Raw genomic sequence first — 139,712 nt, forward strand, 5'->3', positions numbered from 1 at the left:
TGTCACTGCAATTGTTCCATTTTTCATTTTATTCTTGCAATGCTTACATATGTACATCAGTCAAATAAATCATAAATATGGGCTGTTCCCTTTGTGCATTTTGCTTTATGCTACAAGTGCACTTCTAGAAGAACTGTGACAGTATTACAATTTCACTGCATAATAATTACGCAATGAAAAACCATGACTTTTGCTACGATCGATGTTGTGTTTCACATAACAGGCAAATGCATAAAATGAAAATGTTATAAACCATTAAAATATACATATTTATGTAAGGATATGGCAATTGTGATGTTGTGTTACACAAACAGATAAAAATTTAAATTTTTAAATAAAAAATGTAATATTATTCCACAAAAAAGCACACAAAAATAGCTCATGTGGGATATTGTATCATAATATGTTGTTTAACAGAAATTAACAGCATGATGCCATCATTATCTTTTACTATAGCAATTTATATCACTGTCGTTCAAATCCAATTGATGAATAAAGTTCAAAGAATAATTATATGGTAAAATTCTACTACCACATGACTCATGACCCACATCTCCATTCATTTCCAATAGCCCACAGTCAAATGTAAAGAGACAGACCACAATTATTTTTCCTAATTTTGCTTATTCTAATGGACAGGCAGAGTTGAGCGTATAGCACTACTGAGGCTGGGTCAGTTTGACGAGTTATTTATTTATAGTCATGACTAGAGGACAAAAAGGGTCAGTCCAAACCTTCAACCGCCCTCCCGCTGTCAGCACCCCTGCCTCCGCCAAAAGACAATAAAACAAAGAAACAGCAAAACTAAACAATAATCAGCATTACAAAAGCCACCCCTCCCCCCCAGAGATAAACAAATCAACACAAACAGATATGTACTGGTGACTGGATTCATCCTGCTGGCTAAACTACTATGAGATCTGATACATCTCAAAAATATACTGTATGTATGTACTGAATACAGTCTTCTGTACAAATCACACCGCCATCTCTGGAGTCTACTATATACATACACACATGCACGCGTACAGAGCCTGTCCACACCATGGTTTCATGATTTTATGACCTTACTAAGGATTTAAACATGGTACAGAACATTCTAACTCAGTCTCCACATTCAACATGAATCATGTTCAATAACCAGTTACAGAAACATTCCTCCAGTTTGCAGCTATGCACCATTAGCATTCAAATCTTTGAATTCACTGGTGTCACTTTTGTAATTTACTTGTAACTATTACAAATATAAACTTAGAGAAAACTCTTCTGTGCATGCTGTGTACACTTCTGTACTATTACACTGAAATGAGTTAAAGTAGCCTGGAGACAAAAGAAACAGTGACTGGGTTAAGCAACAGGTAAACTACTGAAAACTACCCAGTCAGTCCATCTCTTGACTGTAAACTGCAAAGAAAAATGAGATCTTAGCAAGTGAAAGCATCATAAATGTAGTCAATATTTCTCATTACAAGACTGTATGGTCTACAATTATGTTTTAAAAATTGTCACTTTTATTGAATAATTTTACAATATTCTTACAACAATCTCAAAATGAGACATGTGAGATATATTGCCTACATTTAAGATGCTGTCATGTGCCACAACAGCGTTCCCACTTCATTAGGAAATAATTTTCCAGTTTTTTCCAGGAAAATTTCCATGACTTATGTACATAACAGCTCACGAAACTTTTGACATGACTGGAAAACTTTTCTTTAAATTTCCAGGCTTTGCTGGAAGCCTATTTTTTTTTTTTGCATTATACTTCCTAATTCCTGGGACAGGACTGGGTAATTAAGGGGAAGTTCCATAGATTTTTAAAAATTTCTACATAATTAAATCATTAAGGTGCAAACAAATCGTTTATAGTGGTTTGTTATGACATACACTGTTCTAGAGAAACTTACCAAGTGCTTCACTGCCACCACTACTGGTTCACAGTGGTAATGAAGCAGTAGGCGCCTGTTAATGCCTCTAACAGCTACCTCACAAAGTCGTTACATGGTTACGAATACACTGCATGACGTCTGAGTCATTATTTCACCAAAGTTTTGAGAAAAGATTTTGGCCTAAAACATATTTTTAAAATCTGTTCATGAACGAGAGGCACACTGCAGGGCACTGAAAGAGAAAATAGTCCCGAAATAGATTTAGCACTATTTTACCATCATCATTACCTATAAAAACTGCCTATAAAAAAGGATTACTTTTTTTTACCAGTTTACTAGGATTTACTAGGATTTTACTAGTTTACTAGGATTTACTAGGATTTCTGGATACTAAAGAAAATAACTACATAGTTGTGTGCCAAAATTTTAACACCCCTGGTCAACTTACATGTGAAGTGAAAATAGAGTAAACAGAAGTTACAGAAGTTACAGTAAATGATCTTAAATATGAATATTTTCTGCAAGTTTTAGAGCACAACTTCTGTTTATTTGCTGAATGTAATATATTAGAAATAAACATACAACATGTGCCATAACTTTTTTTACACATTTTATGTTTTATTTTTGTTCAATATGTTAAACTCAAATGTGTACTTATTTTCACTAGAACCAGGGGTGTGACACCTGGTACCTTTCACCACTATTGTAAAGAAATCTGAGTTGGTAAGTTTCTCTGCAATGCACTGTTTCACATGACTGAATTGTGCAGAAATTAAAAAAAAAATCAGTGGAATTCCCCTTTCAAGCTTTTCACTGAGACAAAACTGAGCTGCAGTTTGGATATGTTAACACAATAACAGTGCATGTATGGTTACTGAAAACAATTGCTTAACGTAGTCTTATGTGTGGACAGGGCCTCTGAGTCTGAGAATCCAACATGGGCCTGTCTAGGTTGTATACAGATGTATGTATGTGTGTGTGTGTGTGTGTGTGTGTGTGTGTGTGTGTGTGTGTGTGTGTGTGTGTGTGTGAAAGAGAGTATACCCAGCAGCTTCATCCTCCGTGTGGTTTAGGGCTAATTGATGGGAACTGCACTTCCTCTTGGTGAGAACGGTTGCCATGGAGACAGTGAGCATTTTCTTGTGCAGTAACAGACGAAGTGCAGCTCTCTTGTCCTGACATCTACCGCACAAAGACGGGGGGAACAGAAGAAAAAAAAAACATGCAGCTGTGTGACTGGAGCAGCTCCATGCGGACAGGACAGTCTGCGCTTTGATTGGCCGAACCAAGGATCAATCATAAAAGTCTGTGCTGAGACTGGCTCGATCAAGAAACGTCCAGCTTAAGATCTCAGTGATATTCTGATATGTGAAGGATTCTGACGTCGTCCTGGCAACCGAATCCATTTTCCAGTGACAAACGTCCACTGTTCATGGTCGCAGGTACACACAAACACTCAAAAGCATACACACACTCGCTCGCTTCTCAGACACAGCCTATACATCCAAATAGTCTAAACACCAAAACATGTACCCACATGCATATATACACATACCTAACCATTCACTCAAACACGCACGCACTCACATACACACAGCACACACACTTGCACAACACACACTCACACACACTACACACTCTCGCTTTTTGTCTAAAATCTTTCTCTCTGTCAGTTCAGAGTCGCAGGCCTCTGTAAAGTGAGATCCAAAAGAGTGCCGGGGAGTGTGTGTGGGCAGAGGTGTGTCTGTGCAAGTGTGTGTGTGTGTGGGTGTGTGTATGTAAAGGTCCTGCTGTAGGTACACTCTCCTCTCTACTCTTCCTCCTCCTCTTCCTCGTCACTGAGTGGCAGGGTCTCCTCTTGCAGGCAGGATCTGAAGTAGCTGCTGAGAGATGCTGAGAGATGTTGCCTACTCCGCTCTGACAGGAAGTGACCTTCATCCGGGTAAATCTACACCACAAATGGCAAACACTGAATAAACATCAGTAAGCATTAGTAAACAAACACTGTTTGAGCTGAATTAGTTGTGCTCTGGAAGGATAACCCAGATTGAAATGTCACGAATCTGAATGTACATCATCCATACTCAGTAACAATAACAATACGGTGGACTGCTGTGTCCATTAGCAACTTTTGTTACTGTATTTTCGTGAGGTCACATCAAACAGGGCTATATTTAAGTTTGCTTGGCAAAGTCAACTTTCTGTTCTTCATTTTATTTTTCTATGTGTTTGGACTGTTTTCACTGGTCGCAGTTTTAAAGTTAGAAGCATGACAGTTTGCAGGATCACAGGTCCTATACAGGAATAGTGTCCTTTGCCTTTGGGCCTGAGTGAATGTATGGTTTTGATGTAACATTGAGAAAAATTCACCAATGATGTCACAAAGGACATCTCTCACACTGTCCCTTATAGACATTACATACAAACTCACATACATCCTAGCACATATACAGTATATATACACAACCACCTAGAATCCCATAGCAGTGGCCTAACTACACCTTAGCAACCACCTGGTATACCATAGCAATGGCCTTGCAAGATGTTAGCGATCCCCTGGGATACCAAAGCAACGGCCTACCAACACCTATGTGACTGCCTGGGGTTCCACAGCAATGGCCTAGCAATACCTTAGCAACTAAGCGGGATAGCATAGGAATGGCCAAGCAACACTTTAACAACCCCCTGGCTACCACAGCAACAACCTAACAACACCTTAGCAACCACCTGGGATTCCACAGCAATGGCTATAAGATAATAGAGCAACTCCTTAGCAATGCTGCTTTTTGTGTATTGATGGTCAGGTTTACAACACAGACAAATCCAACCACTGTCTTTGGATTTTAAAATGGGTAGAAAACAGCATCCAGTCTATTGAGTGTCCCTCAGGCACATCTGACCACATCTGGAGCTCTCCTTTTAAAAAATATGTGTACTCAGGATATGCTGACGTATAGCTGCTGTAAAAACACAAAAACTGGTCCTTTCATTATCATTCCTGCAGTGTTAATAGACACTTAATTACTGTTCCAAATAAATTACTGCAAAGATTATCTCTATTCTCATTGTCACCATGGGAATAAATGATTTTGTCCACATTCCCGAGGATTACCACAGAAATCCATGGTGTCACTGCTATCCCCATTTCTGTGCAGATCTCCAAAGACTCTACAATGCATAACACTAAAAATTACAATTTGCTGTCAATATTTTAAGTAAAGATATGTTTATAATGTAAATCAACTCAGAGACACGTGAAGTCATTTACTGCGTCTAAATGCCGTTTTATGCAACATCACTGGACAGCTCAGCGTGTTTGGAGGAGAATGCTAGCTTCCAATTCTGTTATGTCAGCTAACAGACACCCATGTTGGTTAGCATCACTCTGAGTGATGTGGGAGAGACGGGTCAATCACAACAACCCATAATCCCCTTCCTTGACCCATAATGCAAACTATATATTTTTGGAGTGTAGAAGCAACACCAAAGGTGTGGACCTTCCTTTGGACACATGATAATGAGGCCATTAAGTGCCATGGCTATTTCAGATAATCTGATCTGAATCCACAACCTGGGGCAGAATAACACTAATTTATTACAAGAGAGAGCTCTGGGTCAGGAGAATTATAGAGGACTATTCACTCTGTAATTATTATAGTCAGCTTCTAAAACCTGCAGTGATAGCAGATTCGTACTGTATTAAAATCACAGATCTAATCAGTGATCACTTTAATTACATTACCTCCCTTGGTCAAACTAATCCAAGTCAAACAGTGCTGTAGATTGAGCTAACCAAAACCATGATATTTGGGAGCAATCTTTATAGCCAGTGTTAATAGGGCATTTTTACTTTTAGGCCTGCATTATTTAGGTATGGTGTAGTTTTAGTAACCGATTGCTGTGTTGCAGTATTAGCTGTGATACTCTGTCAGCTTCTACATGCTCTTTTGCTCATTTTTAATACTTATAACTTCAGGGTGGTGTTGTATGATTTGGTTTACAACTGGTGTACTTGCAGTACCTGCATTGTGTAGTTGGCTCCCACCTTCACCAGGCTCTTGATGAGCTCGGCTGAGTGCTGGAAGTGAATGTTTGCTTGAAGAAAAAAAACACGAGGGAGAGAAAAAATGAGTCAAAATTGCACTGGTTTATTTAGATCTTTCCAACTCAGTTTTTCTCTCTATCACTCTTTCATTCATTCTTTTTTTGCCTCTCTCTTTCTCTCTCTCACCATCTGCAGTTCCATGTACGAGCATCAGAGTCTGGTCTTTAAAGCCCTTGACATTCTGTAGCACACTGGAGGACTGGAGAATAGACAGGTATTTTAGAACAGCTTAAAAACTTTATATCAGATTTATAGTACTTTAGGGCACAGTACTGTGTCAAAAACACTTTATTACTTCACCACTCAGCCTTGGCACAGGCATATTTTTCGCCTGTGACAAATAAGAAAAGGAAAGCTGCTGGCTTGAGACCAGAGAGCTACAAACCCACCTGATATCTGCTATCATCCTGTAAAGGAGTTCCCAGGTAGCGCTCTGAGAATGCTGAGGCTAGAGAGAGAGAGAGAGAGAGAGAGAGAGAGAGAGAGAGAGAGAGAGAGAGAGAGAGAGAGAGAGAGAGAGAGAGAGAGAGAGAGAGAGAGAGAATGAATGAAAGAGAGACAGTGAGAAAGAGAGAAAACTTAACAGGAGGGTTAACGGAATAGTAGTGCAGGCTGTTCCTGTTTTCTTGCAAGTACAGTCAAGTACAAGCTGTTGGGGTAAGTAACAAGATAAGAAATGTGTCATGGCTCAGGGCTTGGAGTCAGGTTTATGTTTTGGTCAGAGTTGGAGATTAGTTTGAACATCAGGCTTTGGTTTAAGGCTAGGGTTGGGGGTTAGGTGAGCATGCTTTACCATGTAAAGTCCAGTCAGTCACTGGTGACATGGCCACAGCACATTTAAACAAACTTTCAGTAGATTTCACCAGCAGGAGTGTTACATATCCTCCATAACCCTGCAGACAACGCACACACAAACACACACAGACAAAACAACATTATTACAAAATAAACAGAATGTGTACTTGATAGTCCATGATACTGGGAATTCTAATCCAGGTCACACTTAGATAACAGTTTAGTCTGTAGCAGAGCTTCAGTGGGTTTCATGGATGACACACATCCAACATCAACTATGCTGCCTGTAGAATATAGTAATATTATTCATAAAACAGAAACATTTTATATTGGATAAATATCTGAAGAGCAATATCTGGCCACCTTCCATCAATTTGCTATTTAAAAGCACAGGCAGCAGTTAGCATCTCCTACTCTCTTTCCACTAATGTGTGTAAGCTAAATGGTCTGTTTCCATGGAATCATGTAGCACATTTTCAAGATCAAAATGGGACTGACACATAATCACATCCCAGAACTGAGAAAACTGGCTACAGCTAGCTAGCGTTTATCTTTACACACTGTTAGAAGGGGTGTTTCGTGTTTGTAGTTGGAGAGTAACCAAAAAATTAAATGGTTGACGCATTATTACACAACTCGCAGGATAGTGAAAAAGCAGCATCCAGCAGGGTGAGTTAACCCAGAGAAGCTGTCAGCTTCCCTAGGAGTCTACTGCAAAAGCAAGTTAGCTAGCTACCAACTAAAGAGTTATTCTTTCTTAAAACTAACATTTAATGTCATTTTCATGTTCTGTGATATTCTGTAGTGCAGAATTGCATCCCTCAGCCTCATAAGTGTGACAGTTTTCACTACAGTTCCCAGCTTGAATTATGCAAATACATCATACCATTGCAAATCCCCCCTACAGTGATGAAGAAAACCTGACAACTGACAGTAGGCAATGATGTTGGGGCTAATAAACTAAAAAAAACAAATGGCTCCCTGATTAGCCAGTTAGCATAGGAGGTGGGCTGAGTATCCCTTTAAGATAAGCAAAAATCAGACTAGTGAAAAGTCAGGTAAATGCAGTCTGGCAGAAAAAACTTAGCTAGTACAAGTCTATCAAACTGATACGCTCTTTATAAAAGTTGCAACCATTTATGTCATGATGGCTCAGATTTACACTTTTATGCATTTGGTTACTGCAGGCATTCTTTTATAATAATGTATTTATAATTTATCAAATTGCACCTAACCCAGGCTTTCTTGCTTGCATCCATCTACTAAAAAGAGGAGCACCACCACATTCATTTAACAGCAAGAAAAATATGGTCTTACCCGGCCAAACACTCCTATCCTGGTCTGATCTATGTATGGAAATTTCAGCAGGTATCTGAAATCAAAGTTTGTCACATGTTAGCAGTTGACAGATGATTAACAAATGACACATGATTAACTCTTTTGGCTTTAAAGAACAGAATACAATCTGAAAATCTGTCAATAATGAGATAAATAAAAATGAACAATGAACAGCAAAGTCTCTCTTACTCCAAAGCAGCGAGTTGGTCCTGGACCTCCACCACTCCCAGACGTTTGTGCACCTCCTGTAGAACCTTTTGACCCTGGAATCCACTGCCCCTGCCGTCCAGACGAGCCACAATGATGTTATCAGAGCTGACCAGCACAGAGTCCCAATCTACTGAGTATCGGTCATCCACCTGCTGACCACCAGGGCCACTGTCTCTACAACACAAAGAACAAGAAGCAAGGATGTCTCAAGTATCAAGAAAAACGTTCTGTATTTTGGATACTTTTTATCCATTTATAAATAACTTCTGCATTATTAACCATGCAAAAACTAATTAACAAGGCTTGTACATCATTTCACAGTCAGTGGCTGAAACAGGCCTGAACTTAATATAAATTCTGATGACAAAGTTATGAGCATCTGCATATCGTTGTGAGTATCTGCTATCACTCAAATAATAACAGCTAGAATTGCTATCATTAGTGTTAACTAAATGGTGTACCACATAGGCACAAAACTATTTCTAATAGCCTAATAGAGCCCATCCGAATAATATTGGTGACTGGTGGTTTTATCAGTATTGGCAAATATATCTGATATTTCTTGTTCGAGGGAATTGAACTTCTCGACAAAAGTGAAAAACTTTAGACTGGTGTGCCTCTGGATGGTGATGGTAGGAACGAGTGAGACAATCTTGAAAGTTTAGATTTTTTTGGAATGCTTGTGTCTGAACCAGAGGTTTCATAACAATTCAAAGCACATTGTTATCACGTATTATATTCAGTTTGCACCAATCAGTATTGTTTCTGCCTCTTCTGCTTCTGCAATTCTATAATTATAATCATGATAACACGTGTTATTCTTGTGTATAACTTGACAAAGCGAGAAAATTTACTGCCAGCTTTAAAAAAAGTTTTATGTTTCTTTGTCAATACTAATTGGGGAAGTATTTCAGAGAGAGAGAGAAAGACTTTTTTTGGTCTTTAGGACAGAGTTTCAGCAGCAGTTGAATGATGTGAATAAATATACTAAGCTTAGCAGAATAAACTATTTTTACTTCTATCTTAGATATTTTATTTATATCTTCTTTTCATTTATATACATTCATACAACAATCATAAAGAGGGGCTCTATTCTATGCACAGACATGTATGTAATGTTCAGGAGTAAAACTGAACGTATTTTGCTCTCAACTGAGCTGTCAGTTCACACTGAACATACAGACATTCCCAACGTCAAGCCAAGTGCAGAAACGAGTGTTGAAACTGAATTAGTTGATTTATTTTGCTCAACCATTTCAAATGATTCGGAATGAGCATCACTACCTCTGAGGAATATCCTGTTTAACTATATGACAGCAACAGAGGCTGAACTGGAAAATCTGAAAACAAAAACACCATCAATTATCTACTAATTTAAATTATATACTAGTTTCAATAATGAAAACATTACATGTATCTAAACCTACCAAGAACAAAGAAATAATACAAAATAAGAAAAATAAGAGGTAATTACCTTAATGAGTTAGAAACCAAAACCACAAAGAATTATGCTGCGATATTTATATTATTTAAGACTGAATTTTTGCTATAGGTTCCAGGTTTTGCTGCTTATTTGAATTTGAATTTAGGATGTGAGACAATTGAGTATATGCATCTATATATTTTTTTCTGTATCATTTAAGCACAACAGCTGCCCTTTATGTTTTGTGACAATTTCATGATGAATGGACCAACCGAAATGCTCCAAATTGCTTGGAATGAAATCTCTTTACAATGGAGATATTTGATTCTTGTTGGGCAGTGATGATATAAATGCACAATTATATCGCTCAATATTAATTTTTAGTTTCTTACAATCAGTATCAGTTTCAGCCACAAAATGTTTACATCGGTCAGGCTGTACTATGCATTGACAAGCTTTAGCTGCAAAAAACAGAAATCAATTCTAACCTGCTTCATTATGCAGAATGGGCTACTCGCATTTTAAGATGGATGGGTTAAAATCAGGGGCTGAACTAAAACTACCTGCTGACATTTGCAGCATCCCCTTTAGTCCACAGTGACCTGACTGAGCAGCCGGCAATTGATCAATGATGTCTTAATTAACCTGAGACACTTTTAAAACACAAGTCTAGGAGATGCTATATTTTTGGCAAAGCACTGGACTCTCTTCTCATCATAGCTGCCCCAGATGGCACGGCCTGGGCGAGACGCTACTGAAAAAACCACAGGGCTTCTTGTTTTTCAGGCTGATTCCAAACGGCAGAGAGCTGAATGCAGCTTAAATGCTTTTTGTGAACAGATGGCAGCTTAGACGTTTGATGTCAGCAATTTTGTCTTAAGGTGTGAACCCTAAAGTCACAGCAGGTGTCAAAAGCATAAAAAACATACTGGTAAAGATAAAAGCAATTTTGCCAAGTTAATTAGCACCTAAGGGAAGCTTTGTGCTGTTTTCAGGAAGGCAAACAAATTAAAATCCACAGCAGACTTTGAGGAGCACATTAAGAGTTTACCATCTTTCAGCACTGTGATTACAGTGTTTAACACAATCAGGATAAGTGGATAAATATCCTCTTTCTCGGTGTACTAATACTAATGTATACAGCAGATCCTTTCCTGCAAGAGCATGTTCATCTCTAAATGGAAAATTACCTGCAGCTGCATTCCTCACTCATCACAATAGCTCTTAATGTAAACACGCAGCAGAGCGATGATCATTATGAGATGCGTCAGTTGTTCCTTTCCCTCCCCTCAACTATACTCTCCTCTTCCCCTCAAGCCTCATGTGCCCTCCTCTGCTCTTCTCTGCTCTTGTCTTCTCTCCTTCTTTCTACTCTCCTGTCCTCTGCTGTTCTGAAAGTACAATGGTGTTCATTAACCCTTCCAGTGTTCATTGTCTCCACATATAATTTGAGGAGGGCAGAGGTCTGGCAATTGCATGTGTAGTTAAAGACGGCTAAGCAGAGAGGACGCTGATAGCTTCTGATCAAACTTGCTCTTACAGCAGCACAGTGCTTACATCATAAGCAGCAGTCCATATTGGCGTGAGTCGGAGAAGTCAGGCGGGAGAGCAATCTTCAGAGGGAGGTCTACAGATTGAACAAAATGTTCTGAGCATCATTAAGTTCACAATAGCCTTAGAAGACCTACAACGTTTCATGAAATAACTCTGTCAACATTTACATTTCATAACAAAAGCATCATATGGATTATTTAACAGTGTCAGATAGATATACAATTTGAGGATATCTGTTCATGAGTAAGTAAAGAGTCATATCAAGACCATGCAGCTCACATATATACACTGAGCACTTTATCAGGAACACCTGTACACCTAGTCATTCATGCAATTATCTAATCAGCCAATTGTGTGGCAGCAGTGCAGTGCAGAAAATCATGCAGATACTCGTCAGTGGCTTCAGATAACATCAACAATCAGAATGGGGAAAATGTGATGGTTGATGTGAACATTACCTGAAGCTGTACACCTGTATCTGCATAATTTTATGCACTGCACTGCTGCCGCCCTGCGATGGACTGGCGACCTGTCCAGGGTGTATCCTGCCTTCCGCCCAATGACAGCTGGGATAGGCTCCAGCACCCCACCGCGACCCAGAAGGATAAGCGGTTTAGATGATGTATGTTTGTATGCACTGCTGCCACACAACTGGCTGGCACGACTGTCAATGGCAGACAGGATGGTTTGAGTATTTCTATAACTACTGATCTCCTGGGATTTCCACACAGAGGAAAGTTTACTCAGAATGGTGCAATAAAGAAAAAACATCCAGTGAGCGGCAGTTCTGCAGATGGAAATGCCTTCTTGATGAGAAAGGTCAACAGAGAATGGACAGACTGTTTCGAATGGACAAATAGGCTACAGTAACTCAGAAAACCACTCTGTACAATTGTCGTGAGCAGAAAACATCTCAGAATGCACAGCATATTGAATGTTAAGGCGGATGGGCTACAACAGCGGAAGACTATGTCAGGTTTTACTTCTGTCTGCCAAGAGCAGAAAGCTGAGGCTGCAGTGGGCACATGCTCATCAAAGGTGGACAGTTGAAGACTGGAAAAACATAGTCTGGTCTGATGAATCTCTGGTCACAGATAGTCAGAATTTGGTGCCAGCATGAATTTATGGACCCTGGACCCTCTGTGGTACAATGGGAGATTCATAGCATGAAAGAACACCTGAAAAATCTTCAAGATTTGTGTGATGCAATCATGACAACATGGACCAAAATCTCAAAGGATCAATCTAATGTTATAGAATCTATATCAAGAAGAATTGTGGCTGTTTTGAGACCAAAGGGCAAAGGGAGGCCCTACCCAGTATTAGTATAGTGTTCCTAATAAAGTGCTCAGTACGTATATACATATATATATATATATATATACACACACACACACAAATATATATGTAAACAGTGAAAGTACGTTATGGGAAAAAATATTAGAAAAAATAAAAGATAAAATATAAAACTTTTGCACAGGTTGCATTTAATTTTTCATTTTTCACCAATCAGTTACTTTCAGTAAATAAACACTAATTGTGCATTAAAACATTCAGAAGTGTGTTGAGAACACATTTATTTTCACTTGTCCATAACCCTTCATATACATTCAGAACTATTTTTGTAAGTTTACAGAAACATCAAAAACACACTGTGTTATGTTGAGTCATGCTCTCCTGCACTTGGAATAAAACCTTATTACATCAACTCACATTAAAAGTTAAGAATAAAGGTTTTGTTCCTACAGTAACAATATGTAAAATGATTATTTACCAAAGCGGTCAGTCTGCAGGGATTTATATTCAGTAAGCTGGATCCTCTTGTACCTCAGAGCAGCTTTGAGAAGTGAGTTATTCTCCAGAATGAAATAATCTAGGTACAGAGACACAAAGTGAGACATCTAAACAAGTAAACAGGTGGAGTCATCAAAGAGCTGAGTGTGTTTCACAAGTGTTTTCTTCCCCAAAACAACCCTGTTCTCCTCTCCCTGCAGCATGGCCACTCAATGTGATTCACTTACTGAGGTGTTATGATGTGATCTATTTTATGCTATGACCACAGTCATTTAGCTGCTGCCTGCCAACCATACTCTGCGTCTGCAGAGATTCTGCCTCCAAGGGGAGCCACATCAAAATGAGTAAGGTGAGGTTTATAGGGGCTCCGCTGCCTCTTTTAATCATAAAAACACTGACTAAAACCCAATTCAAAACCAGGTCAGCTCTACTAAAGGAGCAGCACTGAGAGTACTGGCATACACCAGATTCCAAATCACTGATTACATTAGCAAATGGTCAGGTAGATGCTTTGAAAGCATCAGAAAAAAGGACACTGGACTCAAAAACAAATTTCAAATAAACCATTCATAATGTGTATTACCTTCTGGACTTTGCAGGGATAACACACAAAATGCATCCTGCAGTTCCCTGTTATACAGGGGTAGCTGTTTTATATGACAAAGTAAGCAATGATTATGTGTAGGGAAGGCACATGTTATTGACTTAGCAGTAAATATCAATGAGCAGAATTTAGTGGGGTTTTTTTTCTATTTTTGTATGCATGAGTGCATTACACGCCTGCCCTGCAATGGACTGGTGACCTGCTTTCCGTCCAATGACAGCTGGGATAGGCTCCAGCACCCCCTGCGACCCAGAAGGATAAGCGGTTTAGATGATGTGTGTGTGTGTGTGTGTGTTCCACGATTTAATTGGGTTTACTTTATTTACACTTACATCAGCAGGGTTGCCAACTTTGGTGAAGTGAGACTTTCAGGTGGCTGGAGTGAGACTGGAGTGAGATTTTCAGGTGACTGGAGTGAGACTGGAGTGAGATTTTTAATTTTGCATGCACAAGTGCATATTCACTGTTACACTGCTTAAAACACTGATTTGAACCACAGCTCCTAGTCCTTAGCAGGTAGACCCATAGTTATTCAACCAGGCCTCATGGACAACAGCTGGTTCACACTGTTGCTCCAGCGTAGCTTAAGATACCCAAACAAAGCCTATAAGAAATGCCTAAATACTTAGTATAGGTGGGCTGAAAGCTGAGTTTGATCAAAACATATTTTGAGACAGCTGTTTTTGAACTGTTTCTACAGGCTAGTTTCCAGGTTGCAAACACCATAAGCCTAATAATAATTTTAGAATAATTTTAATCAAGTATACCTGTCTGTCTTGTTCAGGGACAGTTAAATGGTGTTTACTGCGATTGTGTTTTATTTTCCCTTGAATTTCCCCTTGTACTTTCCAGTTGGTAGAGATAAAGCAATAAGTACTGAGATTACTTTTTCCACAGGAAGTATTAAGCAAAGTAATCCCACTATATTTTCAGAGAAGTAATCCATAATTTTTAATGGATTGCCTTTTTGAGTAACTACCCTAATAGAGTTGGGAGCAGATGATGAGGATATGAAATCAATACAAACAGGAATTTAAAGCCATACAAATTAGTAGCTAAGGAATTCAACACGTGTTACACTCATGGGTATCAGAGTGATCTTTTAGAAAGAGAGAGAGAGAGAGACGCTGTGCTAGTGACATAAAAAAGCTGCGGAAGATACAGCCGATGTCCTCTCAATAGACTACAATATGAACCAATCAGATGTCACCATGCAAAAAATCATAAAATGGTCAGACTGCAAGTTTGTTCTGAGTGCAGCATAAGAGCATGAGAAAGACCCAAAATCGTGAGATTCACACCAAAACCGTGAGAGCTGGCAATCCTGCGTCAGTGATTCACCCTGTGAGCATAAGTGACTATCACACTGGAAAAATAAACAGGACAAAAAATGCCATCAGAATTTGTGTTTTTCTTTCCTCATTTTAGCTAAATGTCTAGCTTTCATTAGGTCTTTTCACACATCATTGATTTTTACAGTTGCTAAAACAGGTGTGATTTTTCACACACGGAAGCTTTCATGTCAAGTCCAGTGCCCTTTTTTCTCGAACTCTCTGAAAAATCGGAATGTACTGATTAAAAGTGATTCACTGAGTAGCAGCAAAGTTGATGGTATCCTTTTTCTTGCAGACAGTGAGACTCAGACACAGACACTGAGGACATTCCATTCTGTCAATATCTCAACACGACAGAGATTTCCACTTGAGCTGAAGCTGAAGTATCTCAAACTCAGTGACTGCTTTAGCCTAGAGCTCCTTACCCATAAGCTTTGTTGCAAATGAAAACTGTCCTAGATACAGCCAGGCCAATAAATATTTGGACATCAACAAAATCATTATTATTTTAGCTGTCTACCACAGTATATCGGAGTTGAAATTAAATAATGAATGTGAGCTCAAAGTGACTTCAATATCATTTCATTTCATTTCATTTTAGAGTATTTACATCCAAATTGCGGAAACGGTGTAGGAATTACACCCATTTTCAAACACTGGCCCCTCATTTTTAGGGGCTCAAAAGTATATGGACAAACTAACAATCATAAATTGATTTCATTGTTAATACTTGGTAGCAAATACCAATGACTGTCTGGAATCCATGGACATCACATGATGCTGCATTACTTCCCTGGTGATGCTCTGCCAGGCCTTAACTGTAGCTGTCTTCAATTCCTGCTTGTTCTTCGGTTTTGGTTTCAGTAAGCAAAATGCATGCTACTTTGGAAGTCAGGTGCTTGACTTGACGACTGTACAACGTTTCACTTTTTCTTTTGTCACCAGTTACACCATCAATAAATACAAGAGAAGCAGTTCCACTGGCAGCCACACATGCCCACCCCATGACACTACCAACATCATGTTTGACAGATTAGGTGGTAGGATTTGGATCACAAGCAGTTCCTTCACTCTAATATTTAGTGGTAAATCCTTTGTATTTACTCTTGATTGTTGACTTTGACACAGATATGCCTACTGGAGGGTGATGCTTGATCTGGTCAACTGGTATGAAATTATTTTTCTTTACCAGGGAAAGAATCCAGCACAGTTGTTTTCTATGGTCTTTTAGGTCTTTTTGATGTTTTTGAGCTCACTGTTGCAGTCGTTTTTTAAAGAATGTACAAAATAGTCGATTGGGCCACACCTATTATACGTTTTGCTATCTCACAGATGGGTTTGTTTAGCTTTTTCAATGTAATTATGGCTTGCTTCATTGGCAGTGACAGCTCTTTGGACTTCATATTGAGTGCTAACAGCAATAGATCCCCAATGCAAATGCCACACTCGAAATCAACCTTTATCTGCTCACTTGTAAGTGAAATAATGAGGGAATAATACACACCAGGCATCAGAACAGATAAACAGCCAACTGTCAAATTACTTTGAGGGTGTGCTATGTGTGAAAATGATTTGGATGTAAATACCCTCAAATTAAAGCAGAAAGTCTGCACTTTGGACTCATATTCATTTTTTTATTTTATCTCCAGCATGCTGTAGTAGACAGCTAAAATAACAATTAATTTGTTGACGTCCAAATATTTCTGGACCTAATTGTATACTGACTATGTAAAATACCAATGCTTTTAAATGATTAAAACATTGATATTTATCAATAGTTCTGTCTTAATTTATATTCTTTTTCAAAATTGCTTATCATTGCCAGCCCTAATTATGTATCAGACTTCTCTGCATGAGTTGTGAAATATATTAATACTAAAGAGGTCAACACTCACTGGCTGTGTTAAGTGTGTGGAGGATCACTGTGGGGGCTCCCGGTCCTAAACAGAAGAGATAAACAGCCATCAAACAACAATGTTGAGTGTTCTAGCACAGTAATGCAGAAGAGTGTAGAGGGGGGTGTGTGTGTGTGTGTGTCTTATTGCATTGTTCAGAATGTTTAAAAACCCTGTCACTATGGTGATTTCTGTCCATGTAGCTGCAGACAAAGAGTCAGTGACAAAGTAACTCTTTTCTTATTCATAAACAAATACAGTTTGAAAAGGGCAACTCAGTCAAACAGCACTCAGTTGTGTGTGTGTGTGTGCGTGTCTGTGAGAGAGAGAGAGAGAGAGAAAGAGACAGAGAGATATACCTTTACAGTGCAGTATGACGTGCTGATGTGTTGGGCTGAAGTCGGCACTGAAGAAAGTGCAGTGAGCTTTATTCAGGTCACAGGTCAGACATCGTCGTGGGAACAAACCAACCGTGGACACACTGAACACAGAAACCACCCACCGTCATATTTGAATAAGATATAATTTTATTTCACCAAGTTTTAAATTTAATTTGTAGTAAGATTATAGATTAATGCAGGTCAAGCCAAATGAATCAACACAGGTGTGTTATAATCTGTAAATCACTGTGGATTTCTCACTCATTGCTCTTTGAAACAAGCAGGGAAATCATGTCTGCTTGTTTCAGATTCTAATGTGCTATTTTTTGATACCACATGTGTGTTTGTAAGTACAGGAGGAGGCATTTTATTCTTATTTGAATTTGCTGAACAGTTACTGTAATGCATACCCTTTACAGGAACAACACGCACATGAAGCATGCATGGCATATTCATTAACAGTGCAGTAACACTCCATTACAATTACACAATCATTTTGAAACATTCATTAAATACACTTCTGAATTAGTAATGAACATGTAATGAACTGAAAACTCCCTCACTGATACTTCATGAAATGCTCACAAATAAATTAAAATCTAATATCTAAAATCTAATGAACAGCCTATGATACTAAAGAACCAGCAAGCCTACTCAAGAGAAAGTCAAATTTTTCAGTGTTTAAAATAATCAACTTGTCAAATGGCACTGAATATTGAATATAGTGAATATTTATTTCATGAACAGTTTCACATCATGTATATACATGATCATAATTTGCACTGTAAGGCTTTTAAAAAGTATCAAGGAAACAATCATGAATGAAAAGCGAAAATCTGTGGAATGTCATGTGCTTAGAATCGTATTTGTTTCCTCAAAATAAAGAATGTGTATTTTAATGTATTCATGAACATTTCATGAAGTACATACTAAGCATCGTTGAGGGTGCTCATTGAGCAAAGACTAATACAGCTTTAAAGGTTCAATTTGACCAAAGACAAAGAGGAATCTGCACATGGCTGTTCGAAAATCACTCACCTAAACAACTGTCGTCTTCTTGGTGACCCTTCAGTACTTAAGAAATATCTGTGGGGTGAAAACATGTTAATATTTACAGGACAGCCACAGTATTGTTCTAGCTCCTGGTAAAGTACAAGTTAAGCATTGACTCTGGTGGGTTATAGCAGCCCCTCTATGATCAGCAGTACTTATATCTCAGCTTTGAAAACTCTTCTTCACTGGTAATCACTGCAGCTGGTAGAATTTAAAAAATACTGTAGTTTGAAATAGGTACAAGACAAGCACCAATACATATAATGCAACCTCTTTTTCTATTTCTATTTTCTAGGCATTCTTTTCTAGGAATTTCTTATTATTATCCATTTTCTACCAATTTTGTCCCAAGGTAGGTGTGATTGATCATAATATCTCACTCACATGGTCTGGGAGTTTTCATCATAGGCCACAATCTCTGTCACTTCCCAGTTACCTGACGTCAGGTGACGCACCTCGTTTTGATCCGCCCTAACCTGAGGAGAGATCACCATCATAGTAAAAAAATGACAATGCCGACAAAAGTGTTTTAACTCCTGTAATTAATCTATTATGCCCTTACACTAACATACTGTAGGCTCCCATGCATGCCCTGTTGGTGGCCACATCACTAAAAACTCAAAGTTGATGTGAAATGAAAATCGTAACACACTTTCCTTCAGCGCTGTGACACACAAAAGCATACATTTTGATGGAAGATTACAGAAAAACAAGAATTTTGTCTTTTAAGTGACATGATGAATTCATGATAAAATGGTCAGATGTGATTTCACATTCACTGTAATGCACCTCTCAGATTCCAAACATAAGAAAATCCCAAAACCTTAAAACCTTGAAGTAATATCATCATCATTTAACTTCAACTGACATTAACTCTCACTAAATTTCTCTCTGTTTAGCTAACAAAAAGCTGTCTGAAGTGTGAGTGGTGAGATAAAATAACTGAAGTTTGCATCAGTGATGTTAATCAAGCTCACAGCTATCGGCTGCTGAAGTAAAAATGGAATGGAAAAGTGAGGTCAAGTCGCTCTTTAAAACTCAACAAAACTCTCATTGGTCAGAAGGATTTCTGATTTCTTATCTGGATGGATGATGAACTGTGACCTCTGGGCAAAGCTTTGTTAAAGAGTATGGTAAGGCTGTAGAGTGATAGTGCATACAAAATACTATAAATGTGCATAAAACATGTTTATTGTTACTGGGTGTAATAAATGTTATCTTTTATTTGTTTATATAACAGAATAAGCCCAGACTCACAGTAAATAAGATGCTTTTCATCTTTGCATGCTATCTTTCAGTAACTAAACACAGAACATCTCAACATTTTTTCATATCTGCAAAGACCTGAGCATCATTCATAGCCAACATTCAGCACTATTTGCTATTTATATTTCATAAAGATTAAACTGGCCTACAACAATGTTTCAAATTAGTGCAGATGCTTTCACAAATCATTTCAACAGCACTGAGAACTCAGAGAAGTAGTTTAAAAAAACACTCTTTCCTTTGCTCTCCTACATTGCACATTGCTGATGCATTCAAACAGGGTTAGCAGCTCATTGTAGGCAATAAGCTATAACTTGGTTCTTGGTCTTAACTTTGTCGTAACTCCTTCATAACAAAGTCATACTGCAAGGACTGACTTTTGTCTTTTTTATTACATTATTTTCAATTATGTTTCATTTTAAAATAAAATAAAAAGAACAAAATCCAATATTTGGTTTATGAGTTTCAGTTTTCAGCTCAGAATGTCCCAAATGCTGGGCCGTTTTACGTTTTTGGTGAATTATTTTTATTTTGGTGCAATACTAGAAGGCCAAATGCATCCATAGCCTTCCTTATTAATATACAGAGGATAAAGACCAATCAAATGCAGTCACAGACACAGACAGACTAAAGAACAATCAAATCTATCAATCAGATCAAATTATCTGCTGAGGCAATTCAAAGTGGTCACTGTTGTGGCTGTATACATTCTGCCTTAATGTGATGCTAAGCTAGCGCTATTAACGTTAGCCACTGTGGTCAGCAAACAACAGTCTCTCCACCCAGAGGCAGCGGTCATGATCGCAGATGACTTCAGACAGATCCCCAGATTCATCCAGCATGTGCTCTGTCCAACCAGAGAGAAACATACTAGATCACGTTTACACAAACATACAGGACACTTACAGTGCCACTCCGCTCCCCTACTTCGAACAAAGCCATCGTATCTTATTGTTCATGAAGCCAACATACCGGCTGCTCCTGAAATGGGTTGAAGGTGCAGTACGCACAGTGCGTGTGTGACAAGAGGGAGCAGAATCAATACTGCAAGATTGCTTTGAACACACAGACTGGGAGATGTTCAGAACATCAGCCACCTCAGGCTCTCAGGTAGATGCGAATGGATTCATCAGGGAGTGTGTTGATGATGTAGTCCAAACAAAGAATATTCACATTCTTCCAAACCAAAAACGCTGGACAAACAGTAAAGTCCGCACTTTACTTAAAGCATGTGATGCAGCCGTCAGATCTGGGAACAGGGAAGATCTGAGAGCTGCCAGACACAATCTGAAAGCTGGCATCACGGCTGCCAAGAATGCATCGGTGCCTCAGTGCATGTGGCAGGGAATCCAGGCAGTGACTCACTAGAAGAGCAAAGTCAACAGTTTATCAGCCACAGGTGCCTCCCTCCCTGAGCTCAACTCATTCTATGCCTGCTGTGAGATCAACCAAGCTCAGTTGACCAGTTAAGCCTGCAGTCCATCTGCAGAAGAAAAGGTACTCACACTGTCACAGATGAGGTCAGGAGAGCTCTTTCGAGAAACACACATGCAAAGCCGCCAGACCCAATGGCATCCCAGAACAGGTCCGGGAAGCATGTGCCAACAGGACTGCCACTTTCTCAGACACTTTCAACCTCACCTTAGCACAGTCTACTGTTCCCACCTGCTTCAAAGCCACAACCTTATTATCATACCAAAGAAATCTAACATCACAAGCCTTAATATGGGAAGCTGCCAATGCTTTAAAAAAAATACTTTTCTTAAAAAAAAAAGTCTTAACTCAGTCAAGTCATTAAAACTGCTTTCCAATTTAGAGATTGTGATGATTTGTTAGAATAATCACACTATTAATAATTCAATTTATATTAATTAATGTATTAAGGTTACACATTTGTGGTTAAAAGAATTTTATGAGACCAATTAATTAAAACTGAGTCATTAAACTAGTCCAAAAATTCTGAGGCCTGTCAATATAACTGGGGCACTCACTTGAGAAATAGACTTTGCTGTATAGAACTACAACCCCATTTCCAAAAATGTTAGGATGCTCTGAAAAATGTAAATAAAAACCAAACGCAAGGATGTGCAAATCACTTAAAAACCTACATTTCATTGAAAATTCTTTAAAGACAACATATCAAATGTTGAAACTGAGAAATTTTATTGTTTTTTGAAAAATATTTGCCCATTTTGAATTTGATGCCAGCAATGTTCCAAAAAAGTTGGGACGAGGGCAATAAAAGGCTGGTAAAGTTGTGTAATGCTTAAAAAAATAGTCTTTCAGAAGTAAAGGTGAGGAGGGGTTCACCACTCTGTGAAAGACTACACGAGCAAATAGTGCAACAATTCAAGAATAACGTTTCTCAATGTAAAATAGCAAAGAACTTCTGCTTTTAATCATCTATGGTATATAATATCATTAAAGATTCAGGGAATCGAGATAAATCTCTGTATGCAAGGGACAAGGCCAAAAACCAGTATTCGCTATCCGTGATCTTTGGGCCTTCAGACAGCACAGCATTAAAAACGGACATGATTCTGTAGTGGAAATCACTGCATGGGCTCAGAAAAACTTCCAAAAAACACTGTCTATGAAAACAGTTCGTTACTCCATCCACAAATGCTAATAAAACTCTAAAACACACAGAAGAAACCACATATAAACAGGATCCAGAAATGCTGCCACCTTCTCTGGGCCTGAGCTCATTCAAAATGGACTGAGGGGAAGTGGACAAGTGTCCTGTGGTCTGACGAATCAATATTTGAATTTCTTTTTGGAAATTATGGACGCTGTGTCCTCCGAGCTAAAGACCAATCAGTTTGTTATCAGTGCACATTTCAAAAGCTAGTATTCATGATGGTATGGGGTGCATTAGTGCACATGGCATGGGTGACTGGCACATATGTGAAGGCACCATTAATGCTGAACGATATATACATGTTTTGGCAACATATGCTGCCATCCAGGTGACTTCTTTTTTAGGGAAGGCCTTGCATATTTCAGCAAGACAACGTCAAACCACATTCTGCATGTATTACAACAGTGAGGCTCCATATTAAAAGTGTCCGGGTGCTAAACTGACCTGCCTGCAGTCCAGACCTGTTACCACTGAAAACATTTGGCACATTATAAAATGAAAAATACAACAAAGGAGACCCTGAACTGTTGAGCAGCTGAAATCCTATATCAAACAAGAATGGAAAAACATACCACTTTCAAAACTACAGCAGTCAGTTCCCAAATGCTTACAGAGTGTTGTTAAAAGAAGAGGTGATGAAACACAGTGGTAAACATACCCCTGCCCCAGCTTTTTTGGAACGTGTTGTTGGCATCAAATTCAAAATGGGCTTATATTTTCCTAAAAACAATAAAATTTCTCAGTTTCAGCATTTGATTTGTTGTTTTTGTACTACTTTCAATGAAATATAGGGTTTAAATCATTTGCACATCAGTGAATTTTATTTTTATTTACATTTTGCACAGTATCCCAACCTCTTTGGAAACGGGGTTGTAATATAATTGGTGAGTAGCCTATCTTCCTCATTTCATTTCTATGACTGATGTCTGGTAGGTGAAGAAGCACAGTCATCACTGGATCATTTATATAATTGGAGCAGTCTTGTAAGGAAATAAATCTTTCACTACTGTACTTACAGCAACCATACTAATTATCCTGCACACTACACCACTACAGCAAACCTTCAGAGTAAATACCTTCACAGTGCAGAATAAAGAGCAATATCAGCGGTACTATGTTATATATATGAACACAGCACAGACACCTATATGGCAACATAAATCTTCAGCTGTGATCACAGCAACACACCTGCATTGCACGAGTGTGTGTACTGTGTCTTTGATACTGATACCAAAACAATACCATTACAAAAAAATTAATCCAATAATAATTCAAGGTCTACTGGACTGGACACAGAAAAATAGTCCGTATCTCAGTTTTTAAATTCAATTTCGCTCTCAGTGCAAAACTCTTCACATCGTAAACTAAATCATTTCAACAAGGCCTCACTCAAAGGGCTTTAAGGAGTAGATTAAAAATGAAGAACCTTCTGTTGGCTAACACTGTCTAAAACAAATAGAAAAATAGGCTGTTCGTGTGGATTGTTTCTAGGGGCATTATGTCACATGTTAGAGAACAGAACTCTGACTTTTTCTAGATACAGTCAAATTAGCTTGCACAGTTTAATTCAAAACGATGATGATTCATTGCAATTTCAATATATTGAACTGAAGGTATTGGAGGTTGGAGTGTCGAACTGTCAACCACACTATTGTATTGAAAAGAATTAAACTTTCGATACATCATGCAACAGTACTGAGATGTTTACCTGGGTGGTGAACATTGCAATGTGGTGAAAATCTCCACGGCCACCCTGCTTTACTGGAACGGCCAGGAAAAAGCGACTGCCATCTTGCGAAAAGAAAGGCTCCTGGTTCTGCAGAGAGACAAAAACACACAGAGCTAACACATAACCTCAAGGTGCTGATGTACTAGAGCTTCTAAATGCTCTTTAACTGAAGAGCTCTCCAAAAGTAACACTTGAGCTGCTGGGTTAAAACAGAGAGAGGGGGTGGTGGGTGGTGGATCTCACCTGCTTGGAGAGCCAGAGCTCTGATGTCTCCTCATGTCTCTAAAAACACACACAAACATATCATCACCTATAAGGTGGGCACTCTGATGGTATTTTATCATATCATTGTACATACTGACAGTACTGACCACCCGCAAGACAGCAGTAGTTGTCATATTTAAATGATTTTACTGTAGCACACTGTAATGTGCCAAATCTTTTTCTGTTCCAACTTATCACACCTCAGAAAACTAAATATCTTCTAAAAATTTGTTCAAGTAATGTAATATTATAACTTTGTCATATCACCCATCCCATACATATATATAAATGTGTGTGTGTGTGTGTGCGTGTGTGTGTGTGTGTGTTTTTCTGTGTGTAAACCTTGATGCAGGCTCCAGTGGTGGAGTCACACACAGTCAGGATAGAAATGTTCTGAGCTCGATTCAACCACCTGACGGCAGTCTTAGTCTTACTTATCCACTTCACCATCACCACATAATGTTCCCTAAAAACAAACACACATGCATGTAGACACGAGTTATCACACCACAGCCAAACTAGACAGCGACAGAGAGAAGCAAACAAACAAAGACATTGAATTTGTAAATCACCCACTAAGAGGATCATAGTTTAAGAGGCAATTTAACAGCATTCCTACTATTAAGTAAGTAACTGATCAAGTAAGCTTTCACTGTCTTCAGGACAGACAGTAAGTGTTAAGCAATATCCAAGCACACACACTCCACACTGTGTTAAGTCTTGATTGATTTTTTTTTCCATTTCTCTTTATCCAGTTATTTTCACAGCTGTTTATTAAGCATGCACATTTTTTCCTATTCCACCAATATCTAACACTTGCAGGTTCTAATTATTCTCCTCTATTCTTTGCTGTAATTTTCCTGTCCTCCATAATACATGCTAGTGTATAATTATGTGGCTCTCTAATAGCGCTGGACTGAATTGAATGGAACTGAAATGAGGGAGAAACAGAGACAGTGAGGAACACAGAGAGAGAGAGAGGATAGGCAGTCTAGATGATACACTGAGATTCACATTTGCTCTCTCTCACATTAGCAGGTTATTTAACAATCTGCCTGTTTAAGTACACACACCTGAGTTTGAGGCCATCAGGGGGTGTGAGTTCCAGAGTGTGCGTTGGTCCGTAAAGATTTACCACAAACAGTTTGACCATGGGGTTGGGCTGACCTGCCTTCAAACACAACAATACACACAATTACACAGGACAGCCCGGCTAAACCCGACAATTATGGATGATTACACTGGAAGCACTGTTAATCTGTAGGGAGTTGTTCATCAGACGTTTGGAGTGTGTTTGTGTGTGTGTGTGTGTGTGTGTGTGTGTGTGTGTGTGTGTGTGTGTGTCCACAACAGCATGAAAATACAATGATTCTGACCTTCTAGGACATCTGGATCATTTCTAAGAGGAAAGAAATGCAAGAAATGCATTTTTACCTAAAAACTAAAAGAGTGAAGATGCTTTCTCTTGGCAACTGATGTTAAGTTAAGGATATTGGTAGGCATGTGCACAAGGAGGATACAAATATCTGTGCTAAATGTAATTCTGTAATGTAATCTTAGAATAAAGGCAGTGTTTGTCTTTACTGGCAGGCGCAGCATGTAGACTATCCATACACCCTGTGTAAATGTGTGTATAGTATATATAGTGCATATACTAAAAAAAGAAAGTGTTTATAAACGCTTGCTCATTCAATATTACTTCCTAAACCAATTATATTAACAGGGAGTTTGTCCCCCATTTGCTGCAGTAACAGCCTCTACTTTTCTAGGCTTTACATTAGAGGTTGGAACATTGCTGTGAGAATCTAATTGTATTCAGCGACAAGAGCATTACTGAGGTCAGGTACTGATGTTGGATGATTAAGTCTGAATCAAAAATGCCACTTTAACTCATCCCAAAGTGATCTGTGCTGGGGAGCTTTACACCCCTCTAGCCAAGGCTTGGCATTGGGCATCGTGACCACACACACATGAGGGGCTGCTCCGGAGTATCCCATTCTATTGGCAATGCTTTTGTATGGAAATTATAAGCTACAAGCTGTCTGTGTGCAACTGAATGCCTGTATCAGCAAATAAATACTTTTGGACATATACTGTGTGTAAATAATTTCCATATGAATAAAATATATAGCCAAAAGCAAGTAAAATATAGTCAAAAGTAAAAACGATGTTGATGTAATATACAGTACCACGCAAAAGTCAGAGATCATTGTTCATGTATTCAAAGTCCTGTCTAAATAACCCTTGTGTAAGGTATTAATTTTTCAGCATCAAAGAAAAGTATATATTTATACTTATTCCATTGCTGGAATATTCACACACACACACACACACGCACACACACTCATTTTCTAAACCGCTTATCCTTCTGGGTTGCAGGGGAGTGCTGGAGCCTATTCCAGCAGTCATTGGGCAGAAGGCAGGATACACCTTGGACAGGTCGCCAGTCCATCACCATGCTGGAATATTCCCAAATAAAAATAATTTGTAAGCCCAAACATTAATTAATGTTGAGGTCTGGGCTGTGGGGTAGACAATCTATTGTTCTGAGAACACCAGCAGCTTCTTTGTTTGATTTGAACATTTTCTTTTCTTTTTTTTTCTTGTCTATTTCCTTTTTTCAGTAAGGGCTTCTTGACAGCTGCACGTACTTTTACATTCATAGTGTTGAGCTGTCTTCTCACAGTGGAAGAATGGACAGAAACACCTATGGATTTTTTTCAGATCTGAAGCAAGAGTGGAGCTTGATTCACTCTAGAAAATGAAAACTTAAAGTACTGTTTATCTGATGGTGACAGTGTTGGTGGTCTACAAGGTCTTGCACGGTTGTAAGGAGTCCCATTTTCTCTATATCTTGAATTTGTGAACTTCAAATTCACAAAGGCCTATTTTTTCACTTATTTTCTCTTATTTAGCTTTGGCTTTCCCTGCTATTCTATAGGTCTATTATCTTATATATACCGTCTCCTCCAAAATAGCCACTAAACATGAATGACTTACACTTAATGGCTGTTTTGCAAGAAAATTAAACAAAAGAAAGCTGGTCTCTTACCTTTGCACAGTAATGTATGTGTACATAACTTCCACATGAATAAAATTTATTGCCAGAAGTAAGTGAACTAAGACAAAGCTATGTTGATGTAATATATAACAATTTGCAGTGGAAATAATGTACATATTTGAATCAAGTAAATTCAGTGTATTTCTTTTATGCGTGTAAATTACTTTATAGGAAAATATGTTTGACCACAGTATTACCATCAGGCTTATAGACTGTAGGTGTGTGTAGAGTGAGGTGTGTGCATGTTTCAGAGTGTGTGTGTGTGTGTGTGTGATGTACCTTAGGGTATGGATATTGTTTGCCTTTGGGGTATGTGTCTCCTGTAAAGGTGGGCAGCACCATGTTGGGCACCAGACTGTCATTCAGCACCAGGAACGCCAAACGTTCACCATCAGGAGACCACCAGTGAGCCACATGCGTATGCAGAATTTCCTCTACACAGACACACACACACATACACACACAGGTATGATGGCGATTGCTTGTAAATGACTGATGCCTGTATAATTGGGTGATGATGAGGTGAACGGCATTTTGATTAGGCCCTTCATTAACACTTCTGATGTGAGCTGTGTGTGTGTGTGTGTGTGTGTGTGTGTATATGCATGTATATATTAGACAGCTAGAGCTAGATCAGTATTATCTCTCTGAACAGACTCGTCTCCACAATTTAATTACCGAACATCAATGCGTAAACTTTCACTCACAAATCTGCATGCACTAACTCACACACACCCACACACACACACACAATGCACAGCTTCAGATCTCTCATACTGATCTAATTCATTTTTAATTAGTGTTTGGGATAAACTGGCAATCTGTCTAATTTAATATTTGATTCAGATTTATTGCAGCCGGATGAGAGACGCAATTGCCTCTTTCAACAGTAAGAGATGTTCTTTATTTCTTTCACTACACTGTTTCCACACAAACTGCATCACAAAAAAGCAAATGATTAATGTAAGTTAATAGAAAAATTAGGCATGCACCGAAATTTCACCCTCTGAAACTGGCCAAAAAAGAAAAAAGGCCTGAAGATTACAAAGGCCTACCAAGACGTCTCAAAATCTAACACTATACAAATCATTTGAATCATAATGAAAACAAGAAATAGTTATTAAAAACTACTGTTTGTTCCTTCACTCTGCCGTGCTCGTCAGTGCAGACGTAGCGGCTGCAGTTAAAACAGTGGAAAAAATGTTGGTCATGTGAACTTTTATCACAGTTTATATGATGGACATTAGAAAAGCGATTTGTAATCACTGTTTGTCCCAAGTATCAGGAGGGGGTACAAGAACTTCTCCATTACAGATTTGATACCACTGGAAAACGCATCCTCTCACTTGATACACAGAACACAGCAAAATAACAGAAGCAGAAAAGAAAAAGTGAAAGTGACCACGAGCACAACAACACTGATTTTTTGAAATGACAAAAACATCACAAACTACAGTACAAAAGTGCAAAGTGTAAATAAAAATGATGGAATTCACTGTGTTGGATCAACCGTTCTCTCCTTGTTAAGGACGTTCATTGCACATACTGTAGTCTACATACTGTAATCATTTTTGTAAGTTTATTTTATGTAAACTGTTTTTATTTATTATCAGCTCAGATTTGTTTTATTTATTATCAGCTCAGATTTGTCTTACTGAAAGCAGATTTTATCAAAAATAAAAGTGTATTTTCTCTAATACCTTGTAACTTTTATGTTTAGTACATTTATTAAAAAGCATAAATAAAACTTTGAAAAATAAAAAATAAACATTTTTTACATTTTAAGAAAAGCTAAGAAAAAACTTTTTCTTGGTTTCAGCCATAAATTTTAATTTCAGTGCATCACTAGAAAAAATGGTAAGATTCTAACAAGCCTGTAGTACAAGACTGTGGTCCTCAGCCTGTGGATTGTCATCCCTCCAGAAATGGTAAGATAACTTTAGCAGGTTGCAGATGGGTTGTTTGAACAAGGACTCACAGTGTCATTGATGAAAAGTACCACTCTTATGAAGCACTAAAATCCTGAATGCTCCCATGTGGAGACTCTCCATCCAGCAAAACACGAATGAGTAAGTGAGTTATAAGCCAGACCACAGCGTGCTTCGCATCTAAAACAGTCCATAGACCTATAAGGTATTTATCACATTGTCATTACGAGCTAAAAAGTCTGGTTGGCAAAAAAGTCAGCTGACAGTAGTGTGCGACAATGCTTAGTCAAGCAGTTAATCTAACAGTTAGTTATTCACTAATTATGCTAAAAATGTAAACATATCATTTTGCTCAGAATGGCCGAGTTGTGCAAGAGCTGTCAGAGGTTTGCAAACACAGCCATATGATTAAACACTCTAATCAGAAATAATTGTTGTTTTGTTAATTTATAATATATAATCTTCATGTGTGATAATTCTACAAACCTCTGGCCTGGAACACACTTGGTGTGACATCACATACACTTGGTGGGAAGGGGGTGTGTCATGCTTCAAAAAGGTTGAAAACCACTGGCATGTGAGAACAATAAGGGCGTTCGTACCTTCGTAAAGCCAGTCAGCGATGCCGTTGTACACAACGCCTTCCTTCCCCGAAGAAGTTAGTCTGAGGGAGTTACTCCTCACGTCTGACTGGTAATATATATTATTCTCAAAGATGTACACCTGCACACAGAGGAGAGTTCAGAAAGGATCAGTGAACATGATAGAAGCTTAGCAGAGTATCATTGCACATGCTGCTCTGAACAGCAGGGAGGTTCGTCTCCTATTCTGTGGACCCACTGCTCCGCATGACACTGAACCTTCCATGCTGTAATACACCTGATCTGATTCATCAGCTGATTAGCAAACCCTGCAGTGAAAGCACAAAACTGTGCAGACCAGTGGGTCTCCAGGACCGAAGCTAAGAAACCACTGCAAGGCAGAAGTATTGAATACAAGCTGTTTTTCCACCTGAAGGTCATTCTAACATATTGTAGCAAATCTCTGATAGCATCTGACTCTCTGCAGCGCTGACTTCCTGCAGGGTGCACAAATTGCCTCATATTAAAAAAGTAACTTGAAGGGTCAAAAAAACCTTCAAATTCCAGACAATACAGATGCCAGAGAATCTCTGGAGAAACTAATGAGCATGAGCTGGAAGGAAAAAGCATGTCTAATGGCTTTCATCTGCAGACTGAACGACAATTAAATTAGACTGTCTCTTATTGAATCAGACACCTTCTGAATGTTCAGGGAAATTAAGAGAGACTGCTTTAAATATACATAGTAATGAGCAGTAGATATCAGTACATTAAACAGAGGAAATTTCAAATAGCTTTTTATCCCTTACCAACTGCTGACCCTGCACCCCCCACGCAGCGTGCTGCAACCTGGAGTTAAGCACCTCTGGAGGGTCCAACTCCCACACCTCCCTGTAACATACACACACATACACACAGAACCACACACCCCACATACAGATGTGTACATAAACTTGCACAGAAAGGCACTATCACCTATTACTGTTCTTAGGCTTGTTTTACATGGTGAAGCTGTCATTCAACTTGTTGCATGTTCTGAGTTGCCTGCAACATAATTTCTGCATACCTTGACAATTACATGAAGAAATTATTAAACAAAGTTGCTTGCATCATATTCAATTACTCCACTAGTTAACCAAATTGGCAGCTTGTATTATTTGGTACACTGTATGTTTCTCACTTTAAAGTAATCTGTGAGGTGTAACTGAATCATTAGCAGCGTTTTTAGCATCTTTGTTTATTTTTTCCAGCTGTTACTGCTGTTCTTCTTTTTTCAATACATATATATATATATATGATGTTTATCTGTCTAGATCTTTTTTTATCTCTTGTGAGTATTTTAAGGGGAAATTTTCAAAAAGTATAACAAAAAGTTCTGCATAATTAAATCACATATAATAAACATTATTTAGAGTGGTTTTATGTAAAAGGTTCTGTTCTAGAGAAACTTACAAGGTCACAGTTGTTCACAGTGGTGGTGATAGGAACTAGACGTCTGAAGCATTTAATGCCCCTAAAAGCCCCTCACTGATTGTTACTGCATGAAATGGTTACGATTTTGCTGCCTGATACCTGATGCGTAGTTTCATGATACTTTTGTTTTTGATACTTTTGATACTTTTGTCTGTTCATGGCAGCTGGATACACCCAGTGTTGGGCAAAATAGTCCCCAAAAAATACATCTTTTCTTAGATTTTCTACTATTTTACCATTGTCAGCCTTACATATAAAATATGAAGACACATGTAGGTTCACTGGTCATTTAGGACAGTAAGCAAAATGGCTATATTTGTGCTGACATGGCGACCCCAGTTCCAATCACTACCACTGTAAAGAACTCAGAGCTGGTAAGTCTCTCTACAATTAACCATTTCACATCAAACCACTCTGAATGGCTTTGTTTACATTTCTGTAAAATTCTGGAGAGATTTTGAAAAATCAGTGGAATTCTCCTTTAAGCACCAAATGACCATTACCATTATAGCTTGTGATGTCCAAAGTAAACTCATCCTGCCCTAGAAACACAATAAGTTCATTGTAGACCACGTCTCAGTCTCCCCTACTGTAATAGTATTATAATAATGTAAAAAATTTAATAATTTTCATCTTTTGGATCTCTGTGTAAAACTAGGGGACATCAAAGAAGAGAAAATGAATCTACTTACATAAATCACATTAACAGTAGGCTAAAGAAGAATAAACATTGGCACAAGCACCTGTTTAAACAGCTGTTAGCATTAGCTGGCTAGTTATTGCAGCTGGTAAGAGAAATATTAGCTCTGAGAAACTCACGTTTGTTGTCACAGCTCAGAAAACTGACAAAATGAAAAACTACCAGCTGTGCATAAAGTCAATCAGGGGAATCTCTATTTTTAATCATCCAGTAAACAAATTCTGTTTTATTTTCTTTGTTCTTTGATCTTGTGAAATCAATGGTTTGAAAGTATGTCACTATCACTGTTTTGTTTGACTGTTTTATGAAACTTGTTCCACATAACTGAAATGCTTGAGTGTCAAATGAGTTACAGGACTTTTTACATTATGCAACTCAAGTGCAACTTAGATTCATGTGTGTTTCAAGCAACTAAACTTGCATAAAAGTTTCACTGTGTAAAGCCAGCATATCTGTTATTAATGTTGAGCTGCATCCATTACCTGGTGTGAATATTATAGATGATGTAGGAAGCTGTGAATGAGTGCCGGTAAACCTGAAATTGCAAATAAGACAGGAGATAGTCTGACAACAGGTAGCAATTGGAGGAGCCTAGTGTATTGTAAAGAAGCAAACAAAATGGTTAGGAAAAGTTTTTATATACACATTATGGATCACTGTACCAAACTGGTTCAAAGTCAGGGTTGAAAACACATTCTGGACTTTTAACTGACCTTACTCATGTTTATTTCATTAAATAAATTATTAAATGTTATATTTTGTCCCTACCAACAAAATAATAATGCCTTCCAAACTTTCAGTTTGGAAACTTTCAGCTACTTTTGAGCAGAATTCAAAAACACTTGCCAGTACATGACTAGCAAACACAGCTTTGAACAGCTGTACAATTCTTCAGATTACACACTCATTTTCAGACTCTGAGACACATTTACTTCAAAACAATGGAATCTAACTGCTCACCATGTGACCATGAGGGACAGGGATGCAGACTCACTTCCTCCTCTAAAATGCAGGGGTGTGGCTAAAATAAGGCTCTGCCTACAGACTAAAGGTTTCACAAAAATATGGAACAGCTATTTTCATTAAAAAAAGTTTTCTTTAATTAAAAAATTTAATTCATGATAAATTTAAATCTTTCAACATCACTTTAAAAGAAATCAAAAAGATCCTTTTAAAAACAACAGGGTTGTTTAGGGTTTGGGACAGCCACCTCCCAATAGAGAGAACCCTATAAACAATAATTTTGTATATTTTTAGCTTAGTACTAACTCAGTTAACACCTTGTAAATAATCCTTGTAAATATCTAAGGTCTGAATTTTTAATAGCTTTTTTTTCTGTGGGACCAAAATTTGACTTTGAAATATCTATATACATTAGTGTTCAAAACCTTGGAATCACAGTTTTAAACAAAATAAAAAAAAAATGTTGCCCATAACTGGATAACATTATTCTCTTATGATGGTACCACTTTAAAACTTCATATTTTGACAAAGAAATCTGCAAAACACTGGGGAATGAAATTATAATTAAATAAACATCCACAATATTTAAAATATAGTGATCAATTCTTGAGGCAGAAAATGTACCAAAAACATAAATAGTACATTTTGGATAAAGGATCTGCCTCATGAATTGATCACTATTACAGTGTATTATTTATCATTTAATAACTTCTTAGTGTTAGCCAAAAAAGTATTTAATGAAACATCTTGAAATGCCTTCAACTGTCTAGATTATAATGTTTCCATCTTCACTGTAAAAGGCATTATTGAATAAAATCACAGCAATGATAAATATGACAAGTGTTTCCAAACTTTTGAATGCTAGTGTAAATAGACAGACAGACAGACAGATGGATTATTTTATAGGAGATAATTTTATATCATGTAGAAGGGGAATTTTAGAAGGTTTTTTTGTACTTTTTTGAAAGAAGTCAGTAAAAAAACATGACAAGCCGTAGCGTTAATTGAATGAAAATGCAAATGATTATGTAAGTAAATGTGTCACTTATTGTCATGTAGCTGCACAGATCCCTGCAGTCAAACAACTTTGAATATGAACTATTTTGAGCTCTTTTGCATCTTTTTGTTTGTAGTATTCAAGTGTTCAGATTTTTAATACCTTTCATGCAGTAAAAACTACCACACACCTGATTCAGGTATTAGGATGCTTGTTTTGATACATAATTAGCTGCTGAATTGTTTCAGATGTGCTGCTGCACAGAAAAACAGTAAACTGTGCAGCGCAGCAGTAGTGTGGATTTGGGAAGCGCTGTGGTAAAGGATCAAAGGGAACAGCTTGAATGGCATCAACTGGCTTCACAGCATCTCGGTAAAGATGAATTACAGGCTGCAAACCGCCAGCAGCAGACAGCTTGATCAGTCTCATACACATACACACACACACACACACACACACACATACACACACACACACAGTTACATATTCAGACATAAGTGATACAAAAATCCATGATCTATTATGCAAGACTACAGCACTCTCTCACTGAAAGACAGAGCAGTGATGCAGTGATTGGCTGCTGGATGCTGCATGAGCTCAGATCAGAAAGCAGATTGGTTACAGGCTCCTGAATGAGCCCAGATCAGAGAACCGGTGAGCTCCTTCATGAGGTCAGATCATAGCGGGGAGCAGGGCTACATTCATCTCCAAGAGAGCTACCAAGAGAGACGGTACTACACTACACACAACTACTGAAACAGCCATCACTGCTACTGAGAGAGAGAGAGAGAGAGAGAGAGAGAGAGAGAGAGAGGAATAGAAAGATGTAGACACATAGACAAAGTGAGAGAAAGAGGAATAGGCCTCTGCATGCAGACATGTAAGTCAGACAGGCAGACAGTTGCAGTAATGAGAAACTGACAGAGAGACAGACAAGCAGACAGGCAATGAGAGACAGACAGACAGACAGACAGACAGACAGACAGACAGAGAGAGAGAGAGAGAGAGAGAGAGACAGGAAAACCAATAGAGAGAGAAAGATATTGAGAGAGAGAGAAAGTGAGACAGGAAAAACAATAGAGAGAGAAAGAGAGATTGAGCAAGAGAGAGAGAGAGAGAGAGAGAGAGAGAGAGAGAGACAGAAAAACTGGTAGGGAGAGAGAGAGAGAGTGAGAGAGAGAAGACCAGACAGTATTGTGTGGGTGGTTGAGTGCTATTATAAAACAAAACAGTTTTTTTCACTCGAGCTGCATGAATTGTGCTCTGAATTATGCAGAGCAGATGAGGAATAGAGGAATGGAGAGAGAGTGTGACAGAGAAAGATGGATGGATGGAAGGAGAAGAAGGGAGAAGCGGAAGTAAGAGGCAGAGTGACGACTGGATCTCTCACTCGTAGAAACAGTGAGAGTGAGTAATGGCATTGAATCTGATGCTGGCTTTGACTAATTATTCTGCTTAAGTGAATAAAATATGCTGCCTCTGAAAGTAAGTGTGATACAGGACTATGGATCCTCTGTAGTAAAGATCGGCAGAACATGTGTTTACTGATTCATACAGTTACTATACCAAGTAAAGTGAATTAGCCTTATGGCCCATTCAGAGGCCTGCTGAAATTAAGATACTCACAGTGGTGTAACTGTCTTTTCCAGTGACCCCTGCCCTCTCACAAAGTAGCAGTGAGTCCAGGCTTTTTCCCTACCAGTTCCTGATTCAAGCAATAACTATCATCAGCTGTGAGCGTAACAAGGTGTAATCTAAAATCCCAATTCGCTTTGAGTGTCTAATAAGAGTGTAACGATACACTGTGTCACAATACACTGTGATACAAAAATGTGACAATGGCTGCGTCCAAAACCACTGACTACCATATTAAATAATATGTGAAAACAGTACACCACAGATAGTAATGAATTCAGTAAAGTAGTATGTATAGTACAGTAGTAAGCAGTTTTGCTTGATGTGCATCATGGAGGTGGACGATTTCAGCTTCATTCTATTAACTATGCCATCTAATGTAGTTGCATTGTTTGAACACCAAAGGTTTACACACCATGTTCAGGATCATTAGATTTTGTACAACAATTGTGTAACGCAGCCAGACAAGTCAGACGCGTGCGGTTAAAACAATCTTTACTGGGGTTCAAGAGTAGCGTACTCAAAGAACACGTCAAGGTCAAAGCCGGATAAATCCGAATGTACATAACAAACGGTCCAAAAGGGAAAAGACAAAAGGCAGAGTCCAGAAAAACAGGCAATGTAAACGGTACACAGGAAAAGCAACAACACACAAAAACCAATCAGTAGCTCTACAAAAGACGCAATACCTCACAAAGACCTAGACTACAAGCCTGGGCTTATATACTAACTAAACAAGACATCATAATCAGACACAGGTGCTGCATATCAATATTCAGGCGAGGGAGAACGGAGATTGGTTGGAGTTGGTGGGGAGACAGTCATGTGATCTCCCAGGGAGTTCTGGGAGATTGAGTCTTTCATGAGAGCAGGATCAGAAGGATGCATGACATTGATTTTTACTGGTCAAGTAGTCATTCAAAAAAGTGCACATTAAAAAATGTGAGTGTTCTCGACGCCTGTGAAAAGTATTTTGTTAGTAGGTTGCTAATAGGAGCTGTTCTAGTTCCAAATGTTGCAGTTTGAAGCGAGATGTTCAATGCAAAACCGGTTTTAGCCGTATTTCAGTAAGTTTCAGTCTCAGGTACTCATACACAGATTGACTGTAAACTGCACCTCTCATGAAGACTTTAAACTGGCTCTAGTTCGTGCACTGTCCAGTAGGAAAGAAATGACTTTATCAAGCTCAGTGGTAGTAGTAAGCAGTTCTACTCATCAATAAGCTGTTGAGAGCATGGTAGGTTATAGGTCTAGTCACTGAACCAGGAAACATATTTATGATATCTCTTTTTAAAACGCCATTCCTGAATTGCGGCTAGCAAGTAAACAAGACTTCCTTGTGTGTTTGCCGACGAGCATGTCACACTAAACAGTGTGGATGCGACTGGATGTTTGGCATGTCAATCAAATGGCCCTGTCCTATCACAGATCAAAATCCCAGTCTGGCTTACGAGCCTGTATTTCATCTTATGCAGCTTGCAGTGGAATTGGTTTCATATCCACACTTATTAAGTACTCTGGGCTTTGTGCTTAGCAGAAAAACTGATTTTGGTTCTTTTCTTGGTGCTGTTCACTGCAGTTTTTACCACTGCCGTATTTCAGGCACTGACCCCAACTACTGGACTACTGTCCCCAACTCCTCGACTGCTACCAACAGCGTCGACTACTGGATTTATCAATCAACAAGTCAACTAGTCTACGCAACCACTAAATACGTCGGCTGAGAAGACCCAACAAACTGCAAATAAAAAACTAGCTGCAAACTCAGAAAACACTTTTATCAAAATGACAACATAGGAGCTGCATTTTACAAACACACTGCAAATTCGAAGAAACTCTGCAAACTCAGAAAACACTTTTATCAAAATGACAACATAGGAGCTGCATTTTACAAACACACTGCAAATTCGAAGAAACTCTGCAAACTCAGAAGACACTTTCATCAAAATGATGACTAGATTTCACAAACGCACTACAAATACAGAAAGCACATGCTACTTCAGAAACGCTGACAAGCTAGTTACAACTCAACGGATATGTTTCTGGAGGACACTCAAAGAGGACGGAGTCATTCAGACTTATTTTCTACGCAGCATAAAAGTAAAAAATATCAACAAATAGGCTTATCAACGGAACGACAGCTAGCTTCTCTCACTCGAATTCAAACAGCGGATGGTTGTTGATTGACTCAGTGCAGCAAAAATGAGGACTGCTGCTAATGATTGTAATGTGTTGGAGTAATAAGAAATCCTCGTCTGCGCTACTTACTGGAGCCGCCTCACCACACAGTCACACAGTAACTGGCTCTAGTGTGCACATGCACACTCAGCGCAGCTACTGCATGGCAAAGAGTAGGAGAGAGGAAGTGGATCATAACATTTGCTTATCAGAGACAAACTTGCGTTTTTTTTTTTTTTCACACAAAAGAACAAAACAACTTTTTACTGTTATTTTTAGGGTCAATTTAGAACACCCCTAAAAAGGGGCTAGACACGCCTATGGTCTGTGGTCTTCTCTACTTCTGTCAGTGATTTTCTGTCATAGATATTCCATCCCAGTTGAGTCTTCCAGAAATATTTCTGTTGTGTTATGACTGGCTTTGCAGCGTTTCTGAAGCTGCCTGTGTTTTCTGTGTTTGCAGTGTGTTTGTAAGATTTAGCTCTGATGTAGTCATGTTGATGAAAGCGTTTTCTGTATTTGCATCATGTTTTTAATTGTACTGTGAACAGGGTCTTGTCGGCCACCTTGTCAGTAACTAAGTACACACAAGTACACACATCACTCTTTCAGATCCAGTCTTGTTAGTAGATTGTGTGATGACATGGACACAGTCCTCACCTTTTTTAATTAAAATTCAAAATATCATTAGAATATCGAATTGTGAGTTCAATTTCAAGAATTCAATTGAGTCATGAGCTAAGTGGACTGTTACACCCCTTAGTGTCTAATCTTACTTTTCTGTAGAGCCTAATTTCAAACAAAAGACAAATCAGCGAAAGGATTTACAAGTGCGTGTTCACATGAGCACACACACACACACACACACACACACACACACACACACACACACACACACACACACACACTTCTAAGAGCATTAGAGAATTATTAGTGGGTTGGGAGCTGACTAGTTTCTCTGAATAGATAGAGGTGTTCATCAGATTAATCACTACAGTAACAAGATTAAAGCTTGTAATCCACGAAGAGTTTAACTTGCTCCTCTCTCTCTCGACCTCCCACACAATACTGTCTGGTCTTCTCTCTCTCTCTCTCTCTCTCTCTCTCTCTCTCTCTCTCGCTCGCTCTCTCTCTCTGTCTCTCTCTCTCTCTCTCTCTCTCTCTCTCTCTCTCTCGCTCGCTCTCTCTCTCTGTCTCTCTCTCTCTCTCTCGCTCGCTCTCTCTCTCTGTCTCTCTCTCTCTCTCTCTCTCTCTCTCTCTCTCGCTCGCTCTCTCTCTCTCTCTCTCTCTCTCTCTCTCTCTTTTCCTCTCTCTCTCTCTACTCTCCACTATTTTACAACCCCTTTTCCAAAAAGTTGAGATGCTGTGCAAAATGTAAATAAAAACAAAATTCAATGGTGTAAAAACCATTTAAACCCTATATTTCATTGAAAACAGTACAACGACAACATATCAAATGTTGAAACAGAGAATTTTTTTTGTTTTTTTGAAAAATATATGCCCTTTTAGAATTTGATGCCAACAACATGTTCCAAAAAAGTTGGGATGGGGGCATGTTTACCACTGTGTTTCATCACCTGTTCTTTTAACAACACTCTGTAAGTCAAATAATAACATTCAAATATTTTTCAAAAAACAATAAAATTTCTCAGTTTCAACATTTGTTATGTTGTCTTTGAAGTATTTTCAACGAAATATAGCATTTAAATGATTTGCACATCACTGCATTTTGTTTTTATTTACATTTTTCACAGTGTCCAAACTTTTTTGGAAATGTACTTATTTGCATTTGAATAGTTCACAAACCGGAAGCAAGGTATTGATGGACAATGGTGCCATTAGTGCACTATATTATCTTATTTGAAGGTGAGGATAACTGTTAAACAGCACTAGAATAGACAAAAACTTCCAAACAACCACGCCAAGACTACATGTATGTTAGAAATGTTAGACATGTAAATATCAAATCACTAAAAAACATTTAAAAGCTGGTCAACCTTTGAAAGTCACAGTTATTGTTCCTTACATTTAAGCCATTACATTTTAGTATTAAATTCATAGCTCAACATTACATTCTAATTATGACACTTTCATTAAAAGTTATTATTGTGTGCATGGTTGTATGTTATAGAAATCAGTCCTACACATCATTGCCATATTTTTTTCATTTTCAAAACAAAAGGAAAATGTTAGAAATCAAATGTTTCCATTAAGAAAAGTCACACCTGTCAATGAAGAATGTAAATGTGATTCATTATGTCACAAATTATGTAATTATAAATTTAAATAGTACAGCAAAGCAACAGAAATTACATTATACTTCAAAGGGTTAAACTGTACTTCATTGATCTTGATTTGAACAATCCCACTGCAAAATAGTGAATACATACATACCTGTTTAACATCATATGCAAAAAGCACATACTTCATGTCCGGGCTTATTGAGTACTTAGTGGCTTTAAAAGCAACCTGTGGAAAAAGACAACATTAAAAGATTCAGTGCTATTCTGATGATCCATGAGCAATAAATGCCTTTTCTAGGAACATGTTGGTTTTTAAATTTGCCCATGCTTGAATTTATACAGTTTTACAGTGTGAGGAGAAGCGTTCTGTTGTGTCCCTGAACTAAAGTCATTGTGAAGATAAGGCTGCTGACAGTGCATGTGCTGATCCTAATGTTTAGGAGAAAACAAGTTCACTTACAAATGTGCTGTTCTTCAGGATAATCTCTGTTTCATTAGTGAGAATGTTGAACCTGATGACATGGCCATTGCGGTTCCTGTAGATGACTTCTGATTCTGAAGGGGGAGAGGTAGAGAGTAAACAAGTAAGTAAACAGAGTTTTGCTGGATAAAGTATTCTCCTGTGGGAATTAAACTGGGCAGAAGAAGTGAGCGCAACTCTGGAATCCACACTTCTCCTGCACTATTCTATTCTACTCTTTTACTTTATTTTAATAGCTATTTATAAGAGGAAACCCAACTGAAACCAAAAGCTCATTTCACAGCAGGGCTCCAAAGAACATGACATTAGCATAAAACATAAAACATGCAGTCAACAAAGAAAACCATAATTGTGAAAACATTTATTAAAAAAGAAAAGAAAAACAAGTATGCTCGCATGCCAGATGGTTTCCCATTAAAGCCTTGAACTAATTCAGTAGAATTAAATACAGATAACTGAGACTGATTCCAGATGCTTTGAAGTAAAATGCTTTCTTGCTAAATTCAGTCCTAGCAAATGGAGTTTCAATGGAGTTACAGATAATTGACTGAGTGAGTCAGACAGCTGGCATTTCTGACTGACAACAGCAATGCAAGGTGAGGCACCATTTGTAATAAGATTCTGCCAATAAATAAAAGAAAGCACTGCTTCCTCCACATTATTAAAGCTCTGAAAAATCTGAGAAAATCTCAGAAAAAGTATCACTTAGGAATCGGCATCAAAGTCAAGGTATTAATACTGGTATCTGTATTGAAAAATTGGCAATTTTTACTTGAACACTGCTACATAAACCACTGAAGAAGGGTTGTATCTATGCACCATTTAAAGCAACACTATGTGACAATTTTACCTTAAAGTAACAGCTTCAAAATGATTTTGATGGTACACTGATTGATAATAGGGAGAATGGCATCTTTGTCATTGCCACTGCAGCCCAGATGCCTGCTATAGTGCCATGTTTAGCTTGCTCTTTAGCTCTTTAGCTAGCTATAAGACATATTCCCAGCAAGGACATCATGGCAAAGGCTGCAAAGAAACCAAAGAAGATGTTTTTGGAGGAAGCGAGGAAGAGAAAAAGAGAGAGTGACCGATCAAGAGACTGGACAAGAGTAAATCTCAGACTGGATTTTACTCGTTGGAGCAAGCTAAAAGAGATAAAAGAATGAGAGAGAGTCTCAGGCAGACAGTATCAGGTGAGCATACAAAGAAATAAATGAATCGCAAGGCAAAAGCTTTCTTTATCCTTAAGCTCGTCAACAAATGCATGTGTGCAGCTCTCCATTAGAGGGGCTCAAAGCAAGATTTGTATTTAGCTCTGTGTCTGCATATTTCTGTTTTTGTAAATGGTGTCTTTCTTATCCACTTTTTCTTTCGTGAATATCAAGGACTCAAATACTCTAAGGAAAATTCAAACAAGAAACTGGTAAATAAGAAGCCAACTTCAGCTTCATAGTGTTAATGCTGGTAGTATTTTTTTTTTTCTGATAAGGTGATTCAAACTATAAAAATATCCAACCTAGAGGTTTTATGTACAGAGCTACCTGTAACATGTGCTATGGCAGAACATTTCAACAAAGTTACACAATTTGTCAGAACACCTGCATTACTTTCATGTAGCCTAGTGACGGCAAATTAAGGCAAAGCTGCATTAGCTTGCATGTAGCAATATTAGTATTACAACTCTTTAACAACCTCATAATTCAGATGATCCAGGGTTATACGGGAGTAAGATGCACACTGGACAAAACGTATTGGGTCCTGAATATTTTTATTTACCACAGGGAGCGATAAAGGTTTTTTTTTTTGAAAACCCCATTCATTTTATACAAAGAGAATTCGAGCTCCAAATATGGGCATAATGCCAACTACAGAATGACCCATGACTTCCGTGGTCTACAACACTGACTAAACCATGTCATAAACATGTCATGGCAGATGTCATTTGCTGTCATGAGCTGTCACGACAGATTATGTCCAGTAATATAACTATATATATAATTATATATATAGTACTATTACCAGTAATTATCATTACATATGTCATAATGGCTAAGTAGAGTACACTGAGCATATGACATAAGCTTAATATAACATTATAGCATCTACTATGACAATTACATGTAAAGGCAACATGACACTGTATTATTACTGAATAAAATCCATCAAGACAATTCATGACATCATATGACAATTGCCATGACATGATTACAGCATGGTTATGTTAGGCTTATGTAGCAGGATACAAGTGAAAATTTTTTAACTATAGCCAGCACTAATTGTAACATAGCTAAACTAAACACGGACCTGCAATGTTCATTTTAATTACATCATCATAATACAGTATGTGTTTTTGATCAGGTTATGTCCTGCTGGGTAAAGTACTACATATTGTATTCATACAGAAACTAGAACTTTAACTAGTTTATTATTTTTTTAAATTTAATTATACAATGTTTGTTTAAAGCGGCACCAGGTACGATTTTTTTGCTAATATTAAAAGAGCAGTACTGAGTCAGGAGAAAAAAACATGCTAAAATATGGTGTCCATGCGAGTCACCCTGTAAGACCTGAAATAATCATTCAGTCAGAGACAGTTGGTTGGATTTCACAGAAAATTCAACATGATACTGATGAAGGCATGATGACAATATTAGATAGTTAATTTATATCCTTCACCAAGTTTTGACGGCGTTCTCTTTGAATACTTTTACAACATGCTCACATTCATCAGATTCATCCACTCAGGGAAGGGGTCCAAATTCAACCGATGTTACAAAAGTGTTGTTCCGCACATTCCATGCAGTTACATGTTTCCAACAGGGAGCTCTCCAAACACTCAAAACTTACATAGTGCAGCTTTAAGTTATTTATTGACATTGACTCAATCAATAAGGTTAAACTCATTTACAGACAAATCCAACTCAATCCAACAAAGCAGAGATGCGGCAGAGGCAGTACTGCTGTGGATATCTCCTTGTGAGTGTGCAAGTGCTTATTCCTGTGTGTATGGCTGTTGTGAACAGATCCATACGGACAAAAATTTGCAGACATACATCTATGGGAAAATAAAAAGTAAGAATTTTACTGTATGTTGCTTACTGTATATTGTAAACTCTGAATTATGAATGGAATCAAGATTGGAAGGGTAAGTTATATGCATGGATAGGCTTCTGACGTAAAAGGCCTAGTACAAAAGTGTAGTTACAGTATTTATATCTCAATGGACATCACTCACATTCACTCACAAGCACATCACTACACACACAGTGGCACGTGTACACACAGCCCGAGTCAGGAGGGAGTGATTGCGTGCATGCGGTGTGCAGCATGCGTGCACTTCCACATTAATTCTTTATTGTTCTCCACAAAGTTTCAAACTCAGCTGAGACTGAAAGCTCAACATCTCCAGTGCAGGTCAGATCGGGACGTGCATGCAGATGGAGTTGTACAGTTTCTGGAGTTTAGATGCCAGCTTTCGTGGGGATGACTATATTGAAGGTAGAGCTGCAGTCGATAAATTGCATCCTGACATAAGAGGTCTGCTTGTTCGGGTGTTCAAGGACAGCAAGCAGCAAGGAGAGTGGTACACAAACTGCAGATGGTCTAATGCTTCAAATTCACATTCATCAAGATGCTGCTGCTGATGTGAGACATCTACAGCTTTACCAAACACCTCAGAAAGTGTGAAGAAGAGCTCCTGGCCTTTAAAAGCCTTTTTAGACATAGAGACTGGTCTCTTTTTAACAGACAGTAAGATATGAAAAATGTCTTTGAAAACAGATTATTGATAGATCATTAGACAGTGTCCTGCTACATCTCATTTTGCCCTTTAAGTCACATTTTTTTTCCAGCAGCACAATGCTGTGACATTAAAAAAACACTACCTCTTAGCACAAGCTTAGATTTGTCAAGAAAGGACAGGAAAAGCACACACAGAGGGAATATAAGTCACCTTCCAGAAATAGTCTAATGAACATATCACTGCAAGGTTGCTTGATATAGACTAATAACATACTTATCTGGCTGACTGCTTATTTTCACTGAGCAATAGCAGCCTATCATAATTGCTAAATGCTGGGTCTTCCATGTAGAACATAGGTCAACCAGCTAAGAGAGAATTTGTGCCAGAGCAGAGCACACTCTACATAAAGGTGCCAAAACTGATCTTTGGAGTAATGCCATAGAAGAAGTAAATTTGGTTCCTTAAAGTACATTTCACTGGGTGCTTATATAAAGGAATAGTGCAGCATTTTTGGCAGATTACTTAAGACATAACTTCACTGCTTTCCCTCTACTTAGAAAAGAACAGCAAACCCTGTAAAGTCTAAAATACAAATTTAAAAATCAGGCCACATCAGATTTCGTCTTTACGCATGAAATCCAAAATCAATATTTTAGTGAAGGAAATATGACGGCAACTACAACAGTAGTTAATTCACTTACACCTTCAAAAGTCTTTCACAAAGTTTTCTTTGAACAATCTTTCAACAAACTCGCAATCATCAGATTCATACGATCAAGGAAGGGCTCTGAAGCATTACTCACGTTACAATGTTCCTCCGCACATTGCATGCAATTACACATTTTCCCCAGAGATGTCTCCAAATCTCCAAAACTTACATAGTGTAGCTTTAAGGTCCTTGCTAGTTACATGACAGCCATGTCAAATCGGGTTCCTTCTGGGCCAGAGATCTGTGGAGATAAGTGTTTTCTCTATGTTATGCTATGATTTCAGTTGAAGAATTCTAGTTCTGAGTTGAATGGGTGTGTTTAATGAAGCACAACACTGAAGTCTGCAGTGCTCTGGCCCACAAGGACTGGAGTCTGACACATTTTTATGGCATCACTGCATAAATTCCTTTTGGCATGTTTATGTTTAAGTATACTGGGTTCTATTTACCCAAGAGTGGTCTCACAGGCTAGACTTATATCATAAAAGGGTCTGGTGCATTTTACAGCTTAACATGGCCATGAACCTCCTACTTTGACAGGAAGGGGCCACTTGACTGATATGCAAAATAACCAACCACAGCTGTTTTTGTGTGACTTGCAGAGGTGGGCACGTCTCAAATTGGGGCAAAAAACAGAAACACATCTGCGGGAAACAATTTAAATGTTGGTGAAGAGCTAAATCTATCTACCTACCCACCTACCTACCTATCTTTTCAAAAGGCTATCTATACCTCTGAAAGGTTATATACGCCCAAAAGGCTTGCACACAGTGAAGAAACATGTTTGAAAAAAGTCTTTTCCATCAGACAGATAAAACCCACTGCACAGAAGTGCATATATAAAGACATGCGTGTAGCCGCTGAGAGTGGAACTGACAAATTTCCGGTAGTTGCAGCCAGCTTTGCGTGAAATAAATATCACACACTCTGAATACTCATGTGGGCAGAGTATCTGAGGCTGAGACTAAACCATGATATGCCCAAATTTATTTCTAAGTAGTGCCATAGCATCCATGGCCAACAAGATGAGAACTACTGCTATCACTGGCCAAGAAAGATGGAATGGTTTCTCTTTCCTCGTTCATTCAGAGTGGTGGTAACCATGTTCCTTGCCAAATGTGTGTAATTGCCTTACAATGTGTGTGCAGCAGCTCGAAAAAATTCATTGACTGGTTTCCCACTGGAAGCACAAGTTAGGCTACATCCTCCCTAGTTGGATGTTACTGTGCAACAAGGGTCACCTATAGTGAGGCAGAAAACCTGAGAAATAAAAAGGCAAAAGCAGATTCATAGAGAGACCCAACATCACCACCTACATATTTTACATACAATATGCTTTCCTTGCTGCAGGATACGGCAGTTTTGGAAAACAGCTAATGTGCTGCATGGGTGAGAGGAGGAACCTTCTCTCTATTTCAGATTCACTGCAATCAGGTTCAACAAAAGAGAACTATTAGAAAGGCAGAACTGTGGGAGAATTAAAACACTTGTTCTTTGTTAACACTATTCAATCACTAAATCTCGCATCCACTTGAAACAATATCCGTTTTAAACAATTATAGTGAGTGAGGGATTTATGGACTCCCTAGGAGAGCTTGTATTTTTTGAATGCCTTTTTGCTCTCAGATTAAGTGTTCAGAGCACAGCGTGTGGGCATGTATGGTGTACGGACGTGCTTGCAGTGCAGACGGTTGAGAGGAGATTCTCATTTTTTTCTCCCTCTCCTTATTCCTTTTTATTTTCCATTTCCTTTCATTTCCTGTGTTAGAGTCTAGTCTGTGCGGTTCATTTGATGGTGAGACTTCAAGTTTCAAACTGATAGACACCAGATTCTCACCTGCTGCCTCTCACCACACACACGCACACCACAGGAAACGATTCTGCTTCTGTCTCACGCAAACACACATACAACAACCAATATGTTGTTGCTGCCATATAAAAAAACCTTGCAAAATCATCTCAGCAATAAGTGTGTTTTTGCTTGTAAAAAAACAGCATTTAACATTAGAACAAATAAAAACATCAATGCAATAAAAAGGTCATCTTGTGAACAAGGTAGATGAAGAAAGTTTGGTTCCAGACTTCTCCTCAACTCCCTGATCCATTGCATGGATTCAGCAGCACTCATGATTTCACTTAACAAAGCACTGACTAGACAAACCTGGAACTGGATGATAACTACAAATACTGGTATCCTAGAGGAGTGTTTTAAAGTAAACATACTGAATAACATTAAATCATTACTTACTGCATTAATGTTCTTTGGTTTTATTGTAATTAATTAATTTTAATAAATTGTCATTTTTGAATTACAGTAGTGTGCACTAAAGTTAAGAATGAATTTTCCTTTTTCTATGAAGCTATTATAGCATAGATATGAGGTTTTATTATGACAATGATGCTGCTATATACTACGTGTGTGTGTGTGTGTATGTGTGTATACATACACACACCCAATAAAAAGCACATAAACACAAAAAAGCAAATACTAGAATGGCATGTGTGTGTGTGTGTGTGTGTGTGTGTGTAATATGAGCCTGTGGAGTGTTGGAGCGAAGAAGCTTTGATGTGATGAGGTGCTGAGAGCTGTGATAGAGCTTTGTAGAGCAAAACATGCAACCATTCAGACACACTCACAAAACCTAATTCACAAACAGACACACATGCATTCGCACACATACACACACAACTTGTTAATACACACAAGATACAAAATATCTTTCTCTCTTACTCATTTACTCTGTCTCTCTCTTTCTCTCTCTCTGGTCCTCCCTCACTTTCTCTCTCTCTCTCTCTCTCCCCCGCTCTCTCACTCGCTGGGAGGGGAAATGACCAATTGAAATATTCATGCCACTGCCAAAAAAAGACCTGAATGCCCCACATGCCTCATCCTTCTATCCTGTTACCATAACAACCAACGACTGCACATTTCTCACCCAGCTAGAGCCTTCCTCCCTACCTCTCTCTCTCTCTCTCTTTCTCTCTCTTTCTGTCTCTCTATCTCTCTGTGTCTCACACACACACACACACACACAAACGCGCGCACACACACATTCACCAGACAGTTCCAAAACACAATGAGCACACAATCTTATACACACTGGATAATACAAACACGCAGTTTGTTCAATAGTCAAGCATCTGTTCATTCCTATACAGCATGTCAATACAGAAACACCTCCCTTCATTGAGCTACAGGTATCTCAGTCTGCAACTGGATGATAGGTTGGACTGGTCAACCAACACAGACATCCTGTACAGGAAGGGGCAATGCCGGCTCTACTTCCTGAGGAGGCTGAGGTCCTTTAACATCTGTAGGAAGCTCCTGCAGATGTTCTATCAGACCATGGTTGCCAGCTGTCTTTTTTTATGCTGTGGTGTGCTGGGGCGGAAGCATGAAAAAGAGAGATGAGATGCGACTGGACAAGCTGGTCAGGTGAGCAGGGTCAGTGGTCGGTGTGGAACCGGACTCTGTGGTCAAGGTGGATGAGAGAAGGACACTGCACAAACTGCTCTCCATTATGGATGATGATGGCCACCCACTGCACACCATCATCACGGACAGGAGGAGCATGTTTAGTGGCAGAATGCTGTCACAGAGCTGCTCAACCGACAGATTAAGGAGATCCTTTGTCCCCAGAGCCATCAGGCTCTTCAACTCTTCCCAGGGGGGCCAGAAGAGAAGAGAGAAGAGGGAAGAGGAAAGATGAGGACTGAATCTGAATCTCATGTTAAATCACAAATCATAGGTCTTATATCTCATGCTAAATCTTATGTTTCTTTTTATATATCTGCACATATGGACACCTTACTACACATATTGCACTTTCTGCACACCTTACTGCGCATCTTGCACATCTGGACACTCCACACTAGACACTTTATTTTGGTACCAATATCTGCACATATTTATTCAGTATTGTCATTATATGCCGTTACCTGTGCCTCATTGTACAGTCATTATTGCACTGCGTCTTTCATCTCAAGTTATAGATATTATTCCAGATTGTTGTATTTTTCTATTTGTATATATGCCTGTAGATAGGATTTTTTTATATTTATTCTTCCTGTTATATTGTTTACACCCTTATTACTATTACTGCCCTGTGTTGTGTGACTGCTACTGGCTGCTAAAAAAAAATCCTTCGGGATCAATAAAGTATGTATGTATGTATGTATGTATGTATGTACGTATCTATCTATCTATCTATCTATCTATCTATCTATCTATCTATCTATCTGTCAACGTTTTAGCTCTCTGTAAATCCACACACAATGGCACGCACATACACACTGGGACGAGGGAAGTGGGGGTGCTGAGGGGGCTGCATCATATATATCAGGACTGTAACCGTTAAAATAATAATTATAAAATGTTCTGGACTTTGTAATAATTTGAGCATAGTGAAGACCCATGTGTGAGTATGAGTTTGTATTTTTATATTTTAAAAATCTTTAGTAGCTCTACACTGTTTAAGTGAACGCCGTATATTTTATTACAGTGATCTGAAAACTGTCAGCCGCTTTCAGGCAGTGTTGCTCAAACACACACTGGCTGAGGTGCAAAGGGAAAAAGTCTAGGCAGATTCTGAGTCTTGACGCAGCCTAATACTGCTTTTTAAAATTAAAAATAATCTATCATAATAACGACGTTTTTATCAACAGTTACATCTCCTACTCAGAGTGCGCTTCAGTGTTAAATCTCACCTTGTGTTTGTGGGCGTGACACAGTCTACACAGATATGTGGCTACTCTGCCACATATCGACAATCTGATTGGCCACCATTCAGCTTATCTGCATAAAGTTCGTCCACAATGACAGAGCAGAGAGGGGATGCAAGCTGGTGGTCTGACGTGTCAGTAATATGTGTATACTGTAGTCTATCGCTTCATTATAGCACTGAATGACATATTCTATTAAATTTAAATTAGAAAAAATAAGCATTTAAAAATCAAATAAAGAAGGCAAATCCTTTTGCACAATGCCATCGTGCACGTCGTATATTTGCTACTAAAAATTTCAGCACCCCCAACATAGAACACATTCCTGCATCCCTGCACACACACACACACATACATCTTCTTCACTGATCATTGATACTATTGACTGTCTGCTCTTTACTCTCTCTCTTCTATTGCCTTTTAGTAAAATAGGATGTATCGTGCTGTGTAGGAGCACATCTTTGTTTTTGTTTTTTTTTTTAATTAAAAGAAAACTAACATTTTGTATGAACAACAGAAATTGATCAGAATGTCCATTCAAGTATGTTATTCAGGCAAGATAGTTATAGTAAAATACTATACTTCAATATATATTATACTATAATACTATATAATATATACTATACTATAATACTTTAACAGTGATATTGTCTGCTTTTGCCCTAACGTTCCATCTGAAAGCAAATTTGCCTTGAAGTGTAGCTGAATGCCTACAGGCCAGTACAGTCAAATTGGTAATTGTTATCTGGACCAAACACTAACCCCAAACTCAAGACTAGATGAGGAGCTTATATATGTTTCCATCATCTCAAAACTTTGTATCTTCATTTTATTTTACATACAATAACTGAAAACATCAACTTCACTTCACATTATTTTAATATTTCATGACAAATGGACAATTTGAAAAGGTCCAAAATGGTCCAAAGTTACTAAAAACTTTAAATTTTAAGAATTTTTTCATTGTGTTTTAAAGCTTCTATTTGAGAGATACATGTTTTTGTTTTGACAGCACTGATATGAACTGCACTATGGAACATCTCTTAGTCTGTTGATTTGTTTAATTGTCAACACTCTGCACACAGGGACATACACACACACCTGGACACCACTGCTTCTGGGGAATGTGTAGGTCACCCTGCTGGATATTTACCAGCAGAGGTGCCCAGGATCTGGGTACTCATATTGATTGACTTATTAACTGAGAATATGTGATGGGTTTCTCCTCTCCATTAATGTAGCCTTCATTTTGAAAATTATTACTCTTTTTGAAAGCTTTCCAAATTAATTATCTTCAAATATTTAGTGCACACGCTGTGTCTGGCTTATCTCTAGCTATTAAGCCTCAGGGTCAAACTCTGAATGCACAGTGTGTACGTGGTGGGTGTGTATTGATCTATAAGTCTGAGTTTATGATTGTGCATACATCTCTGTGAAGCTCTATTTTCAGTGAATATGCTCAGCTCTGTTTTGTGAGTGTGTGTGTGTGTGTGTTGTGTGTATGCGTGTGTTTTGTGTGTGGTGTTTTTCTCTGTAACAGGGCAGGAGTTCTATATTGGGTGCAGTGTATGGGCTGCTCTGAAGGCCATTAGGGTTAGAGGTATTGATGGACAGCTCTGCCTCATCCATCTCTGTTCTGAGGTAAACAGGAGAAACACACACAACGAAGTGCTTTCTTCCTGACTCAAGCACATGCCTTTGAAGTTAAAGTGTATAAAAATATTTAAAATATGCAGAACTCAGGCCTGGCGGCGCAAGACACACACATACAAACTAACATAAATATTAACAATGCCCCTCTCTCAGACATCCAAAACCAATAAACCGACATCACCCATCAATCTTTATGGCCGATTCAAGTTCTAATTTTTTTCTAGCCAAACTGGCTAACAGCCTATTTTTATTAGTCTTATTATTAGTCTTACTTTTTAACCCAAAGCTCACACTGTGGAGGTTAAATGAACAAACTAGCACATTTCCAGTTCTTTCTATAAGCCAAGTTGCACTATAAATAACATTATTTGCTTTATTAAACTGAGCGTCTCGCCAGGAATCCAATCTGACTTTAGCAATGACCCCTTAAACTCAATTAAATATGCCACCAGAGGATTTACATCGCATGCATTTGCACACTGGCCAGAGTGAAATGTATCAATGTGCAGAATTGCAGCTTTTTGTGTACTACCTTTTTTCTATCATTGTATGAAAGAGACACAGCGCCTCCTTTATTGTCAAGCTCATTTGGATCATTCATTTATTCATTCATTCATTCATTCATCAACTTTAACTACTTAAAGGGCTCCCGAGTGGCACAACTGTCTAAGTGTTGACCCTGTCATCAGCAGATTGCGAGTTCGATCCCTGGGATGCTACAGCCATCCGTAGCCGGGAGTCCAAGAGAGCACAATTGGCCTCGCTCTCTCTGGGTGGGTAGGGTTGCCCCTCCTTCTCCCCCCATCACTTAACGCGATGCTAGTCAGCGCAGGCGTCTGTTAGCTGACGTAACAGATCCGGCGGTTGGCGCTTTCCTCCGAGCGCATTCAGCTGTCCAATGACGTTGCTTGAGCTGCAGTTCGAAAAGAAGCGGTGGCGCTTCACAGGTCTTGGAGGAAGCCTGTGTTAGCCTTCGCCCTCCTAGCGTTGATAGTATCATGTGATTGGGGGAGTCCTAACTAGCGGGTGGAATTGGCGACGACTAAATTGGGGAGATTAGATTTTTTTGGGGATTAAAATCCCCCCAAAAAAAAAAACCTTTAACTACTTAATCCAGATAGGGTCGCGGTAGCAGGTGGGAGAGCAGAGAACCCCAGACGACCCTGTATCCCAGACCAACTTGGAGATACAATCCCTCTAGCGGGTCCTAGGACGAGCACGGCGTCTCATTCCAGTAGGCCGTGCCTGGTAAACCCCCTCCGGGGGGCATCTTGATCAGTTGCCCGAACCACCTCAACTGGCTCCCCTCAATGTGAAGGAGTAGCAGCTCTACTCTGAGCTCCTCACCCTATCTAGTAAAGTGTGCCTCCCGGCAATGACAGCTCTTTTCCACCACTTGTATTCACAGTCTCATTCTTTCGGTCATTACCCGCAGCTCATGACCATAGGTGAGACTTGGGATGTAGACTGACCATTAAACGGAAAGCTTTGCCTTATGGCTCGGATCCCTCTTCACCACTACAGTCCGTTACAGTGACCGCATAACTGCTGCCGCCTGTCCCAGCCTGCAGCCGATCTCATCATCCCTCTTCCTATCACTTGTGAACAAGACCCCAAGATATATAAACTCGTCCACCTGGGGCAGGTCCTCACCCCTTACCTGGAGTGGGCATGCCATTAGTAAGAGCTTATTATTGTTTTTTTCAATCATGGTAATGATAAAATGTGGCTTCTAAATAAATGTAAATAAAGGCAACAACTGCTCTTAGAAACCACATTATTACAGGAGAAGAGTAGATTAAATAGCAGATTAAGTAGCAGAAATAGCATTAGCCATGACCAAAAATGTGATAGGTTGATTCCATGGACAATTCTTCATTATACCGTTGGTTAATCTGATGTCTTATGCCTTCTGCCCAGCTTCTGAAGTCCTAACCAAAGAGAGAGGTACCGGTGTTGATTGCACAAATTTCTTTTGGGCATTTGGGTTTTGTTACTACAATACTTACAGTTTAAATACAACAAGCATGATGATCCTAATAATAAAAATGAGCATAAAATTACAGAGAGTTCTTAGAAATTATAAGGGCTTCTAAGAAAGGCCTAGAAGGCCTTGAAGGTTCCCCTCTGATAAACACTAATAGATATAATAAAATACCAACACAGACACAAGTATATAATTCAGCTCTTCCAGCACTTGTAAAACCCTGAGCTCCATCTCAGAAACAGAGAAACAGTCACGATTAATCCCAGCATAAGAAAGTGACCACCCTCAGGACACTGACACCAGCATGAATAAAGCATGCCACCCGTCCTGCTGTCAATCACTGAGGCTGTCACACAGCCATTACACAAGAGCGGGAGATTACATGCGTTCACTGATGTAACAGGTTGTCATTACTTAAGAATGTGATCTTATTTACAGAGTGTGTCTCTATATGTATGTATGTGTGAGAGGGAGACAGAGAGAGAGAGACAGAGAGTGAGAGAGAGAGAGAGAGAGAGAGAGAGAAACTGTTCAGCACAACAGTAACATTAATGAAAAAGCATCCTCCAGTAGATTGTCTTACCGTTGATCCAGTGTGCCTCAGGATCGTGTACGTAGAAATCAGGACCAAACAGATCCTCCACTGTCAACTTAGTGTCACTGCCAGCCAGAGTGTCCGCTGTCAACACACACACACATTACAGAGCCATCAGAAACCAAGGTCACGTCTATCAGTGTCTGCAGAGGTCAACCCTGAGCCGAACACAAAAGGAGAAACACGCTCACCTTACCCACACACTCAAACACAACACAGCACAGACACAAACACACCTTCATGAGGAATTCATCCTCAGTTAAAGGATACACCAACACAGAGCTGGGAGGCTAAAGGTTTAAGGTTGACACCATGCTAATAGGAACTGCCATTACCTTAGACTTTATGTTGAACAGGTGATTATGATTTTGTTGATTTGGCTTCTGTTTGACACTTAACATTTTAGTGCTCTTATTACAGTGTAACAGGTGTGTTTACACCTCAACACAGAATAAGTTCAGAAACAAATCATTTTATTATGTTGCAATATACCATAAATAATGTCAGCATAACAAATGTTTAATTTTGATAATCATTTATTTATTAATTAATTCATCAGTGCAGTGTAGTAGTCAGACAACACAAGCTAAACAGTAAATGTTGCATTTTTCTGTAAGAAGAGCTCTGGATTTCAATTCAATTACTTACACAAAGAGCAATCAAGCAGAAAAGCAAAGTTTCTGTTGCTTAAAAATGTTTCTCCTCTTCCACAGATAAGGCTCAACGATCTTCAGCACAGCCTATATTGTCTGATTTATTTTATTGCTTTTGTTTTCTATTCTGGACTGCAAACTATTTGCCAGTACTTCACAAATATTTTGTGGGGTAAATCAGATGAGGGTTATAGGCTACTGGATAACTGCTGCTAAAATAACGTCCAACTTGGAACAGCGGAAAAAATAAGTGGTTCCCAGATATGCAGTCTAATGTATATGGTCAAAATGACCATTAATGGTCTTATGAAGTAATATGCAGCACATTTTTGTGCTTTATAATACTGATATCATAATAATGTCAAACTAAAATATGCAATAATTTAGTAAAAGCCAGAGATCAGTAGGTATGGGGGTTAGGGTTATGTTAGGGTTTTATTTTATCAGCATTATCTCATCTCAAAAATTGAAAACAGTCAAAATGACCTTGTCGGCCTTTCTGGTGTTAAATGAAGCATAATTATTATATTAAGTAGTTAAACATAATTACGTTGCATGAGGTGAATATCATAATAACAAATATACCCACATGTAATTCCAAGTTTATAATTGAACATTTGAGTTCCTCAACATTCATTGTAACCATCTGTTCCAGCTATAAATTAGTTTGAAGTCAAACAAAGTACAAATGTACTTTAGGTGTCTTAATGCTAATTAGTGAGTAACTAATTTTGGTACAAGATACATTTATTAAGACAAGGTTTGTGTTTGTGTAGTCTACTTCTGCTTTAATCTTTCATGTTTGTTCTGCAGGTCTGGCTTTTTCACACTTCAGATGGAGATAACAACATATCTGAAAGGAAATAATATAACTGAGGGCGATGATTCACAAGACTCACACAAAAGTTTAACTCCGTAAAATCATAGGGTTTTTACATTCTGTACCGTTCTGCTACGCTACAATACTAAGGCTTATTATTCAGGGACTTTAATGCAAACTGATATTGGGCCCTGGCCATGTAAGAGGTTAAATCTCTTATTGTAGATAATATAACGTGACAATAAATATTAATTTCAACCTACTTTAAATTACAAGTTTAAAAGTCACACCTGTAATTAGTGATGCATCAATACCATGTGTTTCAGACAAGTAAATGTAAATGGAGTACATGTGCGAGCACTACGTTTTTAAGCACTTACCAATATTGATACCTTAATTAGTAACCTACTTCGAATTTAGTAATTGTTTGTGTAAATGAGTGCAATGTACCACGACAGTTAATTCATTAAAATCTAAAATCTGATTTCAAATGACATGCATTGGCTAGATATGTTACATTAGTTACTTTGGATCGAGTAGCATTGCAGTGGAGAACTCTCATCTTCTGTACAGCTGCAAGTAAAGTATGTTTCATAGTTTTGATCCCTGCTCCTCATCTGTCTCTGTAGCACAGTGATGGCAAGAATCACAACCAAGGCTAACCCAAGGTGCCTTAGGGTCTTTTGATTTGCTGGTTGAGCTGGTTGAACTCTAAAGCCAGGCATATACCATGCGATTTTAGAAATTTTTTTCTTTAGTGACAACTCATGCTGTATGTTTAAGCAGACAGTCGTGTATAGCTCTGTCTCTGGACAATTATCAATAAAAGTGTTTCATTCAAAACAAGACTGCAGACGAGTAAATAGCAGAAACGCTGAAAAACTGTGCTTCTACAGCTTTGCTTACCAGTGCCACACTGTGCACTGAAACTAAAACCAGGTGGCGAAGTATGTGGTATGTGGTTATCGACGGATTTTTATGAGTATGAGTAAATAAACATGGTATTGGGTCAATACCAGACACCAGTATCAACATATCCCTAACTGTAATAATAGTGAAAGCTTGGTTTGTGTGTGCATGTGTGTACCTGGTGTGAGGAGGATGACAGACATGGTGATGAGCGAACAGACCAGCAAAATGACCAGCAAAGCAATGGCTATCCCCTTCCAGTTCCTCTGAGGAGGACTCACCCCACCCAGATCCTACAGAGAAGGAGGGGAAAGAGAAAGAAAGAGAAAGAATTATAGCTTGCTGAATAGTCACAGAATATTTCAAATATCTATGCGCACTTTAGCACACACACACATTTTCATACAGGACATGCAGTCATATTATTCGTTGTGTGCAAAAGTTGGTCAAATAACATGTTTTGTTGATTTTATAGCTGAAAATGAGTACAGATTCTCTACAGAGAACACCTCTACATATTTATTGAATATTTGCTGAATTTAATATATTGGGGAAAAATATAACATGAAACATAGCATTTGCAAAGGTTATGGCACACTGTCTATTTTATGTTTCATTTTTTATCATTGTAATATACTCAGCAAACAAATAGAGATTGTGCAGTAAATCTGAAAATATGCCGTATTTAAGTTTATTCTCTGTAGAGAATGTTATTTATTTTCACTTAAAAAATCAACAAAACATAATCTGACCAAGGGGTATTCAAACATTTGCATACCACTGTATGTCTCATACATATCATATTTATGTAACATGTAAGTATCTATATCCTTACAACCTTAACTTAAACAAAAACAAATTGTTTTGCCCTTTTAGTTTTAACAAACACACTCACATAAGACAAACACATTACACTACTACAACACTACTACATGTGCACACACTATGAGAGATAGACAGGAAAAACAAAAGACACAAAAGATGGTAACACTATTGTAGGGTACCGTTCACAAGGCTACTTAACACCTTCATAAAACTGTCATGACAACTGACATATCCCTTTATAAATGTTTATAAATGCTTACTGCAATAGGAATTATCTGTCATAAAGAATAATTTAGCTAACCAAATAAAATTGGCAAATGTAACTTTACAGCAAATGACATTTATTGGAATAAGCATTTATAAACATTTACGTAGGGTTGTCATGACAAGCTTACGTAGGTGTAATGTAGCCTTATGAACAGTACCCTACAATAATGTGTTACCCAGAAAAATTTAGGCTGCTTCAGTAAGTGTAGTAATGAAGGGCCTGAGTGTGCAGGGCCACATGTCAGTCTGCCTGTGCATGTGTGTTTTCTCTGTGATCCACGTGTCTCAGCACATTACTAAATACCATTCCTGTATTATTCATCAGGCTGCCTTTGTTTTGTGCAGCAGAGAAATGTGATTCATAATTCAGCCCTGAGAGACTCATACAGTGACTGTATGATAATTACTAAACTGTAATAAATAAAAAGCAGGAAGTTTATCTTAAAGACATTAACCGAGGCAGAAGCTTCCGGTGCCGTGTCACACACAAACACACACACACACACACACACACACACACCTGCATGCTCCAGTCTCTGATCCATGCCTGGATCTCTTACTGAAGACATCTGTATTCTGTCTCAGTGCTGGACTGAATGGCTGTTCATTTTCAGCTGAATCTTATGGCTCTCACACTATGGAGATAAGCTATACTAGGGCAGCGACATAAGGACAATATATCATTGAGGTACGTCTTGCAACACTGTAAAACACCTTGCTGTAGAGTATATTGCTGTTGTTGGAAGAAAACCTCATATCTCCATTTTTGACGTTTTTCAGTTTTTGACATAACTTGAAAGTACCTGTTACCCTTTACATTGTGTGAAAAATTCATGATGAATGGACCAAAAGTAATGGTCCAAAATGACTTTTTTCCAAGTCTGGTTCCACTGACTTACATTAAAAGTAAAGTATTTTTTTTCCTTTTCCTGTAAAGTTACCATTTTGGCGATACAAGCTTTTCTTCTCACAACAGCGATAAGTAATTTACAATATTAGACATTTAACAGTAATCTACTGTAATATAACAGCATTAAAATTACTGTTGTAAACACACAGATGTACATACAAGTGCAGGTGCAGCGCAAAATGTGCCCTGATTTGAGTGCAATATGCATCTACAATGCATCTGAATTTAATATTTTATGTATTAAGCTATATATCAGCTCATCACACAAACTGCATGGAGCTCAGCCCACTAACTGCTTGCTTATGAAACACAGAGCTAAAAAAGGCAGTGAAATACTGGAGCTGTCAACAGGATCAACATCAATTCATTGATGACACTGTTGCTGCAGTCAAGATGAGCGTCAAGCAAGTCTGAGTCAAGACCTAGACCTGGACACATCAACTCCAAGTGAGGAGTAGTGTGTATATACACGTATGGTGAAAAAAATGTCATTTCATAATGGCAACATAATGGCATGGACATGTAAAACTGCCAGTAAGATGGGTTTACTTGGCTTTATTGATGCTGTGACTACTGATGGGAGCAGAAGAATGAATTCTGAACTGAACAGGAGCACCTTTACTGAGATTCACTACAATACCACAGAACTCACTGACCAATGGACAATGAGCTGAAACATACAAATAAGGACACTTATAGAGTTTGATATATATATATATATATATATATATATATATATATATATATATAATGATTAATTATTATTTTACTATAGTCCTAGTTTATGTCCCCTGAACTTAAACCAAATAACATGTTTTAAATTTGTTTTAACATGTAAATAAAAGACTGTTTATTCTGTCTGAAGGTATTTTATTATTCAATAATGGCAGGAAAAACAGAGGAAAGGCACTGCACTCAGCTGGTCTCGAGAGTCCACCACACCCTGAGACTGAGACAAGACCAAGACATTTCATTTAAGGTCTCAGACAGGTACTACAACACTAGATGAGACAATGCCATTAAGAAATTCTTTCCCACCAAAACATTATAGAGGTGTTATTTTACTCTTGCATCTAAGAAGTTTGAGAAACAATAACAAGGATACACACATGTTGTGGCTGCATCACTGCATATTTTGCAACTCGCCTTTTCACATTTCTGGTCCTAACAGTTTAAACAGTGTTACTCTGATGGTAAACATTCTGTCAGGAAATGGTTGAGGCTCATGCCTCCATCTAACCACTGTTTCTGCAGCCATTGTTAAAGGAAGTCTTTTGAGATTCTAATGCAAATTTATGCCTGTTATATGCATGTAGTTTGTTAGGGGGCTCATTTGTGCAGCCTTCCAAAAAATAAATATTGAAAAGGCCAATCACAATAATAATTAACAAACAATGTACTGACAAAACAATGTAGCTCTGAACTGTACTGTAGATGGCCAGAGTGGCTCAGCGGCACTCACACTCTATCCTCATTTCACTCATCCTCCAAACTCATCCTGCATGCTGACCGCCTAGGAAAGGGAGAAAAACATCTGTGTGTGTGTGTGTATATGTAAGGAGGAGAGTGTGTCCTTGCAGGATCACACATTGATTGTAAATGGCTGAATGCTGTCATGCGTGCTGCTCTTTCCTCTCCTTCCTCCATTTCCTGCTCAGCTGCAAAAGCTGATGGAGGTTCATTTATAAAGTGAATTATGAGCAGCAAGACAGAAGGAGGGACATACCAGTACTCCACAAACACACACACACACACACACACACACACACACACACACACACACACACACACACACACACGGCTACGCTTTACAGATTTCCCTCTTCACTCACACCAAAAATCAGGGCTCCATTACGATTTACAATCCAAACAGACAACAGAGCTATAAAACCAAAGTCACTCACACACACACAAACCACACACCACCATACACCCACTGTACATACACAGACTCTCTCTCTCTCTCTCTCTCTCTCTCTTTCTTGTTTGATTTTCTGTCAGCACTGCACTACATCTTCCAAATGTGTTTCTTTCTCTCTCCGGGCATCGCTGTGTTATTGTGCAGAAGGAGAAAGAGCCATAAACACACACCTGGTGAAAGAGAGAGTGTGTGTATGAGAGAGAGAGAGGTATAAAGAGAGAGGGAGAGTAAGAGAGCAAGCAACTTAATCAGTGACATATGGTGCCATATGGAAATAATAGATAGATCAGAGTAAATAAACCATAACAGTGTAAGTCTTTCTAGGATATACCCTAATGACCATGATATAATGCTTTGTTTCTGTTCTACTTATTCTGTCCAACATTTTGTGCCAAAATAATAATAATAATAATAATAATAATAAGAAGAAGAAGAAGAAGAAGAAGAAGAAAATGAAGAAGAAGAAAATGAAGGAGAAAAACAAGAAAAACACTTCTTTCAACTCCTGAAAACTTTCGAAAAAATTGAAAATAATCCATATAGTGTGATCTGTAAATAAGACCAGCACATTTTTTGGTTGTCGTTGCTTTGTTTTTGCCTCTGTAAATTAGTACATCCAGTCAGAAGTGAAACAATGGGGGGCAAATTCAACTGGAGCATGTACATTCATACTGAGAGGACCATGTAGGAATTATGACCCTTTTGTGTACAGTTCTCTCATTTTAAGGAACCACAATTGGACATTTGGCTTGTCAAGAGATGATTTTACATGAGTATCTACACTTGCCGTTTGGAGAAGTGTCAATGCCAGGCTGAAAACAGTCATACATTGGGTAAGTCAAAATAAATTCTTGAGCAGGTTGCTGAGAAGCAAGAAAGCACTGTTGATATGAAAAATAGACTGTCTGGGACACAGTGAAATCCTTACATGATGTGAAGATGATCTTGTACCACAGTGATGGAAAGAAGTATCGTGAAAAAAATGTCATTTCATAATGGCAACATAATGGCATGGACATGTATAACTGCCTGTGAGATGGGTTTACTTGGCTTTATTGATGCTGTGACTACTGATGGGAGCAGAAGAATGAATTCTGAACTGAACAGGAGCACCTTTACTGAGATCCACTACAATACCACAGAACTCACTGACCTTGCAGCAGGACAATGAGCTGACACATACAAATAAGGACACTTATAGAGTTTGATTTATACAAGACTTACAGAGTTTAAAAAATCTTAACTGGCTGGCATCTAAATCTCACTAAGCATGCTTTTTGCTTCCTGAAAAACAGACTGAATGCAAAAAGTTCCTACAACAAGTAGGAAACTAACAAGGCTGTATTACAGGCCTGGCAGAGGGAAGATAATGGGTCCCAGACTTCCTACAAACTTAACCATTATAAGTATAAACTTGACCATTGTGTTAATTTGTCCAGTTACTTTTGGTGCTCAGAGGGTTGGGCTACATATAAAAAGGACTGTAATCCTGTAATACCTAAAAAAGTTAATGATTCAAATATGTTAAAAAGTGTGCATATGAATAATATATTACATCAACACAGTTGCCACACTGCAAACACCTTAAGTTTAATCAATACATCTAATATTTCTCATTATGACATTGTTGTTGTAGAAGCTTATTTTACTCATTTTTGCATATTTTTTTACTTGTTTTAAGGAATTTTACCAAATTAAAGTGTCTTATTCCATTGGCAGAACGTTTTACTTGCTTCAAACATTATTTCTTGAAACAAGCAAAATTATCTGTATTATTTCTTGAAACAAGTAAAATGACTTTCACTAAAAAAATGATTCAAAACAAGTAAAAAAATCTCTGAAAATAAGTTAAATAATCTTATAATAGTCTTACAACAATTTCATATTGAGAAATATTAGACATATTGACTAGAATTAAGATTTTTTCACTTGCTATCATTTTTTGCAGTGCATGTCTCAAAAAAAAAAATAAACCATCATATTTTAAGACATTTTAACACTAAACAATATCTTCTTTGTCTGAGATACAATATATGAGGTTGAAACTGACTCAATGCACCAGCAAAACAGCAGTGCAACATCAAAACTCCACTGCACCAAATCCAGATAAACAGGACTTTTATGCTTAACAGGACTAATAATGCTCTCTTTGTATCAAAATGCACAGTTGCTCAGTGTTTGATATCCACAATTTCTTAGAAAACCATAATGTGATATAATTCATCATGATAACGGTTATTGACTACAGGAGGACTTACTTTCAGATATGATTAAAATAACTGCCCCTTTACAGCAAAACATTACAGTGAAGTTAAATAACTCTGAGTAATACGACTAATACATTACATTAGTTCACTCTTTTTGTTTGTGTGTTTAATTTATCGTTTTGCAGCTCCTCATAAATGTTCCTGCTCTGAAAAACAATAACAGAAGGAGTAACGCTTGCACTCCGGTTGAGCCTTGATAGCTTTGCTCTAAATGAGCCTATCACTTCATACTTTAAGAAGGTTGGGTCCACTTTAAATCAGCATTATTGATTGGTTTTATGACCAGTGACAGCCTTCCTCCAATGCACCCGAAGGTAATATAGTTGATGCAGTGCAATGATGTGGAGGCCTCTGGAGGCCCAGGGTCAGGGGTGTCAAACATGCAGCCCGTGGGCCGGGACTCGCCGGATTACGGTTCTTATCTGGTCTGCCGGATGAATTTAGAATCCATGTTCTAAATTAAAATCGTCTTGTGGACCATAATTGACCATTTTCAAAATAATGAGTGACACAACGCTTAACCAGTCATTGCATAGCAACCATCCCTGAGCACTACTTTTTCCGACAAGTAAATTATTATACTAAGAAATGGTGAAAAGGTGTTACTGAGGAACGTATAATTAAAACACACGCTATTCTGATCATCTGGAGGCTGGTGCTGTTTTTATTTCAGTCCTGAAGCTAAACTAATTTTGGATTGCACTCTGTGGAGACTACAGTCACAGCTCAATGCCAAAACTATTAACAAGCAGCTCTAAGGTAAGCTAAACTTAATCTTTGCTAACATCCATTTAAATTTAATGTCTAACAATAAGTATCCTTACACAACAATCTTAAGATCAGTTAGCTAGCTAAGTTAGGCTTTCTTAACTCATCTGCTGACAGCTTAATGAATTGTGCATGTGCAGGCAATGCTTTGCATTCTTTGCAGTTTTCTAATAGACCCTGTGCAACAGTCAACTAACATTGCTGACTAACTTTAGTCTGACCATCTAGTCTGTTTTGTAGGTGATATTCGTTCAATCAGTTTGTTCTTTCAGAATGCACCTTTCAGATAAATGTTTATATAAATGTCCACATAGACAAATTAGAGTGTAATTGGGCCCATTGCCTACAATAAGTTTGAAATCTCTGCCCTAAGCAATTGCCTATTCCACCTATAGCTGCTACTGGCCCTGGTGATAATGGCAAAATATTGTTCTATCACCCACCCTTGTGAACAACCGTCTGACACAGTTTAATCATGTAAATTCAAAGCACCACTTTTTCAGTGACTAGGGTTCCCCCAATATAGATATAAACACCATCAAACATTTTGCAATTAACCTCACAGGCATCGTTTTACTTCAAATCTAATGTGCTGGAGTACAGAGTCAGTTACTCACACAACTGCGCTGTATGTACATTTATAATATTGGCTATGTGCTTGTCAAAGCAGAACTGAGTAAGTGGAATGAGTGGAAAGTGAACAGCACTCTAAATAAGTGCCTCTTCACCACAACATGGTATTATTGAGTTAATTTAGATGTAGTAACACATTTGCATCTTTTAATGAAGGCTAATTTAATCTAATCTAGCATCCCACATACAAACACGTATGGAAAGAAACGCTTTGAACTACTCAATTATGAATGCATTTAATTGGGCTGTAATATGGTTATCTTTCAGAAGAGAAAGTTCTGTGTGGTTTAATATTCTTGTTTATGACATCATAAACTGCACTAGGTGTTGCTGATGATAATGTGTGCATGGTCTGCTGCTCCCAGATCTGTAAATGAACGTTGACTATAGGATTGCTGCAGCACTGACCTTCCCCTTTAATTGGACATAGTGTTGGATTTATGTGGACTGGATTACTTTTTACGGCCACAAAAAACAAACCAACCCCAAATCCCCCTGTCCTTTATGTTTGTCACTGAGTGACTAAGCGAGTGACTGTGCATATAGATATGTGAAATTTTGTGTGAGTTCTGTGTGTATGTGTGTGTGTGTGTGTGTGTGTGTGTGTGGATAATAAGCACCCTATTTTTAGCCAGGCAAGATTCTGTGTGTCCATTTGTTCGACCTTGCTGCGCACGCGGTCAGACAGGCGGGCGTACGAACAGATTAGTGCCAAAACACAGGATTAATCTCTGCTGCTCCATCCTCGTTAGTGCCATTCCAACATGCCATTGTTACTATCTCATCAAATCTTAATCCTCAGAGCTAATTATACAGCCTTTATGAACACAAATACAGGGTTAGAAGCTGATTCATGGCTAACAGTGATTTTAACTCAAAAGCAGAACACAGCAGACTCCATGACACGGGCGCATATCAGCCTGCGAGACGATGCAAATTCTGAAAGCTTTTGTACTCAAAGAAAACGGTAACACACCTCCTCCTGCTCCCAGCAGGGCATGTGCCAGAGTGTATAGAATATACAAATGCAGGGACATTTTTCTACCATGTGAGACCAACTCTGTTTTATTTCTGCCACATATACTGCGTCATGCATAAAAGGCTAATGTAGTCAAAAAGGCATTATGACCTAAAACTACAGTTTAGCATGCTGTGTCAAGTTACGTGGTATTTTGTAGCACAGCATAATATCCCACAGCCTCATCGGTTTAAGACAGAATTCACTCATTTATAACGCTTTCTTGTTTTTCTTCATCAGTGTTATCTCACTACAATACCCAGCATGCAAATACATCATGCAGCTATTGTGAATCCCTGTGGTGTCAACAAATCCTGACTTCTAGCCTAGCCGATCTTCTATCGGCTAATAAATACAACCAAGCAAGCATCAGTGTAACACTTTCCTTAATTGTTGAACAAAAACTGTAAAGAAAACAGTGATTCAGGACAGAATTGATGCCAGATGGGAAGCTTTTTACCTTTAAGCCACTGAAAAGAAGCCAAATTGAGAGGTATCTAGATTTGACAATTTGAATTTTACTACAGTTATACGGCTGCATTCAGGTATTCAGCTTCCTAGCAGTCATGTTAGCTATCTGGCTAGCTTCTGCATTCACCAGCCTAAACAAAGAAAATACCATGCCCAAAAATTCACCCCATAGCAAATGTATGTTTTCAAAAGTTCTTCCCATTTTCAAGCTGCATCATCAATGTAAACAGTCTTTAACCCCTAAATGGCCAGGGCTCACCAGCAGGCCCAAAGTTTTATTACACACTTCTATAACTTACAAATAGCTCAACAAGTTTGCAACAAGGTCCCTGTAGTTACTTAATAATAAGACTTAGTATGTAATAAGCCTAATGATGTAATTCTCCAGTGTCCTATGTTGTAGCCATATTTTGTTTGTGTTTTTTTTTTTTTCTTCTTCTTTTTTTCCCCACCTCTTGTAAGTCCATGTGTATGTGGGTCAGGGCTGGAATGGGGGTGTTGTTCTTTAAATGGAAAATAATAAAAAATGAATCACAAAGTATGTAATAAGCCTGAGATTTTAAGGGGTTAAAGCAAAAAAGTCTAATTTGGAGTAGGGGTAAAATTTGCCAAACTATAGCTTCAACCCTTTCAAACTGACAATCAAAAAGACATCAATCAGTTAAAGACACTGTGAATGTGGTCTGCAGACACAGTGCAGTTAGTGGTTTTCTCCTTGTTGACAGAGACAGACCACTTTGCCCATGGCAGATTGTGGACATAAAGCAACTTTGCTTCATGAAGCACCCAGCTGCTCACAAGCACACGCCTTGGGACATTTAAATCTTGGGATTGATATGCTTCTCTCGTAGAGCACAGGCATGATTTTCAGCACAGGCAGATGAATGCCATACTACACACCATAAGAGGGTAGATAGGCACATATCTCCCTGACAAGCAGTGTTTCCAGAAGTGTGGTCTAGTGTGTGATCTGAACATACTCAGCCACTCACAGCTGAATCCTGAGCAGAGGACTGCATTAGCAAAGCCCTTTAGACTGTGACTTAATGACTTCCTCATCTCGCTAAGGCAGAATTACAAAAACAAACTTTAGAACTAGTCTGATATTTTTCATGTACATATCCGTTAATGTTGATACTAATGCCAAGACCGAAACATTTATCAAACGTAGAAATTTGTACCAGATCCTCTTGGATTAGTATTAAAGGGAAATGTAACACTTTTTGTAGAGAGTTACAAATGCAGTAAAATGAATAAAATACAGATATATATCAGTGCAGTAGCCCAGCATCACTGAAATGTCCTTCGTACAGTAAATACATCTACAAGCATCAGTCTGAAATATCGGTCAAATCTTAATGTCTGTCTGATGCTGTTTAATATTTACTATGAGCAAACATCCGCCGATGCCAGTATGATTCCAATATCATTGTGCATCCCTATTTAAAAAGACTTCAAGAGACTACTGTCAGGGGATAACTACAGCGGAGACCACCAGACTACAGCACGAAGCACCACTGTCTCACCCCCTATTCACTATGTCAATAGCCACTGCATCGGCTCCTTGGCTTTCTAATACAGAATGAAAAGCTTTCTCCCACATTTTACATTCAAAATGCCACTGTCTGCCCGTGCACATGTCCAGCAAAACAAGTAAAGACTTGAGAAGAAGAAAAAGGCATTACTGTAAATATGGTAACCGTAAATACTTAGACACACTTTTCATTACCATTAACATTTCCAGTGTGCTTAATATACGTACATATTATGGTTTGGTGAATTCTATAGGTACAGAGCATGTTACCTTGTAAACATGTTAAGAGCAACAATCTCTTTAAATATAATACCACCCAAAAAGGGTAAATTTTGCAGCCTTGCCTCCAAGATGAACTGAACTTAAACTGAAACTATTGCATAAGGAAGGAGAATACCAAAAGAATTTAAGTGAGTTTCCAAAACTGGAGCTCAAAAGAATATTGAATATATAGAGAAAACAGGACTCCTATCAACTGTGCAGGACATAGTAGACCACCATGACACTCACCAACTGATAAAAAGTTTTTAAAACTTTCATCTTTAGGAAAAAATTAAGTTCCACTCTCTATTTGTTGAGGTCAAATTAACAGTAATTAATAAATGGTTTCATATTCAATACATTCCTCTCAAAATTGTGTTAAATAACCAATAACCAAAATTAAGTTTCACTCTTGTTTCAGATCTGAAATAATCCACAGGTGTTTCTGTCCATCCTTCCACCGTAAGAAGACAACTCAGCACTGTGAGTCTGAAAGGATGTGTAGCTGTCAAGAAGCTGTTACTGAGAAAAGGAAACAGACAAAAAAGAAGAAACCTTATGAATTAAACAGAGAAGCTGCTGGTGTTCTCAGAACAATGGACTGACCACCCCAGACTCCAGATTTTGACCTCACTGAAAGTGTTTGGGAATGCATGGATCATGAGAAGCAGAAAAAGAAAATGCAAACAACTTCTATGACTGAACTTTGGAGGTGTGGAAAAATATCAGATTTCTTTGAAAAACTAAAAACAAGTCTTCTAAAAAAGAATGGAAGCTGCAATAAAGGCAAAGTATCCTACTAAATACTGAAACATTTGATATTACATTTATTTGTTGAGGTTTCTGTGTAATTTTCTGTTAAATATGTGTTTTCTGCTTCTTTCTGTGGCTGAAAAATGATTAACTTGTAATAAATGGTTGTTTTCATTAGAAATTAAAAAACAAAGGGTGGTCTCTTTTGCACAGCACTGTACACTGTGGAAACGTGCATGAAAGAGCACTTTTCCTGGGAGCGTGGAGGAGAGTACGTGATTGTATGTGTATGATGTGTGGCTATGTCAAGCTGTAGAGTAAAACAAGCTCACACCAGTGTGCTCCATACATGGGAAACTACATAAGGAATAGAACTAAAGAGGCTGCAGATTGAGAACAAACTGAGAGAATCAGCACTCAAAGCTTAGACGCTTAGTTGCTTTGAGGCTCTAAATCCTTAGAGCTTGGTAGAGAGCTGCTGTTGAGTACAGTCTGTACAATATTCCTACACTCTGACATCTTACAAATCAAGAAACAGTCATATGAGCCTGAGCACATCCTACCTTCCTCTCTCACATTTATTCTACACTTTCCTAAACAGTGAATAAATAAACACACCTGAGGTACAGTTAGTTAGCAGCAACTGTCAGCACCAAAGTTAGCACCAAACTGTCTCAACGAAGAGTCAAAGCCAAACTATGCTATATGACCAAAGGTTTGCAGACACCTGCTCATCTAACGTTTCATCCAGAATTAAGGGTATTAATAGGGAGTTTGTCTCCCCTCTGCTGCAGCCCCTACTTCTTCTGTGGAAGCCTTGCAACTACATGGTGAAACATTACTGTAAGGATCTATTTGCATACAAGCATGGTGATCAGGACCAACTTTCATGCAAAGGTTTAGTTGCTTGAAACTGCCATGTAACTAAGTTGCACTTAAGTTGCATAAAGTAAAGCATCCTGCATATGAAACTCACCCACAACAGTTGCAAGCCTGCAAAACTTATGAAAAAACTTATGAAAAGTCAATCAAAATGGCAATGACGTCACATGATCATGTCGAACGACATACTTTCAAACTGCATGTGTGTGCACCTTAAAATAGCTGAATTCACTAATTAGAAGGAGTGTCTAGATATTTTTGAACATAAAGTGTATTTAATAGCAAACTTTATATGCCAGACAGTCTGGGAACTCACTTCAAAGTCTGAAGTCATGCACATGAGCCATAAATACATTAACTTGAGCCATACATAATGAAATATATATATACATATATAATACATATATATATATATATTTCATAAACCTCTCATTGAGTAACTCCCTCTGTCTACTCAGTGTAATTCATTTGTTTTCATGCACAACAGACCAGCGTCTCACCCTACACAAAATACACAAACCTTTCTTAACCAATCCATGCGCTATTTGAGCTTATGAGTGAATATTGTAGTTAGTCTTGGTGTTAAATTGAGAGAACGCTTGTACTTGTCTGACTGTAGGACTGTATGGTCTGTTGTATCTCAGCTTCTGCTGCAGACGTCTTTTCAGTTATTTATTTTCAGAATCCCTGATGTGTGATTCCTCAGCATGGCTGGGAGAGTAAAGGTTCATGATTACATCATGGGCATCGCATCAATCAGCATCACTCCAGACGAGAGCCAAAGCCAAAAGCCTTCAGGCAGCGCAATATCTCTGGCCTCACACTTTACACACACACATATACTAACACCCCTAGAGCTGCTTCACCACAAAACCTGCTGTCTCAAACCATGCTGATCACACATACACAAAATAAAGTGCAGTCTATAGGTCAGCAGACAATAGCACAATCCTCGGTGTTTTGACTCAGTACCCAACCACATTTGTGTTAAAAAGCAGAATTCCTGCTTTAATTTGAAGATATTTATATTTGTACTGGGCAAATTGTGTAGGAATCACACCTGTTCTTACACAGTACTTGAACAGAACTGGTCAAATTAACAGTAATTAATAAAACTGTCACTGAAAAATTTCATGGTTTCATATTCAATACATTCCTCTCAAAATTGTGTTAAATAACCATACATTATTATTTTAACTGCAATCTAACACAAAATGTGTGGTCCTTAAACCACACACATGTGTCTATGTAAGGAGTGTTCAGTCTGCAAGGTATCACCAGGTGATTCTCTGGTCACACTCTGCCAGCCCTGCCAGCAGGCATTTCCTGCTTGTTTCAGGTACATTTTGTTTTCAGTCAAAAGCTCAATAGCATTCAGGTCAGTACCTTAAATCTGAAACTCCACAGTTGCTTTAATGATGTGTGTCAGGCCATTGCTCTGCTGCAAGGTGAAACACTATCTAGCATGTTTGAAGGCATTTGATTGGATCTGAATAGTTAGGATGATTCTGTAAACCATCCTACTGATACCATCAACAGTCACATCATCAATAAAGACAAGAGAGACTGGCAGCCAGGCTTTCCCCAGCCATGTTTCACAGGTGAAATGTTCCTTTGCTTATGATACTTTTGCACTTCTTTCCAACACTCTGGTACACTGGGATGATGGAAATCTGGCTGGATGGTATCATTTAATCTTATCTGAACGTTAGACTTCTCCTGAACAGGGTTTGGAAGTGTTCTTTAAGGGTTCTTTGGTAAAGGGAGTAGTTGTATATAGAAGCACGAGTTTTATATAAAACCACTTCATGCTGAAATGGCTCTTTGCATGGTGCAGTGTTTTTTCAGATTGATAGTGAATGTGTTATTTATGCTAGAACCTTTTTTGAAAAGCACCAAAGTGTCCGTTTTAATTGGTGCTATATTGAACCATTTTCAAAAAGGTACTATCTAGAACAACTTACAACACATTCTCCACCAATCTGAAGAACAATGCAAAGAACTATTTAAGCATGAAATTGTTCTATACGCACCTCACTGTTCTATATAGAACCATTCCCTTTATTAAAGAACCCTTGAAGAAACATCTTTCTAAGCGTGTCGGCTCGAGCTGATTGACAACAGTTTTGGGAATTGGAGATTGATCTAACGGTATCGCCATGACGATGGACAATTTAAATGTTTAAATGAAAGTGTGCTGTCTGTTGTGACCAGCAAAATGTCGCTGTCCAAAACAAATAAAAAATAAAAAAAAGTATGTCTACAATTGTGAAGGAGAGTCTTAACATTTAATGTAAATTAATGCAAAGAGGTTTTATTTCAAGTGACTTTATATTGATCCATTGATTATGTTTTTTACACAATGTACAGGGCAGTTGTCTTGTTCAAATTGTGCAGAAAAATAAAAAAAACACTGAAAAAAAAACTTAATTTACTTTTTTGGACAGCAGTAAAAAGTGTGTTTGCTAAACAGACAAAGCCAGACTGTAGCCTTCCATCATCTGAGTTTTTATGCCAGCCATCTCAGACTCTATCCTAGACATTGTTTTTGAGTAGTTCGAGATGCCTTTTTCTTCGTGTTTCAAGGTATTCTTTGATGATCCCCCACTGTTGATTTGCTAGGTCTTTTTTAAACCCACCAGTGCATTCTTGCTTGATATTGTAGTAAAAGTAACTGTTTTCTAGTTGATTTCTGACAGAAGTATTGTTTTGGCAAATGTCTTTGATATTTCAGCCTCATCATGGCATTGACTCCTCTCTCATCCTCATATTGAGACACAACAGCAACTCCAGTTGTAAATCCCACATCTACAACAAACCTTAGACCTTTTCTCAGCTCTGGTTTGCATGTGCTAACAATGAAACAATACAGAGCAGGCTATAAAGCAACAGAACAGTCAACTGTCTGAATACTTTTGGTCCTTTAAAACTGTGAATGTAAGCATATCTGTAAAAATGGCTGTGGCTCCTACACAGTTGCCCCAATAATGTACATACACTTCAATTAAAGCTGAGAGTCTGCATTTTAACTTAATAATCATTATTTCCATTTTAGATCCAGAGCCAAAGCCACAAGACATGCGTCATTGTCAATTGCCTAAAGATTGTGATGTACATTCTACTGTTTTCTCATGTTATTAAAACGTTATTAAAAAACACATCGCAGTATTCTGCCTACCATTACGCACTGTCACACATCACAAAACAAGACGACGCCTCTGAAATCAGTAACATCAGTGTTCATTTAACTACTCAAGAATTCAAGGGAAATAGATTCTTCTCTTTCAGAGGCCAACTTATCAAACTGAAGCAAAGCTGCATTGTTCAGTGTATGAGGAGCAAGAGTACTTTTATATTGTAAATAGAGGTAAGTCCTTGGGAAAGGCAGCAGTCAGTTTAGGATCCTATTGAAACCCTCCACCGAGCAGCGATATCAATGCAATTTGCAACTTCAATAGCAAATGAATCAGATTTTTGCAGTTCCACTATACTGCCAACCATGGCAATATCAGGAAATGTCACTGACTGGTAAATGGAATCATGCTTTTCTGATGTGAATGGGATTGCTCAGGTCCTATGAACCAACATCTAGCTGAGACGATGTTACTTTCATTTATATTTTACTCAGTGATTCACACTGTAAAAAGTGGAACAGAGCAGAAGTTGATTTGAACTGTTTTTCAGGTTTCAATTAATGTAAAATATTGCTATTGGTAATCTAATCTACAATTTGACTTGTATTATTTCATTCAAAATACATACTTGGGTTTAACAGTTAAATGTTGGTTACAAGTACATTTTAAGGTCAGACTAAACCCATTTTTGCAGTGAAAGATGGACAGGAGAAGGAACACAACAGTGTTTGTTTAGGTAAACATCACTTCTGTAACAAACACAGTGAGACCTTGCCTCATTCTGAAACTGTGTTTTGTGAAATAAGAGACTTGAGGTTATACTTCCACCAAAATGTTGACTACACTGTAACCAAAATGGTTTGTGTGTTTAACCAAAAACATGCTTCATGTGGTTTTAACCTAAACATATATTTAAAAAAGATGAACAAAAGTAATATTTTACATCATTTCAAACCTCAAAAACACTTCAAATCAAATTCTGTCCTGTTCCACATTTTGCAGTGTAATCTATCACAAACAAGCTGTGTGTAACGTTGTAGAAACTGTATGTTTACCCTCTTTTCTCAATGTAATTAGCATCAAGTCTTTCTGTGCCATTCCAGAAACTGACCAGAGGCTGAATAAGATCACACCTATTACTAGGGGTGGGCAATATATATAAAAAAATATCATATCATGATACCTAAAGACATTTTCACAATACACAAGGGCACTAGTAAACTCTGGGTAAAATGATTTTTAATCAACATTTCACATATTGTACTGCACTAAATCCAAATAAGACTTCAGCTCTCTTTATAATGACACATACAGCTGTTCAGAGTTCTTAAAGTATGCATGGCATCTACAATATACTCAGAAAAGCATACTGTTTATCACAATAAAATTGATCACAATAATGATAAAATATCCTCATACTGCCCATCTCTACATATTACATTATTAACGCCCATCATTTCCACTCATAGCTGTTACACAAATACACTCAAACAAAGGATAATAATAAATACTTAACAATAGACTGGAGTAATACATACTTGTCTAACCAAACGCACAGTTCCCAGTCAGTAACTACGTTTTTACTACACATGGCTTCATAAAACTTTGCAGAAACAGCACACCCTCACGCAAAATGTGCTTCAAGGTAAAGAAGAGCTATTCATAAAGTCACAGAGGTGGTGATTAGCATGAGTTTTTTTTAATGCAGCTGCAATTTCACTGGTGTCCTGGGCAAAAGGCAATCAGCATAACATGTAAATAAGCTCATACATATTAAAGACTCATGTCAAGTGAAGCTTGGTTGGCTGTGAAAAGAAATTAAACCAAAGAAACAAAGAAAACTAAAATGATCAGAAACAAAGCTATGAATTTTAAGGGAAATAGTTCTGACAAATAATAGTAAATTGAAATGAAATTCTAATTACTATGGCAGAGGTTTCAACTTTTACTTCCTATTTTTATTGATCTCATGAATTCAATTTACACATGTAAAAATGAAATTTCAACTAGTAAATATTTGATTTGCACATGTGAAAACTGAATATCAAATATAATATCAACAGGTAAAACTTCAGTTTCTGTTTGGAAGAAATGCACTTTTACTAGTAAATATGTCATTCTCACATGTGTGAACACCCACTTTCCACACACAGCAGGGGGCTTCACCAAACTCAGAATTTGATGCAGGAAGAAGAGGCTGTTTTAAGTTTAGTGACAGTTAAATCTGCTGATCTGAAATCCTTCTTGAGCGAGTCTGATTACTTCTCTGTACTCCTACAACAGCAGTTCCAACAGTTTCCCATGCTGTTCCATCCAAACAGATCAAAATATAACTGTTAAATTTGTTGGTTAATCAGCTGAGTGTGAGCAGTTTGTTGCATGTGGGCTAAACATGTTTGGAAATATTGTACAAAATAGAATTTTATCCACATCATTTTCTTATTGGGAACATTACTGTCAGAGTGGTTCAGGTGTTAATTTTTTGCGTTGTGTTATAAATCTATACTGCCATATTTAAACGAGATAACAGCGCCACCACACCTCACATTGTGCAAGCTGTAGAACTAGCTGGTAATCCTTGTTTGTCACCGCCATGCTATTTGCTCTGACCATCAGGCTAAATCTGGCGCTGCATTTAATGTTTCTGGCCCTTGGTTGGGTAAAATCACAGGCTATGGGCTATCAGGTTTTAAAAGTGGATTGACTTTGAGGCTGGTGATTTCTCCTTCAGCACAGAGAGACCTCCATTGTTTATTAATATGGTTGGAGCAAGAGAAGCCAAACTGCAAAAGAGCTTTCCTGAGTGCAGCATTCTAAAGCAATATTAGTGCCTTAATGTAACCCTAATGCATAAAGCGGTAACTCTAGAGTGCAGCATTCAAAAACAGTATCCCTGTATCCCTAATAAAAGCACAGTTTTGAAACCTCAGTGGAGTTCGGTATCCTAAAGCACTATTTCTGCATTACTGTAACCCTAGAGTGTCACTTTCTACATTAGTACTGCACATTTACCTCACTAGCATAACTCTGTTGAGAATTAAGGAAATCCTGGAGTACAAGTAGCATCACTGTAACCCACCAGCTCAGTATTCTGGAGCAGTACTACTCTATTCCCATATTACTTTTACTAATGTGTATTTCTGTGAATCTTGAGTGTCACCACTACACCAGTACTATTTTACTCTGTTACCATAACTCTGCTGTAACCCTAGAGTATCACCTTTAACAGCAGCACTGCGCTTTTACCATGTTATGTAACTATTAAGTAACCCTAGAGTGCAGCATTCAGAAGCAGCACTGTTGCAAGCCCACTATGCAGTGTTACAGACAGACAGATATATAATAAGATTTATTCCACCAGTTAGCTTTACATACATTGCTTACATTATGTAGAGGTATTGTTAACGTTACTTCCATTATGCAAAACCTAACCTTACCCAACATTACCCAAAACCTAACTCTAACCCTGGCCCTAATCCTAACCCTAATCATAACCTCAACCCAAAACCTAATCCTAATGCTGATATGTTTTTGACATGTTACTGAGAGTCTGTTGAGTGTTTGTTTCATCTAAAAGGACCACTCAAAATAAAGTGTCACCAGACTTCGTAGTATGCTTTGTTCCAATAATGCAGATTTTTTTTTTGTATTTGGACAGCGACAACATACACTAAACCCAAAGCATAAATTTCTTACAGTAAAACAAATATTTAGAAGACTGTTACACTGTCACAGTGTATGTATACGTAGTAAATCTAGTAATCTATTTACATTGACAGCATTTTAAGTCATCAAAATCACATCCCCAACATGAAAGCTCTCTCAATTTATAGCTACCTTAAATACGCAGCCTACTAATCTCACTTTGGTGAAATGTTATAGCAGCTTCAGCTAAATACTATCATACTAAATACTATAATACTAATAGCAATCCCACAAAGCAATTCAAAATCCATTCAGATTTTACTTAAATGGAGGCAATGTGTCAATGGTAAAGTTGATCTTCAGTTTTAACTGTGCACAATATTACAAACATTGCATGGAGTTTCACTTCTTATAAAAGTGGATAAATGTCACATTATTTACAATTATAGCTAAACAGACAGCAATTGTATAGTTTTAGGCACATTAAGTGTATTCACAATTTAGCATTTTAGTTAGCTTTCACCTGTTAGCTCAGCAAACCATGAATACAACCCTGTTGTCAAACACCATTAGGTAGAAAACATTAGGTAATCACTGTCCCAGCTATCCAGGGTATTCTTGAACAATTAGCTGCAATAATGAGCACTCACTGCTGCTTATGTGTAGCTGTCTAGCCACTCCAGCAGAGTCTAACCTAAAAGTTTGATGAAGGTTGCAGTGATGCTGACAGCTGAGGTGAGTAAACACCGGTCACCTGCAGAGGGTTATTGGTGATGCAATCACTCTCTAACTACAGTGTCTCAATAAGCTGTCTTATAAGGTTTCATTTAGGATAAAATGCTGTCTGTGTAGGCAGTGGGAGGCAAGGCAGCCCACCAGGCACTGAAATAAACACACAGTGAAACAAACCCACAGTATTGTCCGACACAGTATGTAACAGAACAGAGCTTTAAAAATGACCCAACCAGAACACAGTACTCTACTGGACAAAGCAGGGAACTGCGCCTGCTCCACCAGTCTTAACTGATTTACTCTACTGACTGACTGTCATATTCATCCCACACTCATCCACACTGCTGTGTCAGGGGTACCACAGAGGGCGCACACTCCACTGTTGCATCACAGAGCTTGAGGGAGTGTTGAGCAACGGCATCTGATAGTGAATTAATTCTTTTGAGGCATTAAAGAAACTGTCTGACTCTGACTGAATCACGCTGTTTTGTAGCATCTACACAGTGTTTATGTCCATGGTATAGGCTGAAAGACTTCAATTAAGAATAACAATCTTTCACAGTTTAACCTCAAACAGGGCTGTTACTTGCTATAGGCGGTATAAGCACACATTTAGAAAGCCTAAGACACAAGAGGCCACACAATTATGTAGTTTGGCATAAAAATATCTTACAAAGACATCACCGATGGTTTAGTTCTTATAAAAATTTGAGAAAGTAGAAATTATAGACATGCCATTTATCTATCTTATTTAGGCTATATGTCCAATTTACCTCCATTGTTTCATTTATAAATAGTTAATTACTGTTTTACAGAGGTTACAGATGGATCTACATAGGCCCATAGGCAGCATTAGAAGTCATGAAATCAACATCATGAAGGCTGTCTCGAGTCATAGATTCCTTAAATATGCAGTCTATTGTTCTTATTTCGGGCAAGCTTTGAAGCAGCTTCATGTGTGTCCTCAGTAAAGCTATTCCATGGAGCAATGTGACGCACTCTTAAAAATATATATTGATGTTATTTAAATGAAGGCAATATGGCAAGGGGTGAATATTCAAATGTGCAGTTCTTCATACAGTGGCTGGTGTTTTACTTTTGTTTTTGTCATAAAAGTGAATGAATGTTGCATTATGTACAATTTTAGCTGCATAGCTTAGCATGTAAAAATTAATAAAGTCCCAATTATTATTCATTCTTTCATACAAAATTAGACAGGTAGATGAGGAGCCCCCGTGGAAGATACTGATTAGGGTCCCTATATGTTCAAAAATGGTTCTACTCACAAACCTCATCATAACATCCCTGCTAAAAGAACCAGCACAGAGCAGCACAGCTGGTCACCAGCAAAACCAACATATCGTTGCTGTCCCAAAATAAAATGTTTTTTTTTCTTCTTTTCATCTAAGCACAACAGCTGTCCTTTACATGGTCCATTGTCTGAAAATGTCATGATGAAAGGACCAACAGAAATACTCCAACATCGCTTGGAATAAAATCTAACTTACATTCAAAGTAAAGAAGGTTTTGACCTTCTGTAAAGTTGCCATTTTGGAGATACATGGAGTTTTGTGTGTGTTTTGGATGCTGATATGCTGGTCAACTACTGAGAGACCAGGTAAACCAGCACCAGAGCAGCATTAACCAGCATAAACCATCTCAGACCAGCGTGGAGTCGTTTTAGGAAGAACCCCTTTGAATTTGCCTCATTTCTCTCTGTAGAGCGACACTGTCTTCCTCTTTCTGTTGTGCTTATGTTTTACACTCTGTCTTACAGTCTGACTCCGTTTTGGACTGGAAATGAGGACAAAGTTGACTTGACTTGTGAAACAATGACTCGCTCGGGTCAGCTGGAGAGAATCGGTTCGAGACCTAAAACTGAACCGAACTGAAGCGTCACTACAGCTGAGCTGCTGAGCGCTGGTCTCTGTAAACGAGCCTCTCCTCTGTCGCCGCTCCGTCTCTCTCCGCCTGCAATCAAACATTTAACAGCCAGGCCCGCTGTTCGGTGTAAAGCTCCTGCAGCAACGAGCTGCCGGGACGCGCACGAGGCGAATGATCTCGCTCCGCTGAAACATTCACAAGGGCAGGGGCATCAATTATTTACCCCCTCCCACCACTACCATCCCCCAAAATAAAGCGTTGCACTGTTGTACTCGCGATTAAAGTCACGTTGAAAGGCCCTCTCGCATGAGGGCAGGTAGGGGGTGTTTTTTACACTGCTGCACGCGCAGACCGAAAGACGGGGGACGTCTCGAGGCTGGCACGCGCTCTCTCAGCCGAGCTTCATCTTTCAGCGAGCTGGAGGTGAGGAGCTGCTAATTGTTTCTGAGGCTGAAGCTCGCGCTGCAGTTTGGCAAGCAAGACACGACACACAGCGCGTGAACTGAAAGCCCAACGCCGCGAGCGCTGCTCATCCTCGCGCGTCCGCATCGCTTCTGCGCTGATTTTGAAAACGCCGCGCACCGACTGCGCCACGACCACCGCCGAGAAACCAGTACAAAACCATGACACTTCCCTCACCCCGCCGGCTACCACACTGATGCTCATCCACACGCGCCCATCCTCCATAGCCACACACACCGAGCTCGCGCACAGCACGTCCCTATCGCACCATAACGTTGGGCTTGGTTTGGAAGCCCAAGTCAGCTTCCTATTCGCCAGCGTCCTGTTCGAATTTCCCCGTTCCACCTTAAATGGTGCAGCAGTTATGTTACTACTGCGCCACTTAAGGTGGAACGGGAAAATCTGAACAAGATGCTGGCGGATAGGAAGCCAACTTAAGCCTTGTAGCCAGGTTTACCTCGTCCTGCTGCGGGTTTGCTCTCTGGCTCTGCTGCTCCTTGGTGGCCGTCATCCTTCAGTCCCGGCGCAGGCGAGAAAGAGAAAGAACACCTCGGCAGGTTTCAGCCAAGATGCGACTGAAGAAATCGTCTTAATAATAATAAAAACTCAAAGCAAAACAAAACGCCGCGCGCGTTAGATCTGGCGCTCTGTCACTTTGCACGCTTCCTGAGCGCTGGATGTGGATGGATGTGGAGGTCGCATTCCACAGCAGCGCGAGCACGGTGAGTGTGGACGCTGAAGGGTCTCTCTCTCTCTCTCTCTCGCTCTCTCTCTCTCTCTCTCTCTCTCTCTCTCCAGTCGGAGCGCAGACAGAGCTGAGACGAGGATTTGGGCCGTGAGCAGGAGGGGCAGCAGTGAGTGGGGCTGTAGGGGAGGCTGTGTCTGGGTGGCCAACGCGAGGCTTTAAAGAGCACAGAGCCTCCAGACATCAGTGTAGAAGACATGGAGATTTGCATGCACACAGGGCTGCACGTTAGACTGTTCCTTCCAAACTGAAGCTATGTTAATGTAACCCATTTAATTCATGAACCATTTTTCACAACAAATCAAATAATTACCAGTAATGGCTTGAATTGTTGGCTTGAATTGTCACCACATAAATATCTACGGAGCCCTGCTGGTGACATCCCATACAAATTACAATAACACGTAGCCACTACTTAATAAGGCGTGGGAATGAGATCCTAAAGCGTGGCTACGACTTACTAAGGTGTGGGAATGAAATAATGAAATCATGGCCTAGACTTAGTAAGGCTTGGGAACAAGACCATGCCTTGCTAAGTCGAGGCCACGCATTAGAATCTCATTCCCATGCCTTACTAAGTCGTGGCCATGACTTAATCATCTTGTTCCCACGCCATACTAAGTCACGGCCATGAATTATATTTATTTATACAGGATGTCACCAGCAGGGCTCTGTGAATAACAATCACTGTTATTGGAAAACGTTGGTATACTGACAGACAACTATGTATTGATGTATTATATCTTATGAAATGTCATACACTGATGAAGTAAATTCAGTGTTTCACCTTTTTAGGTGTAGAATGAAAATGTCCTAACACAACCACATATATCTCCAAAGTGGCAGATTCTTAATGTTTAATGTAAGTTAATGTAATGAAATTTGAACCAAGTAATCCTGGACCTTGTCTACTGGTCTACAAGGGCGGCTGCTGTGCTCAAGTGATAAGAAAAATAAGAATAGGAAAAGAAATGGAGATTCATGGGTTTGATATGGCAGGAATGATATGACACAAAATAGTTAAGCAGCAGATTATTATTGTAGTCACTGTTGCTGTTATGTTGGTGATGATAAAGACAACAATCGTCATCATTATCATCATCATAGTTATGGTGATATGTGGAATTATGCTGATGAGGGTTCTGTCCATGGTGCTAGTTCTCAGAGCAGAGGAAGCACATTTGTTCTAACAGCACTGTACGTTTCTATTTTGGCTCATGAAGAGAACTCAAGCCGACAGTCCACTCACTCAGACTGTATGCCGGAGCTGTGTGTGCATAAGAGCTGCTTCAGGAGCTTTCTGATCTTCATACAGTTCAGTGTCAATGCTCTACAAACAGATACTCACAATCTCTCTCTCTCTCTCTCTCTCTCTCTCTCTCTCTCTCTCTCTCTCTCTCTCGCTCCATCTCTCTGCATCTGCATGCATTATCTATGTAGCTATATGCCCTGCATACACACTGGCCACACTAGGTGTCATCTGTGTTTGTTTATGGAATATTTCACCTAGAAAAGTTGACATAAGTACCGGCAGAAAAGCTTGAGAACGATTTAAATGAGATGCAGCTTTCTGGTCACACATGCAAAAATGATATTTAAACAACAATATGTAATTACAGCCCACATAAGTATGTTCCAGGAAGTGGCAAAGGCAGCATTTTTTTTACATTGTAAATAGCAGTTTATGATGGTTGGTGGAACATGAAAAGTGGTAAAAAAAGAATGTTGAATGTAAGAAGAAGAAAAAGTCAGCTTCTGTTCTCTGATCTCAAGCGCTCTCCTCGGCCCTGGAGTGATAGATACATTTATATGTATGAGATGGGATGTTGATAAGCTGTTTTGCTCTGACAATGGCTGGGGACATGTGTTTAATGACGAACATCACTCTCATGTCAACCTGCCATATGCTGCTCACTTTCCCTCTCCTTTACACACACTCATGTCAGCGCATGCAGATGCATACAGGCACACACACACACACACACACACTGTGGAGTCTCTGTGGATCTCCTTACCGTCATTCAAACATGCTCAAAATAATTACATCATGGATATTGTTTATTGATGCAAAATTCTGTTTGAGTTTAATATTATTAATTTAGGCATAGAAATTCATAACAGTACACAAAACCAAACCCTTCAGTCCAGGGCCCTTGATGGCCCCCTACAACCAAGGGCCCTGGATAGCCAGTTCCACTCCACCCCCAGCTGTGATGCCCAAATTTTAAATTCTGAACAGCTTTCATAAGCATACAAAGTTTCAAATATAGCCATGTTTTCTGCACCAATGACAACAACCGTATATTATCATTTTCTGGAAGCTTTGACTTGTAATTCTAAATGTGCAAAGTGGTTTCTGGATGATCAGCCCTCTAAATAATTGATGTTAAAGGAGTTCCATGCCTGTCATGCTATGCATCCTCATTCAAGGCCTTGGAACGAAGATTTTGTTCAAATGCGACTCTAGTTTATTATAAAGCCCTAATCAGTGTGCTCCTGTGCCAGGCATTTGCAGCTGTTTCGAGTAATTACACTAAATGTCTTTGATGGCTTTTACGGTGCAACGATAAGTCAAATTTGCACAAAACATTGCAGAGATGTCTTGAATGTGACATGATTGCACAGGCATATGTCTCAGTGCTCTAGGAAAAATGATTTACATACATCATTTGATTTTTTTTTTTATATATATATATATATTATTTTGGTTATTCCAAAATCACTTTTTTCTAATTTATGACTAAATGGCAAAACATAAAAACATAATCTATATGCACCTGGTGATTTAAACAGCAGTTAAATTTGCAGGGATCTCAAATAAGACTGAAGCAAATAACAATGCACAAGCACAATAAATCCCTCTATTTACCATTTACTTGACTTTAACCTAGACACACCCTGATGATGATGGGCCAAGGAACTATCCAAACCTTGTTGCAGCAGCAGCCAATAAGATATAGTGGGCCGACAGCCACCATTACAGTACGTCTAGTGCTTAAATGTTTGCAGATAGCTTTTTTAACTCCAAAAAGTCCAAAACAAAGTCAAAAAATGCCACTAAAAAGTAACAACCAATGCAGAAAGACACTGCACCTGTTGACAGTGGGTTCAGTAAGGACACAAGGACAAGACGTCAAAGACGGAACGTTGCATCAGCAGAGGCATTCAGGCTTGCTGTAGGTGAAAGGCCTGCTATTCTGGTTATTGTGTGTGTCTTGGAAGAATGTTTTTTTTTTTTTTTTAAGTTATGTAAAAATGTTATGTAAAGCTGCATTGTGTAACATTTGTGTTGTGAAAGTGCAATACTCGAGTGTTCCCATGGGAAAACTGTTTAGTATAGTTGTGTGTGAATCCACTGCTGACATGCTGTATGAGATCCACAATTTCTCAATAAAAGTCTTGGCTAATCTCATCAGGAACCATCAATGTGTCCAGACTTATGTGCACCACTTTCGTAATCACTTGTGTCACATGTATCGCTTTTATATTCATGTTACATAGTAGTTTCACACTAGTTACTGAGTAGTCATGGTAGTCACTGGATAATAATAATATATAAATAATATGTGAATAATGATTGTAGAATTCAAGAGGTTAATAAGCTATCATGATTACAGTGCAGTATTCTTGTTTAATTTGTTGTGGTACTCCTTGTGTTGTTCTCAGGTGTTTCTTTGGTAGAATCTGCATGTGGCTGTGTGCTGCACATTGGAATAAATGGTGCTTTAAATTTACTTGATTCAAAAATGTCAGCTGGATGCATTTGAAAAAAAGTGTTACATCAACACAATTCAGGCCAAAAGAAGTAAACCGAAAGACAGCAGGTATGTTGATGTAACACAGTTTTTCAGAAGCAACCAACTAAGGCATTGGTAAATTCAAACCACCATTTTTGTCAGTGTAGTTAGTTTCTGTGCAGTAAAGCTGGGACCTTTCCTCTGTGTAGTTGTGTGTCATGAACCCACAGTATCATTAAAATTGCCCTGCTCTCATTAATTGTCAGTATTCGAACTTAGAAACATCAGAGTTGAGCAAAAAAAGCAACCTTAAATCAGAGTGCAGCCAAAAAGCAATCCACCTGTGCTCATCCTGATAGAGACAGCAATCACACTGCCTCACTGTGTGGTATGAGTGTGTGTCCAGAAAGAGGCAGTCAGTCATCCCTCTATTAAAGATTATTGTGTGTGTGTGTGTGTGTGTGTGTGTGTGTGTGTGTGTGTGTGTGTGTGTGTGTGTGTGTCTGTGTGTGTGTGTGTTATAAAGGTCATCTAGTTCAGCTCATTCCTGATAGAGAAGTGGATAGGGGATCTTAGCAGCTCTACTGGGTCAGACAGGGTCGCTGAGGGCTGCAGTCATTTCTGCTCCAAAAGAATCAAAACTTAAAGTACTTCTAAAAGAAAAGACTTTCACCACATTTTTCCTAAGAAATACAGATCAAACATGGCAAATAGGGCTGGAGCATTATGAAAATGTAAAAAATTCTGATAACTGATAAAATGATTCATTCATTCATTCATTCATGATCTTTAACCGCTTAATCCAGGTAGGGTCGTGTTTGGGAGAGCAGAGAATCCCAGATAAATATGATAACATCAGCCAATGAATTTTAAATTTATATTTTATACATATTTTATACATATTACATATTTTTACCCTGTTGTGTCCAATTCCCATCCCCTTATCACACCACCAAGCTAGGATGGTGAGGGCTAGCACATGCTTCTTCCAAGACACATAAAGCCAGCCATCGCATCTGTTACATCAGCTAAAAGACATCCGCATTGGCTAGCATCGCCCTGAGTGATGATGGGAGTGTCCCACTCCAGTCTTGGACTTGGAATTCAGGCCAAGGATGGCTACAACATCGCCTGGAATAAAACTCGCAATCGTCCAGCCAACCAACAATCAATAATCCCAGGTTTATTACATACTAAGGCTTATTATTCCATAACAACAGGGACTTCAGTGCAAAGTGGTTGAGATTTTCTTAAGTTAAAGAAGTGTGTAATAAAACTTTGGGCCTACCATTGGGCCTTGGCCATTTAAGGGGTTGGCACATTGTAGGCAATATTTCTGCAGATACTTATAAACCATGGAATATCAATACTGGCCAATATTATCATCAAAACAATCCATCTATCAAGCTCTAATACCAGACCTAAGACCAAAAACCTCAAGTCCACCTCCAGATAATCGAACAACAACCCTCAGATAATCATCAATTGCTGGCCCTTGCTCAGTCACTCTTCACTTCCATGGATTAAAAGGAGATTACCTCTAACCTTTGCCACAAATGCCATGAACTGTTCAATTCAATCTAAGTAACACATTTGACATGATGCTTTAGTTGTCAGAAGAAGCAATGCCAGGCACACATACACAAAAAAAACAGATAATGTCACTTATCAAGGCAAAAAAAAATCTCTTCTATCAAGATTATCAGATAATACCATCAAGATTAAACTATAACTGCAGACAGGTATGGATTAGCCTATTGATTTCAGCAGCCAGTCTTAAAGTGCGTGAAGAAAAAGAGCAGAGTCAAACTGTCATAACAAAACCTCCAATCCCCCAAATGCTAACTTTATAGGAGAGGGAAAGAAATTCTTAACTTTAACATATGTTAATGTAACAAGAATTCATTCAAATTAATTTCGGACCATTTTGACTGGTCCATTTGTCATGAAATGCTTATACATGTAAGAGGCAGCTAACAAAACAAAACAAACAAAAAACAAAGCAAACAAGAAAAACAAAAAAAATAAATAAATGAGTTATGGGATTTTGCAATGACAGCAGTGAGAGTTTGATATGGTGGGACTACACATGATGACATGACTTAACCAGAGTTCCTTTCTTCTTTAAAATCAAACTCAAATGGAGAAAACAGAAGCCAAGCAAGTGTCACTCATGTTTACACACAGCCATCTGACAAAACCAACAACCAAAGCGGCTTCTGCCCACCCACCCCCTCCCAGCCTCAGTCTCTCTCTCTCTCTCTCTCTCTCTCTCTCTCTCCTTATCATAATGTAATCTAAATTGGAGTCTCCTGGCTGAGTGAGTGAGTGCATGAGTAGACAGATCACAACCCTTTACATTCATGTCCTACACAAGCACCCACATTCACTCAAATGCTCAAACACACACACAGGCGCATGATACGCAGACCAGAACTGAAGAGTAGACAGAGCACACCAAGCAGAGATGCTTACACTCGTATACACTTTCATACATGCAAAAGCACAAAGAATTTTATTAAGAAAGTCAATAAATAAACAAAAATGAGCATATGAGCACTAGAGAAAATAAAGATAATGTAAAATCCAGTAGAAGGATGAAAAAAATAATTTAATAATAATTTATTATAAAAAATAAAAGTAATAATAGCAATGATTTTAACAATTAATAAAACAAAACTGTAATTCAGCGAAGCATAAAAAATAAAAATAAATTTAAAAAATGAAAAAATCAGCTTGAAACAAATAAATGTACAGTAGAATCTGTGAAAATCAAATTGAATAGTGCAGGCTAATGTATTATTATACATCGATCAGGCATAACATTATGACCACCTCCTTGTTTCTACACTCATTGTCCATTTTATCAACTTCACTTACTATATAGGTGCACTTTGTAGTTCTACAATTACAGACTGTAGTCCATCTGTTTCTCTGCATACTTTGTTAGCCCCCTTTTACCCTGTTCTTCAGTGGACCCTCACTGAGCAGATACTATTTGGGTGGTGGATCATTCTCAGCACTGCAGTAACACTCACGTGGTGGAGGTGTGTTAATGTGTGTTGTGCTGGTATGAGTGGATCAGACACAGCAGTGCAGCTGGAGTTTTTAAACACTGTGTCCACTCACTGTCCACTCTATTAGACACTGCTACCTTGTCAGTCCACCTTGTAGATGTACAGTCAGAGACGACAGCTCATCTGCTGCATTTTTGTGTTGGTCATCCTCTAGTCCTCATCAGTGGTCACAGGACACTGCCCACAGGACACTGTTGGCTGAATATTTTTGCTTGGTGGACTATTCTCAGTCCAGCAGTGACACTGAGGTGTTTAAAAACTCCAGCAGCACTGATGTGTCTTATACAGTCGTACCAGCATAACACACACTAACACACCACCACCACATTAGTGTTACTGCAGTGCTGAGAATGATCCACCACCCGAATAGTACCTGCTCTGTGAGGGTCCATGGGGCCCCTGACCACTGAAGAACAGGGTAAAAGGGGGCTAACAAAGTATGCAGAGAAACAGATGAACTACAGTCTGTAATTGTAGAACTACAAAGTGTACCTATGTAGTAAATAGAGCTGATAAAATGGACAATGAGCGTAGAAACTAGGAGGTGGTCATAATGTTATGCCTGATTGGTGTATATTGTCTATACTGGTATACAAGCGGAGCTTGATTTGATCTGAGGGGATGCCACCCCCGTCAAAAAAGTGAGAACAACCATTCTCCTTGTAACACAGTCAACCCCCCCTTTCCATCCCTTTGGCCTAATGTCAAACATTAATCCCCTTTGGATTAACGTTAATCATTTAAGATGCCAATTATCAATATTTTCTTTCTGTTCATATGTGAGATTTCCACACTATGAGAGTTCTTTATGTAAAATTATGCGCTTTTGCTTTTCAATGATGGTACCATTGAGTGCTTGGTACAGCATGCACACCCGCTATCAGGGTTGCCAGGTTGGTGGACCTTCCAAAAAACTGGGCTAGTTTGAAAATGACAAAGTTTCAGATTTTGGTGGGCGGCTTTTAAGCAACCCTTGGCTGGAGATTTTTGCTGGACCTGGCAACCCGTCATAAGGAATGTAAAAAATCCAGCAAGATCTGTGGACTATTTTAAAAACAGGAAAATAGGTACAATAACCAGCGTTAACCAGGGACAGCTGACGGGATTATCTAAGTATTATTATAATAGAAGGTAAAAATAATGCATCTCAAGCATGAGAATTGCAAAGCTAACTTGTGAAAGATTACTGACCTGTTGCTGATGCTCGGTGATGTGTATTACCACCATGCATAACAATCAAAATGTTTGTGATGTTTTGTGGTAATCGCTGTGTAGAGTTTTGTTAGAGTGAATAAAATGCTGATCAAATAACTAACATGTCGAGTTCCTCTGTGTAGCCAGTGTTTACAATACAATACAGTGTTTCAGCACAGTGTAATCAAAACAAGCAATGTCAGGTTGGTAAGACATTCTTTTAGCATAGATTACCAGCACCCAGGAAGTTCATTAACTTCAATAATGATAACGTAAATTTAATCTGATACTGTAATACTGTTATATATTTTGGGAAATCACATGAAATTTATGAACGGAATCAAAACCTCCCAGCACCAAATGGACCCAAACTGCTAATACTGAAGCTCATTTGCTTCTTTTTCATTCACCAGCTCCATATCTAGCCAAACAGTCCATGCCCTTGTTGTGCAGCTATCATCAGTCAATCACATATGCTTAGTGTTTATTACATTAGCACATTTCAACATAGCTTGTGGGTTTCTCATGCAATGAAGTATCCATTTGAGCTGGGAAATGTCAATTTGCAGTGTCATTCATGTATTCGGTATTCACAGCTTTTCTTTGTGGCAGTTTTTTCCCTATAGTTTGAGCAGTTGACATTCAGATGTGTTAGATGAGCTATGTGTGTTGGTTTTGGAGGTGACTAACTAAATAAAGTATCACCTTTATGCTTAGCTTAAGGGTTTAGTTAGGTGTTTTAAGTAATGACAGATCTAAAGTGATGGCAAACAGAAGGTTAGCATGTGGACTTAGTGAAAGGCTGACTGAAGGTGACATTAGCTCAATAGTTAAATGTCAGTGAGCTCAATACACTCTCAGCCTATATCAGCAGTACAGTAACACTTTAGCATGGCGCATGCACATTCTATCGATTTCAGGGCAAAAGCCTCCAGTGTGGAAAGGTCCAGTCAGGAATTTTCGCTATCACTTTTGCAGGCCATGTTTTGGTGCAGAAGAGACTTCCAGATGATAATAGTGCTGGCATACTGCATCCGGAGTTATGCAACTTCATAATAGTCACTATTGTGCCACTGTTTAGGCACTGAGTTTTGAAATTAAATTCATTACAATATAAATATCACTGCTTAAAGGGCCCATACCATGACTAAACAAATTTATTTATTTATTTTTTTTATTTATTAAAGTAAAAGAGTTGGATGTAACATGTAGACATTACAAAATTGCAAAACGTACCAGTTCTTGTTTGATATAGTATTTCAGCTGCTCAACAGTTCAGGGTCATATTTTTCATTTCATAATGTGTATATATATATATATATATATATATATATATATATATATATATATATATATATATATATATACATATATCATTCAGCATTAATGGTGCCTTCACAATTGTGCATGTCACCCATGCCATGTGCACTAATGCACCCCTGTACCATCATGAATACTGGCTTTTGAACTGTGCACTGATAACAAGCTGAGTGGTCTTCAGCCCTGATGACACAGCGTCCATGATTTCCAAAATTAATTTCAAATGTTGATTTGTCGGACCACAGGATACTTTTCCACTTCCCCTCAGTCCATTTTAAAGGAGCTCGGGCCCGAGGAAGCTGGCAGCATTTCTGGATCCTGTTTATATATGGCTTCTTTTTTGTGTGTTAGAGTTTTATTATAGTTTTAGTGGCATTTGTGGATGCAGTGATGAACTGTTTTCACAGACAATGTTTTTCAGAAGTTTTCCTGAGCCCATGCGGTGATTTCCTCTACAGAATCATGTCTGTTTTTAAACCAGTGCTGTCTGAGGGTCCAAAGATCACAGCCAGCAAATACTGGTTTTTGGCCTTGTCACTTGCATACAGAGGTTTCTCCAAATTCTCGGAATCGTTTCATGATATTATGTATTGTAGATGATGAAAAGCAAAAGTTCTTTGCTATTTTATGTCGAGAAACATTATTCTTGAATTGTTGCACTATTTGATCGTGCAGTCTTTCACAGAGTGGTGAACCCCTCCTCATCTTTACTTCTGAAAGACTCAGCCTCTCTGGGATGCTCTTTTTCTACCCAGTGACTTGTTGTCAATCAACCACCAGGTGTTTTTTTTTAGCATTACACAACTTTACCAGCCTTTTGTTGCCCCCATCCCAACTTTTTTGGAATGTGTTGTTGGTATCAAATTCAAAATGGGCATATATATTTCCAAAAAACAATAAAATTTCTCAGTTTTAACATGATAACATTTGATATGTTGTCTGTGTACTGTTTTCAATGAAATATAAGGTTTAAATGATTTGCACATCCTTGCATTCTGTTTTAATTTACATTCTGCACAGCGTCCCAACTTTTTTGGAAATGGGCTTGTACATTAAACCACAAAAAATGTCTTAAATGGACCTCAGGAGAATAAATTATAAGAAAGGTGTAGGATATGGGCCCTTGAATTGAGTCTTTTATACATGTATTTACTATAGAAGCTCTGAACATCAAGCAGAATTCTAAAGCTCTGTGAATATGTATCAGGCATGTGCTTGTCTAATGTATTCATATGTGTAAGTGGGTCCCCAAATCCTTGCCATAAAATGTCTTTTACAATGAACCGATTATGAACATTTTACATTTTAACAATTTTACAGAACCCATTCTGCTGAAATTAGGCTCCATTTATACTCAAACATTAATATGCTTCTTAGCTCATGCATGAAAATGAATATCCGTAATCTGAATACACAGTAATTAGATAATTGTATTAATTTTGAACACTTAGCGTTCATTTAGAAAGCCATACCGACCATTACTGTCCAGCTTTGCACTAATTCTATAATCTCACAGCATCTCTCTCAAGGACTCTGTGTGTGTGTGTGTGTTTCTATTATCCTCTTCTCACCCAGACTTCCCTATGAACAACATTTCTGCTTCTTATGGCAACCCACCAGGCAAAAGGAGGTAAAGCGTGTATGGATTTAATGTCAGTTTTATAACTCGTGTTCCTCCAGAGATTGCTGTCGGTGAGGGAATTTACAAACCTGTTTCAGCTGAAGATGATCATCTATAACTAATCGATTGGCTCGTGACATCCTTCAGCTTGGCAGTTCTTGTCTCTCTTTACCGATTAGTTCTGCGTGTTACCAAGAGAAATATCTCTCAGTGCCCAAACATGTCTGAGTAATGGAGGGCTGACTGCATAAGTCCTTGTGAATAATGACTGAAATTAGTCAAGTACTGCACACAGCTGGAGAGCTGGAGTGTACTGCAGTATTTTTCTCTGTTGCCTTGGCTCATATTTCCCTAACAAAACTACAAATAAAAAAACATAATGATAAAGACTTCAAATCTTTAAATTTTAAATTATCTCTTGATACAGTATAATAACTAATTACAATGTTTGAAATTAGGGATGCGCTGATATGGTAACTGTGGGCCTATTTTTGATGTACTTGTAGGACCCGCTGATGTCGATGTTAATTCCGACGACAATACTCAATATTTTTGAACACAGCAGTGAGTTCTGGCAGCTGACTGACTCAATTTGACTGTTTGATAAGCGTTCACAGCAGGTTTTTTTTTAAATAACTCTATCATTCCACTTAGAACCAATTGCACAAATCACTTTAGTTACCAGAAAATGCACACGTTAGATAATTTCTTTAAGACAACATCTGTCCTACAGTCTGTTTGGTCAGATTTCTAAAGATGAGTGTGAAAGCCTCCAAATTCCAAACCTGTCGTTGTCCCCATTGGCAACTATGACAGTGGAACAACCAAACAAACTAGACAGAAAGGAACAGAATACAATTCAGATGGGCCATGAAATGCTTTATAGAAGGCCTGGAACAAAATGACATTCAGATTCATTTGGCAGGGATTGAAAAAGCTTAACTGAACTTGATACTGTGATAGTTTCATGGATTTATCTGTATAGCAAAAGCAATTGCCACCATTAAAGCACATTTGATTAGCAGTGGGCGATACACCGGCTCTCCGGTATACCAGTTGAAATTTTTATCAAGGTACCACACATAAGCACAGATAATATACATTCAAAATGGGAGCAATGTGAAAACTGGGGGAGGTAAGCCAATCATATCAGACCTTGTAAGCTGTATGCCAATCATATGAGACCTCGTAAACAGTAAGCCAATCAAATCAGACCTGGAGGAGGGTCTCTGGTGCTACTCACTCTGTAAAATAATGTCATTTATCAACCACTGAGGTTGTGACAGGATTTCAGCTAAAAGCATACTAAAATAAAGACTAAGCCTTTTTCAAAATATATAATATACAGTTTGAATCAGTAAGCAGTTACAGAGAGTTACAAAGAGTTTCTACCTACAATGTGGATTTGTGCAAATTGTGGTCAATATAGTTGGCTATCGAGTTTTTAGCTGGTTGTTTGTTAGCTAGCTAACTTTAAGTTCACGTGAGGTAAATTAAAGGTGATTGGCCATAAAGCATGAGCATTAGCTAGCTGAGGAACCAACTATTTAAAGAATTTTATGAAACTTCAGACATTATTTGTTTTCATATTTCTATTATGTATTTCAAAACAATCACACCAGTCTTAGCTATATGTTGTTTTTACTGTATGTAGCTAATACTGATGTTGTGTTGCCCGTAACACAGTTTTCTATCCCTGAATTCCTCAGTCTGTATATGGAAATTAAGAGGTGCAAGCTCTGGAGACGGTCAGTTGAAATTGACAGTCAATTTCAAATAAAAAAATAAACTCATTAATCCATGACTTTCTGAGTTTAATAAAAATATTTTTTTCTAATCACAGACAAGGAGAGGGAGAGAAAGAAGCTGAAGGAGACTGGCAGATTAGTGATCAAGAAGAAAGTGAGTGAGTGGTGTTTGAGACTGTGACTATAATCTGTATTTGAAGAACATTTAGGAGCTGTAGCTTATCTAATCGAGAGGAGACAGCACTGCCTGACTTTAATATTTGTTTGATCTGTGATCTGTGTAGGTGGACAGATATAGTATTGAAGTCATAAAAAATCAGTGCTTTGTTCACTCTGAAGAAACAGATCTTCTGTGTGCCAACTTGATCAAATAGCCATTTTTTGATAAATTTTCCATCTATTGCTGACCGAAAAGTTCATGATGAACAGACATTTTAGGACCATTACATACATCCTCGTGGTGGAGCATGTCCCCAGACCCCCTTAGTAAAGGCTTAGCTGCCGTTTCCATATATCTTCATTAGCTAGCCATTAGCTAGCATGGACGCTAGCAGGCTTTTCATGCACACCACCTACTGCGCCCTTCACTCAGCCAGCTGCTTCAAGCAATGCTGCTGTCTTGGGCCTGGTCCTTGCTACAAGCTGAGAGGTTCCGCAGCTTCTCAGCTAATAGTGATAGTGTGAATGGCTTGTTATATTTACCAAATTCCAGCAGCATCTTAGGCTCGTAGATGAAAGCTCGAGTGTAAGAGATGCGCATGTGAGACAAATGACTTGAGAAGTTCACATGTAAAACATATTTAGCGCTGTTTTTGCCGGGCACAGAGAAATTTAGCTAGAAGCACTCGCCTTCATCTTGTCAGGGTTAGAAAGCTATATTGTTCATCTGTAGTATTGTGCTATTCCCCCCTATAAAAATATTTTAGATTTACTTCAGTTGGGAAATGTGGTTCTTTTTAAAAGTGAAGGGACATCCCACAATAATATACCATTATTAATCCACAAAAATAGGTTTACTTAAGCATCTAACCTGGTTTTATTTGAAAAAAAAAAATATAAATAAACTATACTATGAAATATACGGAAAGCATCAGAAATATTAATTAAACTATGATCTTAATTTTTCGTTGTACCTCCCACTCCTACATTTGATGCTTTATTTATTTTTTTCTTTATTGTTGCAGAACTGCTATATAAAAGTGATAGAACACTGAAGGTTGGTGTTACTGTGGATAACATCACATCTGGGACTAAATTACAAACTGTGATGTTATTCACAATAACACACACCATCTCAAGTTCTATTGCTTAAAAAAAAAGTTGGGACTAAATCTGCCTGGATTAGCATTATGGAGAAATGTAACATACTTATGTCAACAAATACAAGTTTGAAATAACAGTCAAATGTAATCATCTGTCTGATGCCCATAGAATTCTTTTTAGTCTGTTGATTTATCTGCCGATACCAATATGATTCTGATCTCATTGTACATCCCTAATTGAAATGTTTCAAGACTTCATGTTCCCAAAAACTACTGCAGGGGTTTTGGTTAAAATATGTCTTTTCTTTTTTTCTCTCACGAGACATTTTTACAGGTGCAGCAGTCACATTTTGTGCTTGTTCTACCACTTTAGAAGTTTTTAAGGACGGTGGGTGTGGCATTAAATATTCATGAGATCACTTGGTGCATAACTGCATTGGATGAGACCTCAGGCTGTGTGCCACTAAAACAGCTTGCTGAACAATGCAGACAATTAGCCAGTTAAGACCACAGATATTGAAAGACGACACCGGTGATAAGTTTTGTTGCTTGTATGCATTATCTACCAGCTAGGGAGCGGCACACGCTGCTGAATTGCCTTGCATCTGTGCTGTAGGTTTTATGCTTAGTTGCGCGTAGCATGAGTCTGTGGCAGGTAGTCACATGGAATGGTCCAGTGTAAACAGATGGTGTTTTTCACAATAAAATGCTGCTGATGTTGAAGACCGGGTGTTGGAAATATTAAACAAACTTTGCTGGTCTTTTTCTCACAACTTCCAATAGTTTCATTGTCAGTCCCTCTCACAGTTTCAGTTTCCTACTTTTTTTCTCTGCAGCCCTGGCTGACCCTACTCTCACTGGGCTCCAGGAATAGCTCCCTATTCCTCTAGTCAGGAGGAGAAATGAAAGACAATGCTGTGTGGATATAGAGAGAAGAAACAGAGAGGAGGATAGGCTATGTGAAGCAGTGGCATAGACAGAAATACATTTTTGGGTAGGCCTGTGAAAAATGTAGGTATGCCAGCTTGGCAGATACCATTTCCAAACATGCTAATGTTCCACAATGTCATAACATCAGGCTAAGGCCAATTCCTGAAGGCAGTTCAGTCATCATCCTACCTATTCTAACACCTCCACCCTATGCTGGCACAAAGCAATAGCAAAACTGTATACAGTTCAACCAGAATGCTGGATTCAACCAAGCCTGTGAAACCTTTCACCATAAAGCATGCATTCACTCATCATAGACACAACCTTTGCCAAATAAAGATGGCATAACTTCAGTTCAAACTTGATTGGAACATTTAGGAATTATGTGTAGATCATAATGATTTTGACTGGCCACAATACAATGACAGCATTCAAAGAAAATTCGATTATCTTAAACATTGCAGTTTAATAAATACTCTTTCCCCATTTGATTGGCTAAGCCTGTGATCAATCTAATGGCTGTACCCTTGATGTGAAGCACCATACAAATCCTACAAACTTTTCATTCCTCTGTTTTATTCATATGGTACAGGGGTTACATACAATATATAAACACAATACACTAGCAATAGGCCAGGAGTGGGTAGGGGGAGGTTACTGCCTCAGCTGTGGCAACACAGAGTAGCAGCCAGTTCAGTTAGTCAAGGACACTCAGACATCAGACTACTGCACAATGAAACAAATAGGATACACAGTCTGCCAAAAGAACAGTGACTCCTGGAAAAGCAGAACAATGGTGTCCATATTTTAAGTACGCATGTGTATTTGTACTAATGTATTACAGTATAAATAGTTACCCACACACATATTCACTAGCTTACTAAACACAAGTGAATACACTAACACTCGCACACTAATACACCTAGGAATAGTAACATCAGATGCAAGAAAATGTTTCAGATGAGTTTAGGAATACTTGCAAACATCAGTGAAAAGCGAACTACTGGCAGAGGACAAGCTTGCGAATGGGAGAAAGTGCTGGACATCACTAAAAAGTTTCAGCTTACTTTGCTTATCATATCATGAGTATCAACACATACCTATCGCATAAGATCATGCCAGACTCACTAAGCAATCACCTGAATGCATAATTACATGCACCAATCATATTAAGCAAAATGAAATGATTTGGGAAGGAGTGACTTCGAAAGTACTGTATAAAACTTGAGGCATGATGCTGAATTTTTGCAATTTTTAGCTGTGCAGCAACAGATAAGCAATCATTTCTAACTTTACATCTACATGGTGGACCAATAGGTGGATGTTACTTATGGAATGGGCAGTAAATGTACACAGTGTTTAAAAACTCCAGTAACACTGCTGTGTTTAGTCCACTTGGACCAGTGACTATCATACCACTGCTATGTTACTGCAGTGCTGAGAGTGAGCCACCGGCCAAATAACACCTGCTCTGTGGGGGTCCTGTGGGGGTCCTGACCATTGGTGGGCAAGGTAAAAGACGCTTAAATATTATCCAGAGAAACAGATGGACTACAGTCTGTAATCGTAGAACTACAAAATGCACCTACATGGTAAGATCTACCTGTTAATATAAAGAACAGGTGTAAATACAAGACTGGTATGCCTAATAAAGTGGCCTGTGAGAGTACAATACATAAAAATACACTAGTAATGTGCACAAATAATACACTAACAATATATGTCTGCCTCTCTCTCTTTCTTTCCCTTTTTCAGTTTTGCAGCCATGGTGCAGTCTCTCAGTGAGTAGCCTATTCAGTGCGTACCTGTGCTAGGGGTAGGGATGGGCAGCACAGCTCCAGCTTCATTCTTGTTAACGTGAGATTGGGTCGAGTCCTGTGGGACCGGTAGCTAATTGCTCTGGGTCACAGTGATAATTGCTAAAGCACCCACTGGATTCCACACCATTAATGAAGTTATTTAAATCGCGTCACCTTTCACCGTCTCCTGCCTTCACTCTCTTTCCGTTAATTGAGGGGCACTTTTGTAAAATTCAAGCATAAGCCGATCAGTATGCTCAGCTAGTAAAATCCCCCTGAAAAATATTTTTTTTTCCTCCTCTAGACCTTTGATGCTGCCGAGAGAAACATGGACGAAGACAAAGAGTTAAAGAACCTCTGGGCAAAAATCTTTTCACTGGGACAGATTAGGTTCTGTGCTGGGAATGCAGTACTGTGGGGTCTTTAAATGTGTTATCAAACTGTGTGAAACTTCATCCACTTACCTTTTTAATTCCAACTCTTACCCTCACTTTAATATTTAATGAAATATTCATTTGATTTCATTTTCTTTTATTTTAGGTGGTAGAACAGGTACAAGAGAAGAGAAGAGAAGAGAAGAGAAGAGAAGAGAAGAGAAGAGGTATACATATACACTATATGTCCAAAAGTTTGTAGACACTTGCTCATTCAATATTTCTACTGAAATCAAGGGTATTAATAGGGAGTTTGTCCCTCTTTGCTGCAGTAACAGCCTCTACTCTTCTGGGAAGCCTTTACACTAGACAATGTAACATTTCTGTGAGGATTAGATTGCATTCTGTCATAAGAGCATTAGTGAGGTCAGGTACTGATGTTGGATAATTAGTTCTGGATCACAAATGACACCCCAAAAAATAGCTGGAGTACATTTATATGAGAAATACTACAGAGGTACAAGTAAAAAAGTCCAAACTCTGAAAAGCTTTGTCCAGTGGAGAAAGTAGGGAGGCGGGGATGGGCAATCACACTTGGGCCCATAGCCTAAAATTTTTATTGGGCCCCTCATGTAGACTGAAATAATGTTGAAACACTACACAGACAGTCTTGACGTATGTTTATCTCTTTGTTATTTATAATACATCTCATCCATAATAACCATTTTAAACAGATCCTTCACAACCTGCAACATGATATTCATTTATTATCAGAACAATCAGTCTGACATAAACATTGAGGTTTACATTAGATGCAAGCAGATGGAGTGGCATGTCCGTAAAATCCTAATTACACCACTGGCTTTGTCTCTTTTAGCATAAATGGAAGAGTGATAGCTGAACCATTCAGTACTGTTAAAAGATTAAAGTGACCAAATATAAAGTTTACAATGATTCTCAAAAATCAGGAAAAAATGTTAGTCTCATATCTGCACTGTAATGAAAAGGGAATCATTTGATGGCCAATTACTATCAAAAAAATTTTGAACTGTGTAGACAGTCTTTTAGGGTTAATATTAATCCTCGTTGTTTATCACTTGCTTGTTATTGGTGTTACATAAAGACCTGTGTGAGAAGTAGCCACTGTGCCTGCAGCAGGTCACGAACTGGGGGTGTGTGTGGGGGGTGGAGATGGGTGCTGTTGCTGCTGCTGTAACTCAGCACTGCCTCGACTGAGCTACCAGAGATTTTCTGACATAACATAAAAAGAGACTGCAACCCTCTGCTGTTTACCAATGTGGAAAAGTGCAACCCCTGGCTTGGCCAATCATATCAGACCTGGGGGAGGGTCTCTGGTGGGTATTTCTCTGAAAATTAACATAGGTCTGCAATCGCTGAAGTTGTGACAGGATTTTGGCTAAAAGCTCACTAAAGTAAAGATTAGGCTTTACTCAAATTGAATCATCTGCAGAGTACAACAGTAAGTAGTTACAGTGTGAAATACCGACGTACAGTACAGATTTGTGACACATTTGGGTTAATATAGCTATCAGGTTTTTTCAGGATTGCTAACTTTAGGTTAAAGTTAACCATAACACTGTTTCTTATCTCTCAATTCTTCAACCTGCAGATGGAGGGAATTTCTTTAAGAGAGGCGAAAGCTCTGCTCAAGGCCAGTCAGGTGAGAAGACTTTTGCCAGCTAACCCCTTAACATTCCAGGCTTATTACATACTAAGACTTATTATTCAGTAACTACAGGGACTTCAATGCAAACTAATGGAGCTTTTCTTAGGTTATAGAAATGTGTAAGAAAAGTTTGATTTGGCTTGGTAAGGGGTTGAAATAAAAAATTGAACGTATTGATCTCTCATTAAGCCTTGACATCTTATAAATCTGATTAAAAAAAAAAATAATATAATGCTAAACAGGCAAGAAGAGGGAGAGAGAGGAGCTGAAGGAGACTGACAGGGCTGAAGGAGGAGGGCTGATCAGGTATTAATCTAAAGCCTGTGTACTTGAATAACATGTTTAGGGCCTGTACTGTGTCTTCTGTTTCTATAGTAAGTGGCTGGATAATATTTAAGCCATATTAGATCCAAACTATAAAGAAACAGATTGTCTGTCTTCTCAACAAATAGTCACATTTTTAATTAATGCATTTTTGCCTATTGCAAGCCTAAATGTTCATGATGAACAGACATTTTGGGACCATAAAAGACCTCCCAAGTAAAGGCTGAGCCCCCCCATCCATTGATCTCAAGTGACGCCTGTGGTTATAGATACATATGTATGGATTTAATTGGCTATGTTCAGCCATATCTGTTACATCTAAAATAATGGCAACACATTTGCAATGAAACACTAATCAAACTACACACTTAAGTAGAAATGTAGCTTTAAGGAACAATTAATAAAATCATCTCCTCTTGGACAGGATTAAATAATTTAGTCATTATATATCTCTGGGCCACAGTGTTAATTAAGCCACCTAGTCATGTCCAAATGAAATGTGTTAAACTGACGGAGGTATTTAAATCTTTTGGCAGCAACTTATTTTGCATAGTTTGTACATTTCAGTATAAAAAGTAAGAATAAACATTTTTTATACTAATGCTTACAATGGGCTTCGAAAATTAAATAGTATAATTTGTACATGTTAGCTTGTTTTAACATAACTCATTCAAAATGAATTATTAAGCAAAAACTAGAAAACATCTCAACCCATTTAAGATTTAAGTCTTTTTAGGCTTGGGTATTTTATAGAAATACTGAAATGGCTCAAGAACTGTGATCTCTCCTCTCTGTTCCTCTGTCTCCCACCTTAGAGGACACATGAGAGTGTCTGTCTGTCTCCGTCTCCGTCTCTGTCTCAGCCTCTCTCTCTCTCTCTCTCTCGGAAAGCCTTGGCAGTCAAAACCAAAAGCCAATACATCTCATGAATTTTAATGGGGGTGAATGTGAGCAGGGGCTGTAGATAGTACAGCCCCCCCTCCTCCCAACACAACACCACAAGGCCAAGCTCTCTCTTTGGACTGACCACTGAAATTTGAATCAGGGAATATTGATTATGTGGTTACATATTCAAATCAAAGAGTCTCATTCAGACCTTAGAAGTGCTATTAAATTGTCCACTTTCATCAAAGCCAAAGTCAAACAGACGTAAGGAAATTTGCAGACCTCAACTACCCAAACTAATAATGTCAAATTTTTAAACTATGATGATTTATTTGGCTGGTGTGGAGGAATTGGTTTATGTGCTGTGCTGTGCTGAAGAAACCACTTCCCACAGCAGCTTTGATTTATCTACACAGCCTTTATTTGCACATAACACTCCACTCGCTATTCTCCTGAGGGGTATTTCATGAAGAAGGATTTTCCAGTTACTTGGCTAATTTAAGGCAGAAGCCCACACTGGCCAATAAGAACAGCTCTTATCTTCTCTCCCATCTTACTGCATCTGTCCTTTGCCATTTCATTTTGCCCATGATGGCCTAGAGGATTATCCCTTTGGCTAATCACTGAATGTTTATGCAATGGCTTCTCTAATAGAAGGTAAAATCATTTGTTCATATTTAGCATGTCTTTTGACTGTCTCTTGAGTCGTATAGACAAAAGGCCATGTGATTGAAGTGGGGCATCTATCAAGAATTTTCTCAACCTGAATTTTTTTTTGCCTAAAGTTAAAACTGTCATTATTGGTTTGTAGTAGATTGGTAAACATATCATACAGCTCTGCAATGACAAAAATGGTTTGCTATCAAATATAGGCTACTGTAGTCCAATTGGTTGCTGCTTTAGGCCTGCATGTACATTTTCATGATATTTTGTAGAATGAAGCATAAACGGTATGACAAATGTCTGTTGCTGCCGTCCATTACAGGATAACAGCCTATAAACCATTCTTTGAGACTGAATATATGGTTGCAAACAAGCCACTGTGGGTAATAACACAATGCCTATTGGCTGCTAAATGCAGCTAAAACTAAAGTTGTGTGCATTTTTGTACCAACAAGACCCCCAAATTCCACTTCTTGTGCCACTATACCTCATTCTTCTCACTTTCATAAACCATAAGCCTCTTCTCCATCCATGCTGCTGATTTGCAATGCTTAATCATCAGGATTGGGCCATTTAATTGTTCCTGGTCATGTTGTGCCAGTTGTGCAGCTCAGTATGCACAAGTGTTTATTCTCACACTTTGGTCTATTTTATGTAATATGAAACTGATTGTGATTTGGACAGTAAATGGATTATGCACTTAAATACATCTTCCTGAATCTGGCTCTAATTAACCCCCCTGAAAATGGAACAACAAAAAGAAAAGATGATGGATTCTATGATGTACTGCCTCATAATTGTGTTTCTAGTCAAGTGTATTATTGCAGTTTCATTAAGCTAACTTCCACTCATTTACTTAAATCTTCCTCCTTGAGTGTTTCAGGCAGATGCAGACAGAGCCGATTCATATTCATCAAAAACATGTTGCAAGCAAACATTTTCAGCCATTTGCATCCATTATTCAGCAGCATCAGTCTACATTGAGTTGTACCATTGAACATGCCTGGCAGTTACTGTATTAGAATACTAACTAATGAATAATCACTCAGACCTATCTGGAGTCGCAGCTTGATAATGAATGCAGTGACATGACTCAACTGTGTGTAGAAACATGCTGAATATTTTCCAGCTCTCAAGTTTGCTTAAGATAAACAAAGTGTTTTTGGCTTCAGTGGAACCTACAAGAACCTTCAGCTCAGAACATTTCCAGTGGAGCACTGGTGCTCTCTAGTGTCAAGGAGTCAAGCTGCAGCCCAAGAGGCTTCATATTCTTCCAGCACAACATCAATGACCCAGTACCACTAATCCTCAAGATTAACTCTATATTTCAATATGAAAGGAACAGTCAGCAATGCTATATGTAAAGACTAGGAAGCCTCCCTCCTGAGGAAGTAACTTGAAGCTGGGAGGAACTTTCGCAAATGAAAAGCAGATAGCTAATGTTACCACTAGGAAGCTGTACATCATATTGCAGCCAAATAACTGTGGTAAATGTTTTCAAATCATCATTACAATTAAGAGAATGAATTACTCAAACAACAGAAATGACTCATCAGATGATGAGGAGGACAAGCTAGTGGCTATCTAGATGATTTACCTCGGTCTGGCTAGTTTTCTCTGGCCATAAGGGTAAAAAATGTCTCTGCCGTCCGTTTCGTGCTAAATAGTGATGTGCTTGTTCAACAGCAGAGGTCAGTTGCGCTAATGCTGGCTTGGTTTTTTTCACTATATTGCTTCCTTTGTTGTATTAGCCTATACATCCTACACCACATGGATTTTAATGGCTATGTGGCGTATTTGCATAGTGCATGCTGGGTATTGTAGTGAGAAAACATCACATGCAAAGAGCTAGATGATGATGAACAAAAAACATAAAATTATATAAGATTGTGAATCCTCTAAAACCGATAAGACTGATGGATACAGTGCTGCTCTACAGAATACTGCATTGAATAACAAATAACATATTACAGTCTACCTTTAGGCCACAATGCACCTTTAAGAATGACTAGAAGTTCAGATTAGGGTCTAACTAATTTAAGATAATGGACCACAGCTATGTAGACACATAGTGTATATGTATGTATGTAGTTGTCTATTCAATAGACATTTAACACATAACATCGTCTCCATTCAGCTCGGTCAGTAGGGCAGTGGGGAAATTGATCCAGTTATTGATGTGGCTATTGATTTGTGGGAGTTCCTGCTAACCGCTTCAGTGCGCCTGCCAAAACTATCATTACCCCAGGCTTACAGAAAGAAATGTGGCTGCAGGGAGAACAGCATCACTCATGCCTGTCCGTCTCAGAGTCATCTGCTCCTGCTCTTATTCAAACAGTGCGGCTTTAAACACTATATGGCTTCCTGTTGGGCTGACTCTGACATGACAGGATGTGACCATTCATCCCTCTGTCAACAGGTACTGTCCTCTCCACTGTTGCCATTATTACTGGACAATTACAGACCTACAGCTCACCTCACATGCAGAGAGCTAGATGAACAGACAGACAGAAGATGTGAAATATACCGTGAGCGAAATGTAATTCATTAAAGATCTTGTATTCTGTCTTTTCATGTTAAAAATCTAAACTAAAATTTAATTATCACACTTCTGAAAGTGTACTGTGCTGTATAATTCATTAAATAACTTATTAAGCTTCGATAATTGAACTTTATGGAATTATTACCCTTCAGCTATATTTATTACACTTTAATTATATGCTCTTATTAGGTTTTAGACAGTGACTTTCGTTATAAACAGTGCTGGGGGGTGATGGATTACATGCAATCTAGATTATGTATTTGCATTCTGAGTGAGATACCTTTGAAAAAACGCATAGTCAGATTACAGTTCTTTTTTGAGAATTACTAAATATACTTTATAATTTCTTAATTGAATGAGTATTCCTATAAACTGCAGTATAGCTGTGTCACTGTATCTTCATCTTTTTTCATTTGAAAAAGACACTTTAAATTTACTTTATGATTACTTTATGGTGGTTATGATAGAATAAAATATGCTACATCAGCACAAGTGCTGTCTTTCAGTTTACTTCTTTTGACAAGAATTGTGTTCATGTAACACATTTTATTCATGTGCCATTGATTAAATAGTGTCAATTCAAAGTACCAGTTTCTGTAATCTAAAGGATTATAATTCCAAATACATTTTTAGTTATGTAATTTGTACCTGGGTCATGTTTCTTAAGTAATCTTGGCAACATTGGTTGTGATTTTCAAATGGCAGTTATGTGTCAGATATCAGCCTTGTGAGGTTAGAAATCTTTTTGTGAGGCTGGGAAGTGTACACTAGGCTGTGCATTTTGTTCCTGACAGTGTTTCTTTCACACATTAACACTGTGTGCTCTTCCTGTTTGAGTAACTTTATCTCCTTCAGGACTTTTGTTAGCTGACTGAAGTTCCTTTAGAAACTCATATATTAAACTTTAATATATACCACACACAGAGCAAATAGCAAAGTCATCAGAGCATGAACAGAGGGGTAATATCTAGTCTTAGACACCTATTCCTATGTCAAATGTATAAAAAGCATTGATCTAGAATAATTACTGATCACACACATATATATATATATATATATATATATATATATATATATATATATATATATATATATATATATATATATATATAAAATAATCACCTCAGAAACTGACACATTAACCTGAGCAAATATTCCTCTTTTTTCCTCTCTTACCACTTCTGTCTTCTCTCCATACCCTCAACTACTTCCACCAGCTTGCTTTTTCACTGCAGATCATTTCATCTTGTACTTTGAACAGGAAGTCATTAATTATTTGTGAGTTGTTCAAACATCAACCTGTCAGACTTGTCAAACAAACAGCTCCTATGCTATCCAGCTCCAGAGCATGACTAGTCAAATCGTTACATACCCTCATCAAGAGTAAACTGCTGAGTTTCACCCACCCAGTAACCTGGGCACCTTCCTCTCTCACTCATAGGTCTTGTTTGTATTCAGTTTCCACTGTTTGTTGGAAGTTTTTTCTGGTGTGTACTGGACACATAGATTCTTTAACCCCTTAAAATCCCAGGCTTATTACATATTAAGGCTTATTACTCAATAACTACAGGAACCTCAGTGCAAACTGGCTGAGCTATTCTTAGGTTATAGAAGTGTGTAATAAACCTTTGTGGGCTTTGGCCATTTAGGGGGTTAAGCCACTGGCTGACCTGCAGAACTATACTACTGAACAATACTGATTTGTTTAAATTAATAAGAATAGTAATAATAATAATACAACTACTACTACTACTACTACTAATAATAATAATAATAATAATAATAATAATAATAATAATACCTTTGTTAATTTACAAATCCGTAACTAATATCACCACAATAACTATTTAATTATGAGGCAAAAACTTTTATTTTACTGTCATTCATCTCTTGTCATTATTAAAATAAAGAGGTATCATTGAGACATACGTTGATAAAATGTTTTCTTTTATATTAAAGCATAGTATTTTTCATGTTGTACTAAAATGCAAAGACCAGGAATGTTTTGACTTTGTTTTGACACTTTGATAACAGATGATAGATTTTCCAGGTGGCTTCTTTGCCTGGGTAGCGAGTCATCTTGCCCTGATTAATGGAGCAGGATGGCCTTTTATAATATTTTTACAAAATTTGCTGCTGTTCCAATCCATTTCCCCTAATTGTGCGTGGGCTTATGCATCATCATCGTGTACATGCTGAACCTCTGCAAATATGGTTTAACTTTTGATAAATGGACATTATTCTTAAGGAGGGCTTCGCTCATCTGAACCCATTACACTGCCTGTAGTTACAGAGCTTAACTGGACTTCTGTACACTTTTATAAGTGCGCGTCTACATGTTTTTATAAGCATAGACAGCCATCTACTGTTTGCACCTGGAACAGAAACAGACTCAGGATTCTGCAGTTCTGTGTTTAGCCACATGGGGGCACACACACATTGAGTTTCTTCAAAAGTATTCACCCTTGAAGGAATGTTGCTTTGGGGTACAGACACATGCAGTGTGAATTACATACATGTGGAAGTTGCGGTGTTGGAGTGTTGTATTTATGTGCAAAGTAGTGGTTACACAAAAAAACATCTGTGTGGTGGTTTTTCTACAATAAAATGTAGAAGCACTGCAACAGATTCTCATCACAATGCCAGAATGACAGTTACAATATTCTGTGTCATACAGCAGAATAAATATGCAAATTTGACACAGCAGTATGGTCATGATTGTATATATACAATACTGTGCAAAAGGCACCTAGGCACATTATTTAAAACGTTTATCTTGGCAATATTGCACTTTTGCAAGTAAAACTTCATATATCATTAGCAATGATGCAAATAACAATAAATATATAAGAAGTAATAAGAATTTCTTATTTTGAAAAAGGCAGTTAGTATCTCATGAGTTAGTCTGAACAAAATTTGGTTCCAGATTATTTGTAATTTTCTCAGGTGCCCAAAACTTTTGCACGCTACTTTATATAACAAGGGTGGACAATACATTATATGGCCAAAAGTATGTGTTGAGTAATTGAGCAGTACAATGAGTTCTACTGAAGAGCTCAGTGACTTCAAATGTGTCTGTCATAAGATGCCAGTTTGTGAACTTTCTGTCCTGCTAGATATGCCCAGGTCAACTGTATGTGCTTTTATTGTGAAATAAAAATGTCTAGGAACAACAACAGCTTAGCCCCGAAACAGTAGACCAAGCAAACTCACAGAACAGGGCAACCGAGTGCTGAAACACATAGCACAGAAAAATCACCAATCCTCTGTTGAATCACTCACTACAGAATTCTAATCTGCCTCTGGAAGCAACATCAGCACAAGAACTGTGTGACATGAGCTTCACGAAATGGCCGAGCAGCTGCACACAAGCCTAAGATCACTATGCACAATGCCAAGCGTTGGCTGGAGTGATGGAAAGCATGCCGCCACTTGACTCTGGAGCAGTGGAAATGTATTCTCTGGAGTGCTAAATTACACTTCAGAATCTGAGAGACCTCTGCAAGACATACAAAGACATGGTTTGATGCGTGGCCTACACAGAGCCCTGACCCAACTCTACTAAACACTCTTGGGATGAATTGGCCAGGCCATCTCATCCAACATCAGTGCCAGACTTCACAAATGCTGTTTTAACTCAATGAGCACAAATTCCCACAGGCACACTCCAAAACTCCACCTTCCCAGAACAGTGGAGGCTGTTAAAATTGCAAAGAGGTTTTGGCAATGAGATGTCCAACAAGCTCATATAGGTGTGACAGTCAGGTGTCCACATATTTTTGGCCAAATAAGTACTATTTTGGAAGATTTGCATTTTACTCAAGCATTATTGACATTGAATACTTATACTTTCACTACATTTTCAAAAGAAAGAAACACCAATTCCTTACATTTCTATCAAAGACCATGACATTTTTCTCTCATTTTTTTTATTGTCATCTTGAACATCCGTTATGGCAAATCTATACTTCTTGAATTGTTATTTTTTTAATTAAAACATTAAACCAAATTCATGTCAATGTAAAACGAAACTGCCCACAACCATCTTTGTACACATATTAGTTGCAGCACACTATCATATCACACACCACCAAAAAATGTTCTGGTAAAACATTTAATTGATTTATGTTCACATTCACTGAAGAATATTTTTGGCTCCACTTTTAATTGAGTAAGATTTTGAAATAGCACTTGTACTTTCACTTTGGTATAGTTTGTCTGTACATTTTCCACCTCTGCTATATAGTTCATATGAGAGTATGTAGCTGCAAATTAGTAATGCAGCAACAAAAACAGTGAAGCTGCTCCACCACTGAGACGTGCCAGTACCAAAACTTATCAACACCTTCAATTAATACCGTTATATCACACCTTTATATAAGACAGAGTAAATCAGAATGGCACAGCGGTTCTGAGTGTGCACAGTGGTACTTGCCCTTTAGTATATAGTTATTACAAATATATTGTAAAAACATTTAATTATAACTAAAACATATTCTCTCTTAAGAGTACAGTCTCCATTGCCTACCTGAAACTCTGCTAAATGCTGACCTTAGCTTATGGGCTTTGAGTAATAAAACAGATTAATAAAACAGCAAGCAACTCAACAACGCCTACAGCTGGGCCATAGGGAAATAAACTGTTCAGAATAGAGAAGCCTATGTAACAACATTAGCCATTATCACCATCTCACGCGGCTGTGCTGCATGAGTAAAAACTGCAGAAAAATGCTGCTGCCCTAAACATTCAGAACTCATTGGCCATGAGTGCTGCTGATAACAACCCAAACTCAGTCATGGTGCTGATAACACAGTCAGAACTCTAAATGCGAAAGTCGCTCCTCAGATAATGTTAAGAAATATGTTCAGTATCAAACCACTGTTATTTAAATCAGCCCTCATGTATTGGATGATGGAGCTTTTGAACAAGACAGCCTTCGTATTTGTGATTTTCAGCTCATTTTACAGCTCTTTAGCACTGGAACAGTAGTGGCTTCCAAATAACTGAAACCACTGTATGCTTATCATGCTTTGCATTAGAACAGTCTGGACTTTTTTAACTTTAAAGGAACAATCCAGTGTTTCTCAGCCTAATCTTCACGTGACACATCTGTAGCAATTGATCGATTACCATCACAAATCATTTCCCTGTATTTAGAAAAGTATAGAAGCCCTATTGACTCAAAATGCACTTACAATCGTATGCAAAATTTTGAACACCCTGGTCAGATTACATGTTTTGTTGTGTTTTGTTGCTTTTTATGTGAAAAACAACACTTCTAAGTGAAAAATAACACATTCACTATAAAACCATGAATTTTACTGCAGATTTTACTGCACGATTTCTGTGTATTTGCTGAGTTTAACATATTAGGAAAAAATAATAAATACATATGTACATATATTCATACATACATGAACTTTTTTGCCAACATGTTAAATTCAGCAAATAAACAGTAATTAAAATGTGCTGAGGTGTGTTCTCTGTAGAGGATGTGTTAACTTATTTTCACATCAACAAAATGTCATTTGATGAGGTGTGCCCAAACTTTTGCATACAACTGTTTAAAGGAATCCAATGGACAGAAGCAGTGATAATAATAAGAAACGAAAATACAGACGCAGCACATAGAGATTAGGATGAAAACGCTGGATTATCCCTTAAAGTCTACAGTTTTACACAATTTCCCTTTAAAATATGCACTTCTATCATTTAATTTTAAGACTTCATCCTTTATTTGTTATTGTTTTAGTATCAGTTTTAATAGTCTTAGAAGGGGCTAAAACAGTCTAAAATAAACTCTGGCCCTAACTCAAGCCGTGCCCTAATGACCCTTCCACAAGAAGTACAACCATTTGTACTCTCCTCCTCACACACTGCAGCTCTTCACTTTTCCCCAGCTCTCATTATCACCTCTGTTTACTCTCCATGGCAACAGTCACTCAGCTACAGCCAACCCCAGGCCTCTCACATGCATAATTACAACTGTTTGGGGGGGCTGAGTTTGTGAGTGTTTGTGACGGCAGTGTACAAATACTTCATCAGTCACAGCATCCACACAGGCTCTTAGAGGACTAGGCTTCTCTGCCATGAGCCTGAAAAAAAGAAAAAACAAGAACACCACCTGCCATGTGTCTCAGCTAACAGCAGAGCCCAGCATGACTTCCTGCCTCTAGCTGACTATATGAATCTCTCTCTCTCTCTCTCTCTCTCTCTCTCTCTCTCTCTCTCTCTCTCTCTCTCTCGTGTAACACACACACAAAGAGTTCAATAAGAATAAGAGCACTACTGTAAAATAGGCCACATCCCTCCCGATGTGATGTGAATTCCTTTGTTTCACCTCTAATGTAGTTTCGGTTAGAGTAAGACACCAACCTAACTCTAATGTAGTTTCGGTTAGAGTAAGACACCAACCTAACTCTAATGTAGTTTCGGTTAGAGTAAGACCCCAATCTAAACTGTAATGAAGTTTCAGTTAGAATAAGACCCAAATCTAAACTCTAATGTGGTTTCAGTCAGAGTAAGACCCCAACCGAAACTCTAATATGGTTTTGGTTAGAATAAGACCCAAATCTAAACTCTAATGTAGTTTCAGTTAGAGTAAGACCCCAATTTAAACTCTAATGTTGTTTAGGTTAGAGTAAGACCCCAGTCTAAACTCTAATGTGGTTTCGGTTAGAGTAAGACCCCAATTTAAACTCTAATGGTGTTTAAGTTAGAGTAAGACCCCAGCTTAAACTCTAATGTGGTTTCGGTTAGAGTAAGACCCCAATCTAAACTCTAATGTTGTTTAGATTAGAGTAAGACCCCCATCTAAACTCTAATGTTGTTTAGATTAGAGTAAGACCCCCCATCTAAACTCTAATGTTGTTTAGGTTAGAGTAAGACCGCAATCTAAACTCTAATGTGCTTTCGGTTAGAGTAAGACCCCAATCTAAACTCTAATGGGGTTTAAGTTTGAGTAAGACCCCAATTTAAACTCTAATGGGGTTTAAGTTTGAGTAAGACCCCAATCTAAACTCCAATGTGGTTTTAGTTAGAGTAAGACCCCAATCTAAAGTATGAGCGGCACTGATATGAGGTGGTTTTGGAGGAAATGTATAGTTTAGTAAATGGTTAACATTAGCTGGTTAACTAGTTTGTTTTTTGCAACTGTGAGTGATAAGTGACAACATATTGATTTGCTTTCTTGCCTTCTTTCCCATTTAATTGACAAGGCTTTTTCACCAGCCACTCATTAAAATTATTTCTTATGTGTTTCATAAGGTACATATTTTTATGGTGACCCCCTGAAACCACACCGGGTCACCCAGGTTAAGAAGCCCTGGGTTAGAGTAACCCTAATCTAAACTTTAATGTGGTTTTGGTTTGAGTAAGACCCCAGTCTAAACTCTAATGTGGTTTTAGCCCCTAAATCGGAGACCCTTATCTGAACGCTGGTGTTCTTTCCCTATATTTTCACAAATGAGCTCTAAGTATTGAGCTTATTGAAGAAGAAAATAATCGTTAATACTAAATGCCTGGGATAATATTGCTATGGGCAACAACACCCACACATCACATAGGCATTGGTAATTTGTTGTGCTGAGAGAAACAAAAAAACTAAATCATATAAGAGGAAAGAAATGTACTGCTACACACAGTGCAACAAACATGGCACTGATCCAAGGCTAGCTGACCAGAAGGGATGAAGCAGAGTGCTTGCTGAGGATGAAAAGACAGTTAACTTAATACTTATTACTTCTCAGAATCAACATTACTGCATGCCTGAAAAGTAAACTGCTGAATCTAAGGATTTCTGTTTGGGGCTTAAAAAATGTTGGCATAATCGTATTTATTTTCTCATTTAATCTTGTTCTCTGTTTCTTGGCAATACTTCATGTTAACCATGGCCATTTCTCTTAATGTGGGATGAGGTTTTCTCAGTTTCGAGCTTGATTTTTCAGCTTACCATTTTAAATGCACTAAAAACAGTATCAAGACATACAAAATGATGCAGAGACTCATGCATGCCTGCAAAAGCCTGGGCACGGGGCCTTAACCTTGGCTGAGACATCACAGACAGTTTCGGTGAGTCACAGTGTAGGGGTTAGAAATCAGCATGCATTCAGTAATTCAGACTACCTTGAAGAGAAGAAAACAACAGCATGGCTTCAGAGGGCTTACCACAAGACGCAAACCATCGGTAAGCCTCAAAAACAGAGATATGATATTAAAGTTTGAACATAAAATAAAAGTATGTAAAAATTAGAGGGCTCTTGGTTGAATTCTCTTGGACAGATGAGATGAAACAGAAAAAAAAAACTGCTCACCCAAAGCGTATCACCTCATCTATAAAACATGAAAGGAGAATCATGGTTTAGACATGTATGACTAGCGGTGGAATTCGTTCACTTGGTTTTATTATTGATGGGACCGCTGACAGCAGCGGGATGAATTCTGAACTGAAGTATCTTAACTGATCAGACTCAACCAAATGCCTCAGACTCACTGAACGGTGCTTCACTTTGCAGCAGGACAAAGACTGAAACATACTGCTAAGTCTGGCTGTGGCTGTCCCTGCAATTCCAGCTGTTTTTCAGTAGCCTTTGCTGCTTTGTTCAGTAAAAGAGCATTTTCTTGAGTAGAAATTGTATCGTCTTGTTCTTCTTCATCACCTCACTATTAATGCACCTATGCACATGCTGTTTGTCTTGTTTCAGGAAAGGCGACTGAAAGACTCAGTGAAAAATCTGGTTTGATTAATGCAAACACGGTTTCCAGAATCCAATTTATGTTCATTTTAAAGTAGCCTACATTTATATTTTGTCAGTTTGTCTGCAATGAACATCTTGTAAAGCCAGTTTTTATTTTAATGAAAATGTTTCAAAAGTACTAATTTGTTTTGTCTGTTAGCACAAGTGTTATAGCTACTACCAGGTAGCCTGAACCGAAAGTTATAGTGATAGATGTAACAACAATAATGTGGGAGGTGGGACTTTTTTTTGAAAATGGTCAATTGTCCACAGTGGTGGCAATAGAAACCCAGAGTCTGAAGTATTGAAGGCCTATTCAATTCAGTTTAAAAAGCTATTTCAAAGAAAGTTACTACAGAAATCTGTACAGATGTATCATCATTCAGCATTATCAACATTACATGTAGCTTCACATATTTGCATTGTGGACTTCATGACTCCTGGTTCCTATTACTAACATTGTAAGAAGATCCAGGTAGATTCGTTTCTCTAGAATGGACCATTTTTCTTTAAAACACTGCATGACTTTGGTTACTCCACAATGAGCAACTAATCCTGAAATTTTGATTGATGAACTTCCCCTTTAAACCTGACATGCTGCACTTTAGCCTCACTTTTCATCTCAAACACAATTTGGTAGACTACAGAGCTAAAACAACAAACATTTTGTCACTGTCCAAAAACCTCCAGACTACACAGTAAATCACGATAGTGGAAGAGAGAGATAGAGAGGAAGGAGAAGAGAGAGGTTGGATGCACAATTAATCATTCAGTATATTAAGCACAATCACGATTTTGTCTTCTATAATTATCTAACCATGAAAGGCAACAATTAATGCGCTCCTTTTGGTGGTGCGTCTGTGGCGTCAGAGCCAAGTGCTCATACCAATAAACCGTGCTGCTGAGAAAATGAAAGCTTTAATGAAATTTCTGTGGCGGAGTGCACTGTGAGGGCAGTAAATAGGCGAAGATTTTCCAGTTTAGAATTAAGCAGGTAGGTGAAGAACAGTTTGTAAGCCTGCTCTCTCTAGCTGGGAGCACAGTAAGCTTTAATAATGCTATGAATGATCTATGGCTCTAATTTGCTAAAGCTATTAACACGAATAAATGTCTCAGCTCATGAGAAAACTGCAGTGCGCTGGCTGAGAAGTTAGTCATGATCAAGTGGCTGAACATTTTACTGGAATTGCATGGGAAAAACCTTTTATCTTGCGCTCTTAGTAACTTTGTCGCTGTTTGTGCAGGGCTCTGAGCTGAACTGAATGGATGCCTTTAATATCTGCTGCGTGTGTGACATCCTCTCTCTGCTACTTTTAATCTCTCTGCAACAATCTTTAATCAGGTCTCAGTTTCTTTTATAGGTTATATCCCTCTAATCTTTCCTTTAATTCTGCCCTCCCTCTCTCACTCACTCCCTCAGATTTTTATCTGTTGTCTGGAAGAAGAGGTGCTCTGACACATTCTCCAGACAACTGTCAAAACACTTCCTCTACCTTCACTGCTCTTAATCCTCCTGAATGATAATGTCTTTACTTTCTTCTCAGAGGATTTCTTGTGATCCTGGAGGGCCAGTGTCCAGCATTATTTGGTGATTTTCATGCTCAAACACACCTACTGAACCTGACAACAAAGGGGAACTGCATATATTTTTCATATATTCTTCATAATTAAATTGTTAGGATGTAAAACAAAAAAAGAAAAAGAGAAAAAAGTCTTCCAGAGAGTTCAGAATTGCTCACAGTGGTAGTGATAGGAACCAGAAGTGTGTAATGCCTCTAAAAGCTCCCTCACAGAAAGCTATTACTTTTACGATTAAAATTACGATTGCAAATACGCTGCCTGATGTCTGAGGCATTGTTTAGGTAATGATAGTTCTGCAATACGATTTTGGCCTTAACATACAAAATACACGCAGCATGGAGAGATACATGCAGGCTGTTATAAGGCAAAATGCTACCCAAACACCCTGAATGAATTCACTCCCAGCTCAACAATAGAGACAGAGCGCATCACGTCATCAGTGGGAAAACCACGCCCCTTGTGGGGGTAAACAGTCCACAAAGTTTAAAAGGGAGTGAATGGGAAACTGCCAGACGCTGTCTTGAAACAGCTTTAACGTAAAATGTCAAAACCGGCCTATTTCAATACCCTTCCGCCCGAAGAATCTGATTGAAGTCCCTTCTCTGCCCCAAAATTAGTGTGGATAAATGACCCCACAGAGTGGTCAGCCATCACTTACTTTGAATTGTACCATTTACCTGACCGAATCATTAGTTAGGCTAAACTAATCAATAATGTCATCTAGATAGCTAACGTTAGCAAACACTGTAATCAAAATGCTCAGGTCTATGGCCTACTATTAGGCTGCATATTATTAGCACTACTATTATCAATATCCTCCTTGTTCTGTATCAGTCTAAATTAAATATGTATGAACTTGTCATCTTGCTATTGTCATCTAAGAGCAAAATGCTCTAGTATAGCTGCACTGTTACTTATTGTTAGCACAACTATTACCATTACCCTCATTGTTAGCTAGCCAGCAAGCTAACCTAGAGCAAGCTAACATAGCTAGGATCTACATATCTTAACTAACTAGCTAAACTAACGTATCAGGAGACCAATTTTTTAACAAATTCTCAGATAGAAAATGAATTAACTTTTTATCTTGCCTGACACAAAATGTCTGCTGCAGAGAGCTTTCCTGTCTGCTGATAGCTTTAACCCTTTAAAATCCCAGGCCTAATACATATTAAAGCTTATGACTGGGTAACTAGAGGGACTTCAGTGTACCCTAGCTGAGCTGTTGAAGGTTAGGTTATCAAAGTTTGTAAAAAAAAACTTTAGGTCCCCTGGTGGGCCCTAGCCATGTAAGGGGCTAAGCCAACTATGATGTTTTTGTCTCCATTATGCATCTTGGAGCCGTGTAAAACCTTAAATCAGATTTTTAATCTAATTTGTCATGTAACCCCCCACACAACAAACATATTTGCTATTTTAGTTTAAAACCAATAAAAAGAAATGTGCAGTACAAATCAATGGAAAGTGCAAAGACCCCCCCACACACACACACATCATGGGAATGGCCTAAATGCGCTCTGTTTCAGCAAGAAAAACAACAAACTGCACTTGGGACCATTTCATGAAGATTGGAGTTAATGACCCCTGTTGTACAGTTTGAGCTGCATCAGTAGACTGTAGCTTGAATCACTAAGACAGTTTGCACACTGCCAGCTTTACTAACCTTTTATCTTATGGAAGTCAGAAAAAGATGCTCAGAAGGCTTTTTCATTTTTTGCACAGGCACAAAGGGCCCACTAAATTGCGTAGTTTCATATTTGTATACACGGCCCAGTTCTTTTCAATTTCTCTCGGAAAGTCTTGGATAAGAAGCACAAAAGTGCCAGTCTGCACATAAAGCGAAAGGAGCAAGAGGCTGGCTTTGACCTGGTTCCAGACAAACAGAAAAGCTTTATTTACAAAAAGAGAAATCTGAACTTTGCTCTCTGTTTCAGAAAACATACAGTAGCGAAAGTAGCAGGAAAAAAGCAGCTCTCTTTTCTTGTTACTTTTATCAGTTTCTTTTTTGAACTCTCAGCAAAATTAACCACCCCCCCCACCCCACAGCTGATCCTTCAAACTGACAGACAGTCCTAAATAGAGTGCTTAATTCACCACAGCTGAAACTAATCTCTGATTTATGAGGATTTTCTGCCTACTCCACAGCCAGGGAGTGTTTCACTCATAGATGCTCCATCTCTCTAACACACTGCACAACCACTTTATAACATCAAAACACTTGAGGTCTGGTTTCCAAAGTGAGCCAGTCCAAAACTAAAAAGGATTTTCAGTGGATGATCACCATTACCAGACTAATTTAGTTCAGGATTAGGTTTAATCACCATCTAGAGGACTGGGCCACAGTACTTTAAATCACTCCAGTAGGTTAAAGATGTCAACTGTGCAGCAATTTCTGAGTAAACCAATTTGGATTTTAACTGAGGGTTACTCATGATGTAAAGATGACTGTGTATGGCAAATTATGGCACAAAATTACCTTCCATAGGGGCATGGAATAAGACAGCAAAGTTGCACATAAGTCTAATACACTGCTAATGCAGCAATGCAATGTTCTAAAAGTAGTGCTGTTATTTCCATCTAATGAAGGCCTTACAGAGAACAGAATGTATGTAATCTTACAACTCGAGACTACTTCATTGCTCTGCACTCTATCGAATGTCAGGGATAGCGATGCAGTTTTCTATATGTCATTGCATTTCACTTCAACTTCAGCTTCCCTCCACTCAGGAACACAGCTAACTGTAGTGAATACAGCCAGAGTGATGGCAAAAAAACAACCTAGTAGGCATACAACAAATTTGATTAATGTAATTACATACTTAATGTAATTACTTAATTCATAATTTAAAGAATTAAAAAATGTGATACCGTTATTTTTGAACATTAAGACTCCTTTAGACTTTGCATTTTTTTGAATTTCCTTTTCTTTTAAATTTAAAACATTCTTGCTTGTCTTATTCTTTGTAGATGCCTGAAATGCACAGTAACACAGTACATTAGGCCTATCTGAAGAAGTATGAGTGTAAAACAAGTACAGCTTCACGTTTTTTCTAGTTACTGACTATTCGTTCTTTCTTCTACAGATCTGTAAATGAATTGTAGGAGAACAAAAAAAAAGCCAAGAAGGATCAAAAAGCAAGACTACCACTTTCTTGTTCTCAGATAACAGAGTTTAGCTTCAAGTCAGCCAAAGACAGTCAGAGCAGACTCACCGCGCTGCTGAGAGAACATTAAAGCCTTTTACCAGAAGGCTGTAACGAATTGTGCAATGTTGTGAAGAGAAAACAGGGCAGAAAGTGAGAAACACAAAAACTGATAAATGTGTGCTCTATGGGTATGGGGGGAATATGTGACAGTACTTGATACAGAACTTGTTATGCTTTTAAGTTGCCTCGTGGAGTTGAGCTGTTGAACGAGAAAGGATCGATGAAAATCACAGACTTGTATTTCATGTATCGGGAAGAACTCACTGGTCAAATAAATAAGCTCTCAGCATCTTCTGTATAATCTAAATTCATTGACATCTGACTTCTGGCTGAGCCTTTACTAGCTTCAGAAATGTGTAAACTACGCCAGCGTGACCGGATCAGCTTGCATAGTGTAATATTACAGTCCGCTGAGTCCTCTCTGCAGCTGAGAGCCCAATGAATTCCTCTCACACCTTTTAGCTCCGGGGTGATAAAAATGTGCCTGACATATTCAGGCATGTAGATTAGAGATTGTTCTTTACACCTGCCTTGCTCCAGCTGTGATTAAGTGGATGTTTAACTTGCCAAAATAAGAATAATGGGCCTTATTCACCAGTATCTTCCTTTTTCTTAAATTTATTCTTGAGTGAGGTCCTAAGAAAAAGTCAGATTCATAATGTGTTCTTAAAGCGCAGGACTGTTTGCACCTTTGTGCTCGAGTGTGTAGATTCTGTTCTTACCTAAGAACAAATGTCAAATAAGAAAACATTGATGAATGTCACAATCTTTATGAAAACTGCGTAAGTGGGTTTTAGGAAGAAATTTCTTAAGAACAGTTGGTGAATGAGGCCCAGTGTTTTTCTCAGCCGATCCCTTCTTTATTTTTAATTTGCTAATGGCTCATATAAGCCTTAAAATTTACTACATGTCTTCTTTAGTAAAGTTAAAAGAACTATGAATATGCCACACGTGAATGCAAGGAAAACGCAGCACGTGTCTGCAGTACAGTATGCCTGCATGCGTTCATCTTGCCGGTCATGGTGGATCTTATGTAACCTGATTTTCCATCATAAGCACTCGATCCCCAACTGTCACTCACTGCCTATAGGTAACGTGAATCGCGCACGCAGAATAGCCAAATTGTTTGGTGGATGGGGTGTGTGTGTGTGCATGACTGAGTGAGTGCGTAAGAAAGAATGCATTGTGGCAGGCTGATGATGGATCCCTTGCTCACTGTAATTGGACTGAACGCTTCATTGATTGACCTTCTGTCATAGCTGACCTTTACGTCCCAACCACAGCTCTCAGATCAGTGGGCCAAAGGCCTAACAGGTCTAAGAAAGCTGACAGTGTTGTATGACTGCAGCAATCAGGAGAAGTGCTTATCAGATCAAGAGGCCACTCTAAGCTGTGAACAACAGGCTGATCAGACCCTTTACTGACTAATCAGTTAACCCTCTCACATCTCTCTGTTCAGTGAACACTACTACTACTACTGTACTATAAAAGGGTTTTTTGGCTTGTAACAATAGTTGAACTCATTTTGGTGTATATAGAACCATTTGTAAAGAACCATCTACAACAGCTTTTCCATCTTAGAGAAGAACCATTTATCTAGGCAAAAGCATTCACGTTAAGAATTCTTTGTCATGGTCACATATATAATCATTGTCTTTACTAAAGAACACATGAAGAAGCGTTATTTTAAGGGTGCAGAGGCTGGTTTCACAGCCTGATCTTGGACTAATTTGTGGTTCCAGTGGTAAGGGTGGAGAATATGGCAAAAATATAATAATATAATACTTGAAGGCTTTTACATGATACACAGTATGCACCATGACATTTTGCTTTCTGGGGCTTTTTCAGCTGGAACAGACAAAATGCACCAATGGTGACTACCAGTAGTAGTAAAATTGCTATCAAAAACTACCACGTCCAATTAAACAGGGCCAATTATACTCTTTTGGACTTGCACGGCTGGCGCTCTAACTTGTGATCTTTTGACAATAGAGCAAAACCACATGACAGTTATGCCACTTAGAAACCTTTTCTAAACTTTTTTTCTATTAGATAGGCAGTGGCTCAGCATGATTAAGTCCAGAGAACAGAACACAAACACTAATGTCCGCAAGGTCCATAAAAAGAACTGACAAGCCAAATGAACTAGACTGAATGGAGAGAGAACATTCTAGATTCTCCGAACAATCAAACACAGGTATGGCACACCAACAAAACATTTGTGTTTGTTTGTTTGTCTGGTCGGTATGTTCTAGCCCTTATAGAGGTATTGTTAATTCCCACAATAGAGTCATGGTCAGTTTATTGTGACGTCATTTATCATAATGTTATCATGTCATGGTCTTGCCCAGCCGTAGCTAATGATGTACCACCACTATAAATCTTCTATAGTCCAGGCTTAATCTGGGTCTGGGTAACTGGCTATATAGGCCTTTTTTGGTCACACTGGTTGACTATAGCATTAATGAGCATGGAGGGGATTAAGACATGAAAGTCTACAGTAAAACACTTGCTCTTTTCTTCAGCTGGACTGAATGGTCCAGTAGTTATCACTGTGCCTCCACTGATATTTCCCTCACTAGCACACGCTTAAATCAGCCTTGCCTCTGTTCACCCTTTAGAAAATCTCATTTTAAAAAGAGTGCAGGTTCTGCATGCTGTCGTAGTACAGATGAATGCCAGACTGCAATAACAGAGGCTATTAGAAACCAGCGGAGTGCAGAGTGCCATCCACCACAGCGGTCCTCTCATATTGTGGCTCATCTTGAATATGGAGCAGATGAAGATGCACAGCCCCAGCACCTCTGTCCACATTGCCCTGCTTTACATAAATCAGCCCTCTTACACGCACAGCGTGGAAAGCAGGGGAGCCCACACTTGAGTGGGCGCAGGAAAGACTGACGGGTTCATTTTCAGCGGGAGTGGATGATGAGCGAGGGTGACATCAAGTTGCAAACTCGCGGTGAGCGCGAGCGGCGGAGGAGGGAGCAGGGCTTCTTTCACCGTGTCTGTCCCCAACACGCGCTGTCAGTGGCTCTGCTTAACGCAGTGCAACGGGACGGTGTGCGCGCACACGCGCGAACGCAGGCGCGCTCCCGTCACCGCTGCATTCGACGTGCTCGGAATTACAACACGCCCTGATGCATTGAGTACTACGGATAAACCGCGCTTAACGTTGCTCTTCTTACTCGATATGCTCGCGCGCGTTTCAAGCATTACTGACGTCCCCATATGGCCTCTCCTTTTAGCATGTTAATTTAAAAGAGAAGCAGCGCGTGCCACCAAAGCCCAAATCGAGCGCCTGCAGCAGACTGTTATAACTGAAAGCTATGCATTCCACAAATGCGAATAAAGCTCGCGCCTGTTGGACCGTGCCACGGCGCAGGGCTGCGCTAAACTATTCTTCATCATTTGGCAAGTTGGCGCGAGCCAAACTTCATCCACCCAACCGTGAACGCTGCAGGAAACTGTCAGTGGGTCGCTCATTCAGTCCAAGAGAAAAGGGAAAACATATCAAAAGAAAAACACAACAGGCTCACCTTTATGGTTTTAGAGGACTGGCACTTGACTTGAGAGACGGTCGCTGTTTGGTTCATCTTTGAATGGAAATGCAGCAGCCGATCTGTTCCCAAAGCGCGAGTCCGGTAGTATCTACAGCAGCTATAATCCGCTCCAAACACAGCGCTGGGGGAAGAAAAGCGGCGCAAAGCATCCACGAGCTCTCTCCTCCAGTGTGGTCTGGAGCAGGGGAGTGAGGCGCGAGGAGTGAATCAGATGCGTAATGTACCCAGCTCAGTTCAGCTGTGTCGCCTGAGCCTGTGCTCTGCTCGCCCCCGGGTCCCCCTCTCTCTGCACCACAGTCAACAGGATGGATGAGCTGGAGAGGGACTTGGGCTTCCTGAGACACAAATTGTCAGCAATATCAAAACTGCAGATTGGTGAACAGAGTGTATATATAGTGTTTAAACACTGGCATTTTACTTTAAGAGCATTTAACAGATGCTCCTCTGCAGAGTGAGCTGCACTCTTAAAAATAAAGGGTTCTTTAGAGCAATGCTATAGAAGAACAGCCTTTAGTTCCCTACAGAGCCTATCAGTGCATTGCTCTTTAAACGGACCACATTTGTCTCCATTCTACCGCCACTGTAAACTTATATTTGTGTGGTTCTATGTACCAAAAGTTAGTAATTTTACAATTTTTACAACCTCTGTTTATCCCTAAGAATTAAACAGGCTGTTTTGTCAGTGCGCCAGTAAGACCGATGTATGCAAATAGGCTCTGTCTGATTGGCTGCTATGTATTGCGCTTTCTTCTAAAAGCAGTTGAGGCTGAAACACTCCTTATAACTTCAGTGTGAGTGGGCGTGGCAAAATGACTGCAGGCTAAATAGGTGGATTTCTGTGTTTTGTTTTTGTTGACATCACAGAAACAGTACATTCAAAATGAGTTGTTTCAGCAGCTTAGTTTCCATATATGAACTATATGGGCCAGAGAGTAAAAGATATGTTTTGAAACTTTAACAATGTTTACATATTACATCTTTTTTAATTCCAAGAAAGAAACATCTTTTCACGATATGACCCTTTAAAGAAGTACTTCAGTATGTTTTAACCTATTCGCTATATCTGTATTAATAATATCAACAGCCTTTAGTTCCCTACAGAGACAACACTCCTTATAACTTCAGTTTGAGTGGGTGTGGCAAAATGACCATATCTGCTCTGTATTAATAATATCAACACTTTTGCCTGTACTTAGTAACAGAACAGGCTAAAAATAGACTAACAGTGCTGTGAAAAAGTGATTTCCTTTATGTTTGCATATTTGTCACACCAGTTTTCAGATGCTGATACAAAATGTCATGTAAGACAAGGAGTACATGAAGAAAAAAGCTGATCATTCATTTATTGAAGGAAAAAGTTTTGCAACACTCATATCCAGGGGCAATTTAATGAAGGGGCTTAGCTGAAGACCAGAGGCCCTGAGAGACCCAGGGCCTTTGATTGGCCATTTTCTTTTCTTTACTTATTTCTCCTCCATCAATTAACAAAAATTCACACATGATTATCTTTAAATGTATCTATTTCATATCTGTATCTGTTGATGGGCTGTATTTATTCAAAACATCAGCTCTGCCGCAGATTGGCAGCTGTATCAGATGTATTTGACTTTAAAGTTAGAATCACCTTCATTAAAAAACAAAAACTTGTGGATGTGGGGTGATATTTGATGTGTAGTTACATTAAGCATTGGTTCTGTAATTTGTCCACATTGATCAGGTGGGAACTTGGTTATGTCATGTTGAGTTATACTGATTTTGTGGATTTTTTTAACTACACCCATAGGGCCAGTGATCACCTGTAGCCCAAGGACCCACAATCAGGTTAAAGCACCTCTGCTTATGTCACCCATTGTACCACCTTTAGGAGCAACAACTGCAACCAAACCCTTTCAATAATAAGATCAGTCTTTCACATCATTGTGGAGAAATTTTGGCAGAGGAGGAATCAAATCAGACATGAACCGCCTGTTTAACATCCTGCCACGGCATCTTACTGGGGTTCAAATCAGGACTTGACTAGGCTACGTCAAAACTATAATTTTATTTCCTTTGAGCCATTTAAAGGTGGACTTGCTCTTGTGCTTCTTGTGCCTCTTATTTAGCAGCAGTTTTTTTTTGTCTTGCAGCTTCTCCCTTGGATATAATTTTTGCCCAGTCTTTTTTTAAATGGTGGAATCCTCAATGTTGACCTTATGAGATGAATGAGGTTTGCAGTTCCTGAGATGTTCATCTGGGTTCTTTTGTGACTTCCTGGTTGAGCTGTCACTGTGCTTTTTGGAGGAATTTTGATGGGCCAGCCACTTTTGAGAAGATTCACCACTGTTCCAAGTTTTAAGACAATGGATCTCACTGTGGTTAGTTTCAAAGCCTTAGAAATGGCTTTGTAACCCTTTTCAGGCTGATATATAGTATTATTTTTTTTCTCATTTCTTTCAGATAGCCTGTGTGCCATGGCAATGTAAAGAAACCTTTTAGCCTTCTTCACATTGCTGGAACAATTCTTTTTAAATGATGTTTAGTTTTAACAGAGCTGGCAGTAATCAGGCCTGGGTATATCTAGTTTAATTGATCCCCATTATCAATACCATTTGGTTTATGGAGGATCTAAGAGGCCATGTTATTTTTTCACACTTGCTGTTGGATAACAGTTCCTATGCAATAAATGAAATAATCATTTAAAAATGATATTTTGTATTTACTCTGGTTGTCTTTAACAATAAATTTAGTTCATGGCACTGGATAAAAGATGTGTGTGTTTTGAGTCAACAGGTTTGTTGTTACTGTAGGGAAAAGCATCTAAATTGTTGTTGACTCTACAGATGTGGCAGATAGAGATTAGGTTGAGATTGAATCACCAGAGTGAATGCCTGACACAGGGATACTCAATCCTGGTCCTGGAGATCTACCACCCTGTAGAGTTTAGCTCCAACTCTGATCTAATGCACCTGATTTAGGTAATGAAGGCCTTCAGGAACATCTGACAGTTAGAGTCAGGTGTGTTGGATCTGAACTCAGTGTGCTGGTGGTAGATCTCCAGGACCAGGACTGAGCACCCCTGGCCTAACGTATCCACATACCTGAACATCACACTGCGTCCAAATAACCTGAAAATTAGTTTTAAATGAAAAAAAAAATAGTTTTCCCACCGCCGGAATAAGTAAGCTAATTCTAGCACTGCCACATCATTTCTCCATTACTGCACTGACTTACACCCAGAGTCAGACCACTGTTGGCCAAGGTTTCAAATTTGCACAGAGAAAATGAAGCTGAAGTTAGCTTCTTGCTCAAATGTTGCATTCCACCTTAAATAGTGCAACAGTTAATTAGTGAACAGGAAGCCCGTTTCAGCCTCACACTTTACATTTTAGCATTAAAAAAGCAAGTTCATGAAGTAAGTTAGCTGATATCGATTAGCTGATTTATCAACATTGATTTGTGAAAAAAATTATTCCATTAAAACCAAATGAGTGCAGTAAGTTAGAATGTAAAATGTAAACTTATCCTGGACTTGAACTTAACCAAAGTACTCTGTCTAATCTGCTGTGCAACGCTGCAGTGTCTCTGCACTGATGTGTGGAAAATTTTCTTCCTTTTTCTATTAAGGTCACCAAAACCACTGACATCTATGATAAACTATAGTCTACATGTCATTCTTAATCCCTGCCAAAAAAGGCAGCAGTCAGTGTAATGTTAACATGGCATCTTGGCTATGGAAGCTAATTAGCGGGCAAGCTGATGTCGATGCTACAGACTGCAAACAAAAAAATCCTATTATTTTAGGAATTTTTCAAAAGTCTACTCTTGTAAGGTACTTAATTCTTTCTGAGCTTTTTGTTTGAGCTCTTTGTTTGAACAGCTTCCATGAAAGACTGTAAATGAGAGACACTCAGAAGAGGGGCGTATCAGCAATTCAGTTTTAAATTTCAACACATTGTTTTGAACATTCACTATTTGTCAGTACTGCATTGAAATCGTTACACAAATGAATTAAGCTGCAGATGGTGACTGCACTACACACGAGTTCCCCAATCAACATTAATGATGAACTCACCTGGTAACAAGGAGCCAAGCTAATGTGTGTCCTGTAAACAAAGATGCACACACTCACTGTTTACATTGTCTCAGACTCTGGGCTAATCTTAGCAGAAGTGGTAGTTGTGCTTGCTGCTTGAAATGAAAAGTACTAGAGTTCAGAAGTAGCGCTATCTCACAGCTCTAATGTGAGCCCCCGCATCTGCAGCACTGAGAGGTGGGTGGTAGCTAGAGCACTGAACACATGTATACAAACAGACTCTAACACTCAGTCAGAGAAATACACACATTCACACACTAAAAATTCAGTCAGAGAAAACACTCACTCCCACAAACTCACACGCAAAACACACACTCTCCCAAAAACTCACACTCAACACTCAGTCATAGGAACGCACACATTCAACACTCAGTCACAGAAACACACAACTCACACATTAAACATTCAGTCAGAGAAACACACAAACTCACATTCAACACTCAGTCAGGGAAACATACACTCACTCTAAACAGTCAGAGAAACACACACACTAACTCTAAACTCTCAACTCTCAATCAGAGAAAGACACACACACACACACTCACACACACACACTCAACAGTCAGTCAGAGAAACACACACACACACTCAACACTCAGTCAGGGAAACATACACTCACTCTAAACAGTCAGAAAAACACACACACACACACTAACTCTAAACTCTCAGAAATACACCACTCAGTCTAAATACTCAGTCAGAGAAATACACACACACAACACTCAGAGAAACACACACACTCAACACTCAGTCAGAGAAACACACACACGACACTCAGAGAAACACACACTCAACACTCAGTCAGAGAAACACACACACGACACTCAGAGAAACACACACTCAACACTCAGTCAGAGAAACACACACTCAACACTCAGTCAGAGAAACACACACACAACACTCAGAGAAACACACACTCAACACTCAGTCAGAGAAACACACACACAACACTCAGTCAGAGAAACACACACTCAACACTCAGTCAGAGAAACACACACACAACACTCAGTCAGAGAAACACACACTCAACACTCAGTCAGAGAAACACACACACAACACTCAGTCAGAGAAACACACACTCAACACTCAGAGAAACACACACTCAACACTCAGTCAGAGAAACACACACACAACACTCAGTCAGAGAAACACACACACAACACTCAGTCAGAGAAACACACACACAACACTCAGAGAAACACACACACTCAACACTCAGTCAGAGAAACACACACACAACACTCAGTCAGAGAAACACACACACAACACTCAGAGAAACACACACACTCAACACTCAGTCAGAGAAACACACACACACAACACTCAGTCAGAGAAACACACACACTCAACACTCAGAGAAACACACACACAACACTCAGTCAGAGAAACACACACACACTCAACACTCAGTCAGAGAAACACACACACAACACTCAGAGAAACACACAAATACTCAACACTCAGTCAGAGAAACACACACACAACACTCAGTCAGAGAAACACACAAACACTCAACACTCAGTCAGAGAAACACATGTGCTTTCTTTAAACACTCAGAAACATGCTAACTCTAAACACTCAGAAAAACACTCACTCTAAGCACTCAGAAAAACACTCTAAACACTCAGTCAGAAAAACACTCACGCTAAACACTCAGAAACACTCACTCTAAACACTCAGTCAGAAAAACACTCACGCTAAAGTCAAACACACACTCAACACTCAGTCAGAAACATAATCACTCTAAACACTCAGACACACACTTACTCTAAACACTCAGTCAGAAAAACACTCACTCTAAACACTCAGACACACACTTACTCTAAACACTCAGTCAGAAAAACACTCACTCTAAACACTCAGACACACACACACTCTAAACACTCAGTCAGAAACACAATCACTCTAAACACTCAGAAACATTCTCACTCTAAACACTCAGAAACATTCTCACTCTAAACACTCAGAAACATTCTCACTCTAAACACTCAGTCAGAACAACACTAACGCTAAACAGAAACACACTAACTCTAAACTCTCAGTCAGAAACATAATCACTTTAAACACTCAGAAACACGCTCACTCTATACACTGTCAGAAAAACACTCATGCTAAACAGTCAGAAACACACACACGCTAAACACTCAGTCAGAAACACAATAACTCTAAACACTCAGTCAGAAACACACTCACTCTAAACGCTCAATCAGAAACACACTCACCCTAAACACAGTCAGATTCTAGAACCTTTTTAAGTTTGTACTAGTGCAGTGCTCCCACTAGAACTCAAAATACAGCTGTTTTAATTATATATCATCTTTTCTGATTTCAAACTAGATTCCACAATATAGCAGGAACATTGAGTCTTGCACTGTTTCTAGCATGACCCTCACAGAAAGTGTCAAAGATAGACACAAAGCATAATTTTGCACTTCATGCATTCACACACATTGTTTCTCAGCTCACAGTGTAAAGAATTCCCTTCTGGCTTTAACTTTCATAACAATTACGAGTTGGCTTTTTAACCCAGAGTGAGTAGAAATATTCAACGCTCTGTTCAATGTTCTGTTATGTGTTCTTACATGTTATTGTTATGTATTATTTAAGTATTTTCAAATTATAATACTTTTACTCTTACTCAAGTGTGCTCAATCTCACTTACAAGGAAAGTAATGTACTTTGTACTCAATTTCTATTTTGACTTTGTTAATTCTCCTTTTAGGGTTTATTTTCATTCTGCTCCATTGGTTCAGCTCCTGGGCTGTTTTGATTTTGCTCACACTTTTCACTTTCCAGCTTTAGCATTTTATTTTAGACCAAAAGGATCCCAAAATGAGATGAACAGCACCCAAAAAACTTCAGTTCCAATGCTGATAGATGCTGGATGTACTCCAGTTTCCCTGAGTACTTTAGTTTTTTATCCTGATTCTTTTTTTAACTCTCTTGTCATCAAGGCTACATTTACTTGTACTTGAGTCATTATTTCATTTAAATAGGAGAATTGTTTACTGTTGGTTTAGAACATTCGCCCAACCTCTGCTGATGGCAATCAGTGCAGTACACCACATTCTCTCTTTCTTTTCTGTCCTTTTTCTTGCAATATCACGGGTTGTGCAAGCTTCTATGAAATCGTTAGTACCTCCTGTCCTGCTTTTGTAGACGTCTGTCCACCCTGGCCTGGTGTCTCTCTGCATCAGTGGCTGCATGTCCTCTGACCCTGCCCACATCTCTGTACAGCTGCACAACCTTGACACCTGTTTCTTTTATATCTTCCATTACCCAGTTCTCCCCCCTGCCCACTCCTGCCTGCATCCTCCGTGACTGGAAAAACACACACTTCAAATAACACTAGTTTGTAAGCTTGAACATTAATATGCTATATATGAACAACATTTAATTCTATATATGGAAAATATTAACACATCTGATTAAAATTGAGCTTGAAATATTACAGAAATATTACAGCTTCATTATATTCCAGTTCATAAGTTCATTTGTAATACTTTTTCTTCACTACTACTAATTTTTAACAACTATTACAGGGTAAGAATAAATGTATTTTAGCTCATAAACCAATTAGAGGAAAGCCCAGTTCCACTTCAAAGATGCAGTTCTGAAAGCCAGTCCAAACAGAGCAGCTCCCAGCCACTAGAACACTTCAGCCCTGATGAGTTCAGAGACCTCAAGGTTAGTACAGAAAGTAAGAAAAGAGCATTACCAGCATACACAGTAAGGAACTTTATCCTAACTGTCATCTTCAATTGTTTTCAAATGAACTAAAGAAACTCAGCCTCCACTCTGAGGAACCAGCCGTTAGCTGCAACTACTAATTAAACTTTCAAGCATATGTTTTATGTTTTTATTGCCTGGTAAGTGCCTGTTAGCTGTTATTAGCTACTTCAGTTAACACTGGGGCTGTCAAGAGATTAAAAAAAAATAATAATCACTTGAATTTGTGTAGTTGCGATTAATCACAAATTTATTTTTCATTCTGGTTGAATTTTTACCCCAGTGAAAGGTATTTAAGTGGACACAATATGCTTCATACAAATTTACTGAAGAAGTTCATGTAACTGGTTCATGTAAGAGAAATTTTTTAAAAACTTCAATTGTGAGGGAGTTTTATTCACTCATACACTAGGGCTGCACAATATGGAACACAGAAAACACAAAATTGGGCTTAGATTGTAAAATAAATAACGAATTTAAAACATGTAGTCTCATACGTTAGTGTCCATGTATTGCTAAATCATGTGAATTCAGTTTCCACTGTTCATCAATATAATGGGCTGTAACCCCAAGATGCTGTTATCTCCAACTCCTTAGCTTTTTTTTTGCCCTCTCTGTATTATATACCTAGTGGCATCTGTGGCTCTTGAGGGCAACTCATCAGTTGAGTCGTCGGATCCAAAGTATGTCACACAGACCTTCATCCACTGCTATGTAAATCGGCCTGTGTGCTTTCCTGTTAATTTGCTGTAGGTTGGTTTCATTGTCCATTGTTCATTTCATGGTTTTCCGTCGAACACTGTTGAGTGTGGTCTGTCGTATATCACCAGGGCTAACACGCTGTTGGTGTTAGATGTGTGCTTGGCTTGCATGTGCTATCGTAGGCTGGATGTACTCCGGCGATAACTAAACTACACACAGTTTTATTTTGTTGAGCGAGCCATCTGGCAAATTTAAGAAATGAAATATCCCATCCAAGAGGCCTCTCTCCATCATTCACTGACTCAAAGAGCACAGAGGGACTTCTAATATAATCAAGATTCATTGAAGGCTAGAGCGGCACGCATTTAACATGCAGCTTGAACTACAAAATCATATTATATGGTTACATCATACCCGTTGACTCCTGTGTTAACTAGGGCCATCAAAGTTAACACAATAATAATGCAGTTACTCTGTCTCACCTTAACACATAAAAAAAAATAATTAGTGTCATTAATCCTGGTTCTTTTTGGCCCTATGAATCATACAGTCAATCAAAGGATTCATAGGGTCAAAAAGAACCTGCGTTAATGGCACTAATTGTTTTTACTGCATTAAACTGAGATTGTGTTAACCCCTTACCAAACCATGGCCCGCCCAAAGTTTTATTACACACTTGTATAACTTAAGAAAAGCTCCATTATTTTGCACTGAAGTCCCTGTAGTTATTGAATAATAAGCCTTATTATGTAATAAACCTGGAATCTTAAGGTGTCAATGCATTATTATTTTGATAACTTCAACAGCCCAAGTTAACAGATGTCAACAGATATGGTATACCTGTATAATATAATTTTGTCACAGTTGTGGAGGTATAAGGCCATATAAGGCCGTGGTACAGGAAATCTAGTCTAATATATACACCATAAACTCTGGACAATACTTCCATTGCACTCAAATTTACTGTTCATTTTCTCCTTTTTTTGGCCTAAACAGTAATCTGATCAGACTGTGGGTGGGACGAATGAGCAGGTATACTAACATGACGTACGTCTTGCGCACATTGTACACAGACAAAATAAATATCACCTCACATGAGAAAGAAACATCAGACGGTCACTTGAACAGAATTTAGAAGTGTTGCGCTGTAATATTCAGATCATCGGTTGGTGTGATTGGAGAAAAAACATTAAAGTTGTTGCATATGGAGTGTAACCCACTTATAAATTCAAAGATACCCTCACTCTTTGATCTCACCTTACAGGTGATACTAAATCATTAGAGATCGTGTTTTGTCAGTTCATCACAGAATACAGCCAGACTCTCTCTTTCTCTCTCTCTCTCTCTCTCTCTCTCTCTCTCTCTCTCTCAGTTAACACAGAGAGACATGTAAATGTGCACTAGCAGAGCAGACTGTGATCAGTTTCAGGACTGTAACATTTCTTTTCTCATGTGATATCTTGCCTTGTTGCTTCTAGAGAAGAAACATTCATCTGTGTGAGGTCTCTGTACTCTTAAACAATAAAGGTTACTAGGTGTATGGTTCGAAAAACTAAATTTAAATAAAAAAAATAGCATAGGACCTGTACCTTATGTTTAAATGTTAAATACTGTTAAATACATCTTATACTTAAGTATTTTCTTTCCACCCCTGTTGCATTTGTCCTAATGCTTAATTCATTTTGCATAGTGGTTTGTGTTAAATTTCTGTACTAGAATTAATGCTTCTTTATTATTATTATTATTATTATTATTATTATTATTATTGTTGTTGTTGTTGTTGTTGTTGTTGTTGTTATTGTTGTTGTTACTTTGGTTATATTTTAATACGTATTAATAAAGTGGTTTGATTATATATTTTTTTAAGATTAATTTGTTACATTTGCCATGTATGAGTATTTTATTACAATTACAATTCCTTCAAATAGTCTAATATTGCACATATTTGCACAGTGAATGAATATTTTTTTATATTTTGGTTACAATAGAACCCATAAGACTTCAGAATTAAAAGAAATCAAATGGAAAAGCTATCCCGTATAAGTTACTTTCCCTTTTTTGCAATGATTCGTTGCTACGTCTATTAAAAGTTTAATGTTTTACTATTTTTTTCACGAGAGTATAGATCACAAATAGCTCATTAATCTTAATAGTTTTAATAAAAAAGGATGACAATTAGAAAGAAAAAAATAAAACTATGTCATCTTTAAATGTAACAAAATCAGGTGTTCGGCATTACTTTAACAATACCATAACAAATATCTCTGACTGTCCAGAATCTACCCAAGCACTGAACAGAAGACACTGCAGTCAGGCTATTGTAGTAAGTGTGAGTGAGACAGGTTACAGAAACTAGAGTAAGTGGGCCTCATACCCCTCACACATGGACATGTCACACTATCCACCCATAACTCCTCCTCTCTGATCCTACCGTTTGAGTATCATATCACCTGTGACTGTGTGTGTTCCTGAGGCTGATATCTGTTCTCCTCTGATAAAACAGGCCTATCAACAGGAGGCTCTTAATATTTAAATACCTCACAGGACAACCAGGCCATCCTGCACAAGAGCCGCAGGTGTCGTCACAGATAACCCCCCACAGCCGTGCCAGACACACACAAACAAATACGCACAACTTGAGACCATAAGTATACAAGAGCTCTTTGCTTCAGCCTTGCGCTGTGCACATTAGAGAGCAGCTTAAAGGAGCCTCAGACGGACAGACAAACAGCCTTGGATCATCTGCTGAGAGTAGAGCAGTGTGATGATGTGAGTCATAGCAGGCTCCCTACACTGCTGAGAGAACATTTAACGCAACACAACACATAAACGTTCTCTTCACAGCCCACAGGGGTACACTACAGAGCTGGATTCATTAGCCAGTGAGCTAACTGCTTTCATTTAAGACAGCCTTTAGCTGAACCTAAAAGGGAACGTTTTCAGCTGAACTCATTGCCTCCTTTAGTGGAACTTGGTATGCACAAATCCAATCTTGTACCTGAGGAGAAAATGAAGATTATGATTTTTTAATTATTTTTATTATACACTATACGTCCAAAGGTTTGTAGGCACCTGTTCTCCAGTGTTTGTTCTGAAATCAAGGGAGTTAATATGGAGTTTGTCCCCCTTTTTTTCTCTACTCTTCTGGGATGGCTTTACACTAGATCTTGGAACATTGCTGAGAGGATTTGATTGCATTCAGCCACAAGAGCGTTAGTGAGGTCAGGTACTGATGTGGGATAAGCTGGATGTTCTGGATCATATATGGCACTCCATTTCATCCCAGGGGCATCAGACAGAGCTCCATCACTCCAGAGAATGCTATCCTACTACTTCACAGCCCAGTGCTGGGGGGCTTAATATCCCTCTAGCTGACACTTGGCAGTGGGCATAGTGACCCTAGGCTCCTGATGCAGCTGCAGTTCCAGAGAGTCTCACTTCACTGGCAATGCTTTCTATAAAGATTACACAAGCTGTAACAATATGGGGTTTGTTTGCCAGACAGGGATTAAGTGTAACTTTGGACTACAGCGTGTTCTGGATTGGAGACTCTCCATTGAAAGAATATGTAGTCTAAACACTTAAAAAGATGGTTCTTCAAGGGTTCTTTAGTAATGAAAATGGTTCTATATAGAACCATAAACACTCAAAGACCCTATGCGTGATTAAAGCGTTCTTTAGATTGATGGAGAATGTGCTGTTGGTGGTTCTATATAGAACCTTTTTGAAAAGGGTTCTATATAGCACCTAAAATGGTTTTATTGTTATGACGTCAAGCATGTTCTTTGGAGCGATGCCACAGAAAAACTTGAATTTGATTTCCTAAAGAACATTTGAATGGATGTCTTGTTAAAGGACACTTTTGTATATAAGATGTATTTAACAGTATTTAACATTTAAACATAAGGTACAGGTCCTATGCTATTTTTTTTATTTAAATTTAGTTTTTCGAACCATACACCTAGTAACCTTTATTGTTTAAGAGTACAGAGACCTCACACAGATGAATGTTTCTTCTCTAGAAGCAACAAGGCAAATAAAACTTGATTAATACAGTAACAGACAGAAATAAAGCATGAAAAGCTAACATGATTTGGATCATACAGGCAGGGCTATACGGTAAAATATAGAAAACCATATAAAGTACTTTCAGCATCCTTTATTTGAGTTGGCGTAGGTGGTCACACAATGTAAGCAAGATTCTACTCCCACATGAGCCTTCTCCAGAGGGCTGTGAGATGTCATGTTACACCGCAAAACTGCTTGTTTGTGTGGTCTCCAGCAAACATTTCTGAAATGAAGAACTGTGGAACGGCCATAGAGCTTCATTCCCCCTACTCTAACATGACAAAGAAGGATCTGGCTGTGGAATATAATTAAAAAATGTCACGTTACATGGGAAAGCGGGGTAGAATCCAGTAGATTATGTTTGAATTGTGGATTAAACTCTCCTGCTTTCTGAAAGATAAATGCCCAGATTTTTATTATTAGTGTCACTTATCATGAGCTATCACTAGAGAGAGAGAGAGAGAGAGATGAGAGAAAAAGTGTGTGTGTGTTTGTGTGTGTGACAGAGAGAGAGAGAGAGAGAGAGAGAGAGAGAGAGAGAGAAAGGGGGGGGGGAGGAGAGAAAAAAGTGTGTGTGTGTGTGTGTGTGTGCGCATGTGAGAGAATAAGATAGAGAGAGAGAGAGAGAGAGAGAGAGAGAGAGAGAGAGAGAGAAATGTACTCACAGCAGAAGCCTCTCATCTATCACTCTTTAGCTGCCAGGACTACATTATTCATAGGAGTGGAGCACACATTCACCCAAACACACCACAAATACACACACATACACACATATACATGTTGTAATTTTGTGTGGTCTGCTCATTTACACTCACACATATACATATGTTCATGTATTTATATGTACAATGATACACACACTAAAAGAGAGTAGTTGCTCTATTAGTGATTCAGGACTGTACTGCTGATAACACTACAGCTCATAGTCAGTCTGAAAAATGAGCACAATCAGTTTTTACTTTGGTGCAGATATAGAGAGGCATGCATACACACACACACACACACACACACACACACACTACCCACACTCATTTTTATACGATGTCAGGAAACTTAATCATGCATATGTCCCATATTTATTGTTTTTATACACCAACCAGCCACTTCACTAAAACCGTCTCCCTGTATCTATACATATTGTGCATATAATCAGTTCTACTTATCATATAGGAGCACTCTGTAGTTCCACACTTACCATCTATTTCTCTGTATACGTTATTAGTCCCCGTTCACCCTTCTTTAATGTTTAGGACCACCACAGGACCATCATAGAGCAGGTACTATTTGGGTGGAGGATCATTGTCAGCACTGCAGTGACACTGATGTGGTGGTGGTGGGTTAATGTGTGTTGCGCTGGTCTGAGTGGATCAGACACAGCAGTGCTGCTGGAGTTTTTAAACACCTCAGTGTCACTGCTGGACTGAGAATAGTCCACCAAACAAAACTATCCAGCCAACAGTGTCCTGTGGTCAGCGTCCTGTGACCACTGATGGAGGACTAGAGGATGACTAACACAAACTGTGCAGCAGCAGATGAGCTATTTTCTGTGACTTTACATCTACAATGTAAAACAACAAGGCAGGAATGTCTAATAAAGTGTACAGTGAATGGACACAGTGTTTAAAACTCCAGCAGCACTGCTGTGTCTGATCCACTAATTCCAGAGCAACACAAACTGACTCACCACCACCACATCAGTGTCACTGCAGTGCTGACAATGATCCAGCACACGAATAATTTCTGCTCTGTGGGGGTCTTATGGGGTTCCTGACCACTGAAGAACAGGGTGAAACAACAGGTCAACAAATTATGCAGAGAAACAGATGGAAGTCTGTAATTGTGGATATACAACATGCACCTATATATGGTGAGTGGAGCTGATAAAATGGACAGTGAGTGTAGAAACAAGGAGATGGTTTTAATTCTATGGCTGATCGGTGTATGTAAGTTCCTTTATGTTCCTTTATATATATATATATATATATATATATATATATATATATATATATTATGGCAAGCCAAACAGGAAATATTTAATGAACATTGATATATATGGAATGAACATTGATATATATACAATGAACTTTGATATATATACAATGAACATTGATATATATGGAATGAACTTTGATATATATACAATGAACTTTGATATATATACAATGAATTTTGATATATATACAATGAACATTGATATATATGGAATGAACTTTGATATATATACAATGAATTTTGATATATATGGAATGAACTTTGATATATATACAATGAACTTTGATATATATGGAATGAACTTTGATATATATACAATGAATTTTGATATACATGGAATGATAGAATGATATATGATGTGAAGACACAGATGGGTGGAGTTTCAATATATACATAATTTGACATGGTGCAGAAGAAGAGTCAGATGAGGCCATAATTTCTGTTTGAAAATTGCTCTTTTATTGAGAGCAAGGGAAAACAGTGCCACTTGAAAAGCAACTGAAAATTAAGGTAGGTCACTCCTAGCCCTACTCTTTCTTCTGAGGGTCACCAAACACAAACACACTCTCCCTAACTCTGAGCTGGACACAAAATAACAGAGTAAACACATGCACACACTGTAACTGAAGAACAACAATATAGCAACATTTAAATAACAATGTAAACAGTCTGTTTGTGCAAGGCTACAACACACACAACCCCAAAAGTCCCTCTCTGTCTAAACAAAACATTTTATTATATTATTCATTTTTTCATCTCAATGTTCGATCCATGTACATCAATGTTCATTCAATATATATAAATTTTCATTCAATAAATATCAAAGTTCATTCCATATATATCAAAGTTCATTCAATATATATAAAAGTTCATTGTATATATATCAAAGTTCATTCCATATATATCAATGTTCGTTCCATATATATCAATCTTTGTTCTACTGAGATATATATGGAATGAACATTGATATATATGGAATGAACATTGATATATATTGAATGAACTTTGATATATATGGAAAGAACTTTGATATATATTGAATGAAAATTTATATATATTGAATGAACCTTGATGTACATGGATTGCACATTGAGATGAAAAAATGAATATATATAAAATAATATAATTCATAAAAATTCATAAAAGCTCAGAGTTAGGGAGAGTGTGTTTGTGTTTGGTGACCCTCAGAAGAAAGAGCAGGGCTAGGAGTGACCTACCTCAATTTTCAGCTGCTTTTCAAGTGGCACTGTTTTCCCTTGCTCTCAGTAAAAGAGCATTTTTCAAACAGAAGTTATGGCCTCATCTGACTCTTCTTCTGCACCATGTCAAATTATGTATATATTGAAACTCCACCCCTCTGTTTCTTCACATCATATATCAGCCACTCTCAGGTCACTCTGTCCACAGGATCAATGTGTATAGATACTGGTCACCTTATCCGAATTCCCTTCCTTTAAGCTCCACCTGGAGTTTGTTAATGCCCATTTATTGATGTACAGTTTTTCTTGGCCATCCTCAACCCTTCGACAGTGACTTTCATTCAATATATATCAAAGTTCATTGTATATATATCAATGTTCATTCCATATGTATATATCAATGTTCATTATTTATTTCCTGTTTGGCTTGCCATAATATATATATATATATATATATATATATATATATATATATATATGTGTGTGTGTGTGTAATAATTATATGTCTCATCTGTATTATACATATATGTAAATACCAATGTAATAATTACATATTAAATATTATACATATATGTAAATACCAATGTAATAATGATATGTCTCATATGCATTATACCTTGACACTGTTAGGAAAAAACAGCAATGATACCTGTATGTATCTCCATTTTTGTCACTTTTTTCAGTTAAAAGTGACAGCTGCACTTCATATTGTGTTATAATCTAATCATAAATGGACCAAAAGAAATGATCCAAAATTACTTGGAATAAGATCTCCATTTTGTTTCACTTGGAATGAAAGTTTCCATTAAAACATATTTTTTCTTCTCTTGTAAAGTTACCATTTTGGAGAGGATTTGTTCAGATAGTGACAATATATGTAAGCACCTGTTTGCAATTATATGTCCCATATGTATTGTATACATGCAGCTACATGTATCATATTCTGTTGTAACAAAGCCTCATCTGCAAAATGCTTTGCAGGTAAAGGAAAAAACCTGTATTTCTGAATGTAAGTTAATGTAAAAAGATTTCATTCCAAGTCATTTTGGACCATTGCTGCTGGTTTATTTGTCATCACATGCTCACACAGTGTCAAAGGTTGCATAAAAAATTGATATAAAAAATAAAAGCTGTGAGAAAAGGTATGAGATTTTCTTAGGACTATCGTGATATGTAATAAGAATTGACAAAGATTACGAGAGTTACAAGATTTTGTTCCAACTATGATGATATACAACATGATAATATGTAATGGACTCTTCTAAGCCTACTTTAACCTGAGTAACCAAAAAGAAATCTGTCCTGTAGCTCTTGTAAAAACAAAAATAAAAACAAAAGATCAGATCTTTATCTGGCTTCCCAACCAATTGAGAACATATTTGTCCTGAAAATGTATGAAAACAAACACACAAAGATACACACACACACACACACACACACACACACGCACACACACACACACAAGGAGTGACAGAGATCGAGAGAGACAGACTTAAACTCTCTGCACCACCTTTAGAGGCCTGCAGAGATGTTAATGCCATTATTACAATGACAGCAGCTGTTTCCAGTCATGGCTCCTCTAGTGGTTTGCAGCAGCTTTGCCCCTGACAGCCTGCTTTTCGCCTTCATTTGAAAACACCAGACCACAAGAGCTCACACCACTCCTCCAGCCTCAAACTGACAGCACACTTATCTGGCAGTAAGTAATGTCGACATGTTTTCACCCGCTGCCTTAGCATTGCATTATAGGAGCTCACTCTAATGCACTCCTCCTGCCCCCAACACTTCTCCTTTTACAGTATTCCCTTCTTCACCCCTCTCCTGCCACTATCCCTCTCTCTCTCCCTCCTCCTTCTCTTTTCTTTTTATCCGCTCCACTGCTTCTGATAGTACAGACACACTGTGAATATGAATAAGAATATGAAATGATGATCAGTGGGATTCGATAACACAAGAAACCCACTTCTGCTTTACTTCAGAGACAACACACACACATACACACACGCACACTCTCCCTCAACCGCCCACAGAACGCTCACACGCAGCTTTAGCACACACAATGGTAAGGAAGCTAATATGCTACTCCTCCATTAGTGCAATTCCAATGCACCTAAAGTCTCCACTGCAATAAGCCTGGAGCAGAATACAGTCACGTCGCACACACACACATACAGACGCATCCACCTACACTCTCCCACGCGCCGTTTCATTCTATGGCTGCTTCTGTGAAAGCTGTGGCTATGTTCTCAAAAAAAAAGGAAAGGAAAGAAAAAAATGATTCAGCCAGGCAGCAACTCTCTGCTTGTGTTTCTCTTTGATATCAAGAACAGGTCTTCATATCCCTGAGGGCACAAGCAGTAAAAGCATGGTTTTATAGAGCAGAGAAGCATCCTTCAGCTCCGATTAAGGTTCGAATCTCAGTGGTGCCATGTGCCAAATGGCTGGGGCTTTGCAGTCTCATTGGAATGGATTCTTCTCCTCCCCTTTGCTATGTGATGTAAAAGTCAGTTGGTGTTTGCACAGGGAGGCTTTCACCCTCCCAGGCTTATGGTGCTCTTGTGCAAGAGTTGGGAGAAAGCGAGGGGAAATAAATTAAACATTATTTAATCATTTAAAAACAGAGCACTCTGAGACGATCAGATGTCTGAAGCTGCATCTTCATTTTGGGGACAAAATTAGCTGATTTGTCTCTGTACAAACATCAGATGGTGGTAAAAGATCCCAGATGAGTGCTTGGATCTATCTACAGTTAGCTGCCCTTTTAACTAATTGACAAAGGAGTCACACAGCAGTGCTGCTGGAGTCCACTCACTGTCCACTCTATTAGACACACCTATCTTGTTGGTTAGAGACATCTGACTCATCTGTTGCTGCACAGTTTGTATCAGTCATCCTCTAGTCCTTCATCAGCAGTCAGTTTCTCACCACAGGATGCTGTTGGTTGGTTTTTGGTTTGGTAGACTATTCTCAGCCCAGCAGTGACACTGAAAATGACAGTATAAAAAAGCCCAGCAGCACTGCTGTGTGAGATCCACTGTGCAGCACACACCCACCACCACATCAGTGTCTCTGCAGTGCTGAGAATGATCCACTACACAAATAATACCTGCTCTGTGATGGTCCTGTGGTGGTGATAAAGTGGGGCTAACAGATTACGCAGATGAACTACAATCTGTAATTATAGAAATTGAAAGTGCATCTACGTGCTGAACCTGATAAAATGGCCAATGAGGGTAGATACGTGTGCCTAATACAGTGGCCACTGATTGTGGGTGCACTTTGCTAGTTTACAGTTAAGTACTGTAGCCCATGTATTGCTGACACACTACCTTTTCCATGAATGGAAATAAACCACTGAACTGATATTATTTGGGTGGTGAATCATTCTCAGCACAGGATAAACAATGACATGTGGCATGGCAGTCTGTGTGGAGCTGGTACGAGTGCATTAGGCTCAGTGGCATCGAGTTCTCAAACACTTACTGGTATCTCTATTAGACAGAGCTACATTGCTGAGAGACAATACCTCATCTTTTTCATGCACAGTTTGCGTTATTAGTCATTCTCTGACCACAGGACGCTGCTGGCTGGATATTTTTGGTTGGTGGACCATTATCAACTCAGCAGCGACTTTACATTGAAAAATATGTAAAAATTCCAGCAGCGCTGCTGCTCATAGCACCACAATACCACCAGCACGGTGGTGTTACTGCTGTGCTGAGAGCAGCAGTGGTTCTATGGTGGGCCTTTTTTTCATTGATGAATGGAGGAGAGGGAGGTGGACAAACTGTGCAGCAACAGTTGGCTACAATCAGTTATTGTGTGCTTACAAAGAGCACCTATTGTGTATGGTAGGCTACCTGAGAAAATGGCCAATGAATGTAGATACAAGGTAGGTGTACCTAATAAACTAGCTTGGATCATACCTTCAGAATAAAGTTGTGGTATGAGAAATGACCAGATTGGAGAGAACTCTGAGAACTTTTGAGCAGTTTCTGCTTTTGAAAAAAGGCCAGACCCCCTGTTGATGAGCAGAGGCAGGACTGAGAGAGAACTGAGGAACAGGGGGGAGATGGGGCAGTGGGGAGGTGCGAAAACTTCATCAATTGAAATGGAAGGTAGAGATGGAAATTTGTGGGATGCTAGATTGGGAGGAGGTGGAGGTTTAGGCATGATCATCCACCCAAACTTTAGTTATTTCAAACTTCCATCATAGACAATTATAGAAACTATCACCAGTATTTGTTGTGGTAGCTTCATAAACTGAAACCATCTTGAACTATTGT

At 38.5% G+C, this 139,712-nt stretch overlaps 1 protein-coding gene across 1 annotated transcript; it reads right to left on the bottom strand.

The window, feature by feature from the left end:
- Positions 1-2,906: 2,906 nt before the first annotated feature.
- On the bottom strand, positions 2,907-79,330 carry LOC118806621 (inactive dipeptidyl peptidase 10-like). Its single transcript, XM_036568113.1, has 26 exons — positions 79,129-79,330; positions 56,483-56,597; positions 53,911-54,006; positions 40,494-40,588; positions 40,185-40,259; positions 32,500-32,552; positions 30,654-30,735; positions 29,866-29,986; positions 27,615-27,769; positions 25,348-25,445; positions 24,617-24,740; positions 24,254-24,292; positions 23,990-24,097; positions 18,759-18,850; positions 18,360-18,407; positions 17,301-17,422; positions 16,942-16,986; positions 13,089-13,187; positions 11,318-11,387; positions 8,317-8,511; positions 8,107-8,161; positions 6,788-6,887; positions 6,384-6,442; positions 6,121-6,193; positions 5,911-5,984; positions 2,907-3,837 (listed from the first exon to the last, which is right to left on the bottom strand). Exons 1-26 carry the CDS (start codon positions 79,180-79,182, stop codon positions 3,700-3,702), a joined length of 2,385 nt encoding a protein of 794 aa, XP_036424006.1. The 5' UTR covers positions 79,183-79,330; the 3' UTR covers positions 2,907-3,699.
- Between the last annotated feature and the right edge of the window lie 60,382 nt (positions 79,331-139,712).

Source organism: Colossoma macropomum, unplaced genomic scaffold (assembly GCF_904425465.1).
Source record: "Colossoma macropomum unplaced genomic scaffold, Colossoma_macropomum, whole genome shotgun sequence".
Lineage (NCBI taxonomy): Eukaryota > Metazoa > Chordata > Actinopteri > Characiformes > Serrasalmidae > Colossoma > Colossoma macropomum.

Coding starts and splice junctions, on each gene's coding strand:
- LOC118806621 (XM_036568113.1), bottom strand. CDS start 79,182: ATGACGGCCACCAAGGAGCAGCAGAGCCAGAGAGCAAACCCGCAGCAG. Junction 54,007..56,482: donor TGTCATCCTCCTCACACCAG/GTACACACATGC, acceptor GTGTGTTGACAG/CGGACACTCTGGCTGGCAGT. Junction 18,408..18,758: donor GATGAAAACTCCCAGACCAT/GTGAGTGAGATA, acceptor TTCACCCCACAG/ATATTTCTTAAGTACTGAAG.